The sequence below is a fragment of the Solanum lycopersicum genome, chromosome 8 (assembly GCF_036512215.1).
Source record: "Solanum lycopersicum chromosome 8, SLM_r2.1".
Taxonomy (NCBI): domain Eukaryota; kingdom Viridiplantae; phylum Streptophyta; class Magnoliopsida; order Solanales; family Solanaceae; genus Solanum; species Solanum lycopersicum.
The window spans coordinates 67,410,271-67,549,080 of NC_090807.1; the positions used below are offsets into that span (position 1 = coordinate 67,410,271).

Genomic DNA, 138,810 nt, shown 5'->3' on the forward strand with positions numbered 1-138,810 from the left:
TAGTAAAATACAAGAAAAACATAATCGAAAAGGTAAAATATGAGTACGAATATAGCTTTATTTTGTTTTTCCATTTTGTATCCAATATCCACATTGAACCGTGACTATTCCAAATTCGCTGCCTAAAAATCCATTCTCCTTTTTTTCTTCTTTTGGATTCCAAAAAAGACCAAGGAAAACTACATATTTCTAAACTTTTTTCTCCACCTAATCCAATAATAATAATAATTCTATTAATTTATTTTACCATTTTCCTAAGTTCCAAATTAAGGGAAAGTTTTTTAATCAATAGGTGGGAATTATTTAAATCTCTTTACTAATATTAATATTTATTTAATTTTTAAATTAAATAATTTATGAAAAATTATATATAATAGCAAACTAATAACCTAAAATAAATGGAGTAGCTAGGGTTTGATTTAATTGTGCTCCATAGCAAATGTTGGCTAAAATTTGCCAAGCATCTCTCTCCCAAAAATCTCGCTCGCCACTCTCTGCTCGTCTCTCCGCTTTATACACAGAAGTGTATAATTATGTTTCTGTTTTGTATAAAGCGAGAGAAAATTGTATATACACATGCAAAAACATATATCTTCGTGTTATACACTTAATTATATAATTTACAAACATTTTACTTCAATTCAATTATAGACAAATGGAAATTTTATACAAATATTGCAGAGAAAAAGGCAAAAAAATTATACAATTGCAGTGAAATACAATTTTCTCTAGCTTTATACAACAGAAGTGTATATATTGTGTTTCTGTTTTTGTATAAAGCGAGAGAAAGACATATATCTTCTTGCTATACACTTATAATTATGTAATATACGTACAATTGTGTATTATATAATTGTAGTGAAATAGGATAGCAAATTATACAATTGCAGCGAATTATACAATTTAGACCAACGAATTATACAATTGTATATGTATAGCGAATTATACAATTTAGACCAACGAATTATACAATTGTATATGTATAGCGAATTATACAATTTAGACCAACGAATTATACAATTGTATATGTATAGCGAATTATACAGTTTTATGTTTGCTATGGAGCGCAATTATGCAAACTTTGCTATAGCATACAAATATGAATTTTTTGTTTGCTATATGTGAAAGTTGCCCAATAATTTACTTGAGGTACAATGAGGCCCAAAAAGAAAAAGATTGAAGGCCCATTTACAATGGAGCCCAAAATTATATAACACATGAAAATCTCAAGAGTCAGAGGCATAGTTATACCACTTGGTGTTTTTAGTATTTTTCGTATGTTACAATAACATATTCAGAGTAATTAAAAAGGGATAATTGTATATAATAGTAAATTAATAACTTAAAATAAATAGAGTAGCTACGGTTTGATTTAATTATGCTCCATAGCAAACGTTAGCAAAAGTTTGTCAGTCGCCTCTCTCCCAAAAATCTCGCTCACCACTCTCCCATTCTCGCTCGCCACTCTCCCTTTGCTCGCATCTCTCGCTTTATACACATAAGTGTATAAATTGTGCTTCTGTTTTGTATAAAGCGAGAGAAAATTGTATATATACATGCAAAAACATATATCTTCTTGCTATACATTTAATTATACAATTTACAAACATTTTACTTCAATTCAATTGTAGACAAATGCAAATTTTATACAAATATTGCAGCGAAAAAGGCCAACGAATTATACAATTGCGAATTATATAATTGCAGTGAAATACAATTTTCTTTCGCTTTATACAACAGAATTGTGTTTCTGTTTTTGTATAAAGCGATAGAAAAACATATATCTTCTTCATATGCACTTATAATTATGCAATATACATAAATTTTACTTCGATTCGATCGTATGCAAAACAAATTTTATACAAATATTGCAGCGAAATAGGCAGCGAATTATACAATTGCAGTGAAATAGGATAGTGAATTATACAATTGCAGCAAAATAGGCCAGCGAATTATAAATTGTATATGTATAGCGAATTATACAATTTCTATGTTTGCTATGGAGCGCAATTATGCAAACTTTGCTATAACATACAAATATGAATTTTTTATTTGCTATATGTGAAAGTTGCCCTAATTAAAACTAGATAAAACGTTACGACTAATAAGGCCATTATACTTGGTTCTTGAAAAGGTTACACGTAAATATTATCATAATATTGTAACACATAAATAATACAAACAACACCTATGACATGCTATTAGAGTTGAATCGATAAATTAAACCCTCTAAAGGCAATGATGAGATTCATGAATATTGCAACTAACCCTAACACGACTAGAGGGAATTTGAACTAGCTCGTGTGCAACATCCTTAAATTCGAGTACCCGGAGTTCTCTACACTTCAACAAAAGTCTCGCAGCGTCTTCTTTTTTCATCAAGATTTTCACTTTAACACCGTTACTATTTGCATGATCATCACTATCACCGTTATATTTCTCCAAAGAAGTATCACTATTCTTGTTCAACTCCAAAAGGGTACTTGTTTCTTCTTCTTCTTGGCACTTGGGTTCTAAATCAAATTTCACTTGTTTTTTGATTTTGGGCTTTTTCTTATCCAACTCATTTCTACAAACACAAGCAAAATTATTAGTATTATCAACCTTATTATATTTTTTAGTGTTGATTTTCCTACCAAAAAACATTTCATTTAGTAAAGAACTAGCAAATCCCATAGTTATCACCGTTTGGATTTTCTAGTTCTAGATAGAAAAAAAGAGAGAGTAGGAAAATGAAGTTTTTTATTAGAGAAAGTAGGATAATTAGAAGAAATAAATTGAACAAGTGTTTTATTTAAATAGAGAAGTGAATAATTAAAATATGTGGAAGGAGTCAAAATGAGTAAAATTAGGGGCAAATTATTAAGAAAATTTGAAAATTCTATTTAATTTTCGTTTAAGAGATAATTAAGGAGAAGAATGAACAAGAAAATAAAGTAAAAGACTTTTTCAAAGTTAAAATGAAACAACTTTCTCATTGACCCAATGACATCTAGTTTTATTCCACATTCATTCTATAAAAAAAGTTCTACATAAAAATAATAATTAATAGATTTCTAGTGTAATTTTACGAGTAGAGTTTGAAGTAAGATGTACGATCTTATTTTTATTTTTTGGAGGGGGATAATGAAGTTTCTATCGATAAACCATTAGCTCACTAATAATAAATAGATTGGGGTATTATCAAGGGGTGGAGTCGTAACTAGGCGCAAGGTATCATTAAGATATCTTTCGACAGAAAATTACATTTTATACGAGATTAAATTATTGTTTAACGTATATATAGTATATAATGAGTCTTTTTGGCTTCTTAGTGTAGTTATACTTTTATAGTATTTTTTTTATGCCACTAATCAAATATTATATTACTTTTGTGGAGTTCGGTCTACCTTGGGATTATTAAAATCTAGCCAAATTACCCATCAATTAGTGTTAGTTAATTGCTCAAGTTAATGTAATGTTTTGCTTTTCTAATTAGCCGTACCATATGGTTTATAATTTCTAGGTAAGTAATGAGTAGGAATTTGAAAACTTTGCAATCTTTTGGTTTAGGAAATAATCTTTAATCAAAACACCTTTAAGTACGTTATTTTTTATCCGAGTGCACAGAGTAAATATATTTTTATGTGATAGCTTGTAAATCACATATACTGTATGTGAATTGCATTATGTAAGCTCAGTCCAAGGAGTTCGATAGAGAAAATATTAATAAGTGCAATTAATCTCTAGTCTAACTCTCTTATGAAATATCACTTGTTATACCAACTCAATCACTCTTACGTAATTAAATTTTACTATTATATAGTCTAATGAAAGGAATATTTTATTAAGAGCTTTCAACATTTAATGAAGTTTGAATTTTCTTTTCAAATTTATCACTTGAATTTTAGTCAATTAACTAGTCTAAGAACCTTAAAACAAGTCTACTAGTTGGATTTTGATACTTTTGAATTGACATATATATCAATAAAAGAAATTTCTGCACTTTTTGTCTGTGATGATAATTTTCTTCCTTCTTTATTTTTTCTTTTTTAATTTAAATATATTGACGTTTTTTATCTTATTCAGAGTTAGACGTAATTATAGCTATATCTTGTGGGAGAGGTATAGAGATCAGTTAGAGCGGTACATTTAACTCTAATTTGTTAAATTTAAATTTTGAATTCGTTTATATCAAATGCCTCGACTGCGAGACGTAAGTCCCGCGCTAAACACGCTAAAAATTGAGTTTGTAAATTTAAATTTTAAATTTGTCTATAAGAAAACGCCTCGATCGTGAGGTGTTGGGATGGAGACACCACAAGGCTAGTAGACATTGGACAGGGGAACGTTACTTCTACGACATGTCAAATATAATTTGTCCTAATAATAGAAAAAGTGAACGTAGAATTAATGTAACAAAACGTGTTATATTTTTTTTCCACATCTTTGTTTTTGGTTCATTTTAGAACAATATTAATTTGTATTCTTCCGTATAATTTAATACGATATATTTTTTCTATACAAATTAATTATAATTATTCACAAATTCTGACAGATTGTCATGATGTTTTTATTCTGATAAAATATCTTAATAAAGGTCAAATTATAAGCTGAAAATTAAATTATTTTTAAATATGGAAAGAAATCTTTATTTCCTAATTAACTTATAATAGAATATTATACATCACATAAATTAAAATAAAAGTATTTTATATTTTTAGAAAAGAAAATTTTTTGATTGTGTATTAGACTAATACCAAGTTACCTTTATTAAAACAATTTTTTGTCTTTATAAGTTATCTTCTAATATTCCATTAGTCTAAAAGTTAGAATCTTCACACATTTCTAGGCCAAAAGACTATCAACTTTTAAAAATGTCTTAAATTAATTAAAATTCTCTTTTTTCTCTTTATTTTAATCGTCTAAGCGTTCTCTGTTGCTCCGATCTCCCCTACGCCTAGGACGTTGTCTGAACCAAAAGTCATAGTTAGTTACTGTTTCTGATTGTTTCTTCCTCGTTGTTGATACCGGTAAGACCCAGCCAGATAATGTCCGCTGGTTGATAGTGAGAGGGCTCTTAGTACCTGCATATCCAAAAGAGGGCGCTGGTTAAAAAGAGACAAAAGAATTCAGTAGCTAAACTTGTCAAGTAGAAGTTTTATCATTTATTTATTTTATATATTTATCTTCTCAACCCCACTTCTACTACATTAATTTCTTCTAGACTTCACGTCTACTATTCTTTGTAATTTTAATAAATATTCGAACATAATTCCTTGTTTCATATAAAAAAAAATATGAAAAGGGTTTGAAAAATATTTTAATTTAGCAGATATTATTATTTAATAGTGTATTTTAAAGATATATATGTGTATTCATGAACTGATGGACATATATATATGCAATATTTTTTATGTCCACGTGGACATATATATGCCTTTAAAATATACTATTAAATAAGTGTAGAAATAAAAAATCCTCCAAAATTTGATATTTTTACAATATTTCGATCAAAATTTGAGGATACTTCAAACTTTTATCCCTAAAAAAAAATATTAAATTTGTATGAATTTGATGTTGCGATGTTATATCCGTCTCTTCACGGGTCTATCCTAGTAAGAGATAATTAAAAGAGACGAAGACTTAAATACAACGTTAACAAATTTTTAAGTTATCAACAAAATGTTTAACATAATATAATATAATAAGTTATTTATTATTTATTCTAAAATTATTACATAAAGTTAGGTACAAAATAAATTGTAGATGCTCTATTGTCATACTTAACTATTAACTATAGAACTTTAACACTACTAGAAGGAACTTGTACAAGTTGTTGAGCAATATCCATAAACTCAAGTTCCCCTCCGTTTCGATATTTTATCAGAAGTCTCGCAGCATCTTCTTTTTTCATTAAGATTTTCACTTTTATAACCCCATCATCATTCGAAATATTAGCACCTTCTTGTACTTTTGTTTTCTCCTCTTGAATAATTGTATTTTTCTCAAAAGTGCTATTCTTTTCGTTTTCCTCTTCTTCTGGTTCTAAATCAAATCTCACCCGTTTCTTGATTTTAGGCTTTTTTTTATCTAACTCATCTCTACACACATAAGTAGTAGTAGTAGTGATATTACTACTTTCAACAATTTTGGTTTTTCTTGATTTATTTTTTTCACCAAAGTGAATTCCCTTAACAAAAGACCTCCCAAATCCCATAATTTTTAGAAAAAAATATTGAACTAATATGGAGATTTAGGAGGAGTACTAAGGGGTTTATGGCTATATTTTTGTAGAGAGGATGAATAAAAATAGATGATGAATTAAGTGTTTAAATAGAGGAGTTAAGTTTTGAAAGAGTCAAAGTTGGGGCAGCCACTGAAGTCATGATTGTGACAGTGAAGAAATAAAATATTCTTATTGTGTACTTAAATAATTGAAGTATTTAAAATTATAACAACAACATAATCAGTATTATTTTAGATAAATTATTTTCGATATAAATCGTCTATTGTTTATTATTCAAATTAAAAAAATATTGAGCTTTATCCGCTTCAATTCATTTTGTTCAAAATTAAGAAAAATCCACATAGTGAAATGTATCTAACGAATAAAATAAAAACTACAAGTGTATAATGTACATGTATATTAATTAATAATATAAATTTTTTTTGATCCAACAACACATGTATAATTATCATTTTAATTAATATATATAATAAGAAGAAATGATGAAGAGTCCTAATTACTAAGTAATTGACTCCTTAAATGAATTGTTTTTGTGGTCCTCATAGAGATTTTGTAGCATTAATTATTTCTTCTACTTTAAAAGCATAGTACTTTTTCTTCAAACATTAATATTCTCTTGATTTTAATTATATACGCGGTATAATTTACATTTTTTTAATAGTAAAGTTTTCATATACTGGTATGTTATTGTTGATTATTAATTAATACAATATTTTTAGATAAAAATTATAATCTTCATTCATTATTTGTATCAATTCAATAAATTTATAACGCGTATCTTGATTTAAACTTGTATAAATCATGTTATTTATAAAAATACAATTTTAATTATTGACATAATTATGATGAATTTACTGTCAAAATATCGATTGATATAAATTTCAGTGGCACGAGGAAGACTAAAGAAATCCTCAATAGTCTATTTTATCACTATTTTAACTTGCAATATGTTGTATTAAGTGAGATTAGACCAAGTCTTGGGAATTTGAAAGTGACATGCTTGTTAATATAAATGAACTGAATTTAAAAGACAGTTCGATGTATAAAATATCACATATTTAAGAATTATATCTTTTAAAAAAATAATATAATTGACTTATTTTGATGCAAATAATAAAAAATATATTTTTACAGTATGAATTAATGACGTATAGATGACATGAAAAATCGTATCATTTCTTCGATTATCCTTCTATTAATATTGAATAGAATGTGAGTCTAAATTTCTAGTAATACGCGTTTTAATTTAAATGGTTTTGTTAATGTTATTATTAATTATTAAATCAACTGGTCAAGTTAAAGTGCTAATACTCATATTTTCTATGTTTGTCTATATTGAATATACCTACTAATCTTCTCATAATATTATTTTTTTAATTATGTTAAGTTCTAGATCAAGATTTTCTTAATTAAATTAACCCTTTTTCCCATGTGAACTTGAACGTGGAATTGTAGTACGTACTTACGTACTGATTAGGTTTTATTATAAGAGAGTTTTTTCTTAAAATATAATTTTCGATTATGATATTATAAGTTATATATGTATTTTTTTAATTTATCAAGTTCTAGATCAAAATTATACTAAATTAACCTCTTTTTTCAATTGTAACCTTGAATTGAACGTGGAATTGTAGTACGTAGTATTAGTATTAGGTTTTGTAATAAGATATATATATTATGTCAAGTTCTAGTCTTCTAGACCAAGATTATCTGAGTCCGGAGCCTAAAGGGTAAAAAATGTTAACAAAAATTTCAAAACGGTATATGAAATTTCTTTTTAACCAAAAGGGCAAAATCGCTGACGAAGTAGCGATTTTGTCCACTAAAAAAAGTAAAATCGCTGCTATAGCAGCGATTTGTTAAATTCGCTTTTTTTTTTAAAAAAAAAAAATTATAACAAAATCGCTCCCTCCGGAGCGATTTTCAAAATAAAAATATTTTTTTAATATTTTTTTGATATGTCGCTGCTTAGGCAGCGACTTGTGTATAATTTTTTTTAATTAATATTTTTTGTTTTTTTTTTATAAAAAAAGTTTAAATCAATTTTTTAAATCAAATAGCTGTCAAGGCAATGATTTTTAATTAAATTTTTTAAAAAATAAATAAATAAATCGCTGCCAAGGCAGCGATTCTAAATCAAATTTTTTTTAGTGATTTAATTTTTAAAAATTAAAAATTGCAGCAATGTAATTTTAAAAAAAAAAAATTTTCATTTAAACTTTTTTAAATAAAAAAAGCAAAAAAAAATAAAAAATTAAGGTAATGTCGCTGCATAAGCAGCGACTTACTTAAAAAGGTATAAAAAAAATTTGAAAATTGAAAATCGCTCCCTCGGGAGCGATTTTGTTTTAATTTTTTTTTTTTTTAAAAAAAATCAAATTTAACAAAATCACTGCTATAGCAGCGATTTTGCTTTTTCCAATGGACAAAATCGCTACTTCGCGAGCGATTTTGCCCTTTTGGTTAAAAAGAAATTTCATATACCGTTTTAGAATTTTTATTAATATTTTTTACCCTTTAGGCTTCGGACTCAAGATTATCTTAGGCTTATTTCCCCATGTAATATATACATACTATTACTACTATTAGTGCTTATAATAAGAGAGTTTTTGTTATTACATCTAATTTCGACTTATGACATAAATTAAAGGCAAAAATTTGAAATATATTCGAAGTTTGATTGAAATTGTTATAACAGTGTCAAATATTGGAAATAACCTTTTATCGCTGCACTATTTGATAATATATTTTAAGGGTGTATATAACTTGTAACGTGTCCACGTAGACACATGTATACCTTTAAAATACACTATTAAATAGTGCAGGAGTAAAAGCTCTTCTACAAAATTTGATATCGTAACAATAATTTTGGTTAAAGCTTAATGCATTTTTCGGACTCTATATTTTTCCTAAATTAAACATGTATAGCTAGAATTACATACCACGTATTTCAATCTCTAATCATGTTTGGTTTTCTCCATATACATATATCTTTCAAAATTTTATAAATTAGGAAATAATTTAATGGACATATTAGCTATTCAAAAAATATTGCTTATCAACATTCTTATACCAAACATATCATCAGTTTATTATTTGTTTCAACATTTCGATCGAAACACACAACGATATTATTTATATATCCAAAAAAAATAAAAAAAATAGCCCCAAATAGTTACTAATTTTCACTTATCAACTATTTCCAATCACTTAATTAAGGTTTTAATTAGATGAATAGTTGAATCATGTTACACTGCAGTATTATTATTAGACTATCAGAACTCTAATATTTTCAAAGTAATTAAACATGAAACTCAAAAATCTAACAAAATATATTATATAAATAAAAAATAATACTTTATTATTACACCCTCAAAGGTACTAACATTATTCAGGAATAGCCTTGAGTGAACCATAATTACAATAATTATGAATAGGAGAAGAAATAACCCTAACATTACTAGAAGAAACAAGTTCATGAGCTACATCCATAAATTCAACTACACCTCCTTCACTACACTTCAATAAAAGTCTCTCAGCATCTTCTTTTTTCATCAGTATTTTCACTCTAACTCCGCGATTATTATTGATCACATTATCATCATCATCAACTTTGTTAATTTCTTCTTCTAGTACTTGATGTTGGTATTTAGGTTCCAAATCAAATTTCACTTGTTTCTTGAGTTTTGGCTTCTTCTTATCTAACTCATCTCTACAAACATAAGTAGTAGTAGTGTTAGTGTTACTACTTTCAACTTTATTGGTTTTTTTGGAGTTGCTTCTTTTTCCCTTGAGGAAAAAATTAGCAAATCCCATAATTATTTTTCACTGATATATTGTATGAGTAGAGGAAATTATAGTTGAAGGAGGATGAAGAAAAAGAAGTAATGAATTAGGTGTTTAAATAGATGAATTAAGGTTTGAAGGAGTCAATTATATTGGATTATAATTTGGGGTAATATATGCATATAGTCCCACTGTCACAATCAAAAAATATTTAATTTGTTTGATAATAAAAAAATAAAAAAAAAGAGACTTGTGGTCTTCATGAGAGATTTTTTAATTTAATTTGTTTATTTTTCAATGAAAATTCTTTTGATTAGAAAAAGATTGTGTTTGCTAGCTAATGGAATCTAATAACTGAATCTCATTTCGATTAAGTGTTTACATAATCTTCTTATATTTAAAGAAATAATTCATTAAAATAATCAGTCATTTCGAATAAATATTTACATAATCTTTTATATTTGAAGAAATAGTACATTAAAATAATCAGTCAGTATTGATATCAAATACATTTAATTAAGATCGTCAAATACTTGAAAGTTCTTCTTTACCCATTTTTTTGCTTTTAGAGCACAGGTAATATATACGATCCCAAAATAAAGAGTCTTCAATATATAGTAGGAGAAAAGCACCTATAATGATTCATAAAAAAATGTCACAAGGAACTTGATAAAATTGGTTATGTATATCTAAATATATTATTGTTTGCTTATATTAGAATTGATTCTTAAAAAAATTCATAGAGTAACATTACTAGGAATTAATCAATTTTCGGACATGTCTATAAGAAATATTTAGTTGAAAAATTAAAATTTCCAATAAAAAACATCTTCAACGAGTGGTTTTAAATTTTGATAGATTTTTTCATAAGTCGGATCTATAGAAAATTTACTGATTTATAGTAATAATATATTAAAACTTGGATCTTTATTAGAATTGATAGTTGCAATTAGTTTATTGCAAGATTGTGTTCTCATTGCTTCATAAATTAGACTACTTCTAGACAAATTGAAAAGTAACATACTTCTTAATCATTGATTCGAATACATAATTACATTACGTGTAGTTGCATTGTTTTATTAATGTTACCACTAATCATTATATTAATATTACTATATCAATTGGTCAAGTAAATCCACTAATAATAATCTTTTACATTGACTAATACTATCTTCAAATTTTGTTTATGTACGGATGAAACAAATTCATTAACTTTTGTTTAAATTTTATATTTTTATTAAAAAATTATTATTTATGTATAAATGTTGAATTACAAATTCAATAAATGTTATTTCGGTGGAGAATTTAGAATGTAAAATTTTGAAATATTAGTATTTTATATTAATTAAAATACTAAATCATCACAATAAAATATTCTGTGTAGTGTAGTCCCATAAATTGGGATGCATAAATGATGGAGTGTACGCAGATCATACTTCTACCTCAAGGTAGAGAGGGTTATGATGAAATCTCAATTCTAGAAAAACAATCGTAACAGAAATAGTTGAAAGCAATTTTTTAAAAAATTAAATCAAAATACATAAAATAACAAAAACAAAAGGGTCTTTTTCCTATAATTAATTATTGTACTTCAATCACATCATTTTGAGTCTCTAAAAGAGTCTTTTTCTATCGAATAAAAATAGAAGGGTCTTTTTTTTTCTCTCTATGACCAAGTAAACGGATAACTTCAATTTTGTCATAGTTAATTGATTATTCATAGAATAAATTGGAAATACGATAAATAACAATAAATACTTAGTTGTATGGTAATATTCACATTTTATTGTAAAAAAAAAACAATAAACACTTATTTTTCTTTTTTGGCGTTCGAAAAAAACTTGTAAATAATTGAACTTTTGACTCATTCTTCACAACTTTAAGGTATATTTTTGGACAGGTTTCTTAATTGCGAAATTTGAAATTCTACAATAATGGCTATCTTATAAATATCCCTCTGATATGGCTATTTGTGAAATATATCCTCGCATTTTCACCTTCTTCGGCCCAACCCAAATCCTTATTGGGTCTTGTTTAACTTAGGACTAGGTATTGGGCCCTATTTCTCTTATTCTCTCCATTTGTGGGCTTTTTAGAATAAGCCTTTTTAACCTGGTCCAAGTAAGCATGTTGGCCCTTGAGACTTGAACGAGGTAGGTCGGATCGTGCTGCCTCGTGAGTTAAATTGAAAATAAAAAGAATAAATTACATAATTAGACATATTTACTCTCATATATACAATTTATTACTTATTCTTTTAAAATATTAGGTATTTTAACACTAGTTAAGAGTTTTTAACCATATATTGAGAAAGATACACTTGGATACATGTATTTTTACTATAAGATATACTAAATCATAGAGAGGTAAGTGAGATGAGGAGGGAGGAAAGCGAGATTCATCTGTACCCTAAATATATGTGAGTCACACTAAATACATGTATGTGGTGTGACTCACATATATCTATGTAGGGAATGAGATTTGTTATGTATCCATGTAAACAAAATGTATCTAAGTAAATTATACATAATTTTAACTATATATTGCAAATCAAAGTGTATCTAAGCAAACTTCTAAAGTAATAAGATTTATATAAATTTCAACATAAGAAAACAGATTTTAGGTAGACTTAACCACTACATCGTATAAGTAGAACGACAATTTCTTAAAGACCCATGCTCTAAGTAATTACAATTTTAAAATAGATAAATATATATATACGTTTATCTGGTTTGATTCACATATATATATGTGTAGGGAATGAGATTTGTTATGTATTCAGGTAAATAAAATGTATCTACAAATTATACATAATGTTAACTTTATATTGCAAATCAGAGTGTATTCCTAAAGTAGTAAGATCTATATAATTTTAATATAAGAAAATAAATAATAGGTAGACTTAACCACTAACTCGTATAAGTAGATTGACAATTTCTTAAAAATCCTCTGATCTAAGTAATTACAATCTGAAAATAGATAAATTTATACAAGTTTCAATATAAAAAGAATATATTATAGGTAAACTTAACCATTATCTTATAAGTAAAACGAGAATTTCTTATACAATTTTAAAATAGAGTACAAATTCGAAAATTGCAATTTTGAAAATTCAACTTTCCAAGTTTCTTAACTTCTTTATAATATATTTAGTGGGTACATAATTTATATTTTCCTTATTTTGTTTTACTTAATATATTTCCCTATTCTGTTCTTTGTAGTTTTTGTTCTTAACAGAGACCCAATTTTTAGACCTTTTTTTTTTTTCCAGATTTTGGAGACGAAACAATGGCTGGAGCAGGAGCACATATCGTGAAGAGAATCCCACGCATCAAATTTCCTCAACGACACGCAAAAGCTTCTTCTGGTATTCCCTTTTTGTTTTTTTCTCATTCTTGGTGTTCCTAATTTTCTTTTTATCTATATGTATTTATTGACTTGTTTGATCTTCTTGAAATATGTCTTTTTTTTTTTGTTTATAATTGTGAGATATAGTGGTAGAAAGCACTAATTTGTTGTAAAGATGAAGTCTTGGAAAGAAATAGGTCCAAATTGAGCTAAATGGATATAAAGAACCATTTATTAGCTGATGCTAGTTTGATAGATTCTGCCTTACTGTTAGAAAACCACTGGCTTATTGTTAAGGAGAAAGAATGGGGGTGAAGCGGGTCTAAATGGAGCGGGATTTATTAAGAGGATTCATATAGCCGACTTCAACTAGTTTGGGTTCCGAGTGGTGGAGTCGGAAATTTGGGCGAGGGATTCAAGAAAAATATAAGGACATACTTGAAATTTGTACCTATAGTTTCGAGTAATTTTTTAATCGTTTAACTCCTAAATAGTACTTTCTCTTATGTGAAGGGGATTCAATTGAATACACAACTGATTATAAGTACTTGGAAATAATCATATCATAGATAAATTTTTTTCATGCCTAGACTCTCCGTCAGTTCTTTTGCAAATCGTGATAGGTTTTGACAGCAATGACAACATGCCTAGTGTGAACAGAAAAGTGGGGTGTACGCAAACCTGACCCCTACCTTGTGTGAGATAGAGAGGTTGTTTCCAATACTCCTGTATCAAGGAAAACATTTTCAAAAACAAATAAAATTATGGTAGTCTTTTTTTTCATAGAGATTATAGGGAACGGAAATACCATTTTCTTCTCTTCCACTTTGGCCAATATGAGTTGACCTGGTACTAGCGCTTTATCTGGGAATTTCTCATCCTAGTAGGAGCTTCCCAGAGAAAAAGCTTAGTAGCCACGTTAGCAGGGCTTCCACTTCCAAATAGGTGACTCTGCCCTATTTGAGGGATAGTACTAATAGTTTTATGTTGTTTTTTGATAATACTGTAGTGTTATGTGCACATTGATTTGTCTTTATGTGAATAAGCTATTGACAAGGTGGTTCGATGCGCGGAGAGGGGCATGGTCCGTCCAAATCTTCCCATTTATGCCTTTACTATATTTGTTCATTATGGTCAATGCCTGCATTTAGAAAAACTTTAAAACTGTCTGATTCTAAATGGCAGAAGTTTTGAGTTATAGTGTTTTACACTTAATCAATTCATTTAGAAGCTGAACTATTCTGCGGAGATATCTTAATCTCTTTTCAGTTAGTTGATAGGTACTATAAAGATTATTAACTCTCAGTTCCAAACTTCCCCAACCTTCTCAAAATGTAGGATGTTCTGACCGAGGAAGAAAAGGAACAAAGATGTTTATAATGAGGGTAAAATCCCCGTTTTTACATTTTGCAATAAATGGTTAAATTCATTATATCAATATGAGTATTCTATATCGATAAAATACTTATTTTGGAACCACCTCTATATTATAACACTCAAAGATCAACAAACATGACTTGCTCAAGTGAAATTTTTTTAATACAAAATGCATGTTCCAGCCCATTCACCTTAATCAGGCACTGGTTTCCTTTTGCATCAAGATCAAAGTGCATATGCAAAAGTTTCTAGTTTAGAAGTCTATGGTGCAACTAGATGCATAAACAGTAGCTTTTAATCTCTAATCTTCTTTATGCAGCAAGTTGATATCTTACTATTCCAATTCCTTGGATTTCTCCCTATCGTATTCCAATTCTTCTGAGTGTGTGATGCCTAGGGTCGTTACTATGTTCTCGGACATCTTCTTTTTGAAATGTTTTTCGGTCAGTAAACAGAAAAAGGAGGAAGGAGGGAGGAGGGAGTTAGAGCGGGTCCTGATAAAGGATCTTGTTTGTTTAACATGGACTCCTGTCTGGCATGCAATTCTATGATTTACTACTTGCACTTAGCTTTTAGTGTGATAGATTGTTTGCCGATTTACCATATTCTTTAGTCAGAAGTTTCTTGTTCTGCAGGTTCCATGCAGCAGAACTCACAACACATGAAAACTTCCGCAACTGATGATGTTCCTCAAACATTCTTCTCAAGATCCCCATCTAGCACGTCTGTTGCAGGGAAGGCTTCTGACCAACCTAAAAGAACACCGGTGTCTCAGGAGGAAATTGAGTCCATTTTGGTATGTATAAACTGCTCCCATTGTATTTTGTTCCATTTTATGTACACTATTTCCTTATTAGTCCATTCCAAAAAGTATGACACCTTTTTGAATTTGGGAAAATTTAACTTCAAATTTTTTGTTTTACCCTAAATACATACTTGTATTTCTTTAAAGTCTCAAGCATTTTTAACATCACAAGCTTCAAAAGTCTATCTTTCTTTCTTATATTCCGTGTCAAGTCAAACTACGCCATATAATCGAAATGGAGGGAGTATTAGCTAATCAGAACTTTGAGTAACAAAAAAAAAGAAAGAAAAAAGCCTATCATTTACTTTGGAAATGCGAAGTAACTATAGGATCCTTTGATAAGATAATCTAGTTATAAATTATTAAGGTTGTTGTTTTCTTCAGTTCTATGCCAAGTGAACTCAAATATTACAAGTTCTGTTTAATTAATTTTTGTTACCAATTGTGGGAAAATGGATAATCCCCAATGTTTTCCTCCTTTTATTATAGGGAATACCCTGTATATTTCTTTAGTATTGGTTATATCAAATATTCTTTATATTGTATAAGTATTAGTCTTGTATTTTCGTATTCTTAGATTTCTATTTCTATGGGTGATTCTTTAGCTTTGATTATAGTATTTTCTTCTTGTTATCCATGCTTTTTGTCGTCTTCTTTTTCATATGTTTTGAGCTAAGGGTCTATAGGAAACAACCTCTCTAAGGTAGGGCTAAGGTTTGTGTACGCACAACCCTCCTCAGACCCCACTTGTGGGATTACACTGGCTATGTTGTTGTTCACTTTTAAGTTGTTCAGGCTCTTCAAAAATGTCGACAGGTGCGTGGAGGATCCTCCAAAAATAGTGTATTTTTGAAGGATCCAACACGGGTGCTGCTTTTCGGAGAGTCCGAGCAACTTAGGTCACTCACTTTACTTTGCATTTCTTGTTTTTCTTGCTTCAGCTTTGTTTTACCGTTCAAATATTGTTTCCATGGGACTGGAAGCCTATCGTAAAGCATTTTTGAGACTTCTATTAGTGTATATATTAATAAGAGCTACTGAAATTAAAGGGTTTCATCTTATTAATGTTCTTTGTATGGGCAACAGTCGACACAATCTTCTCTCGTAGTCTAATTGAGATACTGTCAAAACAAAAGCAAATTCGTAATTGGAAAGAGCAGTGATAGAATGTACAGAGCCTCAACTAATATGTCCATGCCTTACTGTGTTAATTATATAATCTTCATTTCCATCACTTCACATTCTGCAATCTGCGCTTAAGATGTAAACACAAGCATATAGATACTAACCTGCGAAGACAGATTCATGATGCCATATTTGTTAAGTTCAAGCCAAACAATTTTGTTCTAGAGATAATTCTATGAAAATCTGCCAATAACTGCCCTTAAAACTGTTTCTCCACTTTTACAGTTAGGTGGCTGCAACTAATTTTGAGGCGAAGATGTGCAGACAGAGGACATAGTTTTTCGACGTCTGGCTTACATTTGGGTGATTTCTTTTGCATGTATGGTATAACTGACACAGTTTTCTGGAATTATAAGTGTATTCTGCAAATGACATCTTTAATTAATGATCATTAGACATTGGAGGCTAATGCGTGGATTGGCTTACTACCTTGATACTGAATGTAAACATTTGCAGACTATGCATTATAAAATTTTGGTCCATCTGTTTGAGAATCTGTCAAAATCTTGCAGTTTGCACCATTGTATACTCTCTCTCAGGCTAGCTATCATTATTGAACTTATCTACATCGATATCGACCTGTTGTCCAATTGGATGGAGTCTAAGATCCACCATATGTGGTGTCAGAGGTACCTCATGCTTGTGAAAAGTAAGAATTGTTTTATCACTCACTGTTAAATACTGTATGTTGTTGTTCTGCTAGACTCTCTCTTTGCTCGATAAAACGTGTGATATTTCAGATCCTCATTACTGATGGTATCTAATGATCTATGAATTGATCAGAAGAACATGCTAGGATTCATTACTTAAACAAAACTAGATCTTGTGCAATCATATTAAATATTTGACTATATGTTTTGCAAGTGGTTTGAATTACCTGATTCTTATTTTTTACGTTGTTTTTGTTAAGAGTTCTTTCGAACATCACTGCTAAGAGTTGAACTTCTCATTTGGGACAGAACTCTTCCTGCACAAAAGTTTTTCTGCATTTCTTATTACATGCCATTGCCATTACAAAACTTACAGCTTGTATGTACAACAACCCAAAAGACAAAAGAACAAACAATCTACTCAAAAACTGAAGCAATTCAAGCTTCAGAGCTCTTTTCTACCATCTTCTCAAGTATCACAGACTTAAGATTCACCATTGGCGGTCCTTTCTCTCTACGTTCGAGTTCTTCGAGCCTGAAAGATATCAACCTATCCCAGTTCCCACCTTCAAAAAGCACAGCAGCCTTACCATCAGTAATCCTCTGCACAATCCCACAATACATATAATATGGATTATTAGAATTCTTGACAATAGCAATCATCCCAGGTAACAAAAGTGGCAATTCAGGTGGCTTTGGTTTCTTCACAAGACTTTGATTAAAACCAGAAACCATACTTGATTCTGTTTTCTTGGGTGGTGGTGGTGGTGGATTTTTCTCTATAAATTTCATTAGACCCTTCTCACCTCCCGGAAATCCGCCAGTAAACCCCATCATTTCTTTCTCAAATCCGTCCTCCGGTATCTCCCCAGTCTCCTTGTTTTCTTGATTATCATCATCACTAGCTGCTGCTGCTGCTGATCCTACTGCCTTTTGTTCTTCGGAAATCGACTTTTTTAGCTCTTTCTCTATACCCTCTTCTCCATTACACAGACCTCTACCTCCAAGAATCTCATAAAGATTGAATTTTGCTATTGGTGTAACTGAGTTTGAAGATGATTTCATAGCTGATTTGGTATGAACACTACTACTGAGGTTGAGATTGACAGATTGACCAAGAAAGTTTGATTTTTTAAGAGGTGGGGTTTGAATTTGAAGGCTTGAGAGTTGAAAGGAAGAAGCAGAAGCCATGGTTTTGATTTTTTTTCAAGAACTTTGGATTTGGGAAAGATGATGGTAGAGGATGAGATGAGAAGTAGAAATGGGAAACTGTAATTTGTCCTTTCAAATTCTGACCACCAATCTGTTTTTGTTTTGATATCTTCTATTGACAAATGAAACACATGAATGATGTTATCTTCCTTGGAAAAAGATTAAACTTGCACTCATGTTTTACACCATCCTTTCAAAAAGAATCAGGACCACACGTGAGGAATTGCGTTAAAAGTAAATTATAATTTTTATATTCATTTATGAAATTACACGAGATATATTATGTTTTTCTTTAATAATTTAAGATTTTTTTAAAAAATGATCATATGATTTAACTTGATGATCAGAGTATATAGAGGTATTAGATTCGCGCTATGTTGCTATTTGTTATCAAAAGGAATTTCTAAAAGTCAGGACCACACATGTGAAAGGGGTCTTGTAGAAGATATAGTTGATTAAATAAGAGGGCGTTTGAATTGATTTAAAAGTCAGTTATTTTTATTTTTGGAAGTGTTCGATAAATATAAAAAATAACTTAGAGTAAGTAAAAAATGGCTTAAAATAAGTCAGAAAGTGTTTGACAAAGTTAAAAATAACTTTAAAATGACTTAAAATAAGTTTAAAATCAAAAGTAGGTCTTCCTCTGCCTTTTATTTTTTAACTTATAAATCATTTAAGTTTGACATTTTATTTTTGATTTAAAAGTTACTTTTTAAGTTCATCTAAATAGCCTCTAAAGTTGTTTTTTTAAAGACGTAATTTTTCACAAATTGCAAACATAAAAATCATATTTGTATGTTGTAAATATAGTTTGCATAATTGCGTTCCATAATAAATTTTATGTTTGCTATGGAGTTTTTGATTTGTATAATTCGCTAGATACATCCAATTTTATTCAGATTGTTCAGTTTTGTATAAATTCATTTATAAATTGTAATTTGTATAATAAGATCTAGATTTATATAATCATAAGTATATAGAACGAATATATATATATATATATGTGTGTGTATGTATGTATGTATGTATGTATGTATTTGTATATAATCTTTTCTCTCGTTTCATACAAACACAAACACATTTTATACATTCTATATCGAAATATATAAAATGTCTAATTATATATCGGAAATGACTAATTGTATAGCGAATCAGATTACAAAAGAATGGAATGTTTGTGACAAATTACAAACAAAATAAATCATAGCTATATTATTTAATTTGAATAACATATTTTGCTATTTCATACCATTTTTCTTTAATACATTATTAAACACAATTTAGAGATAATAAGTATTGATAAAAGGTGTATATAGTGTACACATTGAATTTGCATAAATTGGAGCGTAAATTATTCCTATCAATAGCCAGAATGGGGACGAAAAGAATTCTTTTTTGTCTCTATAGGATTCATTAAATATTTGATAATAAATTCAATAATTAATATATACTATTAATTTAAAATTATCGTAAAAATTAATGGACTTCAAATCTTACATCTACTTATGCGAATAAACAATTTCAATGTGAACTTCAAATCTTACATTTACTTGTGCGAATAAACAATATCATACATTGAATGTTTCGAGAATGTATTTGTAGAAATTGACTCAAAACAACAACAAACACAAGTGGTGTTTAGAAAAAATGCAGTACATAAATCTTATTTATAATTCTTTGAGGTAAAAAAATTATTTTCCATAAATTCTTAATTTTCTAAACTTGATTTGAAAGAAATACAAGAAAGAATCATGGCTAATATATGAATTCTTATTTCAATTTGTTGACGACTATTTTTCATGATGTTAGTCTTTGTAGTTAGTTTTACTAAATTCTCATCATGTTAAATTCAATTGTTAACGACTCTTAAAACAATATTTGCTCCATAAAAATGAGTTGACAATTCTGATAATGAGTTTTAAAGGATCAATGAATAACTAGCACAAAGTACACTAGATTCTATTTTCAAACTTGAAGCAAGTTGTTTGCAGAACGAGAACCATTATTTTTTACTTAATAAGTATAAAGAGAGGGAAACAAAGTTATAAAGTCGTTGTTGCATAATGTATTAGCGTAGAAAACTCGAGTTAAACTTGATGTCATTAAATTTACAAATAAGATGGAATCTAAATCCTAAAAGTTGAATCAAACTTTAGCTTTGCTTATTAGAATACCAAAGTAAACTTGTAGATTTATAAACATATCTAATTCAACTTGTTTACAATTTTTTTTATGTTGTTCATGATTTTTATTCTTTTTGTTATTCATGAATTATAATCCAAATGATAAATAGATTTTCCTTAAATTAATATTTTAAAAAGATTATGCAACTTTCATATTTTCAAAAAACTAAAAGAGTAAGATAAGCAAATTAAAAAAGTGTAAATGTTACTATTCTATAAAAAGGTTATACGTAGATATTTTTTCGATAAAAATATGAAAATTCATAAATACTCATTGATAGTAGACACGTCAGCAAAGATGGGTCGAGCTCTTCTAAAGAGTAGTAAAGTAGAAATTTCATTAATACACTTGACACTTGACTAGAAGCAAACATATCGATGAAGAGTTATTAGATTCTAGAAGCAAACACCTCTTTTGAGAAATTATTAAAAATTCATAATATCATTTGGCTAAATATAAACACATCAACAAGACACACTTACTTCTAACTTTTTCTATACAATGAATAGTGTAAATTTCATAAATATCCTCGGCTAGAAGCACATCAACAGAAACTTACCCGCTTCTATAAGCAATCACCTCTTCGGAGAAAGTACAAAAATTTCATAAATACCCCTTGGCTATAAACAAATACGTCAGCAAAGAGGTGATTTCTTCTGGACTATTCTAAATAGTAGTAAGAAGTATTGAAATTACATATATACCCTCAGTTAAGTAGACACGTCAACAAAGAGACGCCTGCTTCTAAACTCTTCTAGAGAGTAGTAGAGTAAAATTCTTATAAAAACCCCTCTGAAAAAAGTAGACTCACTGATAAAAAGATACCTCTGTATCTAGAATCTCTTCTCGATAGTAGCAAGAAGCATTGAGATCTTATATATACTCTCGATTAGAAGTAGACACACACAGAGGCGCCTGCTTGGGGACTTCTTCCGTGTAGTAAAGTATCGAAATTTCATATATACCCTTGCTAAAAACTATTCAATATTTAATCGAGTAGTTAACAGAGGGTATATAGCAGGTGTCAGCCCTAACTCTATGGTAAAAACAAACAATCGTCAAGGTTATTTTCGACATAACATCCCATTATCTGTGATACCCCAATTCGAATCCACATTTCAATTTTTAGCAGCCAACAAACCCCATCGCCTCCGATCTTCTCTCTCAATAAATTTCCCCAATTTCTCTTCTCTCTCTACAAATTCTCTCTCTATACGTATCTATATACGTATACTGTACACTATATTGTTGTATTCTATATCGAAAAACCGATTCGAAGAATAAGGTCAAGAGCTTTCTGGAAGTTTCCGGCGAGTTTTCCGGCAGATTCGAATCGGTTGCATTCCGGCGGTGGGGGATTGTGATGGAATTTGTTTAATTGCTGTTGTGTTGTTGTTGTTGTTTTGGAACTGGAAGGGAATTAGGGCTTTTGGAAGTTTGTGTCATTTTACTGATTGGGGGAACCGGCGTTTGATTGTTAGATTTGAATTGGGTTTACAGTGTCCGGGAGTGAATTAGGGTTTCGGAGGTTAAGGGATTGAAAAAGAGGTTTAGGTTTAGGTTTTGGGATATTTATAGTCATGCCTCGGAGTTCAAAGCATAAATCGCATAAGCAGAGTAAGTATAGTCCGAAGGAGTGTAGGGATTATTCGTACTCGGATTCGGATTCCGAAGTGAAAACCAAGGAGAAAGAGAAAGAGAGGAGTAGTAAGGAGGATAGTCTGGCTAGGGTTTCTAAGGATTCAATCCATTCGGGTTCTGGTGAGAAGAGAAAACATTCTTCCCAATCTAAGGAAGGCAAGGATGGTAAAGATCTAAGTGGGTATGGAAATGGTGATGCTTCGGAGGAGTATGTTTCTTCTAAGCGTCGGAAAGAGAAGGTAGAGGTAGGTAGTGGTGGTGCTGATAGATGGAATGGTGCTGCTGATAATGCATTGAAGGGAGAAAGTTTGAAAATTGATGCAGACAAGGGTTCTAAGGGGAAGGAGACAAAGAGCTCAAGTGATTCCAAGAGTAAAAGCAGTAAGAAAGAAGGTAATGTTGCCTCATTGGTGGAAAAAGAAGAGAGTAAGAGTGGAAGAGTGGAGTCAAAGAGGAAATCTGAGAAGGATTCTGGTCGAAAAGAAGGCAAGGATTCCAAGGAGGTGAAGGAAAAGGAGAGAGGGTCAGACAGGGAAAAGAAGGGTCACGAGAGTAAGCGTGATGATGCTGACAATGTGAAGAAACAAGGGTCTCAATCTGGTGATGTTACTGAAGAAAAGCAGAACAAAAAAGGTAGAGAAACTGCTGGTAAGGTAACTTAATTGAGTGGTATTTGTTTTATTGGAATGTTTTTAATTTGGTTATAGGAAGACTTGATCACGCTCATTGCTCACCCTAGTTTTTTGCTCTGTCCTAGGTTTTAGTGAATTGTGTTACTACCTTCTAGGAATATTCCAACATAATTTCAATAGAAAACAATAGTTGATATGTAACATGTTCAAATTCTAATATTTTCGAGGTTAAATCGTAATTGATATCATAACATGCTCAAGCTCTAACATTTCCAAGCTAAAGAATGGGTATAATATTCTGGTCCAATGTGACTCCAGGAAAGTAAATTCTGTAACCTTCTTTTGTTCAAGCATCTAAGTATGGTTGCATAATGAATTTGCAGTGGTTATGCACATATCAAATTGTTTTTCCTTTTGGTGGGGAAGCACTCTCTATGTCTGGTGTAAGAGTAGTAGGATCCCCTTGTGAATTTTGTCCAGAATTTAGATGATTCTTTTCTGCGTTAATTGATTTGGGTACACTAGTGGGAACTGTTTTAAACTCTAAACTAGGAGCCCTTCATGGAAATAAGGCAAAAAGAGATTCCTGTCTCACTCTTGTTGGTTTAGTAGATGTGGAGGACATGGTCAAAGGGAATGGAGATTGTCTCTATCGTTTATGAAATGAGTGATCTTGTTCCTGATGGTTAATTGCGAGAGAAACTGCTGTAGTTACGTCTGTATTGCATTCATTTGGTCTTGTCTTATTTAAGAAAATGTGTATTTGGGTGTTTGTTCATGGAATTTCCCCTATGCTTCCACGTAGTGAACATGATATCTTTTGTAACTTGATGTGAGAGCTGTAAAGATTGGTGTTAGAGGATTATCTTACTCTCCCCTCTGAGTTGTGGGTTGTAGCTTGGCTTTGAAGTTGAATTTTGCTTGTCAATGAAATTGCTTTGTATGAGCATTTTATTGCATCACTATTCATTTTTCTTTTCAAGTGTGCAACTCCTTCGATATACTAAGCCAAGCTGTAGAAATGTCATGGTAAAGAAGGATTATTTGTTGGATAATATACGTTTATGTAATGTGGGGGACCTGTAAGGATTGGTGTTAGAGGTTATCCAGTAAAAATAATTATGGTATCAAGATACTTTTTGGTGTTGTTATATCTATTGCTTCATTGCTCTTATCGTTTCTATGTTGGTTAATGTGATCCCTTTTCACTGAAGGGGTAATTGCTAAGAGTTTAACCTTTATCTTGTAAATTTTCTTTGACCTTTATAGAGTGGTCTATCCAAAATGAGGCACCAAATGTTGACTTGGACAAAGATGCTGAGAAAAGGGCCCGGAAGCGAAGAGAAATCCCTGGAGATCGGGATAAATACGACGATGACATAAATGAGGGCGATGAAAGACGGTTATCTTCGAGGTCTGAACGTACTAAAGGTGAAAAACAGCGACATGAGAAACATAAAGAGTACAAGGAAGACGTCGATAAAGATGACAGGCACAAGGATGATAGGTATCGCGAGGACGTTGATAAGGACAGAAAACGGCGTGATGATAAATATCGAGAAGATAGTGATAGAGATAATAGACGTAGAGATGACAAGTACCTGGAAGATGTTGACAGAGATAGCAGACGCCGGGATGACAAATATCGTGATGATGGTGACAGGGATAATAGGCGCAAGGATGGTAGATATCGAGAAGATGATGAAAGAGACAGTCGTCGTAGGGATGACAAATATCGTGAAGATGGTGACAATGATAACAGGCATGGGGATGATAAGTATCGAGAGTATGGGGAGAAAGATGGTCATCATGATGAAGATAGATATCATGAAGAGGGTGAAAGAGATGATAGGCAGAGAGACATCAAGTATAGAGAAGACAGTGAAAGAGATAAAAGGCGCAAGGATGAGAAGCATCGGGACGATTTTGAAAGACATGGCAGATGCAAGGATGTTAGTGAAGCAGATGAAAGTGATAAAAAGAGGAGACTCAATGATGCCAAGTATGGGGATGAACGTGCTCCGAGAGACCATTCAGGTGACCGGACTGATGCGAAGCGTTCCAGGGATGAGGGTCATGCTTCTGATTTGCATTTGAGGAGGTCAGGTATGCATGAAGGTAACCCTGGTTATGATCGTGCAAGGTATAAAGATGAGCCAGGAAGAAGGAGAGCGCTTGATAAAGAGGATCTTGGAGATATTAGATCTCGGAGCAGTAAAGATCAGCGATCTGATGCAGAGAAGAGATCCATAAGCAGTGTCAGAGTAGAGTCTGTCTCTGATCGTGGAAGGTCTACCTCAAGGAATGCTGATGCAGAACTTACTCCACAAAAAAGCAGGTGGAAGTCTTCACCTAATGCTGGACCTCATAGTACAAGAGATAATTACAGGCAAGAATTCACCAATTTTCTTCTACATGCTGTATCTTGTATGCCAATGTAGATGAGATCCATGAGCGAGAACTGAAATCATCTATTTGTTTACTTGATTTCTTGAATAATCATGCTTCGACCTCTTATCCTCCCATGTTTGTAACCTTGTAAGATTTGAACCACTTTTGCGCCAACATCTCTTATTTTTGGCTAGTAGCTAATACAATTTGCATTGCCCCCCTCAGGGCGGCTAAGTAGATGATGTGTAGGTGATAAACCCAGAAAATTCTCTAGTTCTTGTTGCAGCTACAACCCTTGGTGTGAGCTCATTGTTATTCAGCACTTCCTATGGTGTGGTGTGCTGTAGCAGGTTGCTCTGTAGATTAGGTCAAGGTGTGTTTAGTTATCTCAGAGACTACGTTTACTGTAAAAAGATGGTGTGATGTAGGGCTGGAGAGTTTTTAGCATGGAAAATATTAGCTGGTTGATAGAATGATGAGGATGTTTGGTTGACTTCTTTAGACAGCACCAGTTTCAAATATGAGAACTAGGAAGATATTTTTATGAACATATGCCAAAACTGAACACAGCACCGCGGTGAGCACAGAGTGAGCGATATGCTAAAACTCATTTTTATGTTTGATTATTTGATGTGTCGCTGATATTTATTCCATGAGCAGAGATGAATCTATGTCTTTAGCTGCGGTCTGCTCAGTTTCAGTGGATTGACAAAGCTAGTGATATTTTTTGGTTTATGATAAGTTCTGACCAAATTGATTAATTTGATTTTATTAGGAAACAGCTACCTTGTGTGTTATTTAAAGTGTGGATTTTGTGATTTGTAGAATAACTCACATTTATAAATGATGTTCGTTGGCTTTCCTATAACTTTAGTATTATTTCTCTGGTTACTGTGATTAATGGGCTGTGATAGAGTTCAGAGATGGGCTTGTTGCTGATTAAAAATGAATGCTAGTAGTGATTAGTGGATTTGTGCATTACCTTTTCCTATGTGCATTTCAGAAACCTTTTTCCCTGTTCAGACTGAAGGTATATTGGTGTGAGATAGGTGAAGGAAGACGGTGCCACTACTTGTGATTGCAACTTTTGGTTTTAGTTGTGGTAGTCTTCCTACTGTTGGCTTCAATTTATTAGTTAGTTAGAATAAAAATTATTCTGTTTTGTTTCCGCTCTTTTGGTTTATAATTATTCCTTACCAAAAATCTTGGAATTGTTGATCTTCCGCTCATTTTCTTAATCTTGGAATTATGCCTTTCTCATGAACATAATTACTGTTTGTTTTAGTGCAACATTTGGATGCTAAGTTGAGGATTGGACTTTTGTGCTAATATTCAAAAACAGCTGTAGAGGTGCTATGTTTGGTTTATGATTTTGCTGCACATTTTCAAAAAACACATATGACCTTACTCAATAAGATCTTGTGTCTCACACCAGAGGATTTAATAATTTTTCTCGATAAAACCTTCTTGATCGCAAGCGAGAGATCTAGTTGTCTTTTTTTGGACCTTGTGTTTTTCTGCTTAATGGGTGATGCAAATATTGATTATTTCCTGTTGCCAACAATTTTGTCTGTTTGCTCGATCAGTTTTAACTTTTAACAAAATCTGACAATGATATGTTCTGCCCTTCTGTGTCTACCAGGTTGTCAAAACAGGAAGAGTCCAAGTACAGGGATTACCCGTATGAAGAAAGGATTCGACATGGTGGAGCATCTCGAGATTATGCTGGTTCTGCTGCATCAATTGAGAGAATTTCTTCATCTCGTTCAACAGAGAAAATGATTCAGAAGGAGGACATCTTTCTTGGAGATCACTCAGCTGAACGACGGCTTAAATCAGATGTTCGCAGTTCTCCCATGCATTTGGTGGATAGATCTCCTACTTCAGCGAGCAATGAGCGAAGACACTTGAATAGATCTGATGTTCGCCGGAGTCTTGATGTTGAGGATTCAACACAGAGAAGTGGTGGTGGTTCCAGGGAAGTAAAGGAAGGTAGAGGAAATCGTGACTTTGCTGGCGATGCATTTGCAGGTGATGAACTATCTCAAATGGATGGAGATAATGCCTCAGATTCTTCTCCTTTTATCAGAGGGAGTCATTTGTCAGGCAGTTCAAAGTCTGCTTTACCTCCTCCTCCTCCATTTAGGTCTGGGGTTGACAGCCCATCAATGTTTGGCTCTTTGGACGACGACAGTAGAGGGAAGTCTACCAATCGTCACAGAAGAATCAATGATCCGACTATAGGAAGAATGCAAGGAAATGCTTGGAAGGGGGTTCCAAATTGGCCGTCACCTCTGGCAAATGGTTTCATGCCTTTCCAGCATGGTCCACCTCCTGTTGGTTTCCATCCCGCAATGCAGCAGTTTCCTGGACCACCAATGTTCGGTGTTAGGCCTTCAATGGACTTGAGTCACCCTGGGGTTCCTTACCATATGCCAGATGCAGACCGCTTTTCTGGCCATGGGCGCCCAATGGGTTGGCGAACTCCACTAGATGATTCATGTGGGCCCCCATTGCATGGATGGGATGCTAACAATTTTGGTGAAGAAGCTCACCTTTATGGAAGGCCAGACTGGGACCAGAATAGGACATTGTCCAACAATAGTCGGAGTTGGGAGACAATTGGTGATGTATGGAAAGGGCCAATAAGGGGCACCAGTGTGGAGGTGCCATCCGGTTCACAGAAGGAGGTCTGTTCAATTCAGGGCCCTGATAATTCTTTTGCTTCTCAGTTGGCTCAGCAAGCTCTGGGTGAACAAAAGCAGACAGATCAAGATGCTGAAAGCAATAATATCAGTTTTCAGTCCAGCAGTGTCCCCGGAAGGAACACTCTAGAAGATTTGAAAATTAATCATGAAGAGCAACCAATTGATGTGAAGTCATCAGGGAAAGGAGAGGCTAGTCTTAACAATGTTTACCTCAAAAAGCTTGATATCTCAGCAGATCTGACAGAGCCCGAGTTGTTTGATCGATGTACTAGTTTAATGGATGTTGAGCAGATCTTGACATCTGATAACTCAAAGATCTTATTCTTGGAGGTAAAGCGGGTAACTGAGTTATTTCTTTGTTTATTTATTTCTTTCATCACTGGAAGTTAATGTTTGTTCTTCTTCTAGCAGGGTGCTGTAGAATCTAATGTAGTGCTGCCCAGCAAATTTTCAACTGTTCCACTCATTGCTACTGTGGCTGATTCTGTTTTTCAGGTGTGTGCTTTGTGCAAGATGCATATGCATTTCGAGTTGGAAAGTTAAATACTGTTATCGACCATATTATTATGTAATAGTTTTGTATGTTGCTATGCTGCTTATGCTTCTGTTACCTAGGACTAGTGTCTTGTATGTTCTCGTGCAATGCATGTTTGTTGGGGTTACTTACATTAATGTCTTGTTACTATTGTTCGCTCCACACATCTTGTTTCTCCTTTGTTTTAGGAGAAAAACAATCATGCTTTGGTCTTGGTCTCCATTTTATTTATGTGCAGAAGATATTTGCTCTTTATGATCTTTTTTTTAGCAAGTGAGAAAATGTGGGATAGTAGTTGCGTTCAATTTTTATTTGTGTAGAACAGAGATTTTCATGGGTTATAGTTGCCTAACCTAGTTGCTCAGTTTTTAAGTGAATCAGTTTTGTCTTTTATATACATAAATCCATGCTGTCTAGTTTCTCTTATTTAATAATGTGATGATGTGTCCCTATTGCAGAAAGCCATTTCCCTTTACAAGAGGAGGGAGAAAATTGAATTCACAAATGGTGGACATTTTACTTTCTCTGGTCAGCTAGGTGTGTCCTCTCCTGCACCTAAATTAGAGAATTCAAGTTCAGTTCATGGTAAACTTGAATGCTCCGGTCTGGTGGATGATGCGCTAGTAGAAGAGGGTGATGAGGGGACTGATCTCCTTGTTAGTTCTATTAGTTCTGAGGAGGTTGTACTTTCACAAACCACACTTCAGGAGCTGTGTGAGCCAATGGGTTTGAACCCAGGCGAGAAATCAGATCTCCCTTCTAGCTTGGATGAAGGAGCTGTTCCGACTGAGAAATCAGATTTTCCTACTACCATGGATGAAGGAGCTGTCCCAATTGAGAAACCAGATCTCCCTACTAGCATGGATGAAGGAGCTGTTCTGAGTGAGAAATCAGATCTCCCTACTAGCATGGATGAAGGAGCTGGGCCGAGCGAGAAATCAGATCTCCCTACTAGCATGGATGAAGGAGCTGGCATGGAAGCTGATACAGTTGTGGATGTGGCCCAGGAAATTAAAGTTTTAGAAACTGCGGAAGAGGTGGGCCAAACTGATGCCCTTGCTTCTCTGGTGTCTAAAGATTTGATGGGGGCTGATGATGTTGATGCTAAATGTGATGCTCTTCCACACACTGATGTGTCTACTGAGGTATTTGAGGCAGTGGTGCCAGAGTCAATTGAGTCTAATTTGAGTCGGATACAGCATTCTTCTGAAAGTACACATTAAGACAATTTATTTTTCCGAGTTTTTGAAATGCCCCTTTTATATTCCCGTCTTCTGTTTTGTCTGCTTGCTGCTCTTTAGCTAATCAATAAAACTCAGAGTTTTCTTTATGCTCTTGCTCTTACCTTGTTGTTTTTCTGTTCCCAGAAAGCAACCACAATCCATTACTCTCCTACTAATGGGTTGTGTGTTACTTGTCTAATGTTGGTTATCGTATTTTTATTTGGAATGTTGGTATATATGCTATTCTAATAGGTCTAGCGAGGATTTGGATGCGCATATCACCATGCTCTTGGCTGATTTCTGGTATGAACCTCCATCTTTTTTTCTAATTTGCATGCGTCGTTGCCTTACTGGAGCGTTTTTTACTTCACTCATGCTAATTTTAGGTGCTTATTAGTGGTTTTTTAAGTAAAAAAACTACTAAAAGTGTGTCGTCATTGGTATTTGCTATTTTAAGTGGCTTTTGAACTGCGAACAACAAAATCAAAAAGCTATAATAATGTGTTGTGTTTATATATTATAGTATATAATAATGGTCTGGGTTTTCAACCAAACATTATTTTGAGAGGAAATTAGTTTTTTTACTCTCCGTAACTATGCTCTGTGAAAAAGATTTTCGTTTTTATATTTTACTCTGAACACATTTTCCAAATAGTTTTAAGTTATACACCATATGAATATAATGGTAAAATATATTCTTCATGTTTGTTTCCACTTTCTTTGCCATCATACGTATTAACACACGTTTGTTTAATTGGCGATATAAATCAAATCAAACAGAGTTAGATTTTGTGTAAGCTTAAGTTTGATATCCTTTTATTCCATCGAACTTAGCTATTGTTTTCTCCCGGAATACCCAATAACGATTTTAAAAAATTCATTTAGGCGTCTCACGTGACGTGTTTGTTCGTTAGCTTCATTAATTTTGCTTAAATACCATGAACGATGCTCTATTTTTTTCCTTCTTTCTAAAAATCATTGTATTTGTCGCATGTTAATACAAAAATATATGAATATATAAATCCCAAATTATTTATTAATTTTTTAAAAATACATAATTTTTTTGAGAGGATATCTTTAATCAAATAAATATGGAAATATAAACTCCAATTCGTAAATCTTTTCGTTTGTTATTTTGCAAATATCCGATCACCTTATGATTTCACAATGCAAAATATACACAACTATCTATGACTCGAGGTGCCATTCACGTGGAAGGGTTGGTTCACATGATTCCGTTAATAGTAAATATACACACATCTAATTTCTAATAAGCTTTGAAAAAGTTTTTTTAAGTGAATAAACATTTTGTTAAAATTTTTCAAAGTTATATATCCCCATTTAATTATGATTATTATACTTTAAGCAAATATTCACGTAGAAGGTCGATACACATGTTTTGGTTAATTCCAAATACACACACATGCTTAAAAGAAGAATCATATAGAAATTTGGGGCATTGATCCAACACATCCATGTTATTAACAATAAAAATATATCAATAAGTTAACATAAATAAAGGTAAATTATCCTTTATATATCAAAACTAAAAATTCTACATATATTAAAAATTATAATTTAATCATAACTAATCTCAATATTATTATTATTTAATATTATTATATTCAATAAGAATGATCAAGATAATCATAACTAGTCTCAATATTGTTAATCATATTGATTATTATTTAATATTATTATATTCAGTATTATATTACGATTTAGATATGATAGATAACGGGGACCAAACATGATGACTTAACCACCATAACATCCATCACAGCAAGTCTTCTCTTCGTCTTCGTTTTCGTATCTTCGTTTCGCCTAATTAATTATAAAGGTTCGTTACAATTTCTTCCATTAATTATGATTTTTCCAGTTAGGTGAAACTTGAGAATGTTGAAGAGCTAATTCTGCTTTTGTTTCATGAAGTAATTTCGCTTAATTTTTGTGAACACTCGAACTTTCGTATTCATTACCCTAATCCCAGAAATTATTACATTTTTAGAACCATTTTTAGTTTTTTTAGCTGAAATGGTTGGACTATGATGATTTATAGAGCCGATCTCAACTAATTTGGGATTTAATTTATATAAAGACTTGAACTTTACTAATTATTATCCTAATCCCACAAATTATTAGCTCTCTTACATTTTTAGAACTTTTTAGTTTTTTTTTTAGCTGAAATAGTTTAAGTATGATTGATTTGTAGAGCTGAATTAAACTAATTTGGGATTGAAAAGTAGTTTATTGATTGATTGTGTTGGGGATTATGATTGACCATGTTTAATTTGTAGTTGAGTAGTGATACACTGATTACAACGACAACATACCCAGTGTAATCCCATTAGCGAGGTGTGGGGAGGGTAGGATGTATGCAGAGCTTTTTATCCCTATCTTAGTGGGGTAGTGATAGATTGTTGGCTCGAAGGGGATGTCATCCTAGAAATTATAGTTATGAAAGATAGAGGTTGAGGTAAAGCTCAAAGGTGACCTTCTTATTGAATTGGAATAGAACTCTTGATGAAGCATCGTGGCATTCTTAACGGGATGGGTAGAATGCATTACTAGCAAAAGAATGTGTTTTTATTTTAATGAATCATCTGACGAGTTGTACAGCCGACTTTAACAGATTTGGGATTGAGAGGTAGTTAATTGATTGATTGCGTTCGGGAATATGCTCGGTCATGTTTTATTCATAGTTGGGTACTAGTAATAGCTTTTAGGTTACTTTGGAGAAGTTAAGTGGTTCAATGATTGTAATCTAGAAACTTTAGTTATGAATGACAGAGATTCAAATTAAGCTCAAAGGTGGTCTTCTTATAAAAAATGGAAGAGAACTCTGGATGTAGCATGCCATTGGGTCATTCGTAGTGGGAGGGGTAGAACATATAATTGACATGGATAAAATGACATAGTCTAAAGCAATATGGAGTGTGAAAGCAGATAGTTAACTTCTTTGGCAAATGTGTGGTTCCTGATTTCAATGGGAATTTGGTAGGTAGATCCACCTATTGGTCTTGCTTTTGCTTCTATATGGGGAGTTGCATAGTGGAAACTTTATCCTCTTAATAGTCACATTAAATACTATTGCAAGTGGATGTGATCCCTATTTATAACCTTCTTTGACTCATCAAGGTACAGTTTAAGAAATTGATCCATAATAATTGAGCTGTTCTCCTGCTATTTAACTATTAGCGTAATGCACAAAACCGGGGAAACTTTCGGGGCCACAATAATTCTTCCAAGCAAGCCAATGCTTACAAGATACTGTTCTGCACTCCAAATCTGAGGCACATCTACTATTTACTGATTCCTGACAGCTACTATGGATTTTTTTTATTGACTGAAAAGTCCGTTTGGGCCAACCCTACTTTCATTACTCGGGGATAACAGGGCTCCCCTTCTACCCCTCTCTACTTTTTTTTGTGAGGATAGCAACACCCCTCTCTACTTAAATACCATGTTTAGTTCACAATTCCCTCAACCAAACCATACTTAGTTCAAAATTTCCCAAACCATTGCAATTTGAGCTAAGCCTTGAGGCTGCTACATTGTTTGAATGGCACTTCTATATCAATGGTAAAAAGCCTCTGCATCAATTGTCAGAATCAGGAAGCAAAACTTTATGTCCACAAGAAAGGGAAATCCTGCATTGTATTCTTAAATATTTGCTGAGTCTCTTTGAAAGTACTCTCATTGTAACACAGCAATGAAAGCACTTGTAAAACTTCTAGAAGTGTTGATTGCCATGCATATGTTGTTTTCCATTTTGCAGTCTACAGTTTATTGCTTGGAAATGCTGATTTGCTGATAATTCTTGTTGTACTTTATCCAGTCACCGATTTGTGGGTTTGCTGGAAAATATTAACTTCATGGTGGTGTACCTCGAGCACTAGAATTTTTCTGAGAGATTGTTTTCAAGCTTCAATAGTTGGTGAGAACTCTATTCAGCAACCAGAATTGTCCGTAGATTTGGATGTATTTTTTTCTTTGACATCTAACTTAAACATTCTTAAAGTGAAAAAAGTGTCATCTCAACAAAATTAATCTCACCTTTATCTCTTTGCTTCTTTCCTGTTATAATAGATCTATTTATAGATTGACTTGAACAAAATTGAGAAGTTCTGTGTCAATGTTGAATATGTTTAGCCCCAGAAAGCTACCTTGGATATCTGGTACAGATGACCAGAAAAAGGTACTAGCTTTTTCTTGCTTATGATCTAGCCATCTAACTTGGCATTTCCTAGTTAATTATTCTCAAGTTCATTCGTTATCTTTGTGAAGTGAAGGAACACTGAGTTTTGTTGTGACTTTGCAGGTAGTTCTAACTGCTGTAGAAGTAGAATCTCTTCGGTCAGAAATTGCTGCTTTGGAAGAAAGAGAAGCTCATTTAAAAGCTCAGTATGTTTTGATGCTTTAATTGTGTTCTCTCATTATCTACACTAATTACAATGTGAATTCATAGGTTTACAGCAAAAGCATAAAAGCTTCGGTAAGTTCTTTTTTTCCTTAGGTGACTTGGCCTTTAAACATAGAATCTTTCTATCACATTTATAAGACGTGCAGAATGTGCTAAGGTGGACTATGACATGCACGTATAATGAAACTGCCTTATATGCCCAAACTCTCTACATATGAACTTGCTTCAGTCTTTAGTTATGAAAATCCTTTTGGTAAGAGGACACATCCTGAGTGCATCTTCACATGTGGGTACATAGAACCATCGGGGATAGTTGATAGGATAAATAAGAGACAAATAACAGTAAGCAGGAAGTTCCTGTCATCTGCCAACTTGGGAACTTAGGGTCGAATCCCAGCAAGAGGCGACATTAGATGAATTCTTCCCACCTACCTAAACCTTGATGGCAGAGCTACCTAGTGCCTGGCTGGTTGGAGGCAGCTGATACTTGGTGGACTAGTTGAGGTGCACACGAGTTGGCCTGGGCACTGCCATTATAAAAAGAAATAAATAAAAGGAAAATTTTGGAGTAGGAAATGTGAACACCCTTCAAGATATTGCCGTGAGAGTTCTCTTCAATGAACTAAGACACTTCCGGTCCATGCTTTTAAAACAAGAAAGAACACATTGGGAAAATGAATAATATTGTATTTCTAGGTAGTAGAAAGTTTAGATGTAACTGTAACATGGAATGACTGGCTTTCTACTTGATGAGGAAAGACCTAACAACAACTTACCCAGTGTATCCCATATGAGCTATCAATATGATGGCATCCTTTGGAACAACCTCCAGTATCTTTTATTGAGAATTCATGGATTTGTCTAAAGCAGTACTATTATTTGAGGTTGTGATATATATATATATATCTTTCTATTCACAGATTAGAACATATTGACGAAATACTGCAGTCTGCTCGCATGTCGGGTTATTTGTATCTGAGAACGGTACTGAAATACCAAACATCTGTCCTTTTCTTGTTATCTCTTGGACTTATCAGACTTAAATTATGAAATCTTATTCTTGCTTTTGATCGACAGAGATGGGAGGCTTTACCAGGCGAACCTCTTCCAATCGATGATGACACTGAAGTTGATGACTGGCTTCCTAAATTTCTTGTTCTTCAGGGATCGGGTATTTTCTTGTATTCATCATCCATAGGTAATTATACGGGAACTTCCAATTTCAGAAGTCACATTTTTTTTTGGTATTGCCCTATTTTGGTGTAAGTGCATTATTCCAAACTTTTGATGTGTACCATTACTCTCTGTGTTTTGCCTCTTCCCTTTATTGGCCAATTCTGAGTTCCTCATAGAAGGCCAAATCTTCCAACTATTTATCAGGAAAGTCTAGAAATCTCAAACGATGTCTTATAAGCTTATGCTGATTAATGGCATTCATTGTAGTATGATGGACGTCAAATTTGCTCATATAGTTTGACACCCTTTAAGTGTCTCTTGAATTTTGATCGACTTCTATGTGATTTTAGTTATTAGAGATGGAAATTCAAACCCTCAACACAAAGGACACTGTCTCTCAACCTCACAAACCCCTCGTGATCAGGTGGGTGAAATTTTTGTCCACGCCCACCAGTGGGCAGTGGCACTTGCACCGTCCTTGTGGTTTTGATGCAATATAACTGTACTTGTATCTTCCCTATTAATCAACATCAAAATTAAAAATCAATTAAGAATATATACGAGCATAATGGGCGAACAAACAGGAAGAGGGTGAATGGAAACAGACACAAGAATGTTGAAGACAGTGGTGGAAGATATGAAGACACAAGGAGGGAAATAGTTAATTCGTTTTAGGTAGAGAATGGTGTGTTGGTATGCCTAAATAACTTATATGATACCCTCCTCCTGCCCCACAGTCTATATGGTTTGATGAAATTCCAAAAACTCATCCTCCAAACTCCCCTGTTCATGTATGTAGGTGGAATAGGAAAAGTACCTATGGTAAGGGTAGAAATTGTCATCTCTATTTGGTATAGCTCACTGTTAAGTTATATTGGGATTGGCTGACCGTTTAGTTGCATATACATAACTAATAACGAGCTCCATGAATCTGATGTAGAGATTGTCATCTCTGTTTGGTATATCATATTAGGTTATGCTGGGATTCTAATTGCGTATCTTTTAATTCCTCGTGAGCCAATGCATCTCTATCTTCTCTTTGATTTAATAGACGCCCATAATATCTTTAATTTACTTGGACAATCTGATATCAACTAGCACAATGAAGAATTTTCTGATATCTGTTAACACAACAAAGAGGCTATGTCATGAAAACATTTGACTCTATAACTACTAAACATGATACAGATCTGAGTCCTCAAGACTCAACTCTTCTATCTGATGTTGTTGAAGTTGGAGCCATGCCTTGTCTGACACGAGACAACGGTGATACTCGATATTGCTTTTTTATTTCAACTCGTCATGGGCTGAGATATGAATGCTCAAGTGCTTCCAAAATACAGGTAATGGTTGTACCTGGATCATCTACTGCTATTACCTAGTCTTGGTATCTTCTTCTATGTGTTGATGTGTGAAGTTAATAAATAGACCTTCGAGTAAACGCGAATTCATACGCACCTCTACGTGTATATGATCTTTTCCATTATTTCTAGGCATGATTTTATGGAGTACAAACTATCTGTTAGTAGTACTAAAAGTCTTGCCTTGTTCTCTGGTCATGAAATGCTTTATCTGAATCCTGTCTTTTCGAATCAGTATCCCATGAACGATCTTAGAAGTCCATCATCATAAGCAGATGCGAGGAGTATGTCTCAGTAACACACATGTATTTATCAGGAAAGTAGTAACATAGGTGTCAAAGTAGCATGTTATAAGCCTGTTTGTTTGTTCGTTTTAGTGCTTTGCTCTCGAGAATGTTGTCTTCCCATAACTAAAACCGTATCTATAGATTCATCACATTGCTTTCATTATCCCGTCGCAAGCTATAGAATCTTTGTTTTGCAGGTTGATTCCTGGTTGGCGTCATTACCGAATCATTCTGATCTGCAATCTAACTGCACCGCGCCTGATGAGTTGACCAATACTTGACATCTTTTTCTGTCAGTATTCGGTAGCAACAACCTGTAAATAGACCAGAAATTGAAGCAAAGACAGCATTATTATTCACTTTGGAAGTTTGATTGAACAACTTTTAGCATTTATCCATTATTCTGTACATAGCTTATTTAACTGTCATTGTCAAGTTACTACTACTTGTATAAATAAAATGTATTCACAGTTTCAAGTATTTCCACTACATGACATCTTTGGCAAAAAATCATTATGTTGTTCAATTTGCAAGTGGAGTGAGTATCTAAGTGAATCAGCTAGATAGTACCTCGAGCACTATAAGGAAGTGTGTGGCGGGATGACAGAGATTTCTATTCCTCCGCCTTTAATTTTAGTTCGAGCTTTGATAATGGAGAATCTCTTTTGACAAAAGCAAGTTTCATCCCCTTAAATGAGTCTATGTGACTTGAATTTAAATTAATCATGTCAGTATGTTTCGGATGCTAGATGTCTAAAGGCTAAAGCAATTCGAAAAATAGCTTATGAAAATCTACCAGTGTGCCTTTAGCACCTCCCCAGGTGTCAAGGTGTAGTGGGTGTGGGATGAATGAGATTCCTTCGTTTTTAATTTATGACCTTTGATAATGGAGAATATCTTGGCAAGTGAGTGTTTCAACTCCTTAATGAGCCTATTTGACCTGAATTTGAATTAATTATGTCAATATATTTCAGATACTTAGATGCCTAAATACCACCGCACAAAAAAAGAATAAAAGAATATAGAATAGTACCTCAAGCAATGAGGATGTAAAATATTATTATTATTTTTTTGTTGATATTGTTTATGATAAGTTCCTCATTACTTAGAATGTGTGTTCATAAAGTTAATTTTGTTTTTATTACTATAATAATGGGGTAGCTTGTGATTATTAATTAAGTATTAAACATGGATGATAAAAACAAGAAGTACAAAGTGACAAGATAATTTTTGTTATTAGACAAAATCTAATGATGTTAAAATATCACCAAATATGTCATAATAGCTTTTAAATCAACAATTATTCAAAAATGATTGCTCCTTTCACTTTCTTTGAGAAGATCTGCATTCAACTAATGACAATCTAATTATATTATAAAAAGGTGTTTAAACTAATGTTACCACTCATTGATATAATCATAAGTTAAAAGAGTGTATTTCAATATAAAATTAATTTCGATTCTGACTTAGATTCGAGATTTTAGTTAGTGAATTAATACTAGTCTAATGGGAAGGAGTTTATAATGTGTAAAACTGAATTCTTACAAACAAAATAGGAGTTGAAATAATCAATCAACTAAGCTTTTGAAATTCTCCGTAAATAACCATATAAATCACAACGTAACGGAGAAAGTTAACGAATCAGATTCGGTTTTAACCCGCTTTGTGTTATGGATCGACTGTTAAGCCCAACAATACTTGGGCTTTAGGGTTTGGCCCAGCCCGAATCCTTAAACCTTCCTCTTTCACGCGTCCTAAATGTGGGTGTGATCACGCGCGACTTCATTGGGAACCTCACATATATAACCTCTGTAGCTTCACTCAATTGGTCACTCTCTTTCTCTCTCTATAACTTCACAATTTTTTTGACTCTCTCTCTAAAAAGCTCAGAGATGAATTCTCAGATTTGCAGATCTGCTACAAGAGCAGCTAAGTCACTCCTTTCTGCTTCATCTAAGCAGACTTCTCGTGCTTTTTCAGGTATAATTTTCATTTTTATCACAAACTGGCTCACACTACAGTTATACTAGAAACAAATCATTATATTTCTTCCTGATGTGAATTATATAAGCTGAGATTTGTAATTGCTATTGTTTTTAATTGATGGATATTTGAGCTCGGGTTATCAAAACAAATTCATGAATGTTTGAGCTTTTTTAGCATATAGTCAAATCTCTTTGTAACAACGTCATTTGCTCACGAACAGAGTTCTCGTTCTATTTCCGGTAAATTTTTATTGCTGATGTGGATTGTAAGCTGTAATCTGTTATTGTTATCGTTTTTAATTGATGAGGTTTTAGCTTGTTAATTATTAAAAAAAATGCCGTGAAGTTTTGAGCTTTAAACTTGAGACTCCATTTTGAAAAGAATAGTGATTTGTAATTGGTATTGTATTTAATTTATGAAGTTTTGAGCTTTAAGCTTGTTATTCCAATATTTTTTAGGAAGTCCTAAAAACATTTGATTTTTGGTGTAAAACTTGTATATTTTCAGAAATTAGCTAGAAAAAAGTTCCAAAAATCTGAATTTTTTGGTAAATATTCCGTAATATTTTAGAAATGTTAAATATCTGGTAGGAGGAAATAAGTATTTGACTTTAGAATCGTAATGTGCGGTTAGTTTTGCCGTAGAGGAAGTAGTTGTTTTGAAGGCTGCCTAGATATTTATTTATGTTTGACTCATAGTAATGTTTTAATTTTCACTTTTTGGTCCCGGTGTTTGACTTTTTGGTATGTGGATTTGAATTTTTGCTTTGGAATTTGGAGGAATTGTGCAGCAATTAAGGAGCCTATGAATTAGTACATGTGTTCCAAATGAATTGTGGTTAAAGAAAGATTACCTGTTGAGCTCAATGTACAGCGGTTCCAGCATTTGCATCTCAAACTTGGACTAGATTTATGCATATAAGAATTAAGTTGAATAGTTAAAGTATGTACATATTATATGTGGTGTATCTCCAAATCATGGATTTTCTTCACACGATATGTATGACTAATGTGAGGTACTTGTTCTCACTGAAGATAATCCGTTTTCTTATATGCTTGGTTTCTTGTTGGGAATGCCTTATGTGTCATATATGTTAAAAGATAATCTAAGTTTGGTTATATTGAAAATGCTGATTTCTGAGTTCTCTTTGTTGCAGGAGGACGAGCAGCAGCTGCAGCAGCCACAGTTTCATTGAGAGGAGTGGTGCCTTCTCTAGCCTCATATGGCAGGAATGAATCTGGAAATGCATCTAGAGCTTGGATTTCTGGTGTGCTTGCCCTTCCTGCAGCAGGTTTGTTCAAGTTTATTTTTCATGGACTTGTTGCATGCTCCTCTCTGAAAGCCTCTTGTGGTGAAATTTGATTCTCTGAGAAAGCTTATGCTTTGTACCTTTTCTAGGATATAGTTACTGGCATTTAGGTGTTTACATTTAAGCCTTTTACTTGCATGGTATGGGGTGAAATGGTTTGCTGTACTTGTGCTCATAATTGAGCATTTCATTCCATTTTTCTCAAACAAAAGTTATAACTTGTCCTGCCTTTGTTTCCTTATTCGGGGAAATAGTAATTTGTATTCTAATTTCATCGTTTCCCTCCCTTTCTGTTTAGCTTACATGCTCCAGGAGCAAGAAGCACATGCTGCCGAGGTACGATATTCTCAGCCTTCCTCTTGATTGAGGTGTTATATTATCCATTTATTTTTCATTGTCATTCTTTTTAGTAACAAATTTGATCTGTTTGTATTTCTTTCAAGATGGAGCGCACCTTTATTGCCATCAAGCCAGATGGAGTACAGAGAGGCCTGGTACGATAATGATTTCTCTTGCTACTTCTTCTATTTATATGGTCTTCCAATAACGGGCTCCCACCCACAATCCCTTAGTTGAAGAGGCAGCTGAAGTTACTTCACATTTTAATATTTTATCTGGGTGCTTGATGGGTAATAATGTGTTCTCTTTTACTTTTGGCTGATAAATTTTTGTTTCATTTCAGATTTCAGAAATCGTATCACGGTTTGAGCGCAAGGGCTTCAAGCTGGTTGCAATCAAAGTTGTGATTCCTTCCAAGGAATTTGCAAAGAAGCACTATCATGACTTGAGTGAGCGACCATTCTTTAACGGCTTGTGCGACTTCCTTAGCTCTGGCCCTGTCTTAGCAATGGTAAGTAAGAGGATTTTACTAGTCAAGTGTCATTGTATCTCTTTGTCCAAACTATTTCAGCATGAATAACTCCATACACTTTTCTCTTCAGGTTTGGGAAGGTGAAGGTGTAATCAGATATGGAAGGAAGCTTATCGGAGCCACCGATCCACAGAAATCTGAACCTGGAACCATCAGAGGCGATTTAGCTGTTGTAGTAGGAAGGTAATATACAATGATACAACTACGCATCAATCTCAAACGAGTCATTCTGCTTGTATGATTTGTGTAAACATGAGTTTAACACAATCTGCTATACAGGAACATCATCCATGGCAGCGATGGCCCCGAGACCGCAAAGGATGAGATCAACCTATGGTTTAAACCAGAGGAGTTGGTTAATTACACCAGCAACTCTGAGAAGTGGCTATATGGTGATAACTAAGTGAATGTACTCTTGCATTAATCTAATTAATTGCCATTAAACAGGCATGAGGGGTAGCAAACTCATATATCAAAATAATGCCAATTTTTCCTATGGCGAGTAGCAATTTTACATTTAGTATACTATTTAAAATCACCACAATAATATGTATTTGAAACAATGAACTCCATTTATGTATTGAAACATTGAATTCATTATTCTTGTTCCAATACAATGATCTATAGCAACAATTGGTAGGGATGCATCATGAAGTACTTCTTTCAATGTTAAAACGAACACTATTATTCATTAGTTAGATTGTCCAAGTGGCTTAAAGCGGAATGTGGGGAGGGGAGGATTTCATCTAAAAGCTTACCATATTGAATGTTTACGTCAAATAAATAGATGCATAATCATAGGAGTAACGATATGACATAATCATAATTCCTAACTCAACTAGGAAATATACAATAGGAGTAACTAGTTATATGATCAATTAACATTTATCATAAGTTGGTTGATTTTGACAGGGTTGAAGTCAAAACATTTACTAAGAGAATTTAATATATAAATAATTGAATACACAAATAAGTTAAGAAAACTTAAACATATACTAATATATACATATAATAGAAGTATTATTCAACGAGAGAAAGGATGACAATTGACTCTTCTTAAACAAGAATAGCTCAACGAGAGAAAGGATGACAATTGACTCTTCTTAAACAAGAATAGCTATGTGCTGATGCAGGTTCTACTATACGTTTTAATGCTCCAATTTTTTTCGTTATACTTCACGCCAAACATCTCCCTTTTTTTCAATCAAACAATTAATATAAGGTAAATATTTATTTTGTACTCATATTTGACATTTACACCTAAGTAAAATTAAATAAATAATTTTGACTAGTATTAACAGGCAAAAAGGGGGTGTAGCTCATATGGTAGAGCGCTCGCTTCGCATGCGAGAGGCACGGGGTTCGATTCCCCGCACCTCCATTTTTTTAGTATTTCATAATTTGTCAATTTTGATATTGATTGAAATTTCATTTTCTCAAATATTTATGTACACTTTTTCGTTTTTGGACTCTCGTTTAAGTTTGATCGAGGAATTTATGTAAGAAATTTATAAATTTGTAAACTACGTAAAAAGTACTATAATTCATTATAATTAATACTTTGAAAATTTTATTTAAATTTTGAAATATGAAATGTGTCACATAAAATGGAACAGAAAGAGTATTATTAATTGTCATATATAAAAAGAAGTGCTATTTTTCTTAATTCATTTTAAATGCCTTAGAGTATTAGTACAATGTATCATAGTATAGTAATAGCGTAATATTTTGTCTTTTGACACGATTTAAGTCACGAAATCTTTATTTTTTTTAAAAAAGAAATCCTTATATATTTATAAATTATATAAAAAACACTATAATTACAATAATTCAAAATATGTAAAAAAAAAAAAATACGATTAAAGAATACGAGCCATATTTGGTAGTGAGGGGTAGCAAACTCATTATTGTGGAAAATTTCAAGCAAAGTAACAATGTGTATGTGTATAGCCAATTCAAGCTCAGCACAATCTTTTCCAACTAAAATTTCATCAAATACTGATGAAAAATTCTATACCCTAAATAATTTTATGAGCTAAAGGGTAAGTCAATATCAAAAGCAAAATATCAGGTAAATCAATAGTTAGAAATTTAGGAGTGTCGTGGTTTAGTTTGAATCAGTTAAAATCAAATCAATCTAGTTGGTCTTTAAATTTCTAAAATCAAATCAAATGAAAAAAGTAAATGTCGATTTGGTTCAGTTTTTCTTTTTTTTTTTCAGTTTGAAAGTAAATTTTGAGGACATATGCATCTTGATGGAAACAGACACCTGGTATATGAACAATCTACTGAAAAGTTATTGTTGGTTTAATTAAGCAATTAAACAATATTAAAGTTATCATTACACGAACATAGTGATTCAATTAAGTGAAGGTGCAACTATAAAGATATGGTAGGTAAAGACTAAAAAATGAATTTTAATGGACTTCGCCTTATGATTGTAATAGATGGGCTAAAATTTATGTGTGATAAAGTTGAAGACTTGAGTTACATAAAATTTTAAAAAATATTTACATTTTATTTACGAACAATATATAAACAATTATAAGATTTATATATCTAATTTATCGGCTTGTTTTGATTATTTTTGTGGTTATTAGTCAAAATCAAATAGTATCGATTTTTCAAAATGTAAAACTAAATCAAATCAATTGTCGATTTTTTTAATCGATTTGATTCGAATTGCGGTTCAATTTGATATTTAAACTATAATCATGGACATCCCTAGTTAGGATGAACCTAAATCTAACTATCAATATGAGAAACAAGTATCGAGTCTAATTCAATTCTAAAAGTTAACTCATAAGACGAGACTTGTCTAAAATCTGATTTCTCCAAAGTATAAAAATTAACTTTAACTCCGATTATTCAAATTTACAATGGAGAAGTTTGTGATAACAAAATACTTATCCTTTGTTACATCATATCATACTTTTGACGTGAATACAAATTAATCAGATTAAAATTTTAATTTTTTTTTTTAAAAAAAAAATGACAACGCATATTCTTGCGCCATTTATTTTACATGTATGACCAAGTCCTTTTCTAATTTCTTCAAACTAAAAGAAAGTTGCCTTTTTTTTAATTGATTTTTTAAAAAAAACTTTATTATTTTCCAAGAGGTGGATTTCACGTGGCTAATATTACAAAATTAATACATTATATTAGTCAAAAAGTGGATAACTCATAATCCTCAAGAAATTCCAACTGTTTTTTTCAGTTATAACACGTTACTCCATAATTAATGCAAAGGTGGCAACCATATGACAGTTGACAACTAACCAAAAGTCTAAAAAAATCTTTTAAAAATAATACTATAACATAATATTAGTCGATAATAATATATTTAATGTAATTTTATAATTAGAGTTAAAAGAGAGTGATGTGTGTGTAAATTAAATTTTATATATATCTTATAAAAGGAAAGAGATTGTTTTCTGAAAGGGCGTCGCCCCCAAATAAAACAATTTAAAATAGGTTTTGAAAAAAAATACAATAATGAAGAAGTCCTTTAAAAAATAATAGTGAAAGGTCTAAAAATATATTTTTTCCGTTCACTTTTAATTGTCATGCTTTCTTTTTTTAGAGTCAACGATAAAAAATTCGATCGACATTTTATAATACACAAAAAATTGCAGTTTATTGAATTTTTTTTGTTTAAAATATTGAATTTACATAACCTAATTTAATTTTTAAAATTAATCAAACTAACTTTCGAAAAATGTAATATGACAAATAAAAGTGGACGGAGTATAAAATAAAAGTCTTTGCTTATTAAGAAGACTAATTGAAGTCATGTATATGATCACTTATAAGTTGACACTTGGAAATGTAGTAAAGGTGGTCATCTTAGTTGGTCAACTAAAATCTCCCCTTTAAGAATAGTTAATTAATTACCATTTCCTTTTCAATTTATATATAGTGAATTTATTTATTTTTTGACTAATTACAAAGTTAAGATCTTTGAAGTTTGTAATATATAATCTTATGTATATAATATTGAGAGTAAAATTTAAAGAATATGGCTAATAAATAGAACATGTCATTAGAAAATTAAAAATTGAGATTTAATCAAAGTTCAAAAACTTAGGGCTTAAACAATCATTCCTTTAATTTAGGGTGGGAACCCTTTAATTTGCCCCTTTTAGTGTAGAGTACAATAACACACCATTTTTGCTAGTTTGCAATTAGTTGACTAATTTTAGATTTGAGTTTTAAATATATAATTAGGCACCACACACATTCTTCTTAAATGAGTTTTATACCGCACAAGTCTAAATTAATTGAAGCAGTGACACTTTTCGTCAGAAAAAAATTAGCATATATACAAGTAAAATGATATATGAAATGATTAAATAGCCTATTTTGAACGTCCTTAACATAAGAAGTTGTTATTTCTAAACACCCTTTAAGAAATTTCCGTCTCTGCCACTGAATTGAAGCTTCAGTATAAGTATCGAACAGGTGAAAAAACAAAATAAAAAATTCTCTTTTCTCTATTTTGGAATAAAGCTAATGTGGGATTGTTGAAGATATAGCAAAAAGATGAAGCTCCTTTTAACATTATCTTTGTTTATTTTCATGTAATAGATATGTGGTACCCTCAAATTGTTTAACAAATTGGACCACATTGTGTACACCTTACCAAACATAGCATGAAAAGTAAAAGAAATTAAAAATACTAGAAAATAACAAAATTTTCTAGAAAATATATATATAGAGATATAGTTATATTTTATCTTCATAATATAGGAGTACGATTTTGTATTACAAACTATTATTTCTAGATTCTATAGCTAGTAAAATAATAAACACAATGACGGCGTAGGACACTTCTTGCATTATGTAATGCATAATTGATAATATTATCGTGTATTTTTTTATTTCTTGTTATTCACGTAATGTTATATGGTAATTTATTTAACTTTTTTAAAATTGCGAAATACCAAAAAAGGTCTTATTTATCAAAATAATCGAATATCATACGAAAAAGGAAACTATTGATGGAATAATTAAAAAAATACATTAGTTGCTACTTTCGGCAGATAATAAGTTTTATTGATAAGGATTTGCATATAGTAATTAATAGGGAAAAAAACATTAATTTTCAACAAATTACGCGTTTTATTAGATAAGGATTTACATTAAAGCAAAATATTAAATAACCTTATGACTCATTTATAGAAACAAATAGAAAAAAACAATTTCATATTATTATTTTTTATTTAGGATAACCTATTATTGTTATAATCTATGTTATATTTTTTTGTCCTTCAAATGAGCATTCTTAGGTAAGCACTTTGTACAAATATAAAATTTACATTATTTAATATTAGCGTGCAAATCACACATAGAAATATAAATAATATGATTATGCATAATAGATTTAGATAAGCACTTTGTACAAATATAAAATTTATATTATTTAGTATTAGCGTGTAAATCACACATAAAAATATAAATAATATGATTATGCATAATAGCCAACAATCACACAGAAAATATAATCACATTAGATGAATCTATATAACAAATAACTTAAAGAATATTGAAAATAATAATTTTAAATCATTCATATATATAATCATCTTTCGAAATAATTAAGTCATCTAGAAGGATAAGATTTTAAAGCTTGTTATTATACATTTGGAACCCAATAACAGAAGGAAACATACTCCTCGAAAATCAACACATAGAAAATAATTTATTTATTTTAACTTCCCCACAACTTTATTTTTATTTTTTTGGTTTTAAAATATGATCCAAAAAAACTGCTAACAGAAAATTAAGATTCTGGGACTGGACAAGAGGATACAACAAAATTTATAAATTTTCACAACTCCCAAGGTGAAAATAAAACATGCTACAAAAAATAAAACCAATCACAATAAAGACAAATAATTAATTAATATTTTAATCAATTAATTACCTACCTTGTCGTTAAAAAAAGAAAAAAATTGTATATAATAGCAAACTAATAACCTAAATTAAATGGAATAGCTAGGGTTTGATTTAATTGTGCTTCATAGCAAACATTAGCTAAAATTTGTCAGCGTCTCTCTCCCAAAAATCTCGCTCGCCACTCTCCATTCTCGCTCGCCTCTCTCGCTTTATACACAGAAGTGTATAATTCTGTTTCTGTTTTATATAAAGCGAGAGAAAATTGTATATACACATGCAAAAATGTATATCTTCGTGTTATACACTTATTACAAATATTTTACTTCAAATATTGCAGAGAAAAAGGCCAACGAATTATACAATTGCGAATTATACAATTGCAATGAAATACAATTTTCTCTAGCTTTATACAACAGAAGTGTATATATTGTGTTTCTGTTTTTGTATAAAGCGAGAAAAACATATATCTTCTTACTATACACTTATAATTATGCAATATACATACATTTTAATTCGATTCAACTGCATGAAAAGCGAATTATACAATTGCAGCGAAATAGACCAGCGAATTATACAATTTAGGTCAGCTAATTATACACTTGTATATGTATAGCAAATTATACAGTTTTTATGTTTGCTATGGAGCGCAATTATACAAAGTTTGCTATAGCATACAAATATGAAACTTTTTGTTTGCTATATGTGAAAGTTGCCCAAAAAAAACAGTTGGTATTTACCCCTACTAATTTCAACCAGTTAAGTTAATTGCATGAATCGTCTCCTTTGTTTTTTTTAGTTAATAGCTTGGTTATTAACTAATATACTTGTTCCGCTTAATTTTAGATTCGTTTTTATTAAAATTATTTAAGAATTATAAGAAATTATAATAATTTTCGTAAATAATTTTTTTTTTATTTAGACATCTCGAATTTAAATTGATTAGTTTTACATTTAATAGAAATATCAATACGAATAGTGTACATTAGATATGAAAAGAAATTAAAAAGAACAATAAATAAGTTGTGAAATAGATTGCATAAATCTTTTATATTCCTTCTAACTTATATTATATTCAAATTCAAAAATTAGTGTGCAAAGAATTAAGACTACTTTAAATTAATTATCTATTTCTCTACCCTTATTTTTTTTTTCTAAAACAAAAAATTGCATTAGAAAACTGACACAAATGCAATAAAATATACAACAAAAAGAAAAGTTGAATATTCTTTTTTGAATATATGGTTAATCATGAGTTCATAGTATTAGAAAAAAGATGTTGTGGAGCATATAGGAATCTAAAACTAGAATCTAGAGAGTCCTCCTTAATCTAGACACAAACCCTCTCATTTTTATTTTTATTCGGAGTGTGATATTTATATTTAATCTTATTAAATTTATATTTTTTCGAAAAGTTTATTTTTGGAGTAAAGTATTACTTGACAAATATAATTTCATGTCAAAATATCCAAACTTTCATCTAAGAGTGAATAATTTTTTGAGATTCTTTTTTATTGTTTAATATTCATATTGATCAGATTAAATTTAAATTCTCTCGAAAATTTTCTTGTTGGAGTAACATATTACCTAGCAAACACGGTTTTATATCCAAATATCAAGACTTTTAATTAAAATATATAATTTTTAAAATTTTTATTCGCCATTCGATATTCATATTAAATCTAATTTAATTCTCTCATAAAATCTCTTGTATGTACCTACTTATTATAATTTCGTATCCAAATATCGAAGCTTCTCATTAAGAACAAAAATCACTTTGCCATTTTTATACATAGTCAATTGTTTTAAATTTTTTTGGAATAAAAATAGTTCCAAGTAGAAAATCAAATTTATTAAGATTTACAATATTTATTAAGGTATATGGAAATTAATAATTATTTTTTATTGAGTTAATTAAAAAAATATTTTTTCTTGAAATTTCTCAAAGCCACCATCTAACCTACACTACACGTGTCCCTTTTGTTCTTCTCCATCTTCTTAGCCTCCCTCTTAAAAATTCTTGAAAATTCTTTCAGCCCAATTAAGTAAAAGGCAAAAAGGTGCAAATTTTCATTATTATTTTTTATATAACCGTGTTTTTTTTTTTTTTTTTATATCATATCATACACCTATAAAAGCTTGGACTTAGGAGTCTTTGTTTCAAACTTGACAATAACAAAAAAAAAATCAGATTTTTTTCTTGATTTTTGGAATTCTTTTTCACCAAAACTCAAATCTTGTTATATAAAATTAAGGGTTAGTTTCTTTTTTAATTGTTTTATAGTACAATATGTCGAAGAGTATACTTGTGACAGGGGGAGCAGGGTATATTGGGAGTCACACAGTGTTGCAATTGTTGCTTGGTGGTTATAAGACTGTGGTGATTGATAATTTGGATAATTCTTCTGAAATTGCTGTGAAAAGGGTTAAGGAAATTGCTGGTGAATATGGCTCTAATCTCTCTTTTCACAAGGTATATGCCATTTTTCTGTTTTTCCTTAACATGGTTTTTTTTTTGTTTTGATTGTTTTGGGTGGAGAATTGTTGTGGGGTTTGTGTGTATAAGGGGAATTGTATGAATTTGATTTTTGGGTTTTCTGTTTTTAGTGTAAAGACTGGATTTTTATGGAGTTTTGTCTGTTTTTTTTGTATTAGTATATTGTTGTTATGTGGTTAATCTCTGAAACTTACTATTTGTTTTGAGGGTGAAATGGATGGTTTTTTCTGGAATTGTATGAATTTGAGTCTTGGGATTTCATTTTTTGGTGTAAAGATTGGATTTTTATGGAGTCTTTTTGTATACTGTTGTTATGTGGTCAATCTCTGAAACTATCTACTTTGAAGATGGAATGGATGGTTATTTCTGGAATTGTATGAATTGGAGTTTTGGGTTTTCATTTTAGTGTAAAAGATTGGATTTTTATGGAGTTTTGTCCAGTTTTTGAATCTGTATACTGTTGGTTAGGTGGTCAATCTCTGAAACTTTTATCTTTTTTTTTTTATTAGAATGATTGTTTCTGGAACTGTATGATTTTGTGTTTCCTTGAGTCGACGGTATATTGGAAACAACCTCCCTGTATCGAGGTAGGTAAGATGTACACTTTACCCTCTCCGACCCCACTTTGTGGAACTACGCTGTGTATGTTGTTGTATGGTTTTGAGTTTTTGGGTTTCAAAGATTGGATTTTTATTGGGTTGCTGTTGCTTTCTTTTTTGAATTGTATGCCATGAACATATGTTGAATAGTTATTTCTTTGTATATTCCCTTTTTCTGTTGTTCCTTTTCATGGCCCCTCTCTCTCTCTCTTTTTGCTGCTCTTTTTGAGAACTGTTCTGGTTTTTGTGGATAAGGTGGAATTGTATGACTTTGAGTTTTTTGCTTCTTTTATTTAATGTAAAGATTGGATTTTTATGGGGTTTTCGAATTGTTTGAAATCTGTATACTTTTGCTATGTGGTCAATCTCTTTGTTCTTGTTCCTTTCTTGAAATGATTATTGCTGGTCTATCATGTGCTTCTTTTTCCATTAAACAAATGTTTTGGTGAAGTATACACTTTTGTTTTTTCTTTCCATATGTAAAGTAACTGTTTAAAATTCCAGAGATTTTGATGGAAATTAGTCTATTGAATTTGGTGTTTTTCATTTGGAGGTAATAACTATTGGCCACAGTTAAAATTTTCTTTTATGGAGACATGCTTTTAATGGCTCTATTTGTCATGTAATGATAGTTCTCCTGTATAACAGTACTTTTACATGGATTAAGCTAATTTTTTGTTACTTTCTTTAAGTTGGTGGATAAATTCTATTGTTTTGTCTTATACTATAGGTTGATCTACGTGATAAGCCGGCAATTGAGGAGATTTTCAGGTCTAACAAGTAAGTTCCAACAAAAAAATCTGTCTTGATTGTTTTCAGGAGACAATTTTTTTCTTCTAATTATCTCAGTATTGAATATAATATAGTTATATTATACACGCTGATGATGGTTTATTGACCGTGTGGTGCATGAATTAAAACTAAGCTTTGAAGAATAGTTGATGAATGCCTGAATCTAGCTTATTGATTCCTTTGCTCAAAATTTATTACCTTTTCGATAAATCGGTTTGGCATCAATTACTTTTTTTTGTGCAGATTTGATGCTGTTATTCATTTTGCTGGACTAAAGGCGGTTGGTGAAAGTGTCGAGAAACCTCTGATGTACTATGACAACAACCTTATTGGAACAATTACCCTCTTGGAAGTCATGGCAGCTCATGGATGCAAAAAGGTATTCCTCGCAATTCGATTAACTTATAAGATGTGTCTCTTTCCTCGAGTCTTTAACTGGTTTTCTTCTCTGCTTCTCCAGCTTGTGTTTTCATCGTCAGCTACTGTTTATGGTTGGCCAAAAGTGGTTCCTTGTACTGAGGAGTTCCCCCTGAGTGCTGCAAATCCTTATGGACGGACAAAGGTACTGTCAAGTGTTTCATCTCGCATTTTTAGCGCTCAAATTGTTGGAAGTCCAGAATAGTCTGTTTATTCTATCTCTTCGTGATCTAACAACTTTCAATTGTCAGCTCTTCATTGAAGAAATATGCCGTGATGTACAAAACGCGGACTCTGAATGGAAAATCATATTGCTGCGGTACTTCAATCCTGTTGGTGCTCATCCAAGTGGCCGAATTGGTGAAGATCCGCGAGGAATTCCGAACAACCTTATGCCATTTGTTCAACAAGTTGCTGTTGGCAGAAGAAAAGAGCTGACAGTTTATGGAACTGATTATGGAACGAAGGATGGTACAGGGGTATGACTATATTTACAATAGCAAATCTTTACGTGTTAGATACATTACAACTTTCAATTTACTCAGGTGTCTTTTGCACATGACAAGCTATGGTTTATGATGTCCAGCAATACCGTTGTTTAGTAGTTTGTCTAAATGTGATAAAAAGCTATCCTTTTGTGAGATTTTCCTCGGAGAATAATCATGTCGTGTTTTTTTTTCAGGTCCGTGATTACATTCATGTTATAGATTTAGCAGACGGACACATTGCTGCCTTGCAGAAGCTATCTGATCCTTCCATAGGTGTGTACTTGCTTGCTATCCGTTGTAGGGTTGTTATCGTGATAGTTTATAGAATTATTCTCCGTTGGCTCATTTGTATTGCTATTTCTGCTGATTTTGATCGATCTTTTTAGGCTGTGAAGTGTACAACTTGGGAACTGGAAAAGGAACTTCAGTCCTTGAAATGGTGGCCGCATTTGAGAAGGCTTCTGGAAAGGTAGTTTTCAATTGCATTCCTCCTCCATGTATCGTTATAATGTTGCATCCAATTCCTCTCAATGGCAGAGGAAAAAGGAAACCACAATTTCCCTCAAGCCGAGAGCTATTTGTTGTTACTAGTGTTTTCATACTAGTGTTAGCTCTTCTCTTTTTTTGGGGTACCGATGCCCTTGTATACTTTTGACTCACCTAGAATAATTCCGTCTCCCACCAATACAGATACGGTAACTCTGCCTATCAAAGCTAAGACAAGTGCCTATCTCTTTCCCATCTCATTTGTTTTTCGTTTTCTACTTCCTCGTGAATAGACTTTGTTAATTATTGAACCTTTTAGTTGTTTTTAAGACCCTACATGAGTGTTTAGTTTGCATTACTTACCTATTTCTGTACTTTTTACCCCCAGAAAATTCCAATGGTTATGTCTGGTCGACGCCCTGGAGATGCTGAAATTGTATATGCTGCTACTGAGAAAGCAGAACGCGAATTGAAGTGGAAGTAAGTCATGTAGTCAATAGTTCGTTCACATTGCTTTTCGAGATTCCAACACACTACTATATACACGTACTACCTTTAAACTCTAAATTCGCCTCTAAACACTCCGGTTTATGTTGCTTGTAGGGCGAAATATGGCATCGAAGAGATGTGTAGGGATCAGTGGAACTGGGCTAAGAAGAATCCCTATGGCTATGAAGGAACTCCAGAATCTAATAACTGTCACTGAAGTCTACTTCAACTGCATAATATCGTCATATAGTCGATACGTTCCTGTTGCTGCATCGTGTTCGAAGGGACGATTCAACGTATAGTTGTAGGGCTATTAGATGGCATTATAATGTTTATATTGTCTAACTTATATAAGTTTCAGAATGTAATTGGAGTTTCAATGAGTTAGTAGTTAGATTATAAAAGGGAAAATCTAAGAAAGTTGATGAATAATATTTAAGCATATAGTAGTATTTCATTTGTTCTTTCATTCCTTTTTTGTTTGTATAATAAAATAACTATCGGCATTTGAATCTCGTTTTAGCACATCATCATTGATTTCAACTAGTTTGAGATTGAGACGTAATCGATTAGTAACTAACTCTTGTTTTCTATCGAGCTTTGTTGCATGGACCTGTATAGTATGATTTGCATCTCTAATGTAATAATGTCTTAGTATTTGCTTAAATTTAAATTTGCATCGAAAAGTCAGAATTCTTGTTGGGAACATTGATTGTTGAGGGTGAGTAAAATTAAACAGATTTTAAGTGGTTGTAGTTCACATGTAGTATGTGATTTATCTGTCGGTAGTAGCAGTTACCACATTCGACATATGCCATGTGAATATTCCAACAATTATTTTGTTTTCTTTCAAAGTCTTTTTCGAAAAAATATTTTTAAATAGTCGTAATTTGTGTTTAACTAATTAATTTATATTAAAAAAAAACATTTTTTCCTCCATAAACTTGACTAAAAATGATTTTTCAAAAAACAAACACTTTTGTCGAAAATAATAGATAGAAATACACAAATAAGGTCGTTCTAACACTCATTATAGAGGTAAATAAGTATTTTTTTTTCACTTCTCAAAAAATTGACAAACAAATTATATATCTGATTTTCTTTAGTTTAACAGAATTAAAAAAAAAGTCACGATATATATTAAGATGAATGAAATTCTTCTATTTATAACAAAAAAATTTCAAAATTTAAATTAGTCGGCGTACTAGACAAGAAAAATGGACGGTATTGATCCAAAATTGGTTAAACAAACAAACAAAATAAAGAAAGAGATTGTTAATTACTAACATTAGTCTAATTTTAGCTAAAAGGCAAAGTAGTCCCATAATTTCCATTTTGTTATCTATACATCCTGCCAATTTGCTGACTACTCTTTCTATGTCATGTTTCGTGTTGAATAATTAATGTATTTATTTTATATCAAATTTTTTTAGGATTATTGGATCATTATGAATGTTTCGTAGAGGAATCTTCTTCTTTGCTAAAAAGATGATTTAGTGATTTGACTAAGTTTACAATTACTTTTTTTTTTGTAATGGTAGATAATTTTGCACCGACTTAGTTATTTAAAAGTTATATGTAATTGTTTTTAGCTAACATTTGTAAATGAAAAAGACAATTAACTAATTTGATTTTAACTGGTCAATTTACACTAGACATGTAACGACATTTGCACTACCAACAAATGTCAAAATCGTGTAATGTTGTATATATTTTTAAAAAGAAAAAAAGACCGTTTGATATATTAAATTTTCGGTATGCATGAAAAACGAAAAAATTTCAAACCATAAAAGTCTATATTAAGAGGTCTTCTTCTGCAAAATGTTATTTCCAAAGTTTAAACACGTAACCTTTTCCTAATTACATGCCGATAACTTTATCAATTACTTCAGTGAAATATTTTCAGCCAATTAATTTACAGTTAAATGTCATTACCAAAGTTTATATTGGGCCAAATGGATCACTTGGAAGTTCTGTTTCTATGGGCCCAGATAATCGATCTAATTGGGCCAACAAAGTAACTTCAAGCCTTACACAGTAATGGGCCCATTATTCATATAAAGCCCAAAAAAGAATTAAAAAGTTGAAGTATAATATCTAATTTTCTAAAAAGTATTTAATTTTTAGCCAACGTAGCTAAATTTTAAATTGTAAATAATAGCCTTTGGTCATTTACTATGTATACTTAAATATATGCCAGCTGTAACTATTGATTGTTTGTAGTTATTTGAGTTCAAGCCTTTTATATATAGAAAAAAGATCTTCATATTTCAAATATATATTACTTTGAATATGAATATGAAATAGATAAAAATTAAAATATTCAATAAAGATATTAGAATTCAATGTATGATTATGTCATTTAAATAAAAGATACCACCTTTTGTTATATATGGCTTACATCATTGAAAATTAACGATCGTTAAATCTAATTTCATGCTCAAATGTATAAAGCTCGATATTATCAATTTTACATATTTAAATCTGTAAGTTAAATTTGACAGTCTTAAAAATTTAGTTTTAAAATTCTAGCATTTTGAACAAAAAGTCTTCAAAATTCAAATATACTAATTTAAAATAGATAATGATGAAGCCACAAAAATTCATTAAAGTTATTAGAATTAAAATTTATATCATTATCTCATTCATATTTTGATGAATGAATATATATACCTTATATCATTGAGAAATACGGACCGTCAAATCTGATATCATAGTTAAAGGACTGATATTTGAAATGTCCATTCCAAATATTTAAATTTGAAGTTAAATTTTTTTATAACATTAAATCTTAAACTTCAACTCCGTAGAACTGATTTCGAAAACTCCATACACAAATTTTTAACCTTATCAATTAGAGTATGATCTTTGAATAGAGACTCTGAATCACTCAATCAAATGAGATCATATCTTTCACTTTCTCGTAAGTCATTGATTGACTATTTTTAATTTCACTATTTTAACAATGATATTAATAAAAATTTTGATTTTCTATTATGTTATTATTAATCACCACTCCTATTTCTCCCTATATACCTACCATTTGGAGTAATAATAAATATTTGTATGAGTATTAATTATTCTTTTAATATCAGCCCTCCAAGCTGCTATTTGTGCACATTTACCTCAAGGATGAAGGAAGAGAAAAGAATATTCCCACAAAAGAAAGAAGAAAAAATAAAAAAAATAATAAAGGGGAACTTCAATTTAGCATATTTGTAGAGACAAAAAACCATCAATTGTTGTAAAAAATCGAAAACAACAGTTGAGACAACATCGTCCCACCTCCTTCTCCAGGCCCAGCTGAACTTTTTGGAAGGTGGGTTCTTGAAAATCTTAGAAAATGGCTACCAGCAATGACATTGTTGCAGCTACAAAGGTTGGATCTTGAATAACCCCAATGGCATTTAGACTAAAAAATCAATCTTTTTGATGTTTCTGTCATTTTTCCCTTAAAAAGTTGCATTTTTTTTGTAAACCTAGCATGTTTGTTTCAAAGATTGTATCTTTTTTGTAATGTTTGTGGTATTTTTGTTCTCTGTTTTTCATTGATCCAACTTGCTGGAAAAAGGGTATTTTGTATTTCTATACCTTGACAAGTGTCTGAGCAAATGCTACTAAGTAGATGATCCATGGTAGATGTTTCATTTCACTATTCAGAGTTATATTTGTAAGCAAATGTTACTATTTGGGAAGCTTTTTTTTTTTTTTTTTTTTTTTTTTTTTAAAAAAACTTAATATGGTAAACCCCACCACCAGAATCGTTGCATTCAGGTTCCTTGAGTAGCTATTTTGTACTTTACTAGGTGTTTATGGTTTGAGATAGAGGGTCCTTAACATTAGGCTAACCCCTTGTCAATTGGTATATATATGTTTATTTAGACTATTTAGAGTTATTGTTTGTGATCTATGCATTAGATAATGGTTTGAAGGTTGAGGATTGGGGTAGAAGGTTTGTAGGTAGCGAGTGGTGTAGCACCTTTAAGGGGGAGAGTCAAGAGGTTAGTCTCCTCTGCTACTTTTCTCTTTTTTAGTAGTATTACAATTTAGTAAACGAGTAGTCTTCTTTTAGTTTTTTGTTTTATTTTTACTTGTTGCTTCATTGATTGTGTCCATCTCGCCTCTTTGCTATATTTACTTTTTCTAGCCTATTTGATATTGCTATTTTGTTGTCATATTATTCTTGCAATTATGTTTCGATAATTGTTTTTCTAAGCTGATGGTCATTGGAAATAGCCTCTCTACCTCTAAGGTAGGGGTAACGTCTGCGTACATCATACCCTCCCTAGACCTACTTGTGGGATTACTTTGCATATGTTGTTGTTGTTGATTGCAATGCCCCTCCAAGAAAAATATTTGATTAGGGTAGTAAATGGTAACTCTGAATCTCTGAGAATCATGTGAAATGGGAATTAACTTTGATGACCGTCTTCTAATCTAGCTATTGGCTCAAGTTCATACAGTGGTGCATCGTTATACGTAATATAGTTTGTACCAAATAATGAAGTTGGTGAACTTCATTTAGCAGCTCACTTCTTGCTTAGTGGCACTTTTGATGGCAAGGTTAAACAAGTGTTTATGGATGCATAGCAAAACAGAAGAATGCTGAAGAAACTAGAATCTGAACCCCCAGGAGATATACTCAAATATGAATGTGAAGTTAGGTATACTTATAATTTTCTTTATAAACCAATAAGAGTGCTATAAGAGGGGATATGCGGGATTTTTGTCTAGGGACACGACTATATGAAATGATATCACTGTTATTTGAACCATTCTATTGGGACAAGAACCATTGGTTAGAGCAAAACCAACCCATTAAAGCTGGACAATTCACCCACAAATAAATTTGTGGTTCTCACACTTGGATTGTTGAGGTTTTGACTCTGCGTCGTCCCTTTTGTACAAGTTAGGTAATAGGGTTGGTCTTGCTAGAAGCTTTTTAATATCAATTATTGTGCGTGTGGAGAGTAGGCTGAGATGGGGTATAAGAAATTACTTGACTACTCTTAGCTGGACGACTTGATGACTCGTCAAATTTAGAAATTATTCATGGTGACAACAGTCTACTTAATTTGTTCAGATGGAGTTTCACAACTCTTTTCATGATCGTTACCGTTGTTGTTTCCCCATTGTGTTTTGTGCAGGGTCAAGAAGAACTAAGTGTATTAATCTCAGAGAGGGAAATTTTCGACCAATGTGGACCTGTGCACCTAACTGCTATTGACTGGTGTGTAAGTTCTTTTCCATGTTTATTTAGTTAAATAAAGGTTTTGCATATCAGAAAGGTGCTGGAATAAAACGAGATATAATATTGGATAAACTTCTAGTTATATATGGAACACTCTAAGATTACTGGACAAAGATGTAATATATTTAGTATTGAGGAGTTGGGCATATATTGTCAGGAGTTAACAGGATTGTAGTGCTCATGGATTTCAGATCTGCTTGCCATTGTACTAAGTTACAAGTCTTATACTGCCATATCTATTGAGTTCTTGCACATGAAGAAGTCGAAACATCAAGTGTCTTGATCCATACTCACATTACTACCTCCATTCTGGATTGATTCTTGTCTTTTCTTTAATAAATGTCGCAAAGTAAATCCCTTTATAATAATGGATTTCTCTCCCCATTGTACCCTTTTTCAAGTTGTTTGTCTGAACTGAGTAAATCAGGGTATGTCTGTCAAATATAACATCATAATGAGAACCTACACCACTTCCCCTGAATGAAGTATAAGTAGGTTTGGGATGGGGAGAGTGATTTTGCCTTTATACCTTGGATCTACCAAATAAGAGCGCCTCCATGATTTTAGATCACTTTGCTACAGTTGTGTAAGTGCTCTAATATACCTTGTACCCTATCATTTTAGTGGCGGATCCAAGATTTTCACTAAGGGGGTTCGAGAATAAAATGTAGTGGCTGGGATTCGAACTTGAAACCTTAAGGTAAATTTTGAACCTCTTTAAATTACTGGGTCGACCTCTAGTCTAGTATTTAGGAGATTCAAAATCTATGTATGAAAATAAAAAAACAAATACTATATACATACAATGTAACTATTTGTCGAGGGGCCGGAGGGGATTGGTGAACACCCTTTGTTTCCCTAGATCGTCCCTGCCTATCTAAGATGAACATGAGCTTAACACTTACTCCGTGGAATTGGACATAATTTACTTTGGTCGCACTACTATTCCTAAAGAGAGAGAGCCAAATTCTCTTAGACAATTTGGAGATGTCATGCCTGCATTTGCCTAAATTAGCATGATATTGTGCTTAATAGAATGTGTGTTATGCAGGTTCTCTTCTGGAAATAAGTTTCCTTGATCTTTCACCCAATAAACAAAATAGATACAAGAAACAAAGAAATATAGAGGAGCTGACATTAGCTTGAACTATATGCATTCATCATCTTTTCCAAATCATGAAGCTTAATGCTATTGTTTGGCAACACTACTCTCTCTCATGCTGCCCGACACTTACTCTTGCTTGAAATCGGAAGTGTCGAGCCATTTTACAGAAACAGTTGTCATGATAATATTGTTCTTCTACCTAATGCAGGGAAAATGTTGCTCATCAACGATCTGTGGCTGCCAGTTTGGTTCAGGGCGTCTACATCCTAGAGCGTGACAAGCAAGAAAAACGGAAGGGAAGTCAAGCTCTTGCTCCTCCATGGTGGAGACATTTCCAATTTGAGTTATATCGTGTGCTCATTGATGATGTTGATTCCTGCATTTTTGGTGCTATATATAAATTTGCACCCTCAAAATCTTATTTTGGCGGTTCCAAAGATAAAAGCCAACGATTTGTCATTGCTTTCCGTGGGACCTTAACCAAAGGTGATGCATTTTCTCGAGATATACAATTGGATATCCACATACTCAGGAATGGACTTCATCAGACTTCTCGCTTTGAGACAGCCATTCAAGCTGTTCGACATGTGGTTGCAACATTTGGAAGTTCAAGTATCTGGCTAACTGGTCATTCCTTAGGGGCTGCAATGGCAATGCTTGCTGGCAAAACCATGGCAAAGACTGGTGTATTTTTAGATGCATTTTTGTTTAATCCGCCATTCTTGTCGGCCCCAATTGAAAGAATTAAAGATCAAAAAGTGAAACACGGGATCAGATTTGCGACCAGTGTTATAACAGCTGGACTTGCTTTTGCTGCCAAGCATAAAAACGTGAATAATCAATCTGGAGATACATTTGTTGCATTATCTGCATGGACACCATGCCTATATGTGAATCCATCGGATCCTATTTGCGCAGAATACATTGGCTATTTTGAACACCGGGAAAAGATGGATACAATGGGAGCAGGAGTTATCGAGAAGCTAGCAACCCAACACTCACTTGGTGGTCTTGTCTTGAATTTCATGGGGAAGGAGTGTGATGAGCCATTGCACCTAATTCCATCAGCCAATTTAACAGTAAATTTGACTCCTCCGTCAGACTTCAAAGGAGCTCATGGTATTCACCAATGGTGGAAACCTGATTTACTTGTCGAGTCCAAGAAACACCAGTTTACATGAATGATGATATAAAACAAAGACCACTACACCGATAGATGGTATGTTTGTCGATTTTGTATCCCTGGTCGGGTATATTTATAGTTATCAACACATTACATTGTGCTCTTAGCTTAATAGTTGTGCCTTCTACTAGTGCTAAAGTTTCTTTACAGATGCATTGTCATCTCTTGTTACCTTCGACTCCAGTTTTATTCGTTCATGTTTCTATGTTTTGGTGAATCTATCCATCAGTTCTGTGCCTCATCCTATTACCTATTGTTGAGTGTTACGAATTGAAATTGTGCATATACTACTCATTGTATTATTGATAATATTTTTGTTATAGAAGTATCCCTTGTGAGATTATTTTTGTTTGTTTTTTTGTATTCGAACTAATGTCGTGTTTCAAGGGAACAACTTTTGAGATTCTTTTCACCGTTTGTCCAGTTGAGTCCTCGTGGCAGGGGAATCGATTAGGAAAACTCTCTATGATCTTTCGAATATATACAGAACAGTAGTTAAATAAGACAAGTATCACACACTCACACATCCAAGAAGGGACATGGGGGGAAATGGAGACGAGATGGATCCGAAACTATCATATTTGTAAACACATTTAGTAAGATAAAAACGACTATTATGTGTTGTATATTGTGCTGTCATCAATGAAACCTGCAGGTACCCCTTATCTGTTTTGTGACTGCAGCCATTGAAGGTCTTTTATTTGGATACTGAAAAGTACAGCAAACTGCAAGCTGTAACAGAAGGACCATTTGCTCAGCACTACTCTGGTCATGTTTAGGCAGCAGGGTGTCAAAAACATCGATGACCGGCTTCTCTTGAAACATGGAACGGGTCCACTTAGGTAAATCTACTCCTTTGTTCTTGGTAAATGCATCTAGTGGAGCTTTACCAGTTAATAGTTCCAAGAGCAGAACACCAAAGCTATAGACATCAGACTTTTGTGAGACTTCATGAGCATTTATCACTTCTGGTGCGCGATAACCAGCCACGAGCTCTAGTTTTGTATCAGAAGAGAGAATTCGTGCAATGGAAAACTCAGATAGGCGAACACCTGATAAGGAGTCGGTGAGGAAAACATTGGATGATCTTATGTTTCCATGGCAGAAATCCGAGCCTCGGGAATGGAGAAATTCAATTGCACGGGCAACCCCATATGCTATGCTACTTCTTACTTCCCAGGTAAGTGAGGCCTTGCTCCTACCTTCATTCCCTATATGTTAATATCAAAGTCAAAAGTCAGAACTCTCTATAACAACGTTCAACAAATGTTTTCTAGGGAACCGATTGTTCATGTTATGTTATATAGGGAACTTTTATACCATCATTTTGCTATAGCAACCAAAAAACATCAGAACAAACGACGTTGTTATAGAGAGGAGATATGATTGAAGAAGACATACCATGTAAACGAAAAGCTAAGCTTCCCATTCTAACATAATCATATACAAGAAGAATTTCATTCTGATGCCAACAATAAGCTCTAAGAGTAAGCAAATTTTCATGAACCATCATTCCTACTTCACCAATTTTTTCTATGAATTCTTCCTCAGCTAAGCAACCAACCTTCAATCTTTTCACAGCTACTGCATTTTTCTCCGGCAACTCCGACTTATAACTCGTCCCGAAAACGCCCTTATCTAAAACTCCGGCCGTTGATCGTAACAATTCCTCTAATCCATAGCCTCCATGATCACCAAAAAACACTAATTGAGTGCCCACAATGTCTGTTGGACTCCAAGGCATTGAGTTGTGATCGAATTAGTTGAGGTGCACGTGAGCTGATTCGAATAGCACGATTATCGAGAAAAAGAGGGAAGAAAAATATAGAAATGGGAGATCCTTCAAATGGATTAACGAACAATTGATATTGAAGATTTTGTCAAGGGGATTAAAGGTGTTAAAAAGTCTTTAGGTTAAATGTGAAATAGAAAACATTCTTTTTCTTGATTTGACTTGTTCTTTGGTTGGTGTTCAGATTAATCCAACCACTTTATAATGTTTTAATAACGATTTATGTTTTTTTTAATAATATTTGATAGGTATATCAAATTATTTATTCGGATCTCCTCTTAGAAATGAAATTTGTTTGGTCCTTTTATGGGGTTTCAATACATTCTCGTAGTCAATGTGTATTCGTTCTTGTTGGCTTCAAAGCGAAAATGATAAATAGGCGATGTACCTTCAAATGTTTTTCTTGACTCATCAATTCAATGGAGTTTTTGGAAAGAAAAAGAATTTTTTTAAATTATTTTTTCAAAAAAAAAAATTATGATTCTTAAGAAGTCAACGGACATTTCTTATCAACAATAACAAATAAGAAAGTTCAATGAATTTTCCAGCCAACTAAAGTCGTCAAATTCATTTTTGTAATTGAATTATTCTTAAAACTATTTTTGTAGCTTCATCTTTAATAATGCAACTAGGTCAAGAATTCTAAGGCATGAAATTTGTAAGAAATTACTTTATGATCTCTACTCAAAAGATTTGGCCATATCTAGCTCTCCCACGTTCGAATTTCAATATTATTTTAATTGGTGAAAGTCGAAATGGAGTGTGATGTACTGATATTATCACGTGATACTCTGATATCACGTCAAATTAAGTATATTAAAAAGTCAGTTCAAATAGATGAAAATTGTCAAAAACTTTAAATGAGGCTAAAATTTCTGTCTCATGGGATCATTCTCATCAACATAGACCATGCTTTTAAATGCATAAATGAAAGTGATTCAAAAAACTATATCTACACACACATATGGATGGATCCATTTGTTGGGTACTAATTCATTCATTTGGTGAAATATGCCTATCTTTATAAAGTAAAAATGATAGCTGACTTAAAAATCACATGCTTTCATTTCGTTCTTTAGAATACCAACTATAATCATAAAAATAAAGATATTACATACATTCCAATCTTTATGTATATTATATCATCGATGTTGAACCGCCTTCGACTTTTTTCCTATGCATAATTCTTTCTATTTTAAATCATTTTAGTAAAATTTTTTTATTCCTATTAAATATTTTGAAAGAGCATTGGATGGTATCTAAGTTGGATTCATTTTCTACTCACATAGAGAAAAAGGTTGAAAATGAGGTTCCCTACAAACTCTAATCCCAAGAGACCTAACCCTACATACAAAATTAAAAATGTTTGCAGAAAAGGACACCATCAATTATTTCAAATATTGGTCCATATAATCCATGTGGTGTACCCACTAGCCACTGTTCATGGGCCGTCTATTATCGAAACGAGTTTAAAATTTAAAATTTATGAATTTTTATGATATTTTTAAATTAATATAAAAATAACTTAATTCATGATTAAATATTTGATAAGTTTTGTAATATGTATACAATGATTTAAATGTATGTAAATTTATAACTTATAACTTAGAACCACTTTTCGAGTTTATTTGCATTCATTTAAGTTACTTTATTTTATTAAAATATTTGATATAAATTTTTGTATCAGTAATGAGTAATTTTGTTTATCAAAATTTAAATAAACAAAAAGTATTTCATTTTTATTTTATTGATCACTAATCTACACGCGAATCATTCGATATATTTCTTTCACATTCCTCTTAAAATCCTTCATTTTTATGGCATGTTCTTTTTTACTTTTCTAATTGTAGTTTTGCATTTTTTATTAATCAATAAATAATAATCATTAACTTTAAACAGAAAGAAACAAGGATTATCTTTCCAGCTAATGCTGATCATAAAACTCAAGACACTATGGTCTTCTTTATTATTTTTTAACAAAACTAACAATAGGATTTTTTTTAATAAATCAAATTAAGTGATAAATATTCATTCATCATTAATTTAAAATTTTAGATTCAAATCATTTTTATCAAAAAGGTTTTATATGGAACTTTCTAAACGTAAAATTAAAGACGAATATGAAATGCAAAGTCGAGAGTCATTCTAAAGCAGTCTCATTACCATTACAAGATGTAGTTAGTTTCATATGCTCTTCACAATCTTCACTAATAAAATTACATTAAACATTATAATATAAATATCAAAATTACATTAAACATTATAATATAAATATCAAACGTTAAAATTCAACAATAAACAAAAAAAAAGAATTATAATAATATATCCAACAATAAAGCAAATAATAAGAAAAACATTTTTTTTACAATTACTCTGAAAATCACTACCAAACACAAAAATACACTAAACCAAAAAAATAATAATTAAAACTAAAAAAACTAATAATTTGCGAGCTATTACATTTGAGCGGATTTTTTTTTAGTTAAATAAAATAACTAACAGTGGAAAGCCGTAACAGATCCATCACTGACAGAAATATCAATTCTACATTCAGCTTTACTCTCCACATGATGTGTAAAAAAATGGAGCATTCTAACCCGACCCGCCATTTCCAATCTCGACTCCACTTCCATACTAGATCCGACCCGAAACCCACTCAGCCCATCCGTCACCGTCGGCCCACCCACACTCTCCGGTTGTCCATTCACCGTTAACGGAAACGCCTTCACCGAAAACGTCGCCGCCATATACTGAGTCCGACCCGAATTAATTTTTCCGGCGGGTACAAACATGAACCCGATTCGATTACCCGAATAAAGTAACTGCAGGGAACTGTCATAGTGAGCAAATTCATCGTGATTTGGGTTTTCGATTGAGACGTATTGAGAAAATGTGAAGTTCACGGTGCCGTTCGAGGCGGAGAAAGAGGGAAGCTGAATGGAGTTAACGGTGATAATGGGGGATTTAGGTTTGAAAAGAGTGAAGTAAAGGATGAAGATGATGATGAAGATGAAGATTAAGAAAATTGTTGCAACTATACATGAAGCTAAATTTGTACGTCCACTTGGAGGTTTACGAGATTTAACCATTTTTATTTTCTGTGAAGAAGAAATTCACAAAAATGTTTTGTTTAGAGAAAAAGACAAGTGATTGGGGAAAAAAAATGGAATTTGTGTTGATTTTTGGGTTCAATAAAGTGATATAAAGAGTGTGTGTGAAAATGTGGACTTTCTTTTTGCGTAATTTCTGTTCTTTTTGTCACTTCTTTGAGGGGAATGAGTAATGGTTTGTTCGGATCAGTTTACGTGTATCTCGATAAAATTTTATAGTAACATATTACATACGTATTTAGATAAAATTTAGTGTATATGTATTATTTTGTATTAGCGTAAGTATTTGAGTTATATTGATATTAGTAACATACAAGTTAATTAGGAAAATATGTGCATCGTTTTTGTTTTAATTTGTTTGTCTTGTTTTGATTTGATATGAAGAATAAGTAAATAAAAAGACTTTTAAATTTCGCGATCTTAAATTAAATATATACTAAATGTAAGTCTTGAAAATGTTCTTTTTTAAACGAACTAAAAAAAAAAAAGACAATCAAACTGAAACGGAAGCAATATTTAAGTTACTCATGTGTTAGTAACTTAATTCTATATAATGCAAAGGGACCTAATGCAAATGAAGACTTAGCATAACCATTTTCCAATGAACTATCAAAAAATCCAAAGAAAAAGTATTTATTATTCTATTTAGTAAAATTTAAATATGAAATTCATTAACTTAATCAACCATTGGACCACAATTTAATTACTTTTCACTTTATTTCTTTTTTGAAGTGGATAAGTCCATACATGGGACTCAAAAGCAGATAGAAGAATAAAAGTTTTTAAATGAATTTAAAAGTTGTACCTCAAGTTTTTATAATGCTAGAAAAAAATTGCTTTAGTCATGGATTTCTTTTACCTTAGTAAAGGGAGATTCATTTCATCAAATATGGGAGACAGAGAGGCAATTTTATACTTCAAAAACTATTTATAATAGGTATCTTTTACCTCATTTTTCACTTTTACTTTTCAAGCCACGCGTGATGAGCTCAACTTTTAACATTGCGCCAAGGCTAACTAAAATCCTTTAGTAAACATAAAATTTCACAAGTTAGTGTTAGTGCTGCTTACTGAGAGAAGGCATTTGATAGCTTTTGTACATAAAATTCAGTATCACTTTACTCATTGAGAAAGGATACATGACAACTGTTTTACAAATAACAGCTTGTTTTATTTATTATTTATTGCATATTGCAACTTCTGCTCCATATTTGAATAACCACCTTATTGGTAATGAACAGAAGTTGAGAGGGAAAAAAAGGTTTCCGACCATAGACGGACAAGGTCAGTCATCAACCTTTTCTATCTCCATTCAGTCCATTTATATATATATATATGGACCGAACGCTATATACATACAACAGAATTGAAGATACATACTTACAATCCTTAGGAAGATTTATATTTTAGCTTCTCAAGCTTGATATCCATGAGCTTGTAGACAGTTTCAAGAAATGTAGCTTCAGTCATGCCAGGAAGCATAGAATCTTCAGCATCACGAATGATTTCCTCGATTACAGATTCCTTGTTCAAGGTTTCCCTGCACATCATATTTCCAATGTCGAATGGTGTAAGTCCTGTCTCTACCCCTTTCTTCAGAAGCATGGTTGAGATACGAAGAGTACGAGCACATTCAACAGACAAATCCAATCCGTAAAATTTAAGAAGGCCGATGTCTTGTTCAGCATCCAGTGATTTGATATACTTGATAGTTTCTGGAGAGTAAGGTTTACGGGCTTGTGGCCAATAGAGCCAATCAAAGGTGCAATCTTCAAACTGCAGATAACAAATTTGTGAGTGCAAATCTTGAAAGGAAGTAAATGTTGAATTAGTATAAATGCTAAAAAAAAAAATAGAAAGATAAAAGTTTCAGTTTTGACAGTGGAGGTTCTTGGACATTATGAATCGGGGCTATGATACATATATAGAAAATATCATAGATATTTAGAAAGTTCAAAGACTTCTTTCAACAATTTAAAGGAGGGAAACTGGACCTAAAGATACGAGAGGCAATATATGCAGCAATACATGCAGGGAAGGAACAAATTATTGCATTCAAACTAGGCACCTCGAAGTTTCTCCACATCAGGGAAATCATAACTGAAACATTAGAAGAATCCACAAGGCATAGAAATGGAGTTGTGCAGTTGTACCTTAGGGTTCTAAGAACTTCCCACACTCTATAATCAAGTTAGTGCAAATGGAAAATTACTCACAAGGAAGATCATAAGTTCGTAGCATTTCTGATCATTGTCAAACAACATTGAAAGGAATAACACAATCATAACTTACATTCTCAGGCAAGCAGTAGCCATGGTCAATTGGTGTAAGCACGATTCGTCCTTCTTTCCCTTCCCTGCTCACAAGAATATTCCCAGCATGCCTATCAGCATTTGCTGTTCTTATGTCAAAGACAGTAATCTTATGGACTTCCTCAACAGGAAATATCCCTGGACCCATATCCTCACAATTTCCTTCATTCTTCATAAACAGCTGCAGTGAGCCAATTTTGGTATATTCAGATGACCACTCAAATCCATCAGGATGATGAAATGTATTGTGCAAGCACTGAACCATAACAGTGGGAGGCACACCGGAAAAGCCTATCTCACAATTGGACAATGTTCGTTGCCCGGTCCTTGGATGGTCCAGAAGGAAAGCTGCAACCTCCCTGAATGCACCTTCTCCAACTCGGGTTCCCCTTTTCAACCCTTCACCGTTGGTAGATAAAGGTAGCCCTTGAGGGTTATTCACAGCTAGCGGTTCCTCATCAATAGGCTTAAAAATGGCAACATACTTGTTGCCAGACCCGTCCTGCATGAAATAAGTTCCTCCAGTCCCTTCAGATGATCGGATAGGTATATTGCCTTTCGTCAATCCATCACATGCAGAGTTGATCATGTCCCAGATATATCCTGGAAGTTCAACATTTGGATCAACAACAAAAGGTTCCAACACCAAATTTGTATCAGGTGTCTTCTTGGAGAAGGACTGTAACTCCCTGGATGGTTCATGTTCACCCTGACTTTGGGTCTCCTCATGCCAATTAGCTGCAACAACAGAAAGTTCAACATCCCTCTCGGCATGCTTAGCCCGAAGCTTTGCAAATTTCTGAACTACCAAGTGAATCACTGCATCAGCAGTAATATCATCGATGAGCTTCTGATCCTCAAGCTTCTCACCATTACAGAATAGCTCTTGAACCTTAAGTTCCTCACCAAAGTCTTTACCTTTCTTCAATATGGTACGTTTAAGGTACCCAATATCTTGATGCCTGTCAACAGGGAATTCAAATTCCATGCCACAAGTGGTCCTAACAGTGATGACGAGGAGATCAGAGATCTTGAAGACCATATGCAACACATTCCCATTACTGACTCCATAGTCCCTGACCAATGATTCATTTCTTGCCAGCTCTCTGCCACCAAAAACTAGCTTCTGCATCTTAACTACAAACCCTTTACAAGTTTGGAGCTTAAGTTTCACTTCACCAATCGAATCAGACTCCAACACGCGCATTGGAATCACAGAACCAGCCACAGTGATATATATTACAATTGATTCATTTGTGCAAAGCGGCAATGGGCCATAGATATGTCTTGTAGCCCGGACAGACTCTTCCTGAACCGGACTCAAAGCCACATCAACAGCAGACATTGTGATGATTATCCAAGGCTTTACACACCAGCCTCAAGATTTTCTTCAACCCCTATCCTCCTTAATGACTATATGAGTGTTCAAATATCTCAAACAGGGCATCAACCATGTACAAGGTTGCTTAATCTTAAATCCTCAATGCAGAAATGTAATTCCCCTTTTACCAAAAGACTCTACCCTTTCTTACCCAGAAAACAAAGAACAGAAAATAGGTAAAACCAAAATACAAATAAAAGGAACTCAAAGCAATCAAGACCAAAGATTCAAACTTTTACAATCCTAAACTGCAATAAATGAAATACCCAAATAAATATTGATCCAAAACTCCTCAGAAATACAGAGCTTAAAGATCAAGAATCTAAGTAAACCTTCAACAATTCAATTCTTTGGGGAATTTTATCAAACAGGTCACACGCACAAAAGGGTGCAAAGAAACTAGATTGCTTAGGCTCTGGGGACAAATTTTTTTTTTGCTTTTCCACAGGATAGTGGATTCTTTACCAGTAGGAAAGAATCAAAAGGCAAATGGGTCAAAGAATAAAAGCTTATATATTGCTACATGGTAAGGGAAGGATTTGATTAAAAAAAAAAAGGGGGATCTTTTTTTTTTCTTCTTAATTATCCTCCCTGCATTTCCCGGAATTGGATATCGGAGCTTGGTTGTATGACTTGGTTACATGTCGGAAAATTGAAACAGTATCCGATTTATTCGCCGGCCTTTTGAAGTTTTCCGGTAGAAATGTCAATGAAGGGGGAAAGTGAAGAGTGGAAGAAGCGGAATTATAGCCGTTAGCTTAGCTTATTTGCTATTGACTATATTATGATGACTCATATAAAAGTGTATATTCACAAACTTAGCTTTATTTCAATTTATTATTTATAAACTTTACTTTATATTTAACTTTATTTATCCATATCTTACTGACACTCAAAACTTTTTTCCTTTCTCGTCCGTAATGATATAATCACTATAATTTTATAAATAATTACGGAGAGAATAAGAGGTAATAATAATAGAATAAATGTGTCATGCATACTTTATTATGAGCTATCAAAGCACGGCTTAGTCAATCGTTTAAATGAATTCGGAAAGAATAGGAAATAATAATAGAGTACATCTGTCCCAAAGTACTTAGCCACGAAATATTAAATCACGCTTATTTAATCAATAATCGAATAAAATATCTTCAAATAATTTTAAAAATAAGAAAAAATTGTTCTTAATTTTTCGTCTGGTGCATGATACTTGTATAAACAGATTGTAGTTTAAAATTTGAAGTTTCTGATTTGTTTACGTTAAGATCAAATTATATTAAATGTGTTCACAATTATATATATATATATATATATATATTATTTTTTAATATATAAATATATATATGAGTACAGAGAATACTATTAAATTCTTGTGAACTCATAAATAATGGGGTAAAACTTTGGATCTGCATACAAGTATTGAGACGGACTAAATTCGATGTATGACTAAGAATAATTTTTTTTTATTCAAATTCAACATCATTAATTAGGAAAATTATTTATTGATTTATCATAATTGGTAGATTATCAATTTGTTCCTTGAGATATATACTTTTAGCACATTTAACCTTTACTTTAATTAATTAAAATGTATGTTTTTACTCCCATTATATGGAAAATATGTTATATTTAATCTATTTTAAGAAATACATTATCCTCAAATATGCAGTAACAATACGAGTTTAATATAACCTATGGATAAATTAAGTGATAAAACTATTACTATTTGTGGGGGATGCTATTTTTAATCATAATTTGGGTAACATCTTTGTTATACTAAAAAAACATCATGTTAATTGAACTTTTTAAATTTTAAATTCAATGTATTGCACAAAAAAAAAGGACCAAATTGTTGAGTGACATAACAAACACCTTGGCTTTAGGAATGGGTTCCAAATTAGTATTACAAATCCAGAAAATCTCTCTTAAAAATCAACAATTAACTAATTCTAATTAATTATTACTCTCCTTTCAATATCTACAGTAAAAGTAAAATAGTAAAAACTGGTCCTTCTTTTGAAGTGGATTTGTAATTATCGATCTGATATTCAAATTATAAAAATGAAAAAAATGATTAGAGAGTACTTTATTTTTTAATAGTTGGTATATTACACGATAAGAATAATATAAACACAAATAATACTGAGTGAAAGCAAATAAATTAGATGCAAAAATATTTTTTTAAAAAAATCATCCATAATGAGCGATTAGTCAAACATCTTTCTTTGCATAGAAAGTCATGATTTATTTTTCATATATTTATATTGAATATTAAATGTTTTTAATAAATTTTTCGACTTAGCCCTGTATCAACCAAACAAAAATGAGAAAATGTTGCATAGATTTGAAGTTGAGTCACTAACATATTATAAATTATAACAAAGAGAATCAAATAGATTTATTTGATATCTAAGAAGATATGATATCTGAATTATGATTTGCTTTATGTTTAATTAGCTTAATGATGCATCACATTTTTTTTCTCCTTTAAACTTTGAGTCACTATTGAAACTTTGAAATCTATTTTAAAAATAAAATAAATTAGAATAAAGCAGAGGACAAGTGGACAAGAGTTTACGTTTGAGTAGATGTGCTTGTAAATGCTAAGTTCTTATATTTAATATGTATTTTTTTAATTGTCAAATTTTAAATTTAAATCATGAATATAAAATTGTTTATATTAAAGAATTTTATATTTCTAATATGAGAGTATATTATGATAATAAAAGTGATGGTGGCGTATAAGCCTTTTATAAAATATAACTACACTTTAAACTCTTTTTTTAAAAAAAATATTAATTTTAACGAAGCTAGATAATTTTTGTTCAAAAACAATGTATTTATATTAAGAAAGAATGAGACATAAGGTCGGTTCACTTCCCTTAGACCGTTGAGGGTGGCTTTGAGTCAGACCTTTGTCTTCTTTTCTTTTTATTTTCAGCTTTATAATTTTTATTTTATTTTTGAATTTTCAAATTTGAATTATTTCTTTTAGTTCTCTTTTTTTTATTTGGGTCAAAATGGATGATAGTTTATAAATAAGTTGCAACTCTGACTATATAATATAATGCGTTAACAATTTAACTATACTTCAATTTCAAATAAGTTGGTAGAGAAAATATTTGAGTTAATGGTCAAAAATATAATTGAATTATCGAATTTTTGCAAGTTTCATACATTAATTGTCTATCGTTCAATTTATTAGTCAAACTATCACTTTATTTGTATTAACACACACCTAGATGTTGAGTTGGTTTATGCTCACTTATTGTCGAGTAGAATAATAATAGGCCAAATTAGGATCGAGGTGTGTTTTAATACAAAGGGAGTGAGTGTTTAGGAGGTCATTACAGATCATGCCACATAGGACTCATTGCAGATTGTTAGAGAAACTACTCAAGCTGAATGCACTTAGCAGAAAAAGTTGACATTGCAGAAATAACAAAGCTACATGTAAAGACACAAAGAATGATATACTATCTATACAATGGCCATATATTCACAATTGTCTCTAAGTTGAACCTATCTGGTGCTTTGAGCTAACATGTCTTGCAGGTTCATAGGGTAACACATAGGTGTATGCAGGCTGGACCAGACGTTGTCAGCGAGGATAGCATTCACAGCATCAGTCGGATGGAATTGATCCCACCAGATGTGGCTAGAGGCGTTACTGCACGCCATTTCAGGGGAAACACACATGATCCAACCTTTATATTCACCTAAACCACAGCAAGCCTCATCTGTCACATTGAAACCTATAATGAAAATTGAAAAAAACAGTTTGTCAGATTTGAACTTCTCGCCTGACATGTCCTGTGAAATGAGATCCTACACATTGCCTCACCATAACGGTTGTAATTCTGAATAATGTCCATTGAACCTTCAAATGCATCGCAGAATATGATAGTGGCATCAACAAGCTCTTCATTTAGTTCAGAAACCATATATCTTACAGCAAAAATCATGTCATTTATGTTCTTGACACACTCCCCATTCTCGCTACTGTACAACCATAAGTAGTAAGGTGCACAGCCTGTTGGAGCCAGTCCCATTACAACCACTTTTCTCACTTTGTCATTGTACAGGTTCTGTGGCACCAGTACATACACGTTAGAAGGAAAACATTAACCAGCAAAGTAACCTAATATCTGCACATTGAACTTAATAATCGTGGAAACAATGCAGGGGAAATTGAAACATATAATGCATGATAGAGGGAGCAAAGAGGCTAGATGGTTTGTATAAAGCTGCAAAATGTCGAAGAAGGCAACTGCATAAAGAAGACAGTATTAAGATTTTGTATAGAACAACACTGCACCTTGATCTGTTGTTTAATCGTCTGTGCTAAAAACTGGTTGAAACTCCATGGCAGGTAAACAGTTAAAACATTTGAGGCATTCGGGATATAGTAGTGAATGAAGTCATTGCTCCCAATCGAAATGTAAAACAAGCAATGCTGACCCTGCATAAACACTAATCTAATTTAACTACTACAAAATCAATAATCATAAAATGTAGTACGTGGAAATTGATTCGTATAAGATAAAACATTACCACTTCCGAGCCAGTTGAGAATATAATATCAACACCAGCAGAAAGATAATTGTACCCAAGAACCATCTGTTCTAAAAAATCAGACTGTACTAGATAGCTAGGCACAAATGGTAATCCAAGATGCAGCGCTGGTACAATCAGAATGGACAAGAAACAATGGATAGAAAATTAGCTATCTTTAACCAAAAGATCCTAAGAATTCATCATTGAATTCCACAAAACCAGTACAAGCATTTTGAGCTTGAATAGGATAAATGACGAGAAATTTACAGCAAAAGATCCGTCCGCCGATTCACTGAAAATCGAACAATTCTTTCTCAAAGAAAATTAATCAAACAAGTAGCAGTATCAAATTTCAAAAGAGACAAGATATTAACAGAAAAAGATCATGAACCATTTCATTAAGAGTTCAATCTTTTCTCTCTCTCGAACGCGTAGCAGTCTCTGTTTCAAAACTCAATAGTCGAACAACAAAAAATCGAAACTTTCCCCAAATTTCACTACCCAATAGTTAAATTTTCCACAAATCCCAAAAACCAAATTGATAAATGCCAGAAAGTTCAAGAACAGAGTGATGAAAAAAAAGATAACTGCTTTTGGTGGGAGGTATAACTAACTTGAAACCATGAATATTTTCCATTAACATTGACCCGAAAATTGCAACATTCACAAAATTAGCAAAAAAACCTTACATATCGGAATTCTACTAACAAATATCAAGAAATTTAAATCAGACGAAATTATAAAAACTTACCATCCTTATCTGTGAGAGTAAAACGTTTCGTGTTCGGCTCTTTCACCTTTAGTCCGAAAATAATTTCCACATTGATTGCATTTATTACTTTCAACGGTCTCAATCTGGCGGTGTACAAGTTTGTAATGATCTTTAAGCTCAGCATCGTTGCGGTATTTCTTCTGGCAGCCAATAAAATCGCACTTTGAATTAGTTGTTGAAGGAGGATCTCTAAGTAGATCATTTTTCTTTCTATCAGAGTAAACATCATAACGAGACGACATAGGAGAAGGTTGAAATGATTTTTGTGTTTCTAAAAGAGAATTACAGAAACTTTGTGTATACCACTAAAATAAAAAAGTTAACTACATCTTTGTATTAGTGTCCAAGTCTGAAGCTGTTACTAACTGCTAGTAACTAACTAACAAGCTCTGTAGAATCACCCAGCTTCACAAAATACCCACTTACAGACCTTTTTTTTTTTTTTAAATTGGTTATCAGAATTTGATATTCCTATCATAAATGGATTACTTAAAAAGGTTTTTTATTTTTTACCCTCTAGAAAAAAATAAAAAATGTTTTTTTCTAAAAAAATGTTTTTATTTTTATTTTTACTAATCAAATACTAAAAAATATTTTTCACCTACTAACTAGACATGAGAAAATAAATTTTAAATTACTTTCTTTTTCAAAAAACATTATTTACGATGAAAAACGTTTTTCTTCCTACCAAACCAATTATACGATATTCAGTTGTCAAATGTTCTCTTCCAATAAGGTGAATGGAAATTTTCTTTATTCAATAGAACAACTTTCATGTATAGCATAAAAATTATATTTATGCTGTTATAGTTATACTTTATACTTGTATAATTGCGATTCATAACAAGATTTTTTTTTTATAGAGCTTTTGATTTGTTACACACATCCAATTTTATACAAATTGTTTAGTTTTGTATAAATTCATATATATATATTGTAATTTATATAATAAAATATTTATTTGTACAATATAATTATATTGGACGAAAATATATGTATTCGTATTTGTATATATATTTTTTCTCTCACTTTATACAAACACAAAAGTATTTTATACATTTTATATTGAAATGACTAATTTGTATATCGAAAATGACTAGGTGTATATAATTTCTTTCTATATAATTCGATTCAATTGTATATAATTGTCATATACAACGAATTACACTATATATGTTTGCTAATTATGTAAACTTTGCTATATCAGAATTATATATGAAATTGATATATATATATATATATATATATATATATGTGATGTCCATGTTAATAGGGGAAGTATGTTTGGGCTTGTCCAAATCCTTATCCGAATTGAAATAGGTATAATTGCAGGCGTCCCTATATATACTTATAATATGTACCTCTTGTCTTGACCTAGATCAAGAAGAAATGGCAGGCGGCTGGGCAGATTTGCCCATTGATCTTCTTGTTGAGATTGCAAATCGTATTGACGTGCTCAAAGATTTCATTGTTTTTACTTGTGTTTGTACCTCTTGGAAAATTGCTGCCCCAAAGGATAAATTTGATGTGTTTTCCCCTCAAGTTCCCTTGTTAATGTTGGCTGATAAAGATAACGATTATCGAGAATACTATTCACTTTCCAAGAAGAAAGTTTCCAGTATATTCCTGCCTGAAGCTAGAGGACGAGAGTGTTGTCCATCCGAGGGATGGCTCTGCACCATGGAAGATAGTACCGGAGACATGAACTTGTTACATGCTTTGTCCCGTATCGAAATTCAACTTCCTTCGCGAGATGACTTAATGGCTTCGAACGGTCTAGGAGATGATCAAGTGTTATGGGACTGGACGGTTAAGGCCGTCTTATCTGCCAATCCTTCTATTACATCAGACTACATATTGGTGGTTATGTATCATGCAAATATTAATCGTTTGGCTTTTTGGCGACCTGGAGATCTCAATTGGACTAATATTAATATTAGCGTGGACAGAATGGGTGATATCATGGATATGAATTATTATAAAGGTAAATTCTATTATGTTACTGTTGGGGGTGAATTCTGGGTTTTTGAAGTTCCAGGGCCTACCACCCCCAAACTCAAACCAACTGTAGAGTCACAATTGCTTTATTGGTGTGAAGATGATATCTTCCGTCATCATTCAGTTCAGTATTACCTAGTCGAGCTATCTGGTGCACTATCATTTGTTATTCGATATGCCTGTCAATTTGAGGATCATAGATATAAGACCTATAAATTTGAAGTCTTTGAAGTAGATTTAGTCAAGGGTGAATTAAAGATGGAGCCGATTAAAACCTTGGGAAATTTGGCCGTTTTTTTGGGTTCTAATGCATCATGTTCCATTGAATCGTCTAAATTTATTGGAATTAAGCCTAATTATATATATTTTACGGATGATTGGCATGAGAAATTTCGCTGCTTAGATGGTGCTGGGAGAGATATGGGAGCTTACAATTTCGAAGATGGGAAAATTGAATCTATTTATTCCGATTTATCACTAAGTCATATTTGTCCACCAGCTTGGATTATGCCATTTCGAATAATGTGATTCCTAGTTTGTCGGATTATATTTTTTTTCCATACCGTTAATCTATTTTTTCTTCTTAGTTTGTTATTTTTTAAAATTTAGTTTGCAAATTTTAACTCTATCATTTGATTCCTACTTAACATTTTATCTCCTATGAAATTGAATAACTTTATTGTTAGAACGGAAAAAGATCTAAAATATGCTCGGAGTATTGCAAATGGTACAAAACTATCCTCCATACACCTATGGGCTTCAAAATGTCTTTCTCATACACCTATTGGCTTCAAAATATGCTTATTTGACGGTTTTAAATTTAAACTGTTTAAATATTTCTTTTAAATACTTGGCGCTCAACTATTGATTATAATTTAATTTATTAATATCATTTATAAACCATATAACTATCCACTCATTAATAATTAAATTCTATCCATTTAATAAACTAATTCTAATATCAAAATAGACCTAAACACTACTAAAACACGATGAAATTATTCGAGTCTGAATCAAATCCCAATTTAATTTAGGTTGAGCCGCATATTAAGGAAGACACTTTTGAAGTTTTCCGGTAGAAATGTCAATGAAGGGGGAAAGTGAAGAGTGGAAGAAGCGGAATTATAGCCGTTAGCTTAGCTTATTTGCTATTGACTATATTATGATGACTCATATAAAAGTGTATATTCACAAACTTAGCTTTATTTCAATTTATTATTTATAAACTTTACTTTATATTTAACTTTATTTATCCATATTTTACTGACACTCAAAACTTTTTTCCTTTTTCGTCCGTAATGATATAATCAGTATAATTTTATAAATAATTGCGGAGAGAATAAAAGGTAATAATAATAGAATAAATGTGTCACGCGTACTTTATTATGAGCTATCAAAGCACGGCTTAGTCAATCGTTTAAATGAATTCGGAAAGAATAGGAAATAATAATAGAGTACATCTGTCCCAAAGTACTTAGCCACGAAATATTAAATCACGCTTATTTAATCAATAGTCGAATAAAATATCTTCAAATAATTTTAAAAATAAGAAAAAATTGTTCTTAATTTTTCGTCTGGTGCATGATACTTGTATAAACAGATTGTAGTTTAAAATTTGAAGTTTCTGATTTGTTTACGTTAAGATCAAATTATATTAAATGTGTTCACAATTAATTATATATATATATATTTATTATTTTTTAATATATAAATATATATATGAGTACAGAGAATACTATTAGATTCTTGTGAACTCATAAATAATGGAGTAAAACTTTGGATCTGCATACAGACGGACTAAATTCGATGTATGACTAAGAATAATTTTTTTTTATTCAAATTCAACATCATTAATTAGGAAAATTATTTATTGATTTATCATAATTGGTAGATTATCAATTTGTTCCTTGAGATATATACTTTTAGCACATTTAACCTTTACTTTAATTAATTAAAATGTATGTTTTTACTCCCATTATATGGAAAATATGTTATATTTAATCTATTTTAAGAAATACATTATCCTCAAATATGCAGTAACAATACGAGTTTAATATAACCTATGGATAAATTAAGTGATAAAACTATTACTATTTGTGGGGGATGCTATTTTTAATCATAATTTGGGTAACATCTTTGTTATACTAAAAAAACATCATGTTAATTGAACTTTTTAAATTTTAAATTCAATGTATTGCACAAAAAAAAAGGACCAAATTGTTGAGTGACATAACAAACACCTTGGCTTTAGGAATGGGTTCCAAATTAGTATTACAAATCCAGAAAATCTCTCTTAAAAATCAACAATTAACTAATTCTAATTAATTATTACTCTCCTTTCAATATCTACAGTAAAAGTAAAATAGTAAAAACTGGTCCTTCTTTTGAAGTGGATTTGTAATTATCGATCTGATATTCAAATTATAAAAATGAAAAAAATGATTAGAGAGTACTTTATTTTTTAATAGTTGGTATATTACACGATAAGAATAATATAAACACAAATAATACTGAGTGAAAGCAAATAAATTAGATGCAAAAATATTTTTTTAAAAAAATCATCCATAATGAGCGATTAGTCAAACATCTTTCTTTGCATAGAAAGTCATGATTTATTTTTCATATATTTATATTGAATATTAAATGTTTTTAATAAATTTTTCGACTTAGCCCTGTATCAACCAAACAAAAATGAGAAAATGTTGCATAGATTTGAAGTTGAGTCACTAACATATTATAAATTATAACAAAGAGAATCAAATAGATTTATTTGATATCTAAGAAGATATGATATCTGAATTATGATTTGCTTTATGTTTAATTAGCTTAATGATGCATCACATTTTTTTTCTCCTTTAAACTTTGAGTCACTATTGAAACTTTGAAATCTATTTTAAAAATAAAATAAATTAGAATAAAGCAGAGGACAAGTGGACAAGAGTTTACGTTTGAGTAGATGTGCTTGTAAATGCTAAGTTCTTATATTTAATATGTATTTTTTTAATTGTCAAATTTTAAATTTAAATCATGAATATAAAATTGTTTATATTAAAGAATTTTATATTTCTAATATGAGAGTATATTATGATAATAAAAGTGATGGTGGCGTATAAGCCTTTTATAAAATATAACTACACTTTAAACTCTTTTTTTAAAAAAAATATTAATTTTAACGAAGCTAGATAATTTTTGTTCAAAAACAATGTATTTATATTAAGAAAGAATGAGACATAAGGTCGGTTCACTTCCCTTAGACCGTTGAGGGTGGCTTTGAGTCAGACCTTTGTCTTCTTTTCTTTTTATTTTCAGCTTTATAATTTTTATTTTATTTTTGAATTTTCAAATTTGAATTATTTCTTTTAGTTCTCTTTTTTTTATTTGGGTCAAAATGGATGATAGTTTATAAATAAGTTGCAACTCTGACTATATAATATAATGCGTTAACAATTTAACTATACTTCAATTTCAAATAAGTTGGTAGAGAAAATATTTGAGTTAATGGTCAAAAATATAATTGAATTATCGAATTTTTGCAAGTTTCATACATTAATTGTCTATCGTTCAATTTATTAGTCAAACTATCACTTTATTTGTATTAACACACACCTAGATGTTGAGTTGGTTTATGCTCACTTATTGTCGAGTAGAATAATAATAGGCCAAATTAGGATCGAGGTGTGTTTTAATACAAAGGGAGTGAGTGTTTAGGAGGTCATTACAGATCATGCCACATAGGACTCATTGCAGATTGTTAGAGAAACTACTCAAGCTGAATGCACTTAGCAGAAAAAGTTGACATTGCAGAAATAACAAAGCTACATGTAAAGACACAAAGAATGATATACTATCTATACAATGGCCATATATTCACAATTGTCTCTAAGTTGAACCTATCTGGTGCTTTGAGCTAACATGTCTTGCAGGTTCATAGGGTAACACATAGGTGTATGCAGGCTGGACCAGACGTTGTCAGCGAGGATAGCATTCACAGCATCAGTCGGATGGAATTGATCCCACCAGATGTGGCTAGAGGCGTTACTGCACGCCATTTCAGGGGAAACACACATGATCCAACCTTTATATTCACCTAAACCACAGCAAGCCTCATCTGTCACATTGAAACCTATAATGAAAATTGAAAAAAACAGTTTGTCAGATTTGAACTTCTCGCCTGACATGTCCTGTGAAATGAGATCCTACACATTGCCTCACCATAACGGTTGTAATTCTGAATAATGTCCATTGAACCTTCAAATGCATCGCAGAATATGATAGTGGCATCAACAAGCTCTTCATTTAGTTCAGAAACCATATATCTTACAGCAAAATTCAACTCCAAAATCATGTCGTTTATGTTCTTGACACACTCCCCATTCTCGCTACTGTACAACCATAAGTAGTAAGGTGCACAGCCTATTGGAGCCAGTCCCATTACAACCACTTTTCTCACCTGGTCATTGTACAGGTTCTGCGGCACCAGTACATACACGTTAGAAGAAACATTAACCAGCAAAGTAGCCTAATATCTGCACGTTGAACTTAATAATCTTGGAAACAATGAGCCTAAGGAAACATATAATGCATGATAGAGGGAGCAAAGAGGCTAAATGGTTTGTATAAAGCTGCAAAACTCATTACATATGAAAGCAAAATGTCGAAGAAGGCAACTGCATAAAGAAGACAGTATTAAGATTTTGTATAGAACAAAACTGCACCTTGATCTCCTGTTTAATCGTCTGTGCTAGAAACTGGTTGAAACTCCATGGCAGGTAAACATTTTGAACATTTGAGGCATTCAGGAGATAGTAGTGAATGAAGTCATTGCTCCCAATCGAAATGTAAAACAAGGAATTAGATATCAGATCAGTAGTTGCATCCTCACCAATATTCACTATAAACTGCTGAACAGTGTCAGTAACTTGTTCTATTTGCTGTGCAAGTGAGATATGCTGACCCTGCACAAACACTAATCTAGCTTAACTAAAATGTAGTAGGTAAAAACTGATTCGTATATGATTTATATAAAACTATACCAATTCCGAGCCACTTGAGAATATAATGCCAGCACCTGCAGAAGCATAATTAACCCCAAGAACCATCTCTTTAATAGAACCAGCCTGTCCTAGATAGCTAGGCACAAATGGTAACCCAAGACGCACCGCTGATAAAATCAAAATGCACAAGAAACAATGAATAGAAAATTAGCTATCTTTAACCAAAAGGTCCTAGGAATTCATCATTGAATTCCACAAAACCAGTACAAACATTTTGAGATTGAATAGGATAAAAGACAAGAAATTTACAGCAAAAGATCCACAGGTCGATTCATTGAAAGTCATATAGATAATCTCAAAGACAATTACTCAAACACGTAGCAGTCTCAAATATCATTTCATTGAAAGTTCAATCTTTTTCTCTCTCGGACAATTAATCAAACACGTACCAGTCTCAACACTCAAAACTCTGAGCCAAAAAAATGGAAACTTTTCCCCAAATTTCACTACCCAATAGTTCAATTTTCCACAAAAACCAAACACCCCTTTGATAAAATTACCTAGATAATCGACTGGGATTCTTCCATTGCAGAATCGACCAGTAGGTTGATGAGTATCAAAATCACGACCATAAGGAAGCCTATCAGCACGAGCAAAAGTCCCAAGAAAGTTATTCGTACCACAATCAACAGAAGAATCACCAATAATGAATAGAGCCGGAACAAGAGGAGCAGTAGGAGGACGAAAAATTGGAGAGGAAGAGGTCGGAAAAGACTGGTTTAATGACGGAAAATCAAAAACAGAATCATGGGTTATGAGATCTTGAGGGTAAATGAGAGCTTTAGCTTCTGGGTATACGAAAAAGCTGAAGATGAACAGAATCTTGATTACAGAGAAATCCATGGCGGATACAGAGAGTGAGTGAGGAAGACGAAGAAGAAAAAGTTAACTGCTTTTGGCGGGAGAGTATAACCACCCTGTTAATTTTCTTTTCCCAAATTGTCCTTATATTATAGTTGCACGCTATTACTTTCTTTTTATGTCAATTTCCATGATATTTTTCGTTTTATGAAATTTTTATTTTTTATTTTGAGCCTACTTGTGAATATAGATTTTCTTGATTTTTAAAATAAAGTTTATATATTTAAAAATTATGTAAATAGAATATTATAAATTATAATAATTAATAATATAAAATATTTAATAAATATATAATTAAAAAAATTATTTGACTAAGGATTTTCAAATACCTTCATATTATTTTTAAAAAATAAGATATATATCCTATAAAGGTTTAAATACATTATTATTGTAAGAATAAAAATTAAACGAACTAAAAACAAACATCTCCTCTTGAGACTAGCACGAGGTTAAAATGCAAAGAAGACTCACTTTGAATTTTATGAATTGGACTCAAGATAATTTGAAAGGCAAATTACATAAATCTCACTATTTTAGATTTTAATTACTAGAATTCACGATGGTTTATAATATTATTTTGAGAAAAAGATCAAAAATACCGTAAACTATGTGAAATGAATAAATATATCTTTCGTTTGTAGTTTGGTTCAAAAATGTCTTTACTGTCAATACTTTGATTTAAAAATGCTCTCGCAGTCTATATTTTGATCCCGAAATGCCCTTATAGTTACTAAATGGGTCAAAAATGTCCTCTTCTCAAGATATATATCATTATTTTTCCTTTTCAAACACATATTCTTCCTAATCAAAATATTATCAAAGAATCATATTCTTGTTTTCTTTCTTTTAAAATCACTTTAACAAATAAAAATGTAGGAAATATTTTTTTTTCTTCTTCTTAATATCATTTTATTAATTAAAATAGAATAATTCCATGTACCCTTTTCGACATATAATGTATTTTCATTTTTTATTTTTTTCTGATTTGATGTAAGATAAATATTTGTTAATTTTTAAAAAATATTATTAGAAAAAAGAATATGTTTGAACGAAATACTATATTTATTTGAAAAATGAGCATTTTGACCTATTAAATAACAGTGAAACATTTTTGGGCCAAACTACAAATGAAGGACATTTTTGTTCATTTCACATAGTTTAAGAGTATTTTTTATTCTTTCCCTATTACTTTTAATTTGGATCGTATTTGTGAATATTTCAATTTACCTGATTTACGAATTTTGCAAATTGTTGAGAAAAATATCTAGTTCAACTTCTCATCCCTTTCTTTTTAATGTGTTCTTAAATTCCCTTTTAGTTCTTAAGTTGCTTTATAATTTCAATTACAAGTTCGTGAATAGATTTATTAGTTGTTTAAATTTGAATTCTGTTGATCTTGTTATTGAATTTGTTACAAGTGAACATCCACGCGATAATATTTTATAACATTCCTTTATTGGTTATCGACGGAGTATGAAATCATTGTTAATAGCAATGACGTGTAGCCTTTTACAATTTTTTTTTATTACACTTGGAAGTTTTATTTTGAATTTATTAACTTTGCAATTATCTATTAATTTGATGAAGCTCAATAATTTTTGTTCGAACTGTAGACTGTATTAAGAAATTTATTGATTTTGAAGTCGAAAGCATACTACAGGGTGCTTACTTGTAGTCCTATGTGGGGTTAAATTTATTTTTGGATCAAAATGGATAGTTTATAAATTAGTTGCAACTCGACTATATATTATTCAGTTGTTGTCGAGTGGAACAATAATAGGCCAACTCAGAATTGAGGTGTGTTTTAATACAAAGGGAGTGAGTGTTTAGGAGGTCATTACAGATCATGCCACATAGGACTCATTGCAGATTGTTAGAGAAACTACTCAAGCTGAATGCACTTAGCAGAAAAAGTTGACATTGCAGAAATACCAAAGTTACATGTAAAGACACAAAGAATGATATACTATCTATACAATGGCCATATATTCACAATTGTCTCTAAGTTGAACCTATCTGGTGCGTTGAGCTAACATGTCTTGCAGGTTCATAGGGTAACACATAGGTGTATGCAGGCTGGACCAGACGTTGTCAGCGAGGATAGCATTCACAGCATCAGTCGGATGAAATTGATCCCACCAGATGTGGCTAGAGGCGTTACTGCACGTCATTTCAGGGGAAACACACATGATCCAACCTTTATATTCACCTAAACCACAGCAAGCCTCATCTGTCACATTGAAACCTATAATAAGAATTGAAAAAAAAAAACAGTATGTCAGATTTGATCCTCTCGCCTGACATGTCCTGTCAAATGAGATCCTACACATTGCCTCACCATAACGGTTGTAATTCTGAATAATGTCCACTGAACCTTCAAATGCATCGCGGACTATGATTGTGGCATCAGCAAGCTCTTCATTTAGTTCAGAAAACTCCAAAATCATGTCATTTATGTTCTTGACACACTCCCCATTCTCGCTACTGTACAACCATAAGTAGTAAGGTGCACAGCCTATTAGAGCCAGTCCCATTACAACCACTTTTCTCACCTTGTCATTGTACAGGTTCTGTGGCACCAGTACATACACGTTAGAAGGAAAACATTAACCAGCAAAGTAACCTAATATCTGCACATTGAACTTAATAATCGTGGAAACAATGCAGGGGAAATTGAAACATATAATGCATGATAGAGGGAGCAAAGAGGCTAGATGGTTTGTATAAAGCTGCAAAATGTCGAAGAAGGCAACTGCATAAAGAAGACAGTATTAAGATTTTGTATAGAACAACACTGCACCTTGATCTGTTGTTTAATCGTCTGTGCTAAAAACTGGTTGAAACTCCATGGCAGGTAAACAGTTAAAACATTTGAGGCATTCGGGATATAGTAGTGAATGAAGTCATTGCTCCCAATCGAAATGTAAAACAAGCAATGCTGACCCTGCATAAACACTAATCTAATTTAACTACTACAAAATCAATAATCATAAAATGTAGTACGTGGAAATTGATTCGTATAAGATAAAACATTACCACTTCCGAGCCAGTTGAGAATATAATATCAACACCAGCAGAAAGATAATTGTACCCAAGAACCATCTGTTCTAAAAAATCAGACTGAACTAGATAGCTAGGCACAAATGGTAATCCAAGATGCAGCGCTGGTACAATCAGAATGGACAAGAAACAATGGATAGAAAATTAGCTATCTTTAACCAAAAGATCCTAAGAATTCATCATTGAATTCCACAAAACCAGTACAAGCATTTTGAGCTTGAATAAGATAAATGACGAGAAATTTACAGCAAAAGATCCATCCGCCGATTCACTGAAAATCGAACAATTCTTTCTCAAAGAAAATTAATCAAAAAAGTAGCAGTATCAAATTTCAAAACTCATCCAAGGAAATAATAATTAAGAATTCATCACTGAATTCCACAAAATGAGAACAATTTTTTGAGCTTGAATAGGATAAACAAGACAAGATATTAACAGAAAAAATCCATAAACCTTTTAATTGGAATTTCAATCTTTTTTCTCTCTCAGACAATTAATCAAACACGTACCAGTCTCAAGTATAAAATCTCAAACACTCAAGCCAAAAAAATCGAAACTTTTTCAAATGGTGAAGTTTTCCACAAATCCTAAAAAAACCAAGAAATTACCTAAGTATCAAATCTCAAAACAGAAGCCGAAAAAATCGAAAATTTTTCCCAATTGAAATTTTCCACAAATCGCAAAAACCCAATTCATAATCGACCAGTAGGTTGATGAGTATCAAAATCACGACCATCCACACGAGCAAACGTTCCAATACTATTATTTTTACCACAATTAACTGACGAAACACCAATCACGATTGGAGACGGAGAAATCGGATTTAAGACGGAAAATCGAAAAAAGAATCATTGGGTAAATGAGAGCTTTAGCTTCTGGGTATACGAAAAGAATGGATTTGAAAATCCATGGCGGATGGAGTGATGAACTGCTTTCGGCGGGAACTATAACTATCAATTAGAAAATTCCTAAATTAGCTCTGTTAATATTTTTCTTTCCCAAATTATCCTTACATTATAATTTCAATTCAATAACGTACCATTTCGCTTAATCAACCACGTATAATAATAGTCATCAAATTCAATAAACCACTTAGTAAAAAAGAATTTTCATATAACAAATCAAGAACTCATTGCAAGATGAATACAATTTAGCTAGATGAAGCACAATCTCATCTTCATTGATGCTTGTAAAAAATTTCATGGGCAACTTTTTCACCCGGCGTTTGAAAATAATTATTGCATTTTTTACACCGATTCTTCTTACGCAGCTGGATTTTTCTATGCCGTTCTTTGTAATGTTTTTCCAAATGATCAAGTGATGCAAAAGTTTTCCAGCAATCAAATTGATCGCAGCGATGATTTTTTTTCGTAGGTGCATCATCAAGTAGTACCTTTTTTCTCTTTTCGATAGGTCTTCATAAGTTGCCATAGGACGACTACCAGTAATGATTGCTTAGAGAAGGTTAGTAATCGTTGAGATAACACTCATATATATACTTGAAATTGGGATAGCATATATGTTTCTCTACTTGAATGATTTTTTTAAAATCAATGATTAAATCGATAACCGAATCAATAATATATTTACCGATAATAATTTATAAATTAATATTTTAATATTTCTATAATGGTTAAGTGTAATATTTCGCAATTTGAAATAACTAGGAAGAAACTTATAATTGAAAAGGGTCTTTTTTTTGGAAAGAAAAAAATCTGGAGTTAGGAAAAAGTGAGTTTTTGGTCCACTTCAAACGGTCATAACTCCTATCTCAGGGTGAGTTAGGTGTATTTACAGATATCATTGGATAGCTCTTGGAATGATCTTTCCAACGCCGCCAAGTTTACGCGATTCTGAGCTTGTATGAGTGAGTTATGCTCTTTGAAAGTTGAGTTGTTGGAATACGGAAAGTCCAATCCGAATTTTTAAAGTATAGTTTGAACTTTTCCTTACCCAACTTAATTAATTCATTTTTGGTAATAATTCTAGGGGCTAAACTGACTGGGTTCAGATTAAGCTTTTGACAAATAAAGGTAGGGTTTTTTTATTTTTTATTGGAGAAAGAACATAAGAGAAAAGAGAAGAGGAAAAACAAAATTTATCATTTCGAAAGGATTTGATTGCGGGCTTCTTCAAAAGATTTGATCGTGAGTCTCACATAGCGTTGGGTTTGTTCACTCACGCCGCCAAGCATGCTAATTCAGTGAAATTCGTCCTAAAGAGTTGAAAGATTGATGTTCTGACATGTATTCTTGAATTCGAATAAATTGGGATGAATTGATAAGTTTATGAGATCCTTACATTGAGTTTTAGGGTTGTTTGAGTTAGATTCTTGTGTATATATGCTGGGCATCGGGATTTAAAACGAATGAGAAAGGTATTCGAGTTTAGGCGAATTGAGGCTGGGAAATGAAGAAGAAAAAAGTCGAGTAGGGTTCGTAAAACAAGTCTGAGTTTAAGCGAATTGGGGCCGACCCTATCCATATTTCTCAAATCCCACAAATCGACAGACTTATTTAGGCTGGACTAAAAAACTTTTTTCTTAAATGGGCTTCGAAAATCATAGCCCAAATCAAATCATGGTTTAGGACATATCGGTTCAATGAGCCTAATCCGTGTTGACGACTCTAATTATACGTAGGATTTAAGTATTGAGTGTTCTTTTATTTTTAATTTGAAATATTCCCTTTTATAAAATTGCTGAGTTAATAAGACCTTGTATTATTTATGGATACATTTGGTGAAATAATATTAGGAATTATTATACATAATAAATTTTGTTTATTTAAAAAAGAAAAGAAAAATAAACAATCGTTACCGTTTGATTTAATGAATGAGAAAAATGAGGATTGGTGAACCATTACCACATCCAATAAAAATATTAAGAAATGGCCTTTATAAAGCTTTTCCCTGAAGTGATTAGAACAGTGGATCATCAGGTTAAATTAGGCAACTAAATTCATCAAGTTTATCGGACTTTGGATACTTGTATGTGACGCATCTACTGGCAAAATTAGGAGGATATACAGATAATATGACAAAATTAGGTGTAATTTGTTTTATTTGTTGTATATACACTATATTCAAGTGATTCACAATATGCGAAGAACATGTATCTATTTGTAGCTTGAATATTTGAATAGTTAGGTAGTTTTCCAAATCTTTGTTGATATAGGAATATTTTAGTCCAAATAAAGTGGAACTAATAGTCCAAATCCTTGTTGATACAGGAATATTTTAGTCCAAATAAAGTGGAACTAATAGTCCAAATCGTTGTTGATATAGGAATAATTTGGGCAGGATTGATATTCGTAGAAGTCAAAATCCTTGTTGATTTAGGAATGTGATTCAAACTAATGGAATATAACTTGCAAGCTATATATACATATGCGTTGTTGTTGCCCAACCATTAGAACTAGAACTATGTCAGGTGACTGGGCAGATTTACCCATCGATCTCCTTCATCTGATTGCAAATCGCATTGAAGATCTTAAAGATTTCATTGTTTTTACTTGTGTTTGTACCTCTTGGAAAAATGCTTCACCAAAGGATAAATTTGATGTGTTCACTCCCCAAGTTCCCTTGTTAATGTTAGCTGATAAAGATAGCGATTATCGACAATTCTATTCACTTTCCAAGAAGAAAGTTTCCAGTATATTCCTCCCTGAAGCTAGAGGACGACCCTGTTTTCCATCGGAGGGATGGCTCTGCACCATGGAAAATAATACCGGAGAGATGAACCTGTTGCATCCTTTGTCTCGTACCCAAATTCATCTTCCTTCGCGAGAAAACTTAATGGCTTCGAATGGTCTCGGAGATGAACAGATCTGGACCTGCATAGAAAAAGTTGTTTTATCTGCCAGTCCATGTCTGACATCAGATTATGTACTCGTGGTTCACTATCACGCAAATATTAACCATTTGGCTTTTTGGCGACCTGGTGATCTCAACTGGACTCATATTAAGTGTCGTCGATTTGGTGCTATCACGGGTATAAATTATTATAAGGGTCATTTTTATTTTGTAACATGTATGGGTCAATTCTGGGTTTTTGAAGTTGCAGGGCCTACCACTTCCGAACCAATTGTAGAGCCACGGTTACTCTTTTGGTCTGAAGACAAAACCATCTTTCGTCGGCCTTCAGTTCAGTTTTACCTAGTCGAGTTATCTGATGCACTCTTATTTGTGATACGATTTGCCCATTATTCAAATGGTGGACACAAGACTTTTAAATTTAAAGTTGTTGAATTAGATCTGATCGAAGGTGAATTAAAGGAAAAGGAGATTAAAACCTTGGGAGATTCAGCTTTTTTTTTGGGCTTTAATACTGGAGCATGTTGTATTGACTCCTCTAAATTTTCTGGAATCAAGCCTAATCACATCTACTTTACAGATGATTGGAACGACATCTTAGAAGGTGGTGGTGGAAAAGATACAGGGGTTTACAATTATGAAGATGGACAAATTGAATCTATTTATCCTGGATTGTCGCTAAGTCTTATTTGTCCGCCAACTTGGATTATGCCATATCCAATAATGTGACTAACGCTATTTATTCTCATTCAAGTTAATGATCTTAATTTTGGCCGGTGGATTGTGCTCTTCTTTTTATTTAGTTAATGGAGTAATAGATTCAGTGGCGGATTGGGGCGCTTAAAACAAAATTTTAAATCGGTATCTAAAATACAAATAAACTTTATATCTGTATTTCTTCAAATTTATTTTTCTTACACTAAAAAGATAAAGGTTATTAGTCTCTTATGTTATTTTTTCAGTTATTAGTTTTAGGTAAGATTTTATCAACTCAATAATGAAAAACATTTTTTCGGTGAGACAATTATTATATGAATTGTTAAAATAATTTTACAAGTACTCCCTCTGTCTGGTATTATTTGTTATGGTGTCTATTTTAGAGTCAAACCATAAAAACTTTGACTAACAATTCAAGATGTATTTATTGATCATATTAATTAATATGCAAAAAATTATAATTTATAGTACTTTATATAGTTTTAGAATATCTAATTTTTTGGTTTAAAATATCGAATTGATGTGATCTAATTTACCTTTGAAAATTAGTCAAATTAACTTTCGATAAGCGCAACATGACAAGCAATTCCGGACGGAGGGAGTAATAAGTTGACAAATATTAAATAAAGTTAAAAGTTAGAACCATAAAATTTGACGCAAGAAGTTGATAACTTGATATATTCCATTTTAATATGCTTTTAGTAATGCTTGAAACTAAAATTCAAAAAGAAGTAAAATAAAATTTGCAACTCACTTTGTTCAACACTTTTCACTATTAATTCTTATTTTTAACAAAGTACAAAATATGTTAAAATAGATAAAATAATATATATTTTCAAAAACTATACATATTATCATAAATAATCAATTTTTGTATAAAATTTTTAACTCATAATTTATTCTTGATAAAAATTTGAAGGCCTAAGGCAAAGGCCTTATTTTGCGATGCATAGAGCCGAAACCGAATAGATCACATTATATTTTTCTATATGGTGAAACATGTATGTCTTTATACAACTAGAAGCGAGGTTTTGTTTCTTTGTCAACTAAGGAGGCGGCGGAATACATTTAAAAATAAAAAATCAATAAATCAAATCGATAAACTTCAAAATCTATCAATACACACTCTAATTGGACTTGCCTTCTTAAGTTCTCTTATTACAATTTCTATTCAAATTACTATATTATTTTTTTAAGTCTTATTATTATTAGCAAATTTCAAATATAAAATAATTTTGATAAGAAGTCAATATTATAAATCAGAAGAATATGTTTATTTTTCGGTCTTCCTTTCTTGAATATGTTGCTTCTAAGAAATATAACAGTGTGTTATTTAAGCTTAAACGTTGATATTTTATTTTTATATAATCATTAGCAATTTAATTTCATTGAAAAAAATACTCATTTTAGGAATAATTGGCAACAGTATAAATTTTAAGGATATGGCTCAAAATTTGCTAAATACTTTAGACTAAAAAACACAAATGTTAATATTCCATGTGGGGAAATGACAACATATGTTAAACCCTTAGGCGATGAATCATAGTCCAAATAAAGTGGAAGTAGAAAGAAAACACATTATTTTAGGAGCTAATAACTTAAATACAAGTTGATTTGCAATATTATAAATCTTATTAGATTATGGTCTTCAGATTATCTGGTGCGTCCAAATACATTTAAGTACATGTATCTCTGTCAAAATTAAGTGTAATTTATTTTAGATAAATTCACATGTATCTAGGATACATAGACAAATTAATCTCACTCTCACTTGCCACTCTTCTATCTCGCTCACATATCTAATATTCAAATACATATATCTAGTGTGATTTACATGTATATGAGAAACATGACAATAGTTCCCTTTGACTTTTCCCCTCCAGGATACAACCTTTACACAAAAGATAACTCAACAAATCTGGACAAGAGTTGAGTCTACAACTTCACAAAAAGAACATCTCCAATCAACTAATAAAAACTCTCTTTTTTGACTAACTCTTTCACTCTATATTTTCTCTTGTGTGTTGTATGTATCACACCAAATGAAGACGACCACTATTTTTACTACAAGAAGTCTTCCTAGCAATGAATAAGAAGATAATGGAGGTAGTAAATAGTGAAAATAATGACTTTAGGAGTTTCATAGGTTACAAAGAGTTAAATAGGTTACAAAGAGTAATGGAAGAATTAAGAATGAAATAAAGTGATGGATAACCAAGATGATGTAGAAGTTATCCATTCTAATATTTATTAGAATGTTTTTATCTTACAATGAATCCAGCCAATAAAGCCAAAAGTAATGGTATTACATGATTACCAAGTCAAAGATGAATAACATGATTAAATTGGTAGTTTAAGACATAAATGCCTACCAACGGTTATTCTTATAACTCCAAAATAAAGTAATTTAATATGTCAAATATTAATATTAAAATGCTAATAACCTAACAAAAACTTTGAGAAAGTTTTCAATGTTTTTGGGTAATAATTGGGCAACTTGCATCGACTCTTCTAAATATAGCGGAGTCAAGCCTAATCACATATATTTATGTATTGGTGCTTATAATTTGGAAGATGAAAAATTTGAATCTTATTATCATAGACAACGTTCAACAAGTACAATTTGTCGGCCAACTTGGGTTATGCCATCATTGACGAAGTGTTTTTTGTTTTGGCCCTCTAATTCAATAATAAGAGTCACTGTTTATTTTTAGTTTGATGAACTATTATTATTATTATTTTTACTATTGTTGTAATCTAGCCAGACATATGATATTTAGTTCCAAAAAAAATTATATCTCCATAAAGTGTAGCAGTAATATCCTCTCCCTCTTCGAATTTCGATGCTTACTTCTTTATCTTTCAGAAAGATATTGGTTTCTTCATGTTTCATTAACTATTACATGTAATATTTCATTCACAAAATGTATCTTCCTGGTTTCTTTCCATTTGCCCTACTGCAGGCACAAAGCGAAATTACGTAAAATTATAAATAGGGTGTTTTCAGTTGTGAGAAATAGAAAATAGCCGTTAAAAACTATGGCCGATTGGGCAAACCTTCCAAACGATCTTATTGCTCACATCGCAAATCGTGTTAAAGTGATTGAAGATTTTATTGCTTTTGGTGCAGTTTGTATTTCTTGGCGAATTGCCGCTACAAAGGTAAATTTCGATCTGCTTTCTCCTCAAGTTCCGAGTCATGAGCTAGAGTTCTGTCTCGAGGTGAGAGTGAGAGTCAAGTCTTGGGTTGAGACCAAGGGTAGGGGCTCAAGTCACGAGTTAGGGTGGAATTGGAGGTCGATATCGGATTTAATGTTAGGTTAGAATTGAGGTATGGGTTCATTCTTGAATTTATGTCCCGAGTTGGGTCGAGGTCACAATAGGCAGGGATAAGGGTTGTTGGTCAAACCTCAAAGCTCGAGCCTTATGGATGGTATCAATGAACCATAGTAAAGTGTGGGATTGGGAAGGTGGAGCATTTAAAAAGAATAGGACTTAAATTGGGCGAGTCCTGACCCCCCAATTTTAGTCCAATCTATTTCAACTCAAATAACTTTAGGGTCAACTCAGTTTAATTTTAACTTATTTAGTTTCAACTCAAACCGCTCATTTGACACCCTTATGTGCGACCATTGTTCGATATTTTTTAAATACTTTCAAAGAACTTTACGGCTTAATTTCATTCCAACCGGCTCATCTGAACTCTACCTCTAGTTGTTAGAAACGAGTTCTTATCACTATTACATCAAAGACTTTCTTTGGTTGGAAACAAATTCTCTCGAAGTTAATTGAGAATTAATCATACATAATACAATTTTGAGATAATTTCTTCCACGGTTATATCCCAATCAAACATTTTGATAATAAGGATGAATTTTAAAATTTACAATCAAACAATAAGATTTAAAATTTGCAAACGAAATATGAGAATGCTCATAGAATAAATAAATTAGTATATAACATAGTAAAAAAAAAAGAAATTAAACAAACTAGCAAATTATTTGTGATGGTATAATCCAAGTAGGCGGAGAAATATGACTAAGTGACAATCCAGGATATATAGATTCAACTTTTCCGTCTTTAAAATTATAAGACCCCATATCTCTACCACCATCCAAATAGTCAAATTCGTCCTTCCAATCGTCAGTAAAATATATATAATTAGGCTTGATTTCAGGAAATTTAGTAGAGTCAATTGAGCATGTTCCTGTATTAAGGCCCAAAAAAATAGTTGAATTTCCCAAAGTTTTAATCTCATCTTCCTCTTTTAATTCGCCGCCCTTGACTACATCTACTTCAAAAACTTTAAATTTATATGTCTTATATCTATGAAGCTCCGGATGATGAGCAAATCGGGTAATAAATAATAGTTTATCTGATAGCTGGACCAGGTAATATTGAACTGAAGGCTGCAGAAATATGTCATGTTCGGACCAATAAAGCAAGTGTGGCTCTACTGCGTTTGGTTTGGGAGTAGCAGGCCCTGGAAAACCCAAAATTCACCACTAGCTGTAACATAATAGAATTTACCCTTATAATAATTGATACCCATGACAGCACCCGAATTCTCCATCTCAATATTTGTTCAACTGAGATCTCCAGAAAGCCAAGCGAGTAATATTTGCGTGATAGTTAACCACGAGTACATAATCTGAGGTAACACAAGGACTTGCAGATAAGATAGCATGCTCTAGAAGGTTCCAGAACACTTCATCTCCGAGACCATTAGAAGCCATTAAGTTATCTCGTGAAGGAAGTTGAATTTGGGTACGAGACAAATGATGCAACAAGTTCATCTCTCCGGTAGTATCATCCATGGTGCAGAGCCATCCTTCCGAGGGAAAACAATATCGTTGTCTAGCTTCGGGGAGAAACAAAGGAGTAACTTTCTGCTTGATAAGAGAGTAAAATTCTCGGCAATCATCATGTTTGTCAGCCAACATAAGTAAAGGAGTTTTGGTAAAAAAGATATCAAATTTATGGTTAGGGGTAGTAGCAATTTGCCAAGAGGTACAAACACAAGTAAAGAATAGGAAATCTTTAGGTGATTCAATACGATTTGCAATCATAGCAAGGAGATCCATCGATAATTCTGCCCAGCCGCCTGCCATGAAGAAGAACGAGTTGTAGTTCTATTTTTTTTTTTGGTTACAAACTGCAATATATATTGGCGCAAGTTTTCCTATTTTTATTCGTATTTCTATATTAATAAGGATTTTGAACAAGCCCAAAAATATTTGTATTCATATATTGACAAGGTTTCGTAAGGGGAAGACAAATTAAATACTAATGATGAAGTCAAAAATAGTCTAATTACACTTAATAACTATAGTTTGATAATTGCAATTCGTAACTACATGTTATAAGGATAGTTTGATAATTGCAATTCGTAACTACATGTTATAAGGAGAAGAGTGGCGAGCGAGACTGGAAGAGGGAGGAGAGAAGCGAACGAGAGAGGGCAGAGAGATGAATTGTAATGTATATTGGTTAGATAATTTATATTATCTATATGTATTTGTATATTCTGACGAGAGAGATTAGGAAAGGAAGGAGAGAGGCGAACGAGATTGGGAGAGAGAAAAGACATAGCGAGATATGACAATAATTTGTATAATTCGATTGTACGTTTGTATAATTCACGTATCTTCATATAATTTTGAGTAATATAAAGTCTGGAATTACACAAATATAATAAAATTCGAAATACCGAATTGATACAAGCATAAACATATGAACTTGAAACAATTATACAAAATATATTATACAAATTGCAGTATACAAAATTCAAAAACTACACGTTTATACAAACTTAAAAAAGTTAAAAAAATAAAAATTGAATGTATATAATGACAAAATTGAAAAACCAAAGAAATCATCATCATTAACAAATATAAACAATCTTATACAAATACAAATCAAAAAAAGAATTATTAGTTGCGAATTACACAAATATGACGAATTATACATATACAAACGTGATTAATATACAAATTCAAAAGCAACTCACAAAATTAATGTATAATATTAATCGCAAATAATAATTATAGCAAGTTATATCTATGATAAGTAATTAAATACTATAAAAATTTACTTAACCAGCATAATTATACTTAATTAGAACAGGCGGTAAACACTAAATGCAGATACGGGTCGTTGGGTCACCCGTTTTACAATTCGGATTCGGATAAACTCCATCTTCTCCCTTGCCTCTTTCGCCATAACACTCTGAGAACAAACAAATTGCAGAGCTAAAAGGACTCCAATTGGTTCAGTAAAAATGCTTCTTCACAAATCCAAAATCTCAGTTCAATGAGTATCAGTTCAGTAAACATGTCTTTTTCAACAGGTAACAATTTTATATCAGCAAGGTCCATTCTTCATCCAAAGCCCAACATTCAGCTTCAAAGTTCATTCGTAATCAAATCCCCATTTCAGAAAAGTTATACAAATCCTATTTTTCATAGAAATTTCAGAAAAAGATCACATTTTTACCATTCCCCATATGCAATTCTTGGAAAATGGAGGTCTAATTCGAAGTCCTCTGAAGAAGGGGCAAGCAATAATGAAGATTTTGTGACTAGGGTTTTGAAAGAAAACCCAAGCCAAGTGGAACCCAAATATCTAATTGGGAATAAACTTTACACTCTAAAGGAAAAAGAGGATTTGGGTAAGAAGGGTTTATTGAATGGTGGTGTTTTGGAGATACTAAAAAGGTTAAATATTAAAGGAATGGTGAAGAATGGAAGTGATGAGGGTAGTTTAATGAAGTCTGGGGATGTGTTTTTGAAGGATATTTTGAGGGAGTATAAAGGGAAGTTATATGTTCCTGAGCAAATTTTTGGTGCTAATTTGTCTGAAGAAGAAGAATTTGAAAAAAATGTTGAAGATTTGCCTAAGATGAGCTTGAAGGATTTTCAGAAGTATATGAAATTTGATAAGATAAAGTTGTTGACTTTTAAAGAGGATACTGGAGCTTCTTTGGGATTGGGGTCTAGAGATTTTATTGTTGAGTTGAAGGAGATGCCCGGAGAGAAGAGCTTGCAGAGAACTAAATGGTTAGTATCATAAACTTGTTCATTTCTTTCACTTCAGATTATAGATTTTGATGTTTATGTGATCATTCTACAGGGCAATGAAGCTGGATCAAAATCAAGCTCAGGCTTTACTAGAGGAGTACACTGGGCCAAGATATGAAGTCGAGAAGCAAATGATGGTATTTCATTTATTTTGGTGCTTTGTTCAATAATGCATAGTGACATTAGCTTCATTATCGGATGGGGAAAAAATTAACAACGACAACAAACCTAGTGTAATACCACAAGTGGGGTCTGGGGGAGGGTAGAGTGTAGGGAGACCTTACCCCAACCTTGAGAAGGTAGACAGGTTATTTCCGATAGATCCCCAGCTCAAAGAACGTTAAAAAAGAGGTCATAGCTACTAGCAGAAACAACAATTAGATAATAAGATACCCATGGTTAAAGGAACAACATGTAGAAATAGAAATATAAAATAGGAAAACAAGAATAAAACTAATGATCTATCGGAACTTAAACGTGTAGCTTAAGCAGACGGTGGTTTGCTATGATTTATAAGCCTGAATTAATTTATTAGTTAACAACCACTTGTACTGAAGTATAGTTCTCTTGATGATGTTTTGTTTTCTTATTTGATAGACAATTCTTCTTTTCAACAACATATAGTTATCGGTCATCAACCGAATGCACTGATTGCAAGTTTCAGATGAAAACTTAATTACTGTTTCTCATTATGTCTTGATTCATTGTGGTTACTATCTCTTGACAGGAAATTCCTGTGAAGGTTTTATGCAATTTGCCTTTACTCTCTTCGGGTAAAATGTTAACTAAATTTAGATTATCTGTTTGGCCTAGTGGCTTGGAATCTTTTATTGTTGACTGTTTTCAAAAAAATACTCAAGCTTGCCTGCCTTGTTGTGCTAGTTACTAATTAAACAGAAAAGGCCTTCTTGTGTACAGTTCTAAGAAACACATAAAGAAATATTTGAATTCGACAAAAAGACGAGTAAGCAGACAAGTAGAAGCTGCCATGAGAAAGTAACAATATAGTTGGAGTATATGTGTATTTAAAACTCAAATATAGATGTACCTGCAGACAAAAGCATATCGGCTGCTAATTTGTTACTAGGCACTGAAGTTAATGCTGTTATCTGATGGTTATATTTCTGTTTAACTGTTACCCTTTGTGGGTATAAATTCATTACATATTTAGTTACTCTGGAACCATACGGCAGAGTCTGCATAATGCAGTAGAAAGCTTTTAGGGTTAGCGGAAGATGGTGAAATTTGAAACTGGAAAACACGACTTCAGTTTGGAAAACTTGAGCAATAAATGAGTTTAATGTAGACTGTTGATTCATTTATGTGCAGTCCATTGGGATTTGGGACGAGTTTTTTTCTTTTCCTTTCTTTTGCAGTAAGTATATAGTTGGAGTGACATTTGTTGTGCAGAAGTGATAGCAGCATCTAAATGTCAACTGACAGTCTAAAAAGTGATATACAGAATTGTCTTTCAATCTAATTATATGATGCTTGGAAAGAAGAGCACAATTTCAGTAATCAAATCTGCCATTTCTTTGAGATCATATATTTCCTGAAGTGTAGACAAATCAACGTCGTGTTATACTGGTGGCAGTCTGTATGGTGACTGTATCACGAGGGAAAAGACTAAAGAGTAATTAAAGTATCTGAAAAGGTTCTCAAGTCCCTTAGCATAAGGTTGTTGTATCTCTTCTTTTTAGCTTAAGATTGACCTTATAGTCTCTTGAGCCTTGAAGGAAATAGGTGCTTTCTCTAGTTATGCAATTGGCAAGATTGTAGAACTTAAGTTTGGTGGGATAAGAATGTGGTTTAACGGGTGGAAACTCTTTGCTTTTCAAGTATGTTGGAAAACCTTTCTTTCTTTTTTCTTTTGCCTCTTACATAGTGATCCTATTGCAGTCTTGGGTGGGAAAATTACCTGAGTATCCTAATCCAGCTGCATCGAAGATATCAAGCAGAGTAATGGTAGAACTTGGAATGCTGACCGCTGCAATGACTGCTGCTGCGGTGATTGTGGGTGCTTTCCTGGCTTCAGCTGTATTTGCTGTGACAAGCTTTGTCTTTGTCGTCACTGTGTATGTCATGTGGCCTGTGGCCAAACCATTTCTTAAGCTGTTCTTTGGTCTCATCTTTGGTATCTTGGAAAGAGTGTGGGATAAGGTTGGTGATGCCTTTACTGATGGAGGAATTTTCTCCAAGTTGTATGAATTGTACACATTTGGTGGTGTCTCTGCCAGTATTGAGATGCTGAAACCAATCATGCTTGTTTTTGTGACTATGGTTCTTCTTGTCCGATTTACTCTTTCGCGAAGACCTAAGAACTTTAGAAAGTGGGTGAGTAATACTCCCTGTCCTAGAATTCGCAGTTTAGAAACACCTGCTTCTTGCAAATTCAAAATGTTGTGTGCTTCATTCAGGATATATGGCAAGGCATAGAATTCTCTCAGTCAAAGCCACAAGCACGTGTTGATGTGAGTTTCTAGTTTCTCACACTCTCTGGTCACAAAAATTCACAACTTTTCATCTGTAGATTATGGCCAATATTTTGTCTAAGTAAGAAGTTTCTGTTTAGGGTTCAACTGGAGTCACATTTAATGATGTAGCTGGGATTGAGGAAGCAGTGGAAGAACTTCAAGAGGTAACAGCGCCTTACACCACATATAATACTTCCTTATTGTGTATTCCCTCCATCCCAATTTATGTGATGTAGTTTGTCTGGGCACAGAGTTTTCAGAAATACGAGAAGTGTTTGCCATATTCCAAAACTACCCTTAATAAATGAATTTTTATATAGAAGAGCACATCTTTGTAGACTTTTTGCCAAATAAGTGGTCCAATATGGGTAAAGTGTTGATAGTGTCATTAAACATTTACCAAAGAAGGAAAGTGTGTCACGTAAACTAGGATAGGGAGAGTAATATTCTCTTACATTATAATGTGTGAAAGCTTGTCCCTCAGCCACAACCTTTAGCTTAATGGTTCTAATTCCTTCCATTTTTTGCCAACTAGTTGGTAAGATACCTGAAGAATCCTGAACTATTTGATAAATTGGGGATCAAGCCCCCACATGGAGTTCTTCTGGAGGGACCTCCTGGATGTGGAAAGGTATGCTATCCATTTCAGACCTTAGATTGGATTCCCAAAAAAAAAGTAGAGGGTCTTCACTAAAATTATATATGATGCTTTTCTCAGACCCTGGTTGCCAAGGCAATAGCAGGTGAAGCTGGTGTTCCTTTTTACCAAATGGCGGGTTCTGAATTTGTGGAAGTTCTAGTCGGTGTTGGTTCTGCTCGTATTAGAGATTTGTTCAAGAGAGCCAAGGTGAGCATAATACGTAGTCAATGAACCATGTGACTTCCCTTATTATGTTTTGAATAATGCCCTAATTGTTGTCACAGGTGAATAAACCATCAGTTATCTTCATTGACGAAATTGATGCACTCGCAACCAGGTATGGATATTTGTCTAAATAAGTAATGGTGAACGTGTTTTTTTTTTACTGGTTTAGCTTAGCACAAAGGAAAATCTGGAGCTGAAGCATCTGGGCATTTTTCATCTAAGTAACCCCTTTAGTGGTAGAACTATTGAAATTGGGTTTTAGAACCTGAAGTTACTAATGTCATGTTGTGGACAATGCTAATGTCGTCAGTGTGTAGCTGTCTAGATATTCTTTTTAATCGTAAAGAAATAACTTAGTCATTCATAAATGACATGTAGACACGTGCAGTGGTTATAGTTTCTCAGACTTATTATTCTTAATAAACAGACGTCAAGGAATATTTAGTGAATCAACTGATCACCTCTATAACGCGGCAACTCAAGAAAGGGAAACTACTTTAAACCAGTTGTTGATCGAGCTAGATGGATTTGATACTGGGAAAGGTGTTATATTCCTAGGGGCTACAAATCGAAGGGATTTATTAGATCCCGCCCTTCTTCGTCCTGGTAGATTTGATCGCAAGGTTTGTTCTCCTATTGAATTGAATTCTTTATCAACTCAGCTCCTCATGACTTGAATCACTCTATTCATGTTCTGTCGGTATGTGCGCATTGGTCGGGAGGAGGTAGACAAAATTTTCCATGTTTATAGAACATTCCTATTCATGATGTCTTGACTTACTGATTCTTTCCATAAAGATGTTTCTATATGCTGAATATTTTGATAAAAACTAATCAATCCCCCAAAAAGGTGTTATGATTCCACAACAAACTCTGTAATACAGTATGTTATTTTATGCAATGCCTAGTGTACTGCAAAGTTCCTTTACGAAGTCCTTGGATGGGGCTACTGTATTTGGGCTTTTGAATCCTAATAGGTGCTGTTTATGGGCAAAACATTGTTTGACTTGGAAGGTAGGAATCATTTTTTCGTTTCAGTCGACTTGTTAAATATGTTGAGACGCCGATAGCTTTTGGTAGATTCTATAGAGAATAAGTACCCTGAACTTACCTTACCTTCTCAAAAATAAAGGGTGCCCTGAACTTACCTTACCTTCTCAAAAATAAAGGGTGCCCTGAACTTAATATAACATCATAAGTATAGTTTATTTGAGATAATGAGTCAGCTTAAGAAGTGTCGAATTACTTATAGTAGCTATGTAATCTTTATTCCTCACTTCTTTCTGGAACACCACATTTCATGCTTGTTACATTTCTCTCTTTCAGATAAGAATTCGGCCTCCCAATGCAAAAGGAAGATTGGAAATTTTGAAAGTACATGCACGGAAAGTTAAATTATCAGATACTGTTGATTTGTCTAGTTATGCCCAAAATTTACCTGGTATTCAACTTTATTTCCTTTCTGTTCATATGAGATCATCTTCAGGCCACTAGTCTTTTGCTCCCATGACTCTAAAAGATTACTTTTCTCTGATGCCAGTGGAAGATGAGGGTTAATGAGATAATTCATCCATAATTTTCTTGCATTATAGTGATCTCATTTTAAATTCTGCTCCTGATCTGCTAAATGGTGATCTTGCAATTCAGGATGGTCAGGTGCAAAGCTGGCTCAGCTTCTCCAGGAGGCTGCTCTAGTAGCAGTCAGGAGAGGGCATAACTCAATTCTTCATTCAGATATGGATGATGCAGTTGATCGGCTTACAGTAGGACCTAGACGAGTTGGGATTGAGTTGGGTCATCAGGGGCAGTGTCGTCGAGCAATTACTGAGGTGGGGACTGCATTGACTTCTCATCTTCTGAGGCAATATGAGAATGCAGAAGTTGAGCGTTGTGACAGAATATCTATCAATCCGCGTGGCCAGGTTTGTTTCTTCTCTAGTTGCTTCATCTTTGAACGTCATCTTTTGCACCTCACTCTTTTTTACTCCCTCCTTTCAACGTCATCTTTTGCACCTCACTCTTTATTACTCCCTCCTTTCCAAATCTAACATGTAGTGATCGTGTCTTGCATACGTTTTTACTGGAGAATTCAACTGAACATTTGTTTCCCATGGTTGCTGAAAATTTAAAAGTGGCATGCAGACCTTGTCTCAAGTTGTGTTTCACCGTCTTGATGATGAGTCATACATGTTTGAGCGGCTACCACGGTTGCTTCATCGTCTTCAGGTGCTAATATTTGAAGTCTTATGCTGATTTTTTGCTTGCACTTTTTCTTCCTTCATGCAAAGCTGATGATTGCATTATGTACATCTTTGAACAAGGTATTTCTTGGAGGGAGAGCTGCTGAAGAGGTCATTTATGGACGTGATACTTCAAGAGCATCTGTAAACTACCTTGCTGATGCATCCTGGCTTGCCCGTAAGATAATCACAATGTACGTATTTATTAGTTATGATTTAGTTGGTGTTGCTGTATCTGCCAGAGCCGTGACTTTTTCCTATGAACAGATGGAATATGAAAAACCCAATGGCCATACATGGAGAACCTCCCCCCTGGGTAAAGAGAGTGAAGTTTGTGGGTCCACGCCTGGACTTTGGAGGATCACTATATGATGATTATGACTTAATTGAGCCCCCGATCAACTTTAATTTGGATGACGATGTTGCTAAGAAGACAGAAGAGCTCATATGTGACATGTACGGGAAGACAGTAACTCTTCTGAGGCAGCATGATACTGCCTTACTCAAAACAGTGAAGGTAGTTCTCGACACGTTGAATCAGTTATCTTATAGACTTGTTTTTCGAAATTTTTCATATCCTTAACTTTGCAGTAACTCCGTTGAATAAACTTGATATTTTTAATGCTTCTTTTTAGAAAAGGCTCCACCAGTTGTGCATAGATTAGAAGTTACTTAGGTCCAAATTATTTAGTATAATTTAGTTAAAGCAGATGCAGAGATCATTGATTCCTGTTCATGTTTATCCTAGGTTCTTCTGAATCGGACTGAGATCAGTGGAGACGAGATCGACTTAATCCTGAGCCACTATCCACCAAATACACCCACAAGTCTTCTGCTGGAGGAGAGAGATCCCGCGAGTCTTCCATTTGTTGACGAAAAGCAAGAACAGCATAATAACATTGAGTACAGTCTGTCTTCATGAGAAAACGGAATCCTTGATCCAGGCTTTCTACCCTATTCGAAGCCAGTTTTGACGTGCATTCGGAACACGAAATATTACAGCTGAGAACTTTCTGACAAATAGTGAGATGCTAAAAATGCAGTTTGTTTGCTGTATGAATCCATATCTATAGGAATTTTGTTAAAACTGTTGATTTATTCTTCTGTGATTTTTGTATTTCAGTATATTACTATTGAAGAGGCAAAATCTTCACAACAAAATTAATATAAGAAAAGTAGTTGAATTACACTGCATATCTTGTTGTTTGACCTTAGATACCGAGATTCAACAAAGTACAATGCATTATTTTTTTTAAAAAAAAGTTAGAAAATACAATGTATTTATTGATGTTCAAAATAGAGTTATGTTAAGAGTTTTGTCTAATTGAGTTTTTTGATTTTCATATAGCTATGAACATCTATGTTTGATATGGTGGACGGATAAAGATTTACGTAAGAATCAATATGCTAGTTACGATTTCATCCTTCTCTAAAATCACACGTAACAAAAGCTTATTAGTGCATTGAATTTCCATCTAAATATTTCCTTCAACCTTTATATTTAGATATAGTAAATAAACGTATCGTTTTCTGAAATTAAATTAAAAATCACGCAAAGTGATAAAAAAAAGAAGAAGTTTCTGCTTGTTGGGGAATTCAATACATTTGTTCTCCACGAATAAAAAAATCACAAAAACTCATTAAAAAAACCACAAAAACAAGATTTCCTTTTTCTTCATCTTCTTCCATTTTCCTCTGATCAAAACTCAATAAAACCCAAAAAAAAAAAAGAAAAAAAAAAGAGTATACTCTATGCAATCGGCTCTCAATTGTGAAATTTAGTATTGAGAAGAGATGAAGAAACCTCGTAACATCGTATACAACGATGTAGTCTCCAAACCTCAGCTGTCTTTGCGGCTCTTCGTTTCTATTTTCTGTGCCATTCTGCTTTTCTATTCTATGTTCGTTTATGGATATGGAGGTAAAATTTCGTATACCCATTTGGGTTTTCTTTCATTATAATGATCTTTTCTAACATGGGTAATTTGAAAAAATAATTAAAATCCACCCAAAAAAGAGATTTTTATGTGAATGCTGATGATCCTTTGTTGCTTTCTTGTTAAGTGTGTTGTTAAATGAACATTTCAGTGTGATTTAGCTCTATTATATGTTTAAAAAGAGTTACTTGGGTATAAGGTGTTTAAAAATTTAGCTAATTTAGATCTAGGAGGAGCTTAGTAGAAAAAAAGATCCTTTGTTGCTCTCTTGGTGACTGTTGTGTTGAATGAATATCTAGTGTGATTCAGTGTTATTGAATGTTTAAAAAGACTTGAGCAGATACTCGAGTCGGGGATCTATAGGCTCTTTACCTCAGAAGGTTGGGTATGGTCTAAGTACATTGTACCTCCTCGAACTCCATTTGTGGGATCAGGGTATGCTGTTGTTCTTGGCACATGATGTTTTAACAAATGTAGCTAAGTTAAGAGATTAGTAGAAAAAAGAACGTTGTAGGCGACTATCCTCTTAGATGAGAATTTAGTGTGATTCAGTGCTATCAAATGCTTAAAAAGATTTACTTGGGCGTAGGCTGTTTACAAATTTAGCTAATATAGCTCCATGAGGAGCTTAGTAGAAAAAAGATCCTTTGTTACTTTCTTGGTGACTGTCATCATGAATGAACATGTAGTGTAAGTCAGTGCTATTAGCTGTTTAAAAAGACTTACTTGGGCTTATGGTGTTTACAAATTTAGCTAGTTTAGTACAAGGAGAAACTTAGTTACAGATGACTTAGTTTTTCTTTTTTCAGTTTTCATTTTTTTATTGCTAGTCATCTTTAAGAAAATCAAGTGAAGTCTTCTAATGCTTGAAGTTTGTTGCTTATGGAGTTAGAAAGTAAGTGAATAAGTATTAAAAAAAATCTGTTTTTATAGATTTATAAACCTTGTAATGTGTAAGAGACAAAGATGATATATGAGATGTATTTATTGGTTTGGCATAAATACCGGGCATGAGTAAGCTTTTCTCTTATTAGATTCAATTTTCCTGTGATGCTTTTAGTAGCTTATACTGTTCTTTTTCTTCCCTCTGATTATCGTGTTGTTTGTTCAAACTATTTCGCTTTTCACGTTTGTTGGTCCTTCAGCTCTCACCCAAATGTCAATTTCTGAAGTTTGAAAACTTGAAGTATCTAATTTATGTTTAAGGGGCTTGAGGCTAGTTTAGTATATGGAGCATAATGTATCTACACAGAGCAAATCGGATAGTGATAATCTTTTAAAGCTCATATATTAGTTTTTTGAATGATATATCGTTCCAATGGAATTTTGTGCAGGGATTTCTCTTGCCTATGCTGAGACTATTACCAATTATAGTGTTAAAGATATAGAGTTCAACAGCTCCACTCAACCACTTTTAGAAAGCGGAGGGAAGAGTAGCAAAACTGAAATGCTATTGGAACTCAACATATCAGTTAAGATTAATGATTCTTGTAGTCCTACGGATAACATTGCAACCCCTGAGCATTCACTGCAGAAAACAAGTGCATTGGAAGATGCAGTTTCAACTATTTTAGGTTACAATATGTTAATATGCCAAATGCAGCCACAAGTAGTGCATATCCATCGGAATGAAGGTCGAATACTCAATGGAAGAAGTCACTTGACCTATCCAAATCTGGAAGAATTCAGAAGCATTACAAAACAAGAAAAGAGAGGGAGCACCGCAAGTCAGTTAGTAAATATCACCCACAGGCTTGAGCCTGATGGTACGCCTTACAATTATGCCTCGTCATCCAAGGGTGCTAAAGTGGTGGCCCATAATAAAGAAGCAAAAGGAGCAAACAACGTACTGAACAAGGATCATGATAAGTATCTCAGAAACCCTTGTTCTGTGGCCGGGAAATTCTTTGTTATTGAGTTTGCAGATGAAACTCTAGTTGATGCAGTCAAAATTGCAAATTTTGAGCATTATTCATCTATGCTAAAAGAATTTGAGTTATCAGGGAGTTTGGTATATCCAACTGAGACGTGGAATCCACTGGGAACTTTTGTTGCTGAAAATGTCAAGCATGCTCAGTGTTTTAAGCTACCTGAACCAAAATGGGTTAGATACTTGAAGCTAAATTTACTCACACATTATGGCTCTGAATTTTATTGTACTATCAGTTTTATCGAGGTATATGGTATTGATGCCATAGAGCAGATGCTTGAGGATCTCATCGTCCATTCCCCCGAGTCTTCTCCTGATAAAATGGGAAATCTTAACAAGACTACTATGCTGTCTATGATACCAGATTCAGGTTCTGACTACCATGAAACAAAGGATGTCGTCCAAAATGTGGTTGAGTCTGCAAACCAGGGGCTAGAAAATTTTGATGAAGGGCAAGGTATTAATTTAGATGCAACAAGGAAAAAACAAACCATAACCAATAGTCCTGAGTTTATAAAAACGCATAGGCAGCAATCAAATGGCAGAACTCATGGCGATGCAGTCCTAAAAATACTGCTGCAAAAGGTGAGAGCACTTGAGTTGAACTTATCTGTCCTGGAGCAGTACATTAAAGAGCTGAGCAAGAGGCAAGGTGACATTCTGCCTGAGCTAGATAATGAAATTTCTCAAGTTTCAGATCTCCTAGAGAAAAGCAAATTAGAGATCAAGGATCTTCTGAAATGGAAAGAGAATACGGTGTGCCTAACTATTACCTTTTTGTTGCTAATTAGCAGACTAATGCACACGTTTCAGTCATAAAAAGCAAGCTCTTTTTTGTTGCAGGAGAAAGAACATAGTGATCTTGAATCTTGGAAAGCTTCTGTCTCAGCTCAATTGGATTTATTGGTCAACGGAAATCGCATGCTAAGGTAGTAGATCTCATGTAATCCCCTTAAAGAACTTGTACCCTTGTACTATAAGTTGATTTTGTGTTATTATCTAAGTGAATTGCGTCTGTTTATCTTGATTCCTTCTTCTTTAAGGTTTTTGTTCGCAGTAGTTGCAGTTTTGCCGTCTCTCAAATTGAATATAGAAGTTTTAAAAGAACTTGAAACCCTGAAGCTATAGGAATATCAAAATTTTAGGAAGTCAGTTGGAGTTTGATGTTGAACCAAGTAACTGGTCCATTTTAGATTTTATCTTATGTTTCTCTAACACATCATAAAAGAAACAGTGAGGGTCTTTTTTGTAGTAGTTTAAATGGAAAGCTGAAAGCAGCTATCTGAGCATAATTATATTTCCTGTCCCCAGTAAAAATGAGGTGATGGACAGGAAAAATTTAAATCTCTGCAGATCATTTTAATATTTTTCTAAAGAAATACAACCAGAGGGTTTAAAATGTGTTTTCATGCATCACAGTGTTATTCATTCAGAGATAAAAGGTTGTTCTGTTGGTTTATTTGACCCTTATTGTTTCAAAGCAATTCATATAGGATGATCCAGTACTTTTGCATTTGTTTGATCCGTAGTATTCTACTTTGTAAAAACTAGGTCAACTTTCGATGATTTCATGTCCTTATTTTTCATGGTTTAGATAGTTAAAACTTTTCAAGAAATGATATGCATTGTCACTCAATCATGAATCAACTGGCAAATTAGTAGTTTGTTACGCGTTTCTTCATACAGTTTATCTTACATGAGTACAATGCTAGTTGTTACAAAAGGTGTAAGGTTCTATCTGGCAGTTAGAATATAAAGCCCCGGCCGAGCAATGGAAAACCCTGTTGCTGCTTTCAGTACCTGTTGGACAATCTCTTTACAATATATAGTTTGAGGGGGAGAGGGAAAAATAAGTCGCGTAGGACAAACTGCAACACATACTGTAAACCGCATGCAGACCTCTAAAATCCTAGCTTGGTGATTTTGCATTGTCCTTGAAGAGGGTTTTAGGCTTCTGGAAGATAGAAGGGTTGGTTTTGAGATATGCATCCTATAGTAAATGCTTCAACTTTGAACAGGCTATAAGCGTTGTGTGATTTCCACTTGTTTAATCTTTAGGATTACATTGAAATGTAAGTAGAGTAAGTTGTTTTGGCGAGGTCAGTTGTTAAATATTTGTTCGTTTATTCAGTATGTATGATATGTTAAAGAAGTGAGGCTTCAATTTTGATCAGAATACACCTAACAGAATGTAAGGGAACTCCAGTTTGAAGATTGTTATCATGTTGTATTATTTTTCAACTCTCAAGCTTGAACTGATTTTTCTTTCCTCTTCTCTACTTCTTTTGCAGATTAGACGTCGAAAAGGTTGTGAATGACCAAAAGAGTTTGGAAAACAAAGAGTTGGCTATGTTTTCAATCAGCTTGTCTTTTGCATGTATTGCTATTCTTAAGTTTGTTTCAAATAGATTCGCGACATGCCGAGGTTGGCTGTTGATTCTTGTTAGCAGCAGTTTGATTGCATGTGTCCCATTGTTTTATAGTTAAACTAGATGGGCAGACCCGTGCCAGCACGTATATTTGTGTACTGTTGAAAAAAATGACTTGGAGTTTTGATTCATCTACACTTGAATCAAAAGCATTTTAATTATCATTACATCATATAAAAAAAGGAATTTTGTAATCACTGTAGTTCCGGTAAATTAAAGAAGAACTCAAAAACTAAATAAATCTTCAATAGTTGATGCAAAGAAAACCCCATCCATCAAAAGTTCTGTTGTCACAAGCTAAGAATTTGACAAAGAACCTGAAGCAAAATTAAGCAAATCTTAATTGTTGAACAGTATAAACTTATTATCTTCCTAAATTTGGTATACACATTACTCAAATCAAATACTACTATGAAGAAGACTCTGATAAATGTCTCATTAAATAAATAGTGCAGATGCATTTTACAGAATTCATAACCACAGATCCATTTGCTTGCCAAATTATTCGAATTGAGTATGTCCTAACAATAAAAAAACAGAGAACTCTGTAGAAACTTCACAAATCATTATTCATAATAAAAGGAACTTTAACTGCTCAAAAAATAGAAAGAAACTAAGCTTACAAAATATCTAATTTTCACCTATAAGATCTTCCATATATAATGTTGCTACATCTTCCCTAGCCTACTCCACATCCTCGAAAGGGCCCCGAATCAGGAGAATAGACTCAATTACTTAGGAACTTGCCTAGCTTATAGGCTATAGCCTATCCAGCTTTGATAATCATTTCGTTTTGCTGCACTCCCATCACATTGTCGAAGTGGTGCATCAACAATGATTGTCTTTCGGGGGAGCAAGTGGCAAAAGCCTACTAATTTGAGAGACATTTAAGCAATTGGAAGATATCATCATAAGTCAATGTGCAGGTTTATTGAAACTAATTGCAGAGCAAAACAACTGTAGTCGTAACGGAGAAGTGTGTCTTGTGTAGATGTAGAGATTCCTATTACTGAAAACATGAGAATTGATATTTGGCTAGTGTTCTTGCATAGAGTTTTGGGTATTTTTAATGGGTTTGTATCTCATATATCTTAATATATTCGTAAAATATATTATTGAAGAGTAAGTATATTTCTGAAGGAATATATATTCCAAGATTCAGTAGAATTATAGTTTCCATAACGCCATTTTACAACTCAAGAAAAATAAGAGATATATTACATGTAAGCTTCATACCTTAGAACATGGAGACCATCTTCTATGTCCGATTGAATCTTGTTAAATTATATGTAACATGAAGCTAGTCTGTAATCTTTAAAGTAGAGAGTCTCCTCAAAATACAACCATCATTTATATGTGAATCATAAATCATGTAAATCACCTATCGCATCCGATTAAGTTCTTTTTATTAAACTTGTGAACTCGATGGAGAAGTTTCTATTAACATAGAACACCAACAGGATGGAAATACACTTTATATTGTTGCATTCGTGCTAGGGTTAATGAACCTTCATCTTTTCAATCTACGTTATATTGTAACACTCCCGGTAGCACTGATGAACCTTTAAACTTTTCACTTTAGAGCTAAATTATAACTGCAAATTAAAGATGCAGTGTTACAATTCATGACCTCTATCACCATGAAACTAAAGATTTGTATCAACTTTAAAATCAAGTAAAGAAATATAGACGTTGGCAGGTTAGTTCAGTGAAAATTTGATAATACTTTATTGTTTTAACTTATTCATAACTTCCTTGAATAGTTTTCTTTGTATAATCAGTGTCTCATTGATCATATTCACTTATGTTCCACATTATCATCTTGATAGTACCAAAAACTTAATGAAGCTACCTGCTACATTTTCGGTAATGGTTCAGTAGGATAATACAGAAAGCATCAGACATTAAAGATAACAACTTTACAGTTAGAAGCTCACTGCATTTCACAAGTTGTATACATATACCATCTAAAGATTTTTACACGATCAACTCCATCTTAGGGTGAGAAAGGATCAAGTACTCATAGTCATAGTCTAACAGAGAAAAGTGATATCTTTTCTATACTTTAAAAGTTGAATACTCCTATTATTTCTACGTATTACTTCATCGGAATATTGGAAGACTTCTCCTATTAAAGAATGTAATTTTATTCCTTCATATCAACATTTTTCAGTTCTAACAATAGGGTGTAAACCTCACTAATCTTTTTATGTAGTACGGAGTCTTCCTGTAACTATTACATGAAAGCATTAGGTGGCCTTTTAGGTCTAGTAGATCTTTAATCTGAAGGATAGAGAAGTTAGAATTTTACGTGGATGTGTTACTACGGATCTCCTCTTACACACTTTTATATGTAGAATTATAATCCGTAAGTTCTATATATTGTAGGTAAAAGTATTAATAATTTGACATTTTTTGGGTTTGAATGTGAACATTGGCTTTTGAGACATTTGATATTGTTTCATCTCTTCTCCTAGTTGGCACATTCTAAAATGGACCTCTCTATCACGCCAGTGACATCATCATTATCAGTAACACGAAGATAAATAGATACATAAAAGGTTGAATGGTTAAAGACCATCCTAAACTTGATGCATTTTAGTCACATCTCTTAAACTATCATTAATCTTAATTATTTGCAAAATTTGATTATTTAAGAAAAAGTAAGTTCTTCTATCGAGTTTTTAATCTATTGTAACCACAAGTGCATCTCTAGCAACCAACACGGTAAATAATAATATCAGCACAAGAAACAACTCCAGGGCATTCAACTTCAACTAATCTCTTAACACCATCGATGAATGAGAAGCCTCTCAATGCCAAATTAGGATTATCTTGCTTTTCAAAGCACATGTCTATCATTAGCCTACAAACTTTTAATAGAAAGAAGCAAAACAGAATCAGGAACGATGCAAATTTATTTAGCAAGGATGTATGTCAAACAAGACAAAATTATTACTTCCTCTGCTTTATTTTACGTGTCATGATTGGTCGGGATACCGAGTACAAGAAAATAAGGATGACTTTCAAATCGTATGATCATAAAAACTAAAATTTGTGTAATCCATGAAAGTTTGAATCGAACCGAGGGAGTTATTCTCACCTTAACAATACAATCATTAAAATGCATTCGAAGAACTTGTTCATCATGTAGAAAACCATCCAATTTTGTATACAGAGTAATTAATCAACAATAATAGTTAGTGAGGATTGAAATTAGAAAAAAGAAGGTAAAAAATAAGACTTGCTGTTGCAAAATTTTCTTATTCCTTTTCACAACTTACAACTTGAAAGGGAAAAAAGAAGTTGATTTAGGCAGACTATCAAAAGGAAAACCTCACATAATATTGACATGCATGTAAAAAACTTTACACTAAATTCATCATCAAATAATCCATCCATCCTAAAAAAGTATTTAAATGTTTTGTTACACAAATTTCATTACCGATTCACCCTATTTCCATTTCCAAAATTGAGTATCAAATTTCATTATCAATAAAAAGAGAAAATTAAAAATAAGAAACAGAGACGCAGAAAAGATGGTGAAAAAACTCGCAAAATTCAATCTTAAAAGCTTCTGAGTTGAAGATGAAAATTCATGAGCGTTTTGAGCATATGTATATTTGTATTGTACAATACATGAATTATTATCCTTCCACGTGTACAAGAGCCAATCAAATAGGGCCAAAAATTATGACGCCTTAATAGTATAAATTGAAATGCTTTTGGTACAACTTTTTGGAGCTATGTTCGTCCAACTAAAGTCCTACTTCTATATAAGGGAGATCTACTAACCTCATTGCTAGATAATCTTCATACTTGAAAAGCTTAATTGAAAACTAAGTCATAGAATTTATTTTTTCCACTGAAGTGTGTTCCCCATACTCTCGAAGTTAACTAGAGTATGTTATAAGTAGGTGTGCGTTCAGTTTGATTTTATGTACTATCAGTTTTTAATTTTTGAATACATTTTATCAATAATCAAATCAATAAGATAATTTTTATTGCGCGATTATAAAAAATCTCATTAAAAAGTAAATATATTTTTAAAATTTAATGTTACATTTTGATTTTATGTACTATCCTGCTTCTTAAAAAACAAATGTTTTATTTTTTGAAAAATGCTTACACAATAGTATATGTGTAAATGCTTTTGATTGAAATTCTTTTTCTCACAAGTTGCAATTGGCAAATAATGTGATTCTTTCTGTATAGTCAGAAAAGGAAAAAAAAAAGCATTTTTACCATATATACCTCAATTTTTTTTTTAGAAAAAAAGATATTTGTAAGAACAAATAATTATAATGGATGTCAATGAAGGCGATTTTTGACAAGTACTTCCAGTTGTTGTTTCACAATCTACTGTCAGTTTAACGAAATCTTATTTGTGGTCTTTAATAGATTATAGATAAAAGACATTTTATATTAAATATGTGAGCAAGAACAGATTCCAAGAGTGATACTTACCAAGGAAAGATTAATTCCATCACTATAAAAATCCAAATTTAGCAACTTTATAAGGGAAAGCGCGAAGTTAGCAAACCAAAGTAAATAGGTAGATAAATTAAATGAGATAGATAAATTTTATCTAACTCATAAATAATTTATCGCGCGCGTTTAACAACTCCATTGAAAAGAAAGACGGCACAATCTGCTGGCAATTATGTATTTTGTTTCATGAATTCAAATGAAGGATATCCTTTCAAATTTATTCGTAAACAATTCCCAGTTTGGCTATACAAACAATCCCAAATGTTTAACTAATTATAACTCTGCCAAACACATCCTTGTTGCCAAAACTTCCTTGAGAAGAATATATCAGTAGAATTAGGTATTTACAACTCAAAATTTCTGCAACAAAAATGCTTCTAAAGCCTCAAATCGCAGAAAAAGAGCTCAAGTTCATCAAATCCAATGAAAGATTCGAACTTGACTGAAGTCCTGCCACCTGAACTCATAACTGAAATCCTTTTGAGGGTTCCCATAAAATCCCTCTTAAAATTCAGGTCTGTATCGAAATTTTGGCTTGGTTTAATCTATAGCCGTCAATTTATCAAGAACCATCTCAATTTATCAGCTAATAACCAGCATGTTGTCACGGACTTAGAGTATTTGCTAAGACTCCGTGCGGCACTCGACAACTTCAAGCTTGAAAGATTTGCTTACAACTTTTGTTGGATTGTTGGATGATTTACAAATGAGAGACTCTTCTATTTGTCCCAGCTTCCTAAGGGCCTAACTGTAAATAAAAATTACTCTACAAGTCCTTCTAATAATTACACTTTAGTCCATATTCTAGAGAATTCTACACTTTCTAGTATATGTTAAACTCTTCCAAAAAGGTCTAAAGTATTCTAGGGAATTCTAAGGAATTCTCTAGTCTTCTTGATTAATCTAGAAGGTTCTAGAGTTCTCCGCAAACCTCTCCACAACTCTAGCCCCTTCCACCTCTTCCGGATGCAAAATTTAACTAGGATGTAGCGGGACGTGACAATGTGCTTACTTATATTCAGAATAGTACAGATCTTAAGTGGAATTTCAAAGAATGTCTTTTTAGGTCTTTATTTGATGACTCTGTTACTCAGGCTTTTGACTTGAAGTATCCCATTGAAGAAGACAACAGTAAACTTATTGATATTTTGGGTTCTTGCAATGGGTTATTTAGGATGTTTGCTTTTATGGAATCCAACAACTAGAATGCATACAAAATTGCCTAATCCTAGACCTAGATGGAAGTACTACTATGACTTTTATGGTTTTGGATATGATGAGGTTCGTGATGATTATAACGTAGTGGGTATTTTTTTTATATATCAGGTCGTTCACATGGGCGTGAGGTCAAAGTATATAATCTAAAAAGTAATTCTTGGACTAATATTTTGACTATTGTGATGAGGAGATATTAGATATTGCAGACTCCGGTAGAACAATTAGATTAAGAGATTCTGGTTTTTTTGCTAATGGGAAGCTTCATTGGGCTACGATTACTTTTAGTCCTAATTTCGATGATGTGCGTAAGTGCACGAGAATTATTTGTTTTGATTTAGCTAATGACAAATGGGAAAAGGTGGAGAAGCCCTCCTCTGGAGTAGGAGAGACTGATATGTGTATGGGAATGCTGGAAAGTGATCTTTGTTTTTTTCGAGATTACAACAAATCTCAGTTTGGTGTTTGGGTTATGAATGGATACGGGGTTAAAGAGTCTTGGATAAAGAAGTTTACCATCACGTATCCAATTATGAAAGATTTATGTACACCTCTGTTCATGTCAAATAAAGGTGGAATGCAGTGGTGTTAAGAACAATTACTTCCATTATGTACAATTCAAAAGATGACTGCATTCAGATATCCACATGTTATTAACTGCAATGACTCCCATGGAATGGCAATACACTTCGAAAGCTTAGTTTGTCCTTTTTCAACTGAAGTGACAGAGAAAGCAACGCGGAAAAGCCTCATTGAGAAACAAATAATTTGTAAGAGTACTTTCTTCTCAACTTCTTTAAATTTTTGTTTGATATTTCAAATATAGAACAAGTCCTTGCTGCTAATCGCTAAATCTTGCTATTAGCAGCTAGGGGAACACCAAAACTAGTCCAAAAAAATATAGAGTTTAAAGATATAGGAGTATTTGAAATAACAAAGAAATTTTAAAACTCGTGAGAGCAAAATACTCTTACAAGTTATGAGCTTTTTCTGCATTCTCTGGTCCCTTGGGTTGGAAAAGGGCAAACTAGGCTTTCAAGTTAGAATTGAGCATATTTACCGCCACGACAGTTAGTAATATTTTTATATCTTAATGATTCACCTTTGGAATCGTATATCATGGAAGTTGCTCCAAATTAACACCATTAATTTTTCACCTTTAATTGAGACGAAAAAGGTTGGACACCAGTTTGGATTAGTTGGATGCGTGATGGTAACCATCTTTATCCAAGGTTCTATAATACCATACTCCTTCATAACCCAAGCAACTAAATGAGTTGTCTTATAATCAGTAAAAACACATACATCACTTCCCAACGTTCCCACGTGTATTTCAGTCTCTCAGCTGAGAAAAGGAAAAACTAAGCTTTCAATGTAGAATTCCACGTCAAGATAGCCTTCATGGTTAGTAAGATTTGTATATCGTCATCTTTTGAATCATATATCATGAATCTTGATTGAATCAAGAAATCCGTTTCACCTTTATTTGACATGAAAATGAGTGGATGCAAGCCACTTTGGTCATTTGGATACTCGATGGTTAACGACTTTATCTAAGATTCATTAACTCTATACTCCTTAGTAACCCATACATCTATATGAGTTTCATTGTAATCACAAAAGACACAAAGATCACTTTCCAACGTTCCGAGACAATTCAGTCTCTCCTACTATATACGAAGGCTTCTCCATTTTATCCCATTTCTTGTTAGCTAAATCAAAAGAAATGATGTTCTTGCTCACATGCTAATGAAAATATCCCATCCACAAACAAGCCTGAACGCTCTTCAGACTATGAACTTTGACCTCAATATCATTTAAATCACTATAAATATAAATTAATATAATTATAAAAAGTACCCACTACTTTGTAATCATCATTTTTCATTAATAACATTGCTTTATACAATTTTCACAAACTTTTAATTAATGAAATTAATTCAATTATAACTTTTATAATAACTCAAATTTGTTTAACAATTCAATATAATACATTATCATATTACTCAAATTTCGTTGAAACAACTCCTCTCAATCCCAGTTGATTACTAGCCTGCCAAAGTCAATCAATTTGAGTTCAAAATATTATCTCAAACCGTGATTTCAATAAAAATATTTGAACTTAAAGCAAAACGTAACTTACCTTTAATTAATATATATGAATCCCAATCATATGAAACTTCAAATACTCTTATCAATGTCTAAATTCATTTTGAAAATGATAAAAGAGTTGCAATTTTTATTTTATTTTGTACTATATAAATATGAATTAAATGATCAAATTTGACATTTTATTTTTTATTTAATTAAAAACATGTTAACAGTTTACAAATCAACCCCTTCTAATTTTTTATATTTTCACTTTGACCCCTTAATTTAAGAACTTTTTCCTTGACAGATACCAAATTTCCCTTCTTCTCACTCTCCATTTTTAGAACTCCAGTAATACAAATAGGGTTTCAAAATTGAATTCTCCGAAACCCTAATCGGTCTTTTATGAACGTCGACGACGAGTTTTTCATGACTTATGAATGGATATTAGTTTTTTCTCCGGCGCCGTCACGTTAATCTGTTGTTTTTTCGCCGTCGCTGCCGCTTGTTTGACTCACCGATCAAAATCGGTGCGGACGAAGGGCGGAGAGGATTCCTGCAACTGTGCTTGTTCGCATGGTAGTTGTGGAGGAGGACGTTTTGATAAGACTTCGGTTTTGAACGGAGGGAGTAGTGGTAGTAGTGTTTTTGGTGGTTTTGAGGAAGAAATGGTTGAGAAAGTGTCTGTGACAGTGGCTGCGGAGAAACTGACAGGGGCGTCGATGATGGAGCAGCTTGTTCCTGAAATTACGACGCATGCGTTGAGCTATTTGGATTATCCGAGTCTTTGTAGGCTTTCGATGACGAATTCGCTTATGAGGAAGGCTGCAAATGATGATAATGCATGGAAAGCTCTCTATCACAAGGTATGCCTCTAAAAGTTACATGAAGATGTAGTTTTTTTTTCAATTATTAGTGCTATCTGCATTCCATATAACATATCAATTGTATTTGACTGGATATGCTTAAAATGTTATATTTAGATTATATACTAGTGTTGTATTAGTGATAGTGGAAGAAAATTATTAATACGACAGTTAATAGTTAATAAATGTTAAATGAAAGTTGAATAGCTAGCTTAATAGAGTGAAAACCCGAGGGAAAGACTTAGATAGTCCTTTTAAATATGGATATAGTGGTATCTTTTGTTTATGTATACTACTAAATGTAAAACATCCTCTTAACGGAGTTACAAAAACTAACGGAAAAAGCCTAAAGTCTACAACGGCAATGGTTAAAGTAAACAAAAGAACCACCGATGTAAGAGAAGTTGTGTTTGCAGTCCATAATGAAGAATTACTGCTACCAAAACTCACCTTTCAGAAAATTCATTAAATGTAAAAGGCCAAAATGCATAACAAATTTGGGATTCTAATGAAAGGTCCCACTTCTTGGATTACATAAATGTCAAACTAATTCTCGGAGGTTAAAGATTTAACCTTTAATTTTTTCCCCAAATCTTTTGCACTTATAAATGAAGAAAAACATAAAACATAAAAGGGTTAAAAAAAAAAAGTAAATAATTTAGAACTCCACACTTACAGGTATCTCCTCTTCCGCCATTTTCTCAGAAAATCCCCAGAAGAAGAAGAAAAATCTATTGCAGAAATTATCATTTGAACATTAGGCATAATATTATTCTTGAAATTTGTAAGAACAAAAAGATACCATTCTCTCTTCTCATAATCAAATTTCCGTTTACGTCTTCCGCATTGCCACTCGTAATCAATATGAAAACATAGATGTCACCATGAAAAAACAACAAACAGCAGAAAAACCTAACAACCTGTTTTTTGCTAGTTTTAGCAACTCTGTTTAGAGGGAGACCAAAACTGACCTTCAAGATTTGTGTGCGCATTTAAGGGGACATGGGAATGTGGTTGTGAGGATTGGGTTTAAACTTCTCCTAGGAGGAAGGGCATTAAGTTTGACTTTTAGGAAGCCCTATCATCCTGTTTCCTGCTAATTTCCAATATTGCAAATGTTTCCTTTTACTTATAGATGAATAATCAGCTTTTATGGTACTCCGCGTCTTCCATCAGTCTAGAGAATACGGGTCTCTCAAGGGGTCGGGAACACTGTTAGCTGGATTCCAAATCAAAGAATGCAGACATGGGAACTAAATAGATAGCTTGGGGCACGGGAGCTTCCCTTAAGAGAAGCGTTCATTCATATGGCAGATGCATCAAAAGATTTTTTGAGCCTAGTGCACCTATAATTGTTATTATTATATATATTATTATTATTATTATTTTATATGAAAAAGTAGCTTAGTACAGGATCAACAGGTGCCATCTGTTTAGTCCTTTTTGTTGTCTCAAGAACACTGAAGCTATGATTCATCCATCATTGTCTTTTATTATGGGCTAAATGTTTTACTTTCTCCTTCCCAACAATACGGAATTTTGAAGTAAAAAACTGCTTAAAGTTAATACTCTGAAGTTTAAGTGTTAGAATTGCTAAATAGTTGTGCCAAATTAAGGATGTAACGCTTATTTCATGCATCACATATTAGTCAGTTCTTCCTACCGGCATTTTGTATGCTTAGAATTCGGGGTGCATACCCTCTGGTATACCATGTACCCCAAATTGAACACTCCTCTTCTATATGGCATACCTACCATGTAGAAATTTTAAAAATACACTCTTTTTCATAAGCAAATTAGATGCACCAGACTCCAGAGAGGGGAATTTCATGGTAACCAATCACAAGAGTGGGTTGGGGAGATTCCGTGGTATATACGGAGTACAGTAGAGTCGCTCCAAAGAGTGCTTAACAAGTGGACACTGCACATTGACAATCAATATAAGGGAAACATATTCAACAAGTATACAAAGAGCTCAACATTCAATACTCAGTGTTAACTGCACGTGAAGGGTATAGAAGGACAGTAAACTCCAGTGTTTCTTTGTGATACACATGTATAAAATATGTGAAAGAGCTCAACCTTTTTGATAAAGATGTTATAGAGCTTTCCCTTTGTCAAAAGTGAACATTAATAGAGCTATTTGTCCACAGGAATAACACGGAAATTTTCCTTGGGGGTGGCGTAGTAGTGTGGACATGAGAGTATCAACTTGGAAATTCTAAATCAGAGTCCCAGCCTATCTGCTCCAGCCTTGGTGAGCAGGATTACGTTGTGAACCTTTGCTTGTGGGATACCTTGGCAAGATTAGTCAAGGTGTGTTCTAGTCAAGAAGAACAACAACACCACAATCAAAAAGAAATATGAGAATTGTTTTACTTCTGTTTGCTACATCATTTTTTAATTGATTTTGATTTGCTTGGAAACTGGGAGGAAAGAAACAGAAGCTGAAAGGAGTTTACCACATAAAAGTATACCTTGTAGAATGCCCTTTCTGTATCAGACAAGTATGTCTATCAGCTAATGATGTGTATTTTAGATCAACGATTCTGAGCCCCAATATTTTTCCATCTTCAGGAAAAATAAAAGGTGCAACAATCCCTCTTACTTTTCTTTGTGGACCATGTACTTTCTTGTTCTACATGCATTTTGGATGTTGCATACATGACTTGAAATGTCTGTGTAGTGATTGCCTTTTGTTTTCTCCTCATCTCTTAGGATTTCACATTGGAGCAGGATTCTCTGTCTCCAATTAATGGATGGAAGGCTTACTATGCAGCTACAAGAGCCATTATGAATGTCAATGCTGATTTTTTTAATATTATTAGAGAGAGATCAGTTCCAGCTATGGAACGTTTTTGGCTCAATGCAGATTACGTGAAGTGTTTTCATGCCTCTGGAGAGTGCTTTACGGGGTATGAGTTTTTCCATCCTCCATGGGGGATCATCTTTTGAGCTTTTCTACTCTATATCTTTGCACCTTGCATGTCTGTCGTCTTGTTCTCCCTTTCAAACCTCTATTTTTTTTTGTGATTAAATTCTCTATAATATTTTCATATGACAAACTTGTGATGCCCCCCCACCGCCACCCCCACCCCCGGAACAACCAAGTCTCTCGACTTTGGTTCCTCTGGGCATTGCGTCTTTTGTTGTCCACTTTTAGGAGGTTTTTGTATGGTCTTTTTCTTTTTTATTTGCATAAAGGTTGAGTTCTTGTTGGTTAGTTTGGCTGGAAACCTACTTTTACATATCTTATCAAAATTTCTACTTCTATATATTTGAAAAAAAAGAGAACATACCCCTCCTCCTAGGGTATAAATAAATGCACTGAATTAGCTTCAAACTTATTGTGTTATTTTTTTTTGAGTACAACAAATCCCCCCCCCCCCCACCCCCCCGCTGAACTTGGCGCTAAAACTTACTGAAGTACTTGACAATTTTGAAGTGATTAAATGTCACCCTAAGAGATGCAAAGTAAGTAAAAGCACGTGAAATAGTTTTTTTAAAAAATTGAATGGTTTATATCATACACATGACCTTTTTTTATTGGCCAAAATTTAACTAATAGTTTTAAATTTTTCTATAAGTTAATTTATTAATAAATGTGAAATTTCTTGTTTAAAGGTAAATGAAATTTGTGGGTTCAATTTTTTTTAAGAAAATAAATAATCATTTTGTTTTCTCTTTATTTTGTTGTCTTCCCCATTTAAGCACTTCTTATACCTTTCTTCTTCCATATAAGTCATTTTTCCAACAAGTTCATCTCTCACCTCACTAGTCATTCATCAATCCACAAAACCCAACATCTAATTGAAAGTAAATTCCTTGAATTTTAAGTGACCCATTTTGAATTCTATATGAAAAAAAGTGGGTCTATCAACTTTCTTATAGAACCTTCTTTTTTCATTTGAGTTGTTAAAAAAAATACTTTCAAAAAATATCATTCTCCAATGATAGATTTGTAGGAGAGGGTTCGAAGAAGAAAAAGTATAAATGCACTTTTTTTTTAAAAAAAAAATGATGAATGTTGAAGAAAAGAACAAATATTGAAGGCCGAAAGTGGTTGGGAAAAAAGAAGAAGCCAATGAAGGCTGAAAATGGTGAAAAGAAAAGGGGGGGGGGGGCAGTGGAGTGGAAGAAGGGGGGGTAATTTTGATTTTAAAATGCATTTTAAATTTATTGATAAGTGTAATGTATTTTAAAAAATGTTTAAAAAAAGGGTGAATAAGAAAAAAAAAGACTAAAAATTAATGATGTAGTGCTCACATGGTAGTGACGTGGCGCTTACATGGCTATGATGTGGCAGGTGAGAATGGTATTCACTTCAAAGATGTTAAGGGGGGTATTTTATCACCTGTGCAGTTTAAGTGCTAAAGTAAGTTGTGTTGCCAAGTTTAGGGGGATTTGATGTATTTTCTCGTTCTTTTTTCATATTTGTTTTTGTGTGTAGCTTCTATCTATGTTGTTGGTGTGAGGGTTTCCATATGTTTTATATCATTAAGGTCTTGGATAGATGCTTGGATTCTTGCACATGGTAATTTGAGTCAAACTTAGTGAGCCTGATACCACAATTTTTCTTTACTTGTATTTAGGCTTCTTTCCCACAATTAGTCCTCAATACCATTAACTTTGTTTTAGCCAGTCTTTGCGTGTTGATCCTTCTCGTTCTATCCCAAGCACGCTCTTCCACCCATTAGTTAACCTACTCTTGAGGCTCATTCTTCAGCTTGTCAAGCTACTTCAATTTTGTAAAAAGAATAAGAAGACAAGGTGAAAAAGAACTGTCCAAACACACATCTAACCCTGCAATTGGATTAGCCATACGGGAGGGTATTAGAAAATATATCTGCCTGATGCCTTTCTGTTCCCCTCCCCCCCCCCCTCTAATTAGCTTGTTCTAATTTGATATTGGTTTGTTCTACTAAGATGCTACCGTCATCATAGCAATTGCAAAGTCTTTAAGTATTGGCAGCTCTCTCTAATGCAAGTTCACTAGAGTAATTGAATGTTTTTTTGTGACATGTTTACTTCCCATGTCCTTGTATCGTCCAACGCGTCTAGAATTTATTCGCCAATGCAGTTATAATGCAATTTACTGACTAGTATGTTTTAGCGTGAGACATATTTCATTTTTATGTGTTTACATATCGTTGAACACACATGTTGAGTTGCGTATCTGGCAATGCAGTCACAATGCAGTCATTGGTAGCTGGCAACTGGCTTTTAACTGGGAGCAGAATGTTGATTTTGAAATTAGAGACGTGAAGGCAAGAGTGATGACAGATTCGGCTTGGGTGACTATGAAAGCTTATCTTAATATGGGATCAGGTACCGTGACTAACGTGTTTGAACTCCATAATGGGAGATGGTACATGGTCCATCATCACTGCTCAGTGATGCTCATTCATGGAGGTGCTGGGCAACAAGCTGTGCAGGGATAGGATTAAAGAAGACAAACTGTGAAGAAGATTGATTATTCTTTTGAAAATTGGAAAGTGGTATAGAGATCGTTTATAGTAGAATTGACTTCCCCGGGAATCTCCATAAAATTATTTTTATGTAGTTCCTGCTTCCTTTTTCCATCGTTTGATAGTTAGATATCACTAGTTTCTTGCCATTGAATTTTTGGCTTTGCTAATTTTCTTGGCAATACACATGCACAGTTTGACAAAGTGAAAATGTCCAAAATGTTTTTGGTCTGTCTTGTATCAGAAGGTACGCGTAATCCTATCGTCAAGAGTTCTTGACTATTGCATCAGATAACAGGTTCATCTTCTAAGTATTTTTCCGGATTAACGACCCTAAAGGAGTACCAAAATGAAAACTATATGTCATCTTTAATCTTCACATAAAATACAAAAGTAACTACATAATTTTCTTGTGTAGCAAAGAACGTGGTACAAATGCTATCTTTTCGAACTAATATAATATAGTTGTTTACTGAAAATAAAAAATATATTCCATAGGTCAATTATTATTTCTTTTTTTCAAAAAACAAAATGATTTTTTTTGTTTTCCCTTTTCCTTGGTGTCAAAATGATGTCCAATAACAAACATTATCACCATCCATAAGGTTCCGGGGACTGAGCACAGTGGAGCAGAGTGGCTGAGAAGATGATCACCGCCACCAGCATGGCCACCGGTGGTAGCAGCTCCGTCTTTCTCTCCGTCCCAAAACTACCATCCCAAAAGTTGCAAATTTTATCTCACAAACAAGTCTTTTTCACAAACAAAAAGTGGTCTACATTGCCCTTTCTCTGTTCTTCTTCAACTCCACTTGTAGAAGAAGAAAATGGGTCGACTGACGATGTCCTTCCAGCTTCGATAAATGAAGAATCTAGTTCAGTTTTACCTCCCGGGTATGCTCAATTTTTCTGCTTTGCAAAATTTAATTTCTTGAAAATTATCCCCTTTTGGGGAAATTTGCAGCTAAAGCCTTTGCATCTGGAATGTTAACAAGTGTTAGAAATTTATATTGCTAAAGATGTGATACTTTTTATTTATTAATTTTTGTCTTAGAACAGACCTTTGTCTCTTTTACCTTTTTGATTATCCATAAATTACAGAGGACCAGTGACATACTGTTCAAAGCTTGGTGTATAATTATCGTCTTTACAACAGACGTCTCTCTCAACTATCAAGTTCATTTGTGCTACTATTTGGTCCAAAAGCTTAATATTGAATAAACAGTTAACGAAACTCTCGCTTAAGTTGGACAAATCGGTTACCTCTCCTGTGTTGGTTTGTGACCTATTGCATAGGAGCGGGGGTTTGTATCCCTTGTTATCAAAAAAATATACTTGGATTAGATGTTTCAGTCTTGAGAGATCGTAGTTCCTTTCAAACCATAGAATGTGTTTCAGTCTTGACTATGATTTTGTTTTACGCTATTTCATTCAAGTGGTTGCTGATATAAACGAACATATTCTGCAATGTTAATGAATTGAATTTGATGTGTTTACAGAGCATGTAAGGGTTGTGGGAGATTGGAGATTGAAAGTGGTTGTAATGGCGAAGGACGGATACAAGGAGGGATTGCAACAATTCCAGGGTTTGGTTGGTGGCCAATCAAGGCTTACAGGCCGTGCCCTGCGTTTGTTGCTTCTGGTGGTAGGTACAAAAGGTTTGGACAAAGCATGGATGAAGTTGTCTCTGGGAAAGGAGGTAGAGTTAGTACTGTCGGAACTGACGTTGAGGTTCAATCAAGGTAAATATCTATTTAGTCTATTTCCGCTCTTTTCATCTCTTTGTGCTTAGCAATTGTCGACTATCTGGTGATATAATGAGGAGTTTAACTTGAAATTATTAGTACAAGATACTTGCTGATGGATAGCGGAATGATAAAATGGAAATAGTCATTACACTAGCCGAGGGTCTTTCTGAAATAGCCTCTCTACCTTCACGAGGGATAAGGTTATGCATGCACTCTACCCTCCCAGACCCACCCATGGGATTTCACTGGATATGTTATTACTGTTGTAATCTGTCATATCATATCAGAAGATCTGAACGATAACCAAATCTCACACAAGCAGCCGTGAAACACTGTTTGGATCAAACGCGCTGCTACTTCATTCTACTGATTGTCTAAGCATAGCCTAAATGACTTAAAAACGTCAAAAACTACTACTCAATCCCAAGCAAGTTGGAGTCTATGTCCATGTTGCTCCATTCAAGTTCGTCCCAGTCCATTATTATACTGTTATGAGCTCTCAAGTACTTGAGAGAACTTCAAAGCTAGTAAACTCATAACTTATGCTTTTCATCTTATATCAAACTTTGCAGCACGAAAAAGAACAGAACGAAGAGATCGAAGAGCTAACTGTTGGAATGTAATTTCAAGAGATTGGAGGTTGTTTGGCTGAGCACGGAGTTTAAGCTACTAACTTGGCAGTTTCCTCGTCTCTCTATAGGTTTTTTGGTGATAAAAACTTGAATTGCGTGTATTTATACAAATCCCAAATGGTTATTTGTGTTAGCAATTGTAATCAAGATGAACTATGTTGTTTTATTTCCAACTATACTATTTAGTTTGTTACTGGTCAAGACTTCACCCGTGAAATTATACTAGCTATGTTGTTGTTAGTTTGCACTTGGCAAAACAAGTACACTTGGATCATCTATTAAATTTTTTGGGGAGAACTTATGTAGGTCGGATTTTTGCTTGAAAGACGGTACAAATTTTTAAAAATGATATAGAGTGAGATCACAATTTATCGAATTAAAGTGAATTTCTCCTTTAACTAAAGGGTAAAACTATATAAATAAAAAATTAGAATGATAGAGTATTTGGTACTCCCTTTCCATTTTATGTTCCACTATCTAATTGCAAAATATTCATTTTTATTTGTTTAATTTAAGTAGTTAAAGTCACGTAATTTCTAATTTATTGTATTAATATTAATTATAGCCATTTTTAAATTGATGTATGGCTTTTTTCAAATATCAAATAATTATATATAATCAAAATAATATAATAAACAAATAAAAATAAACGGAAACATGCAATAAATGTAATCATAAAAACCTAAATAGAGCGAGTGTTTTCATCTACTTCCCCAATTGAGCGAAATTCCGCCCCTGCAAAAAACCTTTTGAAATTCCACAACTTTCTCCGAAATGGATTCTGAAACTTCCAATGGAATCGAAGAAACGGTACTTGATATCCTCAAAACCTCTAACCTGGAAGAAGTTTCGGAGCAAAAAATCCGAAGAATGGCTTCAGAAAAGCTAGGTCTTGACCTATCCGAACCGACCCGGAAGAAATTTGTCCGGCAGGTGGTGGAGAAGTTCCTTGCTGAAGAACAAGCAAAACGTGAAGCAAATGCTGCTGATGAAGTGAAGGAGGAGGAGGAGGACGACGAGAATGATGAAGAAGAAGAGGACGGCAAAGTGAAAAGCAGCGGTGATAAGGAGTATGATGACGAAGGCGATCTCATCGTTTGCCGAGTGAGTTCTTATAACTGCTGTAATTCTGCTTTCTGAAATTCTCTTTACTGTTGTAGTTTTGGTTATCATCTGTTTGGTGGAATGGTCCAGGAGGCCCATTGTACTTGGTTTCGATTGTCATTTGGACATTTTAAACTCATTTCTCATCCGATCAGTGTGTGTACAACAACCGATTACACATGGAAGAAGAAAGATATTTTTTTTTCTTTTTGTTGAACTAAACAATTTTCTATTTGGATTATGATTTATGAAAATTTTAAATTTTAAGCACCTGCAAGATGAGAAAGTGATCAACTTTATGAGTTTTTGCTTACTTGTACTTGAAAGATGATGGAGGTGGATTATCTTCTTTTCTTACAAAAACAAAAATGATTGATTAATAGTTAATAGAAGAAAGACGAATATAAGAAGAGCTTGAAAGTCTATATTGGCTGACATGATGGAACTGATGCATTAATCCTAGTACTTGGAACTCGGTCATTAGAGTACTTATTAGGGCTTATCATAATGTGATGTGAAATGTTTATTGTTTTCTGTTGCTTTATTTCTGCTGAGATAATGTATCTCGATGTCCCTCTTTTGGGTTGATAAAAAAATATATTCTTGATGTTTTTCTGGGAATTCAATGTAGTTGTCGCAAAAGAGAAGAGTGACTGTTACTGACTTTAGGGGAAAAACTCTGGTGTCGATAAGAGAGTACTACAGCAAAGAGGGCAAGGAGTTGCCTACTTCTAAAGGTAATAATCATTTTATTAGATTTTTTATCATGAATTTGCATACAAAAGTTCATGTTTTCTCATTTGAAATAAGCTCAAGTGATTGGCTGACTGCTATAGTTAGAAATGAAGTCTGTTGAAAAATTTTAAATCATAGATGTAAAGCAAATTCTTTATGCACTGAGAAGTTAAATCGCGCCATGCTTGTGGTTTGGATCACTACAACGAGAAAATGTACATTTCTGTATTGCTTGGTCTTAAAATGTTCAGCTATTAGTTATCCATCATAATCCTGCTCTGAATTGCATTTCCTATGTTATATGGGGCAGAAAGAACTTCACTGAAGAATTTTATCACTTGCTGGCTTTTTGTTTATATTCTCTTTGCCCAAAGTTTATCTCTTAAAAGGTATAATTAGCTTGTTGTACCACGACCTTGATACATGTGTGCTTTTATGCCCTTTAAGGTAGAATGTGGCGAATGAATTCACCTGCAAACAGTTTTCATATTAGTGCTCAACTATCTCTCTCCTCTTCCCCCCCCCCCCCCCCCCCCTCCTTCCTCCCAAAAAGAAAAGGAATTTCATGTTACCTAAACATGATTTTATTGGCCTCCTCTACTGCTGTCACTTGATAAAGTCAAGAGACAATAATAGCAAGAACAGAACTTCGCTGATTATAAGCACTTTCTGCACTTTGTGTTCAATAAAGAAGAATTTAAAGGTTTTTACCTTGAGCGCTTCTTCCTATTTTTTGGCAGTTTATATAAAAAATAAAATAAGTCGTAGAGTGAGTGCTTCTGCCCTTTTTTTTTTTTAAAGCCACTTCAGGGAATATTGTTGTATGGTGTCTCGAAAGCTATCTACATTCTGCTCTTTTAGTTGTTTATTTAAAGAGATGGCTACTTTCTTGCATTGTCTGGTGGTTTTAGCTGATTCAAAAGGAACCTTTTAGATTGTTCCCCATCTACTTGATATTATCTGTCATTTCATCTCTATCTTTGTCCATCTAACATGTCCACCACTGTCTGCAATGAAGGTTTTTGCCACATCTATGTTCCTCTATCCATATGTTATTCAACTCCATCATATGGAATTAACAGTGGTCCCACCATCATAGCTAATTATATCATGTTGGGAACTAACTTAATCAGAAGATACAATTTTCGGAAGTAAAAAATGAAAGATCTTGAGACTTCTTCATTTTTTCTGGACTCCATTTGGTTAGTAAGAAAACATCAGTTATTAATCTTGAGACCAGCATTTGTTTAAAGCATCCAATAAGTGTTTCTGACCACACACAACAACCAAAAAGAAAAAGTTTTTTTGAGGGGAAAAGGTTAGACTGGTTATCTGCAAGGAACTTATGGGCCATTTATTGGACCACCTAGATATTTTGCTTTCTGATCTTTTGTTGAATGTACAACTACTGCTGCTGGTGCTGGTACCTCTCTCCTTTTCTCTTTTATTAATCATAAGCGGTGTTAGACTTAGCCAATGAATGATACGGATGATGGTGGTACTGATGATTTGTTTGGGATGCCAAGAAGGGCTTTTTGTTAGAAGTAGGTGCTTGATTTTTCATTTGAAACTAATAATTGCCCGGATTTATGGTATTTTATGCTGTTCTATAAGATGTTGTCTTATATTCCTCTGAGTTCCACTATCGGAACTTTCACCTTGTTAGTGAGGGTTCGGTTCCCCACTTCGTAATCCTTTTCCCCCTGAATTCATCCAAAGATGAAATCGCAAAGGGTAAAAATAACAATAGGACCACTTCTTCTGATACTTATTGTATCCCCTGCAGGGATAAGTTTGACAGCTGAGCAATGGGCAACTTTCAAGAAGAATATTCCTGGAGTTGAACAAGCCATCAAGAAAATGGAGTCGAAGGCTTAGTTTAGTTCTTGATTTCGGTTACATGCAGTAAACTATATTTGAAGACTTAAAACACTAGGAGACATGTTTTTTTGGGTAAATTGGTTTAACTTTTGGTTAACATGCAGTATTATGCCTGCTCTCTTGGCTAATACAGATTTTCTCTAATTTGAGGCATTTGGTTTCTTTCTGGAAACACTAAACAAAACCTTCTATGATTTTACATGCTTTTCGGCCCCGTCTCTGAAAAATAGTCATTGTCATGGCGTTTCAAATACCACCGGTGAAATATTATGACAAATCGTTGAATTTGAACTTCACAAACACTAGTTGATAAATCGTGCTTATTATCATCGAATTTCACATGAAATTTGAAATTTTTGAGCCAGTAATTGTTTTTCGTATTACAGGGGCTGGAAAATGACTTTGTGTTTCAAAGGTAGAGTTTGAAACTTCATGACGATAGTTATTTTTTCGGGGTTGAAAAATAGAATTTTATTATTTCTTGCTCTATCGTTTATTTCATCCAACTAGTCTGTAGCTCTGTGGTCAAAGGCTAAATTAACTATCAGTAACCTTTACTAATAGTCAAATTAGTACTTAATTAATGACCAAAAGAATTTTTTTAAAAAAAAAAATGATGAAGAATCGACTATAATTTTTAGATAGTTTTGTATTATAATCGATTTATTCAACTCCTATGGTTAAGCGTTACGATACACCTAGACTACAAGCTCAATGTTCGATGAACTTATAAGTCATTGTGTGTTGTAATATTGATAGTTATTGCGTTACATTATATTACACATTTGCAACCATTAATCGTATGGACAAATAATGTTTCTGGTTGATATTGATTGAAGAAAATAAAGTAGGCCATAGGATAATTTTGACATTTTGTTTATGTGGTCTAAAATCTAAATGACACTAAAAGAAAGTAGTATATTTGTGGTTAGGTGCTATATTCCAAAATGTTTATTTAAGCACATAAAGTCCAAATACCATTATAACAGGATGGCCCTCTTGTGTCCCTTTGCCACCACATGCCAAATTTAGCACTATTTCAATGCCTACTTTATCTAACAAGGGCAAAAATTTAAGGCGGTAGGAGCAGATTGTGTTTCAATCGTGTAGATTTTATATTTATAGTGAAAAATTTATTAAATATATAATAATTTAACTGTAGAAATGAAATATGCGCAAGTTTTTTATTATCTATCCGAAGTGTAGGCAAGTTTTTTGGTAAGAGAAAAATATTTACTTGAAAAAATTTGAGTTATTTATTTGTTTTCTGATATTTTTATATATAAGAAGAAATTACAGTATTATTTTAATATAATATAAGCAAAAGAAGGGAAAATCAGTTGAGAATGTTGCTTAGGAAACTTTATTGTCATATTTTCATTATGAAAAAGAGAAAAAACATTTCTCTTTATATCAAAATTCAAAAGTTCCATCCACAATTAGAGTTACATTACTTTTCAATTCATTTTATTTCCTCATGGTTAAGGATAATTGATGAAGAGTAACAATGATAACATATATATGCCACGTGTCCTCTTAAGATCCATTCATCCAAAATCTTGTCTAAATTCTTAATTGGTTGTCTAAATACCAATTGGCAATACCAAACACCACATATATCATTTTTAAAATACCAAACTACTATCCATATGTACTCCTCCTAAGTTAGTTCCATAGCATAACTTAGAAAAAACTTCAAAAAAAAAAAAAAACATATTTCATTGAAATTCAAAGTAAATTTTTTCAAGTATGGGTTGTGCCTCATCAAAGAGAATAAAGGTTGCCATCGACGTCTACCGTCCTCCGCCGACGAGCTTCGCCGTCTTCGATATCAACTCCATTGAAGAACCATGGCTCAAAAGTGCAAACAACAACAACAAGGTATTGTTAGTTTACAACTTATCAACTTTCAAACACAAAAGAGTAGGAGTGATAAACTAATAAGAATTGAACATTGCTCCCTTAATCTCAAATTATTTGTCGTGATTTTTATAAATAGGTGTCTCAAGATATAATTAGTTTTTCGTTTTATCTTTAATAGTTATTATTTTTTAAGACTATAAATAATTCACAAGAATAAATATTTAATGGAAGAGAGATTATTATATCTTAATACTTAAATAAAGGTAAATGGTTCAAAAATCTCTTTAATATTTTTAAAAAATGTGTAAATAAGAAATAAAACAGATAATTTGGAACAGAAGGAGTATTTGTTATTGTAAAGGTTTTGCCTATATTAAGCTTAAAACGTCGCATACAGTACATAACTTTTATATATACATAGATATTCTAGTTAATTTTGTATTGTATTGAATAATCCCTAGAAATTTGATATTTGTTTCATTTCCTAAAAGATATTACTATGTTAAAGCATTTATAAATACAATTGCTGTCCCAAATCAAACGTTAGTGGACTAGAATTTTAAAAAAGAACACTGATTATGTGCGTATGGACTATAGTATGATGTTTTCTTAATTTGAAAGACTATTAATAATTTTATGTATATTTTTAAATTTAATTTATTATCTTGATAATTTAATTTGACATGATATATTTATATTAAAATTAGGTAGAAGAAAATGAGTTGGATCAGGACGAGCTAGACGAAGATGAGAAGCCAATAAAAGTAGCACAACCAATTCTAGAAAAACTCAACACTTCTATTGATGATTCTCCAAAATCATGGGATGAAGTTAGCAAAGCTTTAGAAGATTTAAAACCCACTCTACAAAACCCACCACCACAAAAATCACCTAAAAAACCCCTCCTTGCCCTACCGGCGCCGCCTCCGCCGCCATCAGAGGCGGCGGAAGACGGCGACGGTTCACCAAAAAGAAAAATTCCAAGAAAGAGTTTTTCCTTTCATACCCTTGAAGAACTTGAATCCAAATTATCATCAAAAGATGCCAAAAAGAACAATGAAGTGATCAAGAAAAATGAGGAAAATAAAAAATTCCAACGATTCAATAAAAAAAATGATACACAAATTGCTGTTCATAATGGGGAAGTAGAACATCAAAGGACTCACTCAGATGAAGGGTACAAGCCAGTAAAAGAGAATATATTTTTGTTGAGGGACAAAATGGAAAGGGAAAAAGAAGGGAAAGTTCCAAATTTTATAAAGTTTAACCCTTTAAGTGACTACCCCGAAAAGTGCCCGCCACGTGGCGATGACTCATTGGTCATCTACACGACGTCGCTAGGTGGCGTGCGTCGTACGTTTGAGGATTGTAATAAGTTGAGGTTAATTTTGGAATCCCATAGGGTGGTTTTCGACGAGCGTGACGTGGCATTGCATGGCGAGTTTCGTCAGGAGCTGAAGGAGTTGCTTGGAGATGGGGAGGACGCGGGAGTACCGCGGTTGTTTGTGAAGGGGAGGTACATTGGTGGAGTGGAGGAAGTGGTGCACCTGAACGAGACGAAGAAACTCGGGAGGATATTGAATTGGGCTAGGGTGGAGAGGGGTCTGGGGAGGTTAGGATGTGAAGGGTGCGGAGGTGCTAGGTTTGTGCCATGTTTTGATTGTGGAGGGAGTTGCAAAGTTGTGAATGGGGATGTTAAGGAGAGATGTCCTAAGTGTAATGAGAATGGTTTGATTCATTGCCCTATTTGCAATTGAATAATTGTTATGTATTATTGTACGCATACATTAAATCAATGAATACATAGTGATGTTGTTACTTTGTGAAGTCGCTACGAACTTAGTATAGGTACCTACATTCTCAATATGAATATATGCAACTAATTTTGCATATATATAGTTTTTGTTATTGGATTTTGTATACTTTTTTTCATGGTTTGATAATTCAGTTATATGGAAAATGTGAAGTTTTTAATCGAATGATTTGCATTATGTATAGTATACCGTTTAGTTTTTTGAGGAGGTTTAGTTGAACCCCTTGCGCTTTCTCGTATTAGCGTCTCAACAATAAGGTAAGAAAATAAATAGAGGGTGAAAAGGATTTTATCGGGTTTGAACCGATGACCTTTTGATTTGTCGTATTTTTCTTAATAACAAAGAAATACGATTTTTATTTTAGTAAAGCTCTTAATTTCCTTGTGAAGGAAAAATAGAATGAAATTAGGAAAACAGTGGCCTGATATTGAATTTGGTTCAATTCTTCAGATTTTTTCTGAAACAATTTTAGCATTGAGCATATAATACAGTATAAACTTGACATGTCATCAAATTGGATTTAAAATTTAAAAATTATAAATTCCTGCGATAACCTTACGTCAATATACGTAAAAACTGAATTTATAATCAAATATATAAAAATATTTAGTAAATTCCTTAATATTAGACGAAAAATATAGAATTTTGAAAAACTCAACTTAGCGAACCCCCCCCCCCCCTCCCCTGGCTGCCACCTAGCCTCCAATTGTGTATTAGTGATAATGCGCCAAACTCATTTATTAGGCCCAGCCTTGTGGGCTGAAAACTAGTGTAAATTTGTATAAATTATAGGAACCACATATTATAAATACAAAATGACCATTTATCCCTTTAAGAATTGAAATTACTAAAAATCCCTTAAAAAGCAAAGAACCGAGATACATCAGTCTGGCACGGGATACATAAGAACTGATACATCAAAGTTAAAGGCTGTTGCGATTAATTAGGGTTAATTAACGTGATTTCTGTTATTCTTAACTGAAATCACGTAATTAATGGTCATCAGATTGTGTAACGGATTAGTAGGGATACATCACTCTGGCAAGGGATACATCACTCTGGCACGGGATACATATTAACTGATACATCATAATTAAAAGGCTGCTGCGATTAATTAGGATTAATTAGCGTGATTCCTGTTATTCTTAACTGAAATCACGTAATTAATGGTCATCAGATTGTGTAACTGATTAGTAAATTCAAATTTTAAATCAGATTAGCTTCATAATTCAAAAATATTCGTGTAAAGGTTGATCTGCATACTAAGAATTCAAAAAAAAAAGGTTTTGAAGATAAATATCTCAATTCTGCTGCGGCATTCTGGAATTTGGGTAAGCAATATTAATTATGAAGGTTACAAAGTTGATGGAATTGTTGTTAGCCATTCTATTTCGTTTGTGAATCTGAAAACGTTGATTTTAGCAGAGCTTGAGATCGACAATGTTACAAAGGATATTGAAATACGATACATTGTCGAGGGAAGCTCATGTCCGTTGAAAATCAAAAACGACATGGGTGTGAAACTTTGTTTTGAAGTGAAAAAGAATGCAACTGGAATTGGCATGTATCCGCTTTGTATTGATACAACTGATAAAATTGTTGGGGATATACGTAATTTTGACTGTTCATCAGGTGAAGTCATATGTGTGGAAGGTACCGAAAGAGATACTGAAGCTCTTGCTCTGGTCGAGTCTAGAATTTGTGACTTTGCAGTTTAATTATGTGCCAAATTTAAACTCCAAATTTTATAAATAAATAGATTCAACAGTGGTGCGTTTTCAATGTAACAGTAATGATATAGGAGTTTGTTTGTGTATGTGATGTATCATATACATGAATATTATTGAAAAGATGTTATGTGTTCCGTGTATATTGTATTTTGAGATATTCAAGTGTACAAAAAATTGATTTGTTCAATTGTTTACTATATGATTCGTGTATACATACTTATGAGTTATAAATTTGATATATTATATTCAACAGTGTTTGGGTTTCAGTTTTACAGTAATTCAAGCTGGGCTTATTTGTAACCAGTTATGTATCAGATACATTCATTTTAGTGAAAAATATGTTATATTTTTCGTGTATACTCCATCATGAGTTATTCTAGTGTCCCAAAACTTGACTTGTTCAAATGTGTACGACATGTTTAGTGTGTACAGCCTTATGAACTGTAATTTTGATATAGTACATTCTAGTGGTGCGTTATACTGTAATAGTAATCAGGGTTAAGTTTGTTTATGTATATGATGTATCATATACATTCATATAATTCAAGTTGCTAAATATATAACTGCAATATTTTTTCAAGTATATATTATACTTATGTATCATATACATCATTTGTATAAAGTGAAAAAAACTTAATAATGTATCATACACATTAGAACTTAAGTGTAATATACTTCAGTTTGTAAATTAGCTGTCAAAATAACTTAAAATGAAACACTAAAAAATTTGTAAAGCAACAACTGTTTCTAAAAAAATAACTTGAAAAAATATAACATTCATAACTAATAAAATATTGTAATACCAATAAGCTTTTAGAAAAACACAAAAGATAATTGTCTTCAACACAAAACAACATATAAACTTGTTCATCCTGTCCCAGCTACGTATAATAAGTTACACAGTTGATGTAACTTTTCTTGGCCTTTTTTTCTTGATTTCTTCAGTCTTCTTCTTTGGCTCATCATTGTTGTTCTTCATCAACAATGGGTCATGCAATCGCTTAGATCTATTCTCAGCCCACAGCTCATCATCAGAATCATACACACATTTGAAATTACCACACTCTTCCATGATATTTGTAAACTCACACAATGAATTGAATGAATGAGAAAATCTAGTTAGATGGAAAGATAGTCCTACAAAATAACAAATAGATATGGATGAAAATTTGAAGGGAATTCAAAATTTACCTGCAAGTGGAATGGGGAATTAAAAGTAGAAAAGGAATAAAAATTAGTAAACTCACACGATGAATAAGCTGAAGGAGAAAATTTGGTAGATGGAAAGAGAGTCCTAGAATATCAAATAGATATGGATGAAATTTTAATTGGAATTCAAAATTAACCTGCAAACGTGTGGAATGGGGAATTAAAAGTAGACAATTATACACCTACAATGTAGGGAAATAAAAAGGAAAAGGAATAAAAATTAATATGGTAAATTTTAATTGGGGATGTTAATGGGGAAGTGGGTAGCTTAAAAATAGGATTTAGTTTTTGGTAAAGTAAAACTTGCCAATTGGGTGAAAAAAAGGTGGAAAATCTTGATGTATCTTTTATATTTTTTTGAATTGGGGGAATAAGGGATTTTTGAAATTTTTAAAATAAGTTGGGATAAATGGTTATTAAGATAATTAAAGTAGTGTATTTAAGTAATTTTTCCTGTAAATTTTTGGGCAACTTTCACATGTAACAAACAAAAAAATCATATTTGTATAATATAGCAAACTTTGCATAATTGTGCTCTATAGCAAACATAAAAACTGTATAATTCGCTATACATATAAAAGTGTATAATTCGCTGGCCTAAATTGTATAATTCGCTGGCCTATTTCGCTGCAATTGTATAATTAGCTTTGCATACAGTTGAATCGAATTAAAATGTATGTATATTGCATAATTATAAGTGTATAGCAAGAAGATATATGTTTTTCTCGCTTTATACAAAAACAGAAACACAATATATACACTTCTGTTGTATAAAGCTAGAAAAAATTGTATTTCACTGCAATTGTATAATTCACAATTGTATAATTCTTTGGTCTTTTTCTCTGCAATATTTAAAGTAAAATGTTTGTAATTATATAATTAAGTGTATAACACGAAGATATACATTTTTGCATGTGTATATACAATTTTCTCTCGCTTTATACAAAACAGAAACAGAAATTATATACTTCTGTGTATAAAGCGAGAGAGGCGAGAATGGGAGAGTGGCGAGCGAGACTTCTGGGAGAGAGACGCCTGGCAAATTTTTTCCAACGTTTGCTATGGAGCACAATTAAATCAAACTCTAGCTATTCCATTTAATTTAGGTTATTAGTTTGCTATTTTATACAATTTTCCCTAAATTTTTTTCTCTTTTATTGCTCCCTCCGTCCAGAAATATTTGTCTTGTTACGCTTATCAAAAGTTAATTTGACTAATTTTTAAAGGTAAATTAGATCACATTAATTTGATATTTTAAACAAAAAAAAATAGATATTCTAAAACTATATGAAAAGTACTATAAATTACAATTTTTTCATATTAATATGATGAAAAAAATGCATCTTAAAATGTTAGTCAAAGTTTTTATAGTTTAACTCTAAAAAATAGAAATCATGACAAACATTACCGAACGGATGAAATAATATATAAAAAAAAATCATAAATTCGTATTAATGACTTTAAATAGTGATAAAAGCGCAATAAGTAATTTTTTAAAGTTTTTGCTTTTAATTTACGTTAGACAAAGTTATCTTAACTTGAGACATACACTTCATATGATGAAATATAGGGACACTCAAGTTAGGGACATTAATAATATTATATGTGAGACAACTCAAGTTAAAAAGAGAATCTTTAAGTAGTTTTGCGACTTTTTTTCGATACGAATGTATTAACAAAAAGTTTAATATTTAAGTGAAAATTTTTTTAAAAAACAAACAAGCTTGTTATCAACTAATTTAAATCTCAAACCATTGATTTTTGAAAATATTAGATTATTAAAAAGGTATCTTTTAGGAATTACATTAGAGTATATACCAACAATGTGAGTGTTGGCAAATACATGAACTTGGTCCATTTTCATTAATAAAAGAATACTATTAAAGTGCATTAATTAATAGGCCATTCTAGACACTTGTAAAGTTTGTCACGTTATGAACAATATATCCAATTTATTAACAAAGGGTAATTCAAAAAAAAATTAAAAATTTAGAATTTTATCACCGACAAAACAATTACATACTTTTAACATTTTCTTTTTGGTTTGATGATACAATTTTTTCCTTAGATTATTTATATATTATATAATTGGTTATTGTGATATATAATTAAATATAAAAAAAAGGAACTTTTAGTTTATTGAAATATGCACTTTCAATCCATTCATTCCTTTCCATCCAAACTCCGAAAACTTTATTTTGAGTCAAAAATCTATTTAAAAATTTCCTTTATTTCATATTTATAAATTACATTAAATGTGTTATTATTGTTATTGTTTATTGTGGGTTCCATATGTCTTCCTAGTTATATTTGTAATTTTTTTTGCATTTTGTTGGGATCATTGTTACCCATTATTTCATATTGTATTGTATTTTATTGTACTGTATTGTATAGAAGATACAATATTTAGTTAGACTGTATTTTTTGTTGTATAATAACATTTTAATTGTTTGATTTGATCGTGCATAATGTATTGTAATTTATAAATTTACTAAAATATCCTAATTATTTTAGGGTATGAGGTTTGACTTGATTCAAATAATTGAGATTAAAGGTAAAATAGTATTTTCAAATATTATGTAAATATATAATTGAGAAAAGAAATTAAGTAACAATAGGAACACACCAAATTGGTTATTCCATAAATTATGAATTTTCATTGTTATGTAACAAGAAATTTAACAATACAATACATTTTAAGTAACAATTGAAACAAATATTATAGATATAGTAACAATACAATACTATACAATGGATAACAATGATTCAAACATAATGTTAGTAAAAGTTATATTGAGCATATTGATAGATTTTAATAAGATTACAACACAAGAAATAAAAAAAAATCATTCATATACGAAGTAAAACACAAAATTAATACATAATATTAAAAAGAAAAGTACACAGAAAAATCTCATCAACTTCACATGTTCATCTTTAAATTGGTTTTGTTAAACGACCAATCTACTTAATCTTAGAAAAATGTGTAAATTACTAAATTATCATAAGGAAAAAAGTAATAATTACCTAATAAGAATTCTAATTGTAGAAATTTCTTTGG

General features: G+C 32.5%; 19 protein-coding genes, 1 long non-coding RNA gene and 1 other non-coding gene across 28 annotated transcripts; 14 read left to right on the forward strand and 7 right to left on the reverse strand.

Annotated features, from left to right (window-relative positions):
* The first annotated feature begins 13,284 nt into the window (after nt 1-13,284).
* Nucleotides 13,285-17,224, forward strand: LOC543926 (uncharacterized). The gene is made up of 3 exons (NR_138458.1): nt 13,285-13,382; nt 15,376-15,536; nt 16,956-17,224. It is a non-coding gene; the product is annotated as an uncharacterized lncRNA (long non-coding RNA).
* A 470-nt stretch (nt 17,225-17,694) lies between these two features.
* On the reverse strand, nt 17,695-18,571 carry LOC101255121 (NAD(P)H-quinone oxidoreductase subunit S, chloroplastic). The gene has a single exon (XM_004245464.5). The coding sequence runs from the start codon at nt 18,569-18,571 to the stop codon at nt 17,819-17,821; it is 753 nt and encodes a 250-aa protein (XP_004245512.1). The 3' UTR covers nt 17,695-17,818.
* A 2,658-nt stretch (nt 18,572-21,229) lies between these two features.
* Nucleotides 21,230-30,013, forward strand: LOC101254818 (uncharacterized). Of its 4 annotated transcripts, none has more exons than XM_010327055.4 (5): nt 21,230-23,065; nt 24,319-25,438; nt 27,083-28,478; nt 28,557-28,643; nt 29,142-30,013. In XM_010327055.4, the coding sequence occupies exons 1-5, from the start codon at nt 22,357-22,359 to the stop codon at nt 29,904-29,906; spliced, it is 4,077 nt and encodes a 1,358-aa protein (XP_010325357.1). In that variant the 5' UTR covers nt 21,230-22,356; the 3' UTR covers nt 29,907-30,013. The 4 variants fall into 4 exon arrangements, with proteins under 4 accessions (XP_010325357.1, XP_004245511.1, XP_010325359.1 ...); XM_004245463.5 differs by having other exon boundaries at nt 28,560-28,643; XM_010327057.4 differs by having other exon boundaries at nt 21,230-23,050.
* Nucleotides 30,014-31,546: 1,533 nt separating this feature from the next.
* Nucleotides 31,547-37,575, forward strand: LOC101254019 (uncharacterized). 4 transcript variants are annotated; one of them, XM_010327052.4, is made up of 8 exons: nt 31,547-31,746; nt 33,685-33,843; nt 33,996-34,104; nt 34,228-34,310; nt 35,250-35,313; nt 35,407-35,527; nt 36,694-36,848; nt 37,351-37,575. In XM_010327052.4, the coding sequence occupies exons 3-8, from the start codon at nt 34,042-34,044 to the stop codon at nt 37,432-37,434; spliced, it is 570 nt and encodes a 189-aa protein (XP_010325354.1). In that variant the 5' UTR covers nt 31,547-31,746; nt 33,685-33,843; nt 33,996-34,041; the 3' UTR covers nt 37,435-37,575. The 4 variants fall into 4 exon arrangements, with proteins under 4 accessions (XP_010325354.1, XP_069143948.1, XP_010325353.1 ...); XM_069287847.1 differs by having other exon boundaries at nt 35,407-35,500; XM_010327051.4 differs by having other exon boundaries at nt 31,574-31,746; nt 33,745-33,843.
* A 1,370-nt stretch (nt 37,576-38,945) lies between these two features.
* On the forward strand, nt 38,946-41,919 carry LOC104648939 (nucleoside diphosphate kinase 3). Its single transcript, XM_010327054.4, has 7 exons — nt 38,946-39,133; nt 40,296-40,430; nt 40,747-40,784; nt 40,892-40,942; nt 41,131-41,298; nt 41,390-41,502; nt 41,599-41,919. The coding sequence occupies exons 1-7, from the start codon at nt 39,046-39,048 to the stop codon at nt 41,720-41,722; spliced, it is 717 nt and encodes a 238-aa protein (XP_010325356.1). The 5' UTR covers nt 38,946-39,045; the 3' UTR covers nt 41,723-41,919.
* Nucleotides 41,920-42,627: 708 nt separating this feature from the next.
* On the forward strand, nt 42,628-42,700 carry TRNAA-CGC (transfer RNA alanine (anticodon CGC)). Its single transcript has one exon. It is a non-coding gene; the product is annotated as a tRNA-Ala (tRNA).
* A 6,183-nt stretch (nt 42,701-48,883) lies between these two features.
* On the forward strand, nt 48,884-53,497 carry LOC101254509 (UDP-glucose 4-epimerase GEPI48). Its single transcript, XM_004245462.5, has 9 exons — nt 48,884-49,690; nt 51,044-51,093; nt 51,349-51,484; nt 51,566-51,667; nt 51,774-52,001; nt 52,205-52,283; nt 52,397-52,479; nt 52,885-52,976; nt 53,100-53,497. Exons 1-9 carry the CDS (start codon nt 49,508-49,510, stop codon nt 53,200-53,202), a joined length of 1,056 nt encoding a protein of 351 aa, XP_004245510.1. The 5' UTR covers nt 48,884-49,507; the 3' UTR covers nt 53,203-53,497.
* Nucleotides 53,498-56,088: 2,591 nt separating this feature from the next.
* Nucleotides 56,089-60,867, forward strand: LOC101254224 (GDSL esterase/lipase At4g10955). The gene is made up of 3 exons (XM_004245461.5): nt 56,089-56,364; nt 58,133-58,215; nt 59,550-60,867. The coding sequence occupies exons 1-3, from the start codon at nt 56,329-56,331 to the stop codon at nt 60,520-60,522; spliced, it is 1,092 nt and encodes a 363-aa protein (XP_004245509.1). The 5' UTR covers nt 56,089-56,328; the 3' UTR covers nt 60,523-60,867.
* A 107-nt stretch (nt 60,868-60,974) lies between these two features.
* LOC101253710 (probable inactive receptor kinase At1g48480) lies at nt 60,975-62,628 on the reverse strand. The gene is made up of 2 exons (XM_004246047.5): nt 61,926-62,628; nt 60,975-61,735 (listed from the first exon to the last, which is right to left on the reverse strand). Exons 1-2 carry the CDS (start codon nt 62,266-62,268, stop codon nt 61,164-61,166), a joined length of 915 nt encoding a protein of 304 aa, XP_004246095.1. The 5' UTR covers nt 62,269-62,628; the 3' UTR covers nt 60,975-61,163.
* Nucleotides 62,629-64,658: 2,030 nt separating this feature from the next.
* Nucleotides 64,659-65,529, reverse strand: LOC101253920 (uncharacterized). The gene has a single exon (XM_004245460.5). It carries the CDS (start codon nt 65,403-65,405, stop codon nt 64,812-64,814), a length of 594 nt encoding a protein of 197 aa, XP_004245508.1. The 5' UTR covers nt 65,406-65,529; the 3' UTR covers nt 64,659-64,811.
* A 989-nt stretch (nt 65,530-66,518) lies between these two features.
* LOC101253609 (phosphatidylinositol 4-kinase gamma 4-like) lies at nt 66,519-70,028 on the reverse strand. Its single transcript, XM_004245459.5, has 2 exons — nt 67,719-70,028; nt 66,519-67,202 (listed from the first exon to the last, which is right to left on the reverse strand). Exons 1-2 carry the CDS (start codon nt 69,081-69,083, stop codon nt 66,816-66,818), a joined length of 1,752 nt encoding a protein of 583 aa, XP_004245507.1. The 5' UTR covers nt 69,084-70,028; the 3' UTR covers nt 66,519-66,815.
* Nucleotides 70,029-72,384: 2,356 nt separating this feature from the next.
* On the reverse strand, nt 72,385-74,780 carry LOC109119277 (GDSL esterase/lipase At1g71691-like). Its single transcript, XM_069287850.1, has 5 exons — nt 74,428-74,780; nt 73,674-73,801; nt 73,438-73,581; nt 72,964-73,207; nt 72,385-72,874 (listed from the first exon to the last, which is right to left on the reverse strand). The coding sequence occupies exons 1-5, from the start codon at nt 74,675-74,677 to the stop codon at nt 72,642-72,644; spliced, it is 999 nt and encodes a 332-aa protein (XP_069143951.1). The 5' UTR covers nt 74,678-74,780; the 3' UTR covers nt 72,385-72,641.
* Nucleotides 74,781-75,726: 946 nt separating this feature from the next.
* On the forward strand, nt 75,727-77,093 carry LOC101257647 (putative F-box protein At3g25750). The gene has a single exon (XM_004253318.2). It carries the CDS (start codon nt 75,838-75,840, stop codon nt 76,972-76,974), a length of 1,137 nt encoding a protein of 378 aa, XP_004253366.1. The 5' UTR covers nt 75,727-75,837; the 3' UTR covers nt 76,975-77,093.
* A 2,986-nt stretch (nt 77,094-80,079) lies between these two features.
* On the reverse strand, nt 80,080-82,431 carry LOC101253409 (GDSL esterase/lipase At1g71691-like). The gene is made up of 5 exons (XM_069288649.1): nt 82,001-82,431; nt 81,480-81,607; nt 81,162-81,401; nt 80,659-80,914; nt 80,080-80,569 (listed from the first exon to the last, which is right to left on the reverse strand). Exons 1-5 carry the CDS (start codon nt 82,341-82,343, stop codon nt 80,337-80,339), a joined length of 1,200 nt encoding a protein of 399 aa, XP_069144750.1. The 5' UTR covers nt 82,344-82,431; the 3' UTR covers nt 80,080-80,336.
* Nucleotides 82,432-84,246: 1,815 nt separating this feature from the next.
* LOC101253113 (GDSL esterase/lipase At1g33811-like) lies at nt 84,247-86,360 on the reverse strand. The gene is made up of 5 exons (XM_026032583.2): nt 86,030-86,360; nt 85,398-85,525; nt 85,162-85,305; nt 84,700-84,931; nt 84,247-84,606 (listed from the first exon to the last, which is right to left on the reverse strand). Exons 2-5 carry the CDS (start codon nt 85,461-85,463, stop codon nt 84,374-84,376), a joined length of 675 nt encoding a protein of 224 aa, XP_025888368.2. The 5' UTR covers nt 85,464-85,525; nt 86,030-86,360; the 3' UTR covers nt 84,247-84,373.
* A 9,739-nt stretch (nt 86,361-96,099) lies between these two features.
* Nucleotides 96,100-103,803, forward strand: LOC101253305 (probable inactive ATP-dependent zinc metalloprotease FTSHI 1, chloroplastic). The gene is made up of 15 exons (XM_004245458.5): nt 96,100-97,009; nt 97,083-97,167; nt 98,930-99,364; nt 99,448-99,501; nt 99,603-99,668; nt 100,040-100,135; nt 100,223-100,351; nt 100,429-100,481; nt 100,797-100,992; nt 101,696-101,810; nt 102,017-102,291; nt 102,512-102,595; nt 102,691-102,803; nt 102,877-103,126; nt 103,358-103,803. Exons 1-15 carry the CDS (start codon nt 96,264-96,266, stop codon nt 103,529-103,531), a joined length of 2,871 nt encoding a protein of 956 aa, XP_004245506.1. The 5' UTR covers nt 96,100-96,263; the 3' UTR covers nt 103,532-103,803.
* Nucleotides 103,804-104,116: 313 nt separating this feature from the next.
* On the forward strand, nt 104,117-109,099 carry LOC101253009 (SUN domain-containing protein 5). Of its 2 annotated transcripts, none has more exons than XM_004245457.5 (4): nt 104,117-104,530; nt 105,881-107,232; nt 107,320-107,405; nt 108,768-109,099. In XM_004245457.5, exons 1-4 carry the CDS (start codon nt 104,404-104,406, stop codon nt 108,961-108,963), a joined length of 1,761 nt encoding a protein of 586 aa, XP_004245505.1. In that variant the 5' UTR covers nt 104,117-104,403; the 3' UTR covers nt 108,964-109,099. The 2 variants fall into 2 exon arrangements, with proteins under 2 accessions (XP_004245505.1, XP_069143949.1); XM_069287848.1 differs by having other exon boundaries at nt 104,135-104,530; nt 108,608-108,836.
* A 7,885-nt stretch (nt 109,100-116,984) lies between these two features.
* Nucleotides 116,985-123,267, forward strand: LOC101252707 (F-box protein SKIP8). Its single transcript, XM_010327049.4, has 3 exons — nt 116,985-117,568; nt 120,287-120,483; nt 122,757-123,267. The coding sequence occupies exons 1-3, from the start codon at nt 117,143-117,145 to the stop codon at nt 123,007-123,009; spliced, it is 876 nt and encodes a 291-aa protein (XP_010325351.1). The 5' UTR covers nt 116,985-117,142; the 3' UTR covers nt 123,010-123,267.
* Nucleotides 122,757-125,614, forward strand: LOC104648938 (uncharacterized). The gene is made up of 3 exons (XM_010327048.4): nt 122,757-123,927; nt 124,533-124,775; nt 125,354-125,614. Exons 1-3 carry the CDS (start codon nt 123,683-123,685, stop codon nt 125,388-125,390), a joined length of 525 nt encoding a protein of 174 aa, XP_010325350.1. The 5' UTR covers nt 122,757-123,682; the 3' UTR covers nt 125,391-125,614.
* A 441-nt stretch (nt 125,615-126,055) lies between these two features.
* Nucleotides 126,056-129,317, forward strand: LOC101252417 (RNA polymerase II transcriptional coactivator KELP). The gene is made up of 3 exons (XM_004245455.4): nt 126,056-126,517; nt 127,149-127,254; nt 129,039-129,317. Exons 1-3 carry the CDS (start codon nt 126,188-126,190, stop codon nt 129,128-129,130), a joined length of 528 nt encoding a protein of 175 aa, XP_004245503.1. The 5' UTR covers nt 126,056-126,187; the 3' UTR covers nt 129,131-129,317.
* A 1,198-nt stretch (nt 129,318-130,515) lies between these two features.
* LOC101252103 (uncharacterized) lies at nt 130,516-132,823 on the forward strand. Its single transcript, XM_004245454.5, has 2 exons — nt 130,516-131,014; nt 131,704-132,823. The coding sequence occupies exons 1-2, from the start codon at nt 130,883-130,885 to the stop codon at nt 132,751-132,753; spliced, it is 1,182 nt and encodes a 393-aa protein (XP_004245502.1). The 5' UTR covers nt 130,516-130,882; the 3' UTR covers nt 132,754-132,823.
* Nucleotides 132,824-138,810: the final 5,987 nt, after the last annotated feature.

What these genes read in the sequence shown, in the direction of transcription:
- LOC101254818 (XM_010327055.4), top strand. Translation starts at nt 22,357, where the DNA reads ATGCCTCGGAGTTCAAAGCATAAATCGCATAAGCAGAGTAAGTATAGT. An exon ending in CAAAGATCTTATTCTTGGAG is followed by an intron (nt 28,479 to 28,556) that starts GTAAAGCGGGTA and finishes TTCTTCTTCTAG; the next exon opens with CAGGGTGCTGTAGAATCTAA. An exon ending in TGGCTGATTCTGTTTTTCAG is followed by an intron (nt 28,644 to 29,141) that starts GTGTGTGCTTTG and finishes TCCCTATTGCAG; the next exon opens with AAAGCCATTTCCCTTTACAA.
- LOC101255121 (XM_004245464.5), bottom strand. Translation starts at nt 18,571, where the DNA reads ATGGCTTCTGCTTCTTCCTTTCAACTCTCAAGCCTTCAAATTCAAACC.
- LOC101253609 (XM_004245459.5), bottom strand. Translation starts at nt 69,083, where the DNA reads ATGTCTGCTGTTGATGTGGCTTTGAGTCCGGTTCAGGAAGAGTCTGTC. An exon ending in GCTACTGCTTGCCTGAGAAT is followed by an intron (nt 67,203 to 67,718) that starts GTAAGTTATGAT and finishes TGTTATCTGCAG; the next exon opens with TTTGAAGATTGCACCTTTGA.
- LOC101252707 (XM_010327049.4), top strand. Translation starts at nt 117,143, where the DNA reads ATGGATATTAGTTTTTTCTCCGGCGCCGTCACGTTAATCTGTTGTTTT. An exon ending in GGAAAGCTCTCTATCACAAG is followed by an intron (nt 117,569 to 120,286) that starts GTATGCCTCTAA and finishes CTCATCTCTTAG; the next exon opens with GATTTCACATTGGAGCAGGA. An exon ending in TCTGGAGAGTGCTTTACGGG is followed by an intron (nt 120,484 to 122,756) that starts GTATGAGTTTTT and finishes CTGGCAATGCAG; the next exon opens with TCACAATGCAGTCATTGGTA.
- LOC101257647 (XM_004253318.2), top strand. Translation starts at nt 75,838, where the DNA reads ATGGCAGGCGGCTGGGCAGATTTGCCCATTGATCTTCTTGTTGAGATT.
- LOC101254509 (XM_004245462.5), top strand. Translation starts at nt 49,508, where the DNA reads ATGTCGAAGAGTATACTTGTGACAGGGGGAGCAGGGTATATTGGGAGT. An exon ending in GAACGAAGGATGGTACAGGG is followed by an intron (nt 52,002 to 52,204) that starts GTATGACTATAT and finishes TTTTTTTTTCAG; the next exon opens with GTCCGTGATTACATTCATGT. An exon ending in TTGAGAAGGCTTCTGGAAAG is followed by an intron (nt 52,480 to 52,884) that starts GTAGTTTTCAAT and finishes TTTTACCCCCAG; the next exon opens with AAAATTCCAATGGTTATGTC.
- LOC101254019 (XM_010327052.4), top strand. Translation starts at nt 34,042, where the DNA reads ATGTTGAATATGTTTAGCCCCAGAAAGCTACCTTGGATATCTGGTACA. An exon ending in GTACAGATGACCAGAAAAAG is followed by an intron (nt 34,105 to 34,227) that starts GTACTAGCTTTT and finishes GTGACTTTGCAG; the next exon opens with GTAGTTCTAACTGCTGTAGA. An exon ending in GAAGCTCATTTAAAAGCTCA is followed by an intron (nt 34,311 to 35,249) that starts GTATGTTTTGAT and finishes TTCTATTCACAG; the next exon opens with ATTAGAACATATTGACGAAA.
- LOC101254224 (XM_004245461.5), top strand. Translation starts at nt 56,329, where the DNA reads ATGGCTACCAGCAATGACATTGTTGCAGCTACAAAG. An exon ending in ACATTGTTGCAGCTACAAAG is followed by an intron (nt 56,365 to 58,132) that starts GTTGGATCTTGA and finishes TGTTTTGTGCAG; the next exon opens with GGTCAAGAAGAACTAAGTGT. An exon ending in CACCTAACTGCTATTGACTG is followed by an intron (nt 58,216 to 59,549) that starts GTGTGTAAGTTC and finishes TACCTAATGCAG; the next exon opens with GGAAAATGTTGCTCATCAAC.
- LOC101253710 (XM_004246047.5), bottom strand. Translation starts at nt 62,268, where the DNA reads ATGCCTTGGAGTCCAACAGACATTGTGGGCACTCAATTAGTGTTTTTT. An exon ending in CTTAGCTTTTCGTTTACATG is followed by an intron (nt 61,736 to 61,925) that starts GTATGTCTTCTT and finishes ATTAACATATAG; the next exon opens with GGAATGAAGGTAGGAGCAAG.
- LOC109119277 (XM_069287850.1), bottom strand. Translation starts at nt 74,677, where the DNA reads ATGATGTTTACTCTGATAGAAAGAAAAATGATCTACTTAGAGATCCTC. An exon ending in TCTCAACTGGCTCGGAAGTG is followed by an intron (nt 73,582 to 73,673) that starts GTAATGTTTTAT and finishes GTGTTTATGCAG; the next exon opens with GGTCAGCATTGCTTGTTTTA. An exon ending in CGATTAAACAACAGATCAAG is followed by an intron (nt 73,208 to 73,437) that starts GTGCAGTGTTGT and finishes CTGGTGCCACAG; the next exon opens with AACCTGTACAATGACAAAGT.
- LOC101253305 (XM_004245458.5), top strand. Translation starts at nt 96,264, where the DNA reads ATGAGTATCAGTTCAGTAAACATGTCTTTTTCAACAGGTAACAATTTT. An exon ending in AGCCACAAGCACGTGTTGAT is followed by an intron (nt 99,502 to 99,602) that starts GTGAGTTTCTAG and finishes GTTTCTGTTTAG; the next exon opens with GGTTCAACTGGAGTCACATT. An exon ending in ATTTGTTCAAGAGAGCCAAG is followed by an intron (nt 100,352 to 100,428) that starts GTGAGCATAATA and finishes TTGTTGTCACAG; the next exon opens with GTGAATAAACCATCAGTTAT.
- LOC101253409 (XM_069288649.1), bottom strand. Translation starts at nt 82,343, where the DNA reads ATGGATTTCTCTGTAATCAAGATTCTGTTCATCTTCAGCTTTTTCGTA. An exon ending in AATCCCAGTCGATTATCTAG is followed by an intron (nt 81,608 to 82,000) that starts GTAATTTTATCA and finishes TGATTTTATCAG; the next exon opens with CGGTGCGTCTTGGGTTACCA. An exon ending in TCTCAAGTGGCTCGGAATTG is followed by an intron (nt 81,402 to 81,479) that starts GTATAGTTTTAT and finishes GTGTTTGTGCAG; the next exon opens with GGTCAGCATATCTCACTTGC.
- LOC101253113 (XM_026032583.2), bottom strand. Translation starts at nt 85,463, where the DNA reads ATGGTTCTTGGGTACAATTATCTTTCTGCTGGTGTTGATATTATATTC. An exon ending in TCTCAACTGGCTCGGAAGTG is followed by an intron (nt 85,306 to 85,397) that starts GTAATGTTTTAT and finishes GTGTTTATGCAG; the next exon opens with GGTCAGCATTGCTTGTTTTA. An exon ending in CGATTAAACAACAGATCAAG is followed by an intron (nt 84,932 to 85,161) that starts GTGCAGTGTTGT and finishes CTGGTGCCACAG; the next exon opens with AACCTGTACAATGACAAGGT.
- LOC104648938 (XM_010327048.4), top strand. Translation starts at nt 123,683, where the DNA reads ATGATCACCGCCACCAGCATGGCCACCGGTGGTAGCAGCTCCGTCTTT. An exon ending in AGTTCAGTTTTACCTCCCGG is followed by an intron (nt 123,928 to 124,532) that starts GTATGCTCAATT and finishes ATGTGTTTACAG; the next exon opens with AGCATGTAAGGGTTGTGGGA. An exon ending in GACGTTGAGGTTCAATCAAG is followed by an intron (nt 124,776 to 125,353) that starts GTAAATATCTAT and finishes CAAACTTTGCAG; the next exon opens with CACGAAAAAGAACAGAACGA.
- LOC101252417 (XM_004245455.4), top strand. Translation starts at nt 126,188, where the DNA reads ATGGATTCTGAAACTTCCAATGGAATCGAAGAAACGGTACTTGATATC. An exon ending in GCGATCTCATCGTTTGCCGA is followed by an intron (nt 126,518 to 127,148) that starts GTGAGTTCTTAT and finishes AATTCAATGTAG; the next exon opens with TTGTCGCAAAAGAGAAGAGT. An exon ending in GGAGTTGCCTACTTCTAAAG is followed by an intron (nt 127,255 to 129,038) that starts GTAATAATCATT and finishes TATCCCCTGCAG; the next exon opens with GGATAAGTTTGACAGCTGAG.
- LOC101253009 (XM_004245457.5), top strand. Translation starts at nt 104,404, where the DNA reads ATGAAGAAACCTCGTAACATCGTATACAACGATGTAGTCTCCAAACCT. An exon ending in TGAAATGGAAAGAGAATACG is followed by an intron (nt 107,233 to 107,319) that starts GTGTGCCTAACT and finishes TTTTTGTTGCAG; the next exon opens with GAGAAAGAACATAGTGATCT. An exon ending in AACGGAAATCGCATGCTAAG is followed by an intron (nt 107,406 to 108,767) that starts GTAGTAGATCTC and finishes CTTCTTTTGCAG; the next exon opens with ATTAGACGTCGAAAAGGTTG.
- LOC104648939 (XM_010327054.4), top strand. Translation starts at nt 39,046, where the DNA reads ATGAATTCTCAGATTTGCAGATCTGCTACAAGAGCAGCTAAGTCACTC. An exon ending in GACTTCTCGTGCTTTTTCAG is followed by an intron (nt 39,134 to 40,295) that starts GTATAATTTTCA and finishes TCTTTGTTGCAG; the next exon opens with GAGGACGAGCAGCAGCTGCA. An exon ending in AAGAAGCACATGCTGCCGAG is followed by an intron (nt 40,785 to 40,891) that starts GTACGATATTCT and finishes ATTTCTTTCAAG; the next exon opens with ATGGAGCGCACCTTTATTGC.
- LOC101253920 (XM_004245460.5), bottom strand. Translation starts at nt 65,405, where the DNA reads ATGGTTAAATCTCGTAAACCTCCAAGTGGACGTACAAATTTAGCTTCA.
- LOC101252103 (XM_004245454.5), top strand. Translation starts at nt 130,883, where the DNA reads ATGGGTTGTGCCTCATCAAAGAGAATAAAGGTTGCCATCGACGTCTAC. An exon ending in GTGCAAACAACAACAACAAG is followed by an intron (nt 131,015 to 131,703) that starts GTATTGTTAGTT and finishes TATTAAAATTAG; the next exon opens with GTAGAAGAAAATGAGTTGGA.